This window comes from Trachypithecus francoisi, unplaced genomic scaffold (genome assembly GCF_009764315.1).
Source record: "Trachypithecus francoisi isolate TF-2019V2 unplaced genomic scaffold, Tfra_2.0 Lachesis_group12, whole genome shotgun sequence".
Classification (NCBI taxonomy): domain Eukaryota; kingdom Metazoa; phylum Chordata; class Mammalia; order Primates; family Cercopithecidae; genus Trachypithecus; species Trachypithecus francoisi.
This window is the reverse complement of record NW_022681457.1, coordinates 81,288,373-81,425,007: the sequence shown is the minus strand read 5'-3', so window position 1 is coordinate 81,425,007 and position 136,635 is coordinate 81,288,373. Positions and strand designations below refer to the sequence as shown.

General features: G+C 43.9%; 3 protein-coding genes and 1 pseudogene across 9 annotated transcripts; 2 read left to right on the top strand and 2 right to left on the bottom strand.

The window, feature by feature from the left end:
- Positions 1-11,339: 11,339 nt before the first annotated feature.
- On the bottom strand, positions 11,340-12,280 carry LOC117093900 (annotated as a pseudogene).
- Positions 12,281-34,699: 22,419 nt separating this feature from the next.
- FAM183A (family with sequence similarity 183 member A) lies at positions 34,700-43,173 on the top strand. 4 transcript variants are annotated; one of them, XM_033226810.1, is made up of 5 exons: positions 34,700-34,874; positions 37,550-37,609; positions 39,624-39,727; positions 42,484-42,578; positions 42,988-43,173. In XM_033226810.1, the coding sequence occupies exons 1-5, from the start codon at positions 34,742-34,744 to the stop codon at positions 43,016-43,018; spliced, it is 423 nt and encodes a 140-aa protein (XP_033082701.1). In that variant the 5' UTR covers positions 34,700-34,741; the 3' UTR covers positions 43,019-43,173. The 4 variants fall into 4 exon arrangements, with proteins under 4 accessions (XP_033082701.1, XP_033082702.1, XP_033082703.1 ...); XM_033226811.1 differs by lacking the exon at positions 42,484-42,578; XM_033226812.1 differs by lacking the exon at positions 42,484-42,578 and having other exon boundaries at positions 39,624-39,850; positions 42,988-43,077.
- A 7,862-nt stretch (positions 43,174-51,035) lies between these two features.
- On the bottom strand, positions 51,036-59,639 carry EBNA1BP2 (EBNA1 binding protein 2). Its single transcript, XM_033226809.1, has 9 exons — positions 59,115-59,639; positions 58,948-59,031; positions 58,541-58,713; positions 57,826-57,949; positions 56,022-56,111; positions 54,248-54,323; positions 53,912-54,005; positions 51,373-51,535; positions 51,036-51,224 (listed from the first exon to the last, which is right to left on the bottom strand). The coding sequence occupies exons 1-9, from the start codon at positions 59,178-59,180 to the stop codon at positions 51,174-51,176; spliced, it is 921 nt and encodes a 306-aa protein (XP_033082700.1). The 5' UTR covers positions 59,181-59,639; the 3' UTR covers positions 51,036-51,173.
- CFAP57 (cilia and flagella associated protein 57) lies at positions 59,392-136,393 on the top strand. Of its 4 annotated transcripts, none has more exons than XM_033226805.1 (24): positions 59,392-59,515; positions 59,775-59,950; positions 64,695-65,011; positions 66,735-67,021; positions 68,266-68,473; positions 69,499-69,651; positions 80,354-80,493; positions 81,270-81,435; positions 82,173-82,286; positions 88,267-88,479; positions 90,489-90,662; positions 96,023-96,184; positions 100,110-100,265; positions 101,965-102,058; positions 102,703-102,893; positions 103,422-103,595; positions 104,655-104,813; positions 107,575-107,718; positions 113,039-113,155; positions 113,299-113,367; positions 114,842-114,976; positions 115,057-115,200; positions 123,913-124,045; positions 136,015-136,393. In XM_033226805.1, the coding sequence occupies exons 2-24, from the start codon at positions 59,794-59,796 to the stop codon at positions 136,227-136,229; spliced, it is 3,822 nt and encodes a 1,273-aa protein (XP_033082696.1). In that variant the 5' UTR covers positions 59,392-59,515; positions 59,775-59,793; the 3' UTR covers positions 136,230-136,393. The 4 variants fall into 4 exon arrangements, with proteins under 4 accessions (XP_033082696.1, XP_033082697.1, XP_033082698.1 ...); XM_033226806.1 differs by having other exon boundaries at positions 59,772-59,950; XM_033226807.1 differs by lacking the exon at positions 113,299-113,367.
- Positions 136,394-136,635: the final 242 nt, after the last annotated feature.

Here is a 136,635-nt window from a genome sequence, read left to right as displayed (position 1 = left end):
ACCTACTTATCCCAGCTGGAAGGGTCCAGAAGATATACCCTTGACCAATGCCTTGCAAATTAGATTTATAAGGTAGAACCTGCATCTTTAAAGAGCCCTGTAATTGCTCTTTTCTGAATGTCAGATCTAACAATAAGAACTGCAGTCACTCAGCTACAAAATTTAAATGCAGTGGGAATAATTGGATCCCAAGGTGGCAGGGGCCAAGTGGTGGCACTCAACTGTCAATGGCAAGGTGGGCATAGCTACCCTAATGGACAGCAGAGGCAAAGCAGCAATCAGAATAGTCTGACTCCTGTAGATCTCTGTCATTGGCTGATTAATCATGGTGTTCCTAGAAGTGAAATTGATAGGAAGACTACTGCATTACTACTTAACTTATATAAGATGAAAACTTCTAGGTTGACTGAACAAAAGACTAATTTGAATTATAAAAACAGAATCATGGCCCCTCAATCAATTTCCAGACTTGAGCTAGTTTACAGACCCAGAACCCCTTAAATGAAGGGGAGGCTGGGTCCCCTTGAGGAAGGACCCCACTACACTACCAACAATTTATGCTGTTAATCTTTTTCCCATCCTTCCCCAAGGAGACCTCTGGCCTTTTAGCAGAATAACTGTGTATTGGGGAAAGGGAAGTGATCAGATATTTCAGGGACTATTGGAAGCTGGCTCTGAGCAGATGTTGATTCCAAGGGGCCCAAAACGTCGTTGTGGTCCTCCAGTTAAAGTAGGGCTTATGGAGGTCAGGTAATTAAAGGAGTTTTAGCTCAGGTCTGACTTACAGTGGGTCCCAGGCTCATTCTGTGGTCATTTCCCCAGTGCCAGAATGCGTAATTGGCATAGACATACTTAGCGGCTGGCAGAAACCTCACACTGGCTCCCTGACCAGTAGGGTGAGGGCTATTATGGTAGGAAAGGCCAAATGGAAGTCATTAGAGCTGCCTCTACCGAGAAAAATAGTAAATAAAGGCCAGGCATGGTGGCTCACGTCTGTAATCCCAGCACTTTGGGAGGCTGAGGCAGGTGGATCACGAGGTTAGGAGATCGAGACCATCCTGGCTAACATGGTGAAACCCCATCTCTACTAAAAATACAAAAAAAAAAAAAAAAACATTAACCAGGCGTGGTGGTGGGCAACTGTAGTTCCAGCTACTTGGGAGGCTGAGGCAGAAGAATGGCATGAACCCTAGAGGTGGAGCTTGCAGTGAGCCAAGATCACGCCACTGAACTCCAGCCTGGGCAACAGAGCGAGACTCTGCCTCAAAAAGAAAAAAAAAGAAAAAGGAAAAATGGTAAAATAAAAAACAATATTGCATCCCTGGAGGGATTGCGGAGGTGTGATTTCCCACCACATCCTCATTCAACTCTCCCATTTGTCCTGTGCAGTAGACAGATGGATCTTAAAGAATGACAGTGGATTATCATAAGTTTAATCAAGTGGTGACTCTAACTGCAGCTGCTGTACCAGATGTGGTTTCATTTCTTGAGCAAATTAACACATCTCTTGGTACCTGGTATGCAGCCATTGACTTGGCAAATGCCTTTTTCTCCGTTCCTGTCCATAAGGCCCACCAGAATCAATTTGCCTTCAGCTGGCAAGGCCAGGAATATGCCTTTACTGTTCTACCTCAGGGGTATATCAACTCTCCAGCTTTATGTCACAATCTTGTTTGGAGAGACCTTGATCGCTTTTCACTTCTGCAAGATATCACACTGGTCCATTATATTGATGATATTGTGCTGATTGGATCCACTGAGCAAGAAGTAGCAAACACAGGGGACTTATTGGTGAGACATTTGTGTGCCAGAGTTTGGAAAATAAATCCAACAAAAATTCAGGGACCTTCTACCTTAGTAAAATTTCTAGGGGTGGCGTAGGGCCTGTCGAGATACTCCTAAGGTGAAGCATAAGTTGCTGCATTTGGCCCCTCCTACAACCAAGAAAGAAGCACAACATCTGGTGGGCCTATTTGGATTTTGGAAGCAACACATTTCTCATGTGGGTGTGTTACTGTGGCCCATTTATCAAGTGACCTGAAAGGCTGCCAGTTTTGTGGGATCCAGAACAGGAGGTCCAGGCTGCTGTGCAAGCTGCTCTGCACTTGGGCCATAGGACCCAGCAGATCCAATTGTGCTTGAGGTGTCAGTGGCAGATAGGGGGATGCTCTTTGGAGCCTTTGGCAGGTCCCCATAGGTGAGCCACAGCGGAGGCCTCTAGGATTTTGGAGCAAGGCCCTGCCATCTTCTGCAGATAACTACTCTTCTTTTGAGAGACAGCTCTTGGCCTGTTAATGGGCTTTGGTGGAAACTAAACGTTTGACTATGGATCATCAAGGCACCATGCAACCTGAACTGCCAATCATGAACTGGGTGCTTTCTGACCCATGTAGCCATAAAGTGGGTCATGCACAGCAGTATTCCATCATCAAATGGAAGCGGTAGATACGTGATCAAGCTTGAGCAGGTCCTGAAGACACAAGTAAGTTACATGAGGAAGTGGCTCAAATGTCCATGGCCTCATGGCCTTCTCTCACCCAGCCTGTACTGATGGCCTCATGGAGAGTTCCTTATGATCAAGTGACAGAGAAAGAGAAGACTAGGACCTGGTTCACAGATTATTCTGCAAAATATGCGGGCACCACCCGAAAGCAGAGAGCTGCAGCATGACAGCCCCTTTCTAGGACATCCCTGAAGGACAGCCATGAAGGGAAGTCTTCCCAGTGGGCAGAACAAGCAATGCATTTGGTTGTGCACTTTGCATGGAAGGATAAATGGCCAGATGTGCAGTTATATACTGATTCATGGGCTGTAGCCAATGGTTTGGCTGGATGGTCAAGATCTTGGAAGAAGCATGATTGGAAAATTGGTGACAAAGAAATTTGAGGAAGAGGTGCGTGGATGACCTCTCTGAGTGGTCAAAAACTGTGAAGATATTTGTATCCCATGTGAGTGCTCACCAATTGGGTCACCTCAGCAGAGGTGGAGTTTAATAATCAAGTGGATAGGATGACCTGTTCTGTGGACACTACTCAACCTCTTTCCCCAGCAACCCCTGTCATCGCCCAGTGGGCCCACGAACAAAGTGGTCATGGTGTCAGGGATGGAGATTATGCATGGGCTCAGCAACATGGACTTCCATTCACCAAGGTTGACCTGACTACGGCCACTGCTGAGTGCCCAATTTGCCAGCAGCAGAGACCAACACTGAGCCCTCGATATGGCACCATTCCTCGCGGTGATCACCTAGCTACCACCAGGTAGTTGATTATATTGGACCTCTTCCATCATGGAAAGGGCAGAGATTTGTCCTCATTTGATTAGACACTTACTCTGGATATGAGTTTGCCTATCTTGCATGCAATGCTTCTGCCAAGACTACCATCCATGGACTCTTATGGATGTAGTGGAATGCCTTATCCACCATCATGGTATTCCACACAGCATTGCCTCTGACCAAGGCACTCGCTTTACGGCTAAAGACATGTAGCAGTGGATTCATGCTTATGGAATTCACCGGTCTTACCATGTTCCCCATCATCCTGAAGCTGCTGGATTAATAGAATGGTGGAATGGCCTTTTGAAGTCACAATTACAACACCAACTGGTGACAATACTGTGCACAACTGGGGCAAAGTTCTCCAGAAGGCTGTGTGTGCTCTGAATCAGCATCCAATATATGGTACTGTTTCTCCCATTGCCAGGGTTCACAGGTCCAGGAATCAAGGGTTGGAAATGGAAGTGGCACCACTCACCATCACCCCTAGTAATCCACTAGCAAAATTGTTGATTCCTGCTCCCAAGACATTACGTTCTGTTGACCTAGAGGTCTTAGTTCCAGAGGGAGGAGTGTTTCCACCAGGAGACACAACAATGATTCCATTAAACTGGAAGTTAAGGTTGCCACCTGGACACTTTGGGCTCCTCCTACCTTTGAGTCAACAGGCTAAGAAGGGACTTACAGTGTTGGCTGGGATGATTGACCTGGACTATCAAGATGAAATCAGTCTACTACTCCACAGTGGAGGTAAGGAAGAGTATGCATGGAATACAGGAGATCCATTAGGGCATCTCTTACTATTACCATGCCCTGTGATTAAAGTCAATGGGAAACTACAACAGCCTAATCCAGGCAGGACTACAAATGGCCCAGACCCTTCAGGAATGAAGGTTGGGGTCACACCACCAGGAAAAAAACCACAACCTGCTGAGGTGTTTTCTGAAGACAAAGGGAACACAGCATGGGCAGTAGAAGAAGGTAGTCATCAGTACCAGCTATGACCACATATGTGACCAGCTGCAGAAACAGGGACTGCAATAGTCATGAGTATTTTCTCCTTTTGTTAAAAACACGTTTGTGCATGCATATATACACTTGTACTAAGAAATATCTTTATTTCCTTTTTCCTTTATCATGTAACATAAGATTTATTGACTTCATATCAGCATTTAAGTATTGTTAACTTTATGTAATAGTATTTGGATTTGGGATTGGTGTGTTTCTGGTTATACAAAAGATAGTTGTATTATATTAGGCATAATGATGACTTTAATTGTCTTTATTTCAAGATTATGTATCATCTCAGGAGATGTGTACAGGTTCAAGTTGACAAGGGGTGGACTTGTGATGGTTAATACTGAGTGTCAACTTGATTGGATTGAAGAATGCAAAGTACTGATTCTGGGTGTGTCTCTGAGGATGTTGCCAAAAAGGATTAACATCTGAGTCAATGGGCTGGGAAAGGAAGACCCACCCTTAATCTGGGTGGGCACCATCTAATCAGCTGCCATCACCACTAGAATATAAAGCAGAAAAATGTTTCAGAAAAACATGAGAAGACTAGAGTGGCCTAGCCTCCCAGCTTACACTTTTCTCCCATGCTGAATCCTTCCTGCTCTTAAAATCGGATTCCAAGTTCTTCAGTTTTGGGACTCAGACTGGCTCTCCTTACTCTTCAACTTGCAGATGGCCTATTGTGGGACCTTGTGATCATGTGAATTAATACTTAATAAACTCCCCTTTATATATACATATATTCTCCTGTTAGTTCTCTCTAGAGAATCCTGACTAATAGAGATTTCTGGCACAGGCCTCAGAATTAGCACAGACATCCATCTTTCTTTCAGGCCTCATCAGTGGCCCAGATGTCTTAGGGAGGGGTTGATTCATTTCCACTATTTCTTGAGTATCCACTATGGTCCAGCTAATATCAGGTCCTTTGAGAATGAAGAGAGAGATAAGGAAAGACAGTCATGAAATTATAATACCACAAGTCAAGAAGATCCTGCAGTGACCCATGGGGACCAGTGATCTTATGGGAATGAGATTCTCTGAGGGGGTGGCAGACATGGAGGGCTAACTTACTCTTTGCCCCGCTCTACATTGTATATCTCAGTCCTTTGTAAGCTTTCCAGAGCTTGAAGTCAGGGCTGGGGGAGAATGCTATAGACTGTGTCTCTCCTGGACTGTGCCCCCCAAAATTCGCATGTTGAATCTCTAACCCCCAACGTGACTGTATCTGGACTAAGGAAGTAGTTAAGGTTTAATTGGATCAGGAGGGTGGGCTCTAATTTGATAGAATTCATGTCCTTGTAAGAAGAAACACCAAGGAGCTTTTTCTCCCTCTGCTGTGTGAGGACTCAGTGAGAAGGCATCTAACTATCTGTGAGCCAGGAAAACAGTTCTCACCAGAACTTGATCATGTTGTGCCCTGATCTCAGACTTTCAGCTTCCAGAACTGTGAGAAAATACATGTCTATTGTTTAAATCACCCAGTGTGGTATTTCTGTTATGGCAACCTGAACTGACTAATGTAGATTTGGGTACCGGGAGTGGGGTGCTACTGTAACAAATACCTAAACATGCTGAAGCAGCTTTGGAACTGGTTAAGGCTGAAGAGTTTTGAGTGAAGGCTGGAAGAGTTTTGAGTTGCATACTAGAAGTATAGACATTAAGGGAGATTCTGCTGAGATTGCAGACACAAATGAGGAATGTGTTATTGGAAACCAAAGGAACGGTAATCCTTGTTATAAAGTGGCAAAGAACTTGGCTGAACTGTGCGTGTGCGTGTGTGTGTGTGTGTGTGTGTGTGTGTGTGTTTTTGGAAGTAAGAATTTGCAAGTAATAAAAGTGGGCATTTAACAGACGAGATTTCTAAACAAAATGTTGAAGGAGTGGCACAGTTCCCCCTGCTTTAGTAAAATGCAAAAGGAAAAAGTTGAATTGAAGAAGGAATTGAGGGCTTTATCTTACAGGATGCAGTTTATGCTTTGAATCAGAGCCCATTGTTTGGTGGTGTTTTCCAGAGAGCCAGAATGCATGGGTCCAAGAATCAAGAGGTAAAACTGTGAATGAATCCTCTCACTATTTTACCTAATAACTCATTGAATATTTTCTTCCTCCCCCCGCAACTTTGAGCTCCACTAGCTTGGAGATCTTCATCCTCAAATAGGAAATGTATTCACCATTGGGCAAAACAAAGGTTGCCACTGAATTGCGAGATGGGACTTCCATGTGGCTACTTTGGGCTCCTTGCACCACTGAACTAACAGGCAAAATAAGGAGCTAATCTGCTGGCTGGATGATTGGCCCTGATTACAAAGAGAAAAATGAGATGTTGATATACAATTGAGGCAAAGAGAAGAATGTCTGGAACCCACAGGATTGTCTGGGGGCAATTCTTATTACTTCCATGCTTAACAGTAAAGGTTAATGGAAAATTATAGGCAACTAAAAAAACACACGATAACTGGGGATCTGGACCTCTCAGGAATTAAAATTTGGGTCACTCCATCAGGTAAATAACCTAGAGCAGCTGGGTTTCTGGTTGAGGGAAAGGGAAATATGGAATGAGTAGTTGAAAAAGGAAGCTGTAGATAGCAACTATAATGTCATGACCAATTGTGGAAACAAGAATTGTAATTGCTTTTCATATTTTCTCTATGTTTGTGATATGCATGTGTTCATTTATATATAATAATCATGCTCTTCATCTTTCTAATTTTCATTTAAAAATTATTTTATACACAAGTTATTGGAAGTAAACTTTACACATTTGTCTTTAGGTAACAGAATATCAGTGCAGTTATGACTGAATTTGAGGAGTAATTAATATAGCCTGTGATGGATACAATAGGTATTGGGACTGCACATCTCACAGGAAGTGTGACCGATGTAACTTGTTATGTAAAAATATAAAGTTGTTTTGTTTGTTGTAGAGGAGTTTAAATGTTCACAAGAGGTATGTATATGATATATATATATGATGTATATGAGAACTGAGTAGTCAAAGGGGTGGACTGTATCAGTTAGCCATGTATTCCTTCCCACTTTGAAATGCAGCCTTTAACATATGCTCTGTAATAAACAGCTGAACTCCTTTGAGCATTTCGCCTTTAAAGTGAGACTGATGTTAAGTTTTCTCAATAGAGGACACTGGAGGGACACTGCAGGAGAATGAGATTTCTGGCAATTTCCTGCCCAGGCACAGAATCAGAATGCACTACAACCTCAGGCCAGGCCACCCTCTCAACATGGAAACCAGAGCCCCACACATCCCGTCACCTGCCTGACTCCCTTGGCAAGCCCTGGAGTGGCCTGCGTGTAGCCCCTGGTGGACTCATTCAGCAAGCTGCTATGTGGCACCTGTAGCTTGCAGGGTCACAAGAAGTAGTTCTTTTTGTAAGCCCCACACACCATGAAGGCTCCCTCCTAACAGCACTCAGCTACCAACTGCATGTTTACACCATTGGTTGATGATTGCTTGCTCTCTTACCTGCACTTTGGCATGTGGCCTATAATTTGCCTCTCAGCTCCAGAGCAGCTCTGCCCTGGGTAACCAACAAACTCTTCTGCAGTTCTGTACCTGAACCATAACTTCTCCATGAGGTCTGAACCCCTTCCAAGTTTGTCTTTTTAAAGCCACTATCCTTTAGCCCCAGTGCACCACTCAGTTAATACATAATAATATTTAACTTCTCTTGTATTGGGTAGTTTCTATCTCCTGATTGAACCCAGAGAACTACAGTTTCTCTAACTTTTCAAAATAAATATCATTATCTCTATTTTACTGAAGAGAAAAAGTGAAGCTCAGAAAATAAATGCAAAGAGTGGTTAGGGTCATTTCCAAAGTCCTTTAGCTAGTACACGGAGAAGCTTTGTTCTGTTGGCTCCATCTCTGGCCATTACCACCCAAAATGTTCACCCCACGGCATCCATCCTTCCCATATATTCTTCCTATACTGGGTTCATCTCCTCTTCTTGCAACTTCTCTGTGAAATTTCCCTTCCTAAAATTAAGATGCATCCAGAATTTCTTCACTGAATGTTCCTTCACCTCTTTACCAAAATATGAATTTTTCTTAGGGGCAGTACTCTTGAATAGGCTTTTGAATAATCAACTGGACTATTTCCTACTCTGAAATCTAAGTTTCCCAAATTGCACTCTCTTCTAGCAACTCCCCCAGTTCGCTTCCATCCTTACCCCCACAATATCTGTTCTCTAGCCGAATCAAATCCTTTTATCTTTCCATCTCTTTCCAAGGTAACACCAATATCTTGATGTAGACTGGACAGCATGATCAATTCATATAATATCACTCCTATTCTTCCTTTTGTCTTTGTGATTTGGGTTTATTGCATCTGCCAATCTTTCTATACAGATCCTGCCAGCTCTCTTTCACATTGTCCCCAGCATTTATCTTAAGCTTTCTTCCTTACTACTTTTCTAAACATGCTCAGCAAATGCCGTCCAACCAGCTGTGAAATGTGAAGCCAAATATTATTATTCTTTATCCCAGTTATAATCATTATAGAAGTCATCAAAGTCATAATCTTCCTACCTTCCTATTGAGTACAAAGTACCCTCATTGACATCTGGTTGACTTGAATTTGTGTGTGTGTGTGTGTGTGTGTGTGTGTGAGATGGAGTCTTGCTCTGTTGCCCAGGCTGGAGTGCAATGGCATGATCTCAGCTCACTGCACGGTTCAAGCAATTTTCCTAACTCAGCCTCCCTTAATCACCAGTCAATGGTTCATGCCTGGGTAAAATGGCCACAGATCCTGTTGTTTCAGATCTGGTTGTGGCCTTCTGTGCTCCAGTGTTCTCACTCAGGGGCTCTGCCCCAGCCTGTTACTTTGAGGAGAGCCTTCTTCACATCTTTGTTTCTGAGGCTGTAGATTATGGGGTTGAGAAAAGCAGAGACTACATTGTAGAACACAGCCAGTATCTTGTCCCACTTTGGGGAAACATTGGCCCCAGGGTTCATGTGCATAAACATGGCTGGTCCACAGAACATGGTGACCACCGTGATGTGGGATGGACAGATGGAGAAGGCCTTGAGTAGCTGGGATTACAGGTGGGCACTACCATACTCAGCTAATTTTTGTATTTTTACTAGAGACAGGGTTTCACTGTGTCAGCCAAGCCAGTCTCAAACTCCTCACCTCAAGTGATCCGCCCGCTTGAGAAGCCTCCCAAAGTGCTGGGATTATAAGCATGAGCCACCATGCCCAGCATGAATTTGCATCATCTTCATTGAAACTAACACTATTTTATTGAGGACTGTTAGCTAATAAAGGTTCAGTAATTCTGATCTTAAAGAAGCTGACTATTGCTAGTTTTTAAATTTCCTCTGTGTTTAAAGCAAGAACCTGACAGCATTTCATCATGGTAGCATCTCCTTGAATAACTAACTGCGCATTTGTATCCATTAGGCAACTTAAACTTTGAAAAGTCAAAGCCAAATTTGGAGCAGGAAAATCTGGGATGGTTCTATGGACTGTAAGATGTCAGAATAATGACAAGGATTAAGAAAATGCTGGAATTCCTGCCCCATTTTCCTTTGGTGGTGGAAAGGGTAAGGGCAGTATTTGGAGGAGATTCTGTAAAGGTGGAAGAAGTTCCTTGTGAAAGCTTTCCTCTCTGAATCAGGCTTCACTGGAGGTGTCCCTGACTTTCTTGATATTGTAGACAATGTGTGGTTAGTACAATTTCCTAAGATTCTGTGGAGCCACTTGTCTATGCCTCCTCCAAGGTGCCAGGGACCATCAGGGGCCAAAACCATGGGTAAGGATCTTGGCACTGGAAATAGAAGCCAGCACCATTATGACTATCATATCCAACTGCAATTCCTTGGAGTTATTGGAGTTATCGGAGTTATTGGATCCTAGGATCCAATATGCTAATCATATCCCATCAGCAACTACTCTATTAGCACCATTATTACTCAATTCAGATTTAAGGAACTGTTTATGAAAAGGTTTATGAAAAGGCAATGAAGATGTCTTTGGAGCATGCTGACTGGTTGAAATTAGGGCCTTTTCAGGCAGCACTTGGAGGAACTGTCGTGAATTTTCAAGGTTTTGCTGATTCTGAATTCATGAGCTTCTTGGTGACAGTCCCAAGCTAACTAAACCCACAGCAGATTGAAATGTAAACAAATGCCAATGTTTTCATTTGTAATGCTAGTTATCCCTTTTCAAAGAGCAGAATGGCCCTTTTCTCTAAGCCAAAATGGTCTCAGGTATCTTCTTGGTAACTATAGATTTGAGGAAGAGAAGTAGACTATAAGAAGAATAGCAGCGTCTATGTAAAGCAGTGTCTATGTAAAGGATTCAAGCACTGTTTTAAGAAGTTTACCTTCTCACAACAATCCTATGAGGTGATGATTTGCTGTTACTAATATCACCCACTTTTACAGATAAGGAAACGGTTTGGCTACCAAGTATAAACTCTTAATCATGATGATATGATTTGGGTAATGTTTTATGTGTCTACCCAGAGACCCCTCAAGATATCTCTTCACCCCCGCAGGAGCTCACCCCTCCAAGGACCAGATGGATTAGGCAGCCTGGGCCTCACATTCCCCTGGAAAATGCTATATGGACAATGGCCAATCCATGAACCCTATTCCTGGGGTCACTTTTCCTTTCTCCTATGTTTCTTTAGATCTGTTTATGATTTTATTTGAGATAAAAATAAGGTCACTGATCTGGAGTCCTGTGAGCCATCTTATCACAGCTGTCTTGAGTTTATTTAATATGTCACATCCTTGTACTCAGTCAACCCATCCGCAAATGTTGATGATGCTTTGTGCCAGACCCTTTGCTGAGCCCTGGGGAAACGAATCAAAAGTACATTCTACTTGGCACTCTGTCTGCAGGTGGGTCTTTTGATGGTTGAGGCTAGCCCAGATGCTGGAGCCATCGGCAAGTCTACACCAGGTACTACCTTTACACATCATCACCCTTAACCATCGGTCAATGGTTCCTGCCTGGGTAACATGGCCACAGATCCTGTGATTTCAGATCTGGTTGTGGCCTTCTGTGCTCCAGTGTTCTCACTCAGGGGCCCTGCCCCAGCCTGTTACTTTGAGGAAAGCCTTCTTCACATCTTTGTTTCTGAGGCTGTAGATTATGGGGTTGAGAAAGGCAGAGATGACATTGTAGAACAGAGTATCTTGTCCCTCTCTGGGGAGGCATTGGCCCCAGGGTTCATGTGCATAAACATGGCTAGTCCACAGAACATGGTGACCAAAGTGATGTGGGATGCACAGGTGGAGAAGGCCTTGAGTCGACCCTGGGCTGAGTGGATTTCCAAGATGGTGGCAAAGATGCAGACATAAGAGGACACAATGAAGGAAAGAGGTACCAGGAGAAGGATGAAGCCCAGGATGACCTACTTGGTCATTGAGGGATGTGTCTGCACAGGCTAGCTTCAGAACAGCAGGGACCTCACAGAAAAAGTGGTTGATCTCATTGGGACCACAGTAGGGCAGGCACATGGTGAAGACAGTATAGACTAGGGAACAGCTGACACCCCACAGTCCACAAAAGACTACCATTGTTCCACACAGCCATGGGCTTATCATAACCTTGTATCTGAGTGGGTAGCAGATGGCCACATATCTATTATAAGCCATGACAAAGAACAGCCAGCCTTCAGTGATTCCCAAAACCAGGAAGATGTACATCTGGGACACACATCCAACATAGGAGATAGTTTTCTTCTGGCAGACCAGATGCACCAACATCTGGGGCACAGTAATGGTAACATAGCTCATGTCCAGCATGGAAAGGATACTAAGGAGGAAGTACATGGGTGTGTGGAGGTGGGAGTCAAGGTGGATCAAGAAGACAGTGAGCCCATTACCCACAAGTGTAGAGAGGTAGAGGAAGAGAAAGATGTTGAAGAGGATTGCATTAATTCGGGAATCCCTGGAGAAACCCAGAAGGATGAACTCAGACACGAAGCTGGGTTATCCCAGGAGAAGTCATCCATTCTCCTTCAGCTGCAGAAAGAGAAATGGAGCTACTAGTGGTCCAGTTTAGAATGCATATTCAGGTACCAAGGTCATTCTGTTGCTAGAAAGGCCAGTGGTTATTTAGATTCTACTTGCGATTAATGTCAGTCCAGAGACTGAGGCCTACCTGGAGTGAGGCTAAATTTGGGAAGGGGAGGGAAATCTTCATGGAATATTCAGCTTCTCAGGCCAAAGTCTCTTCTCAGAACCCACAAAGTCTCATTTCCTTCCCTTGCATCACCCCCAGCAAGGTCACTTGTTTTTCTCTCCTTCAGGAGCTACCATCATATATTATATTGCTTGAGGACTCTTCTCCCTAGTCCTGGCTGTAGAGAGGGATGGTGAATACATGAAACTCTCCCCTCCCTATTCTCTGGAAATGAGTGTTAAGAACCCTTTCCTCTAGTGCCTTAAACTTTTTATTGCTATAGAGAAATAGACAGGGGAAGTCAGAAATGTGGGGAATATATATGGCTCCTTAAATGTAAAAGTTCTTAAAAAATTTTACCTATGTCTGTGTTTCTTGACTCTTTTGTGCCTCTAGAAGCTTTTTCATATCTGATTTTATTTTAGATGGAGTTGCTCACCAACTGCTCTTCCTGGCCTTACATATACCTGATGGGAAAGGTCTTCCTGCTTGACTGTAAAAGTTGACTATTCAAAGCAGAATAATAGCTGTCTTCATTGCTTAAAGGCAGCTCTGGCATCTCTGAATCCCTCCAGCCTGGTGGGAACACCCCTCCCAATGATAATTCATCCCTTTCTCTCTGAGATTTATAATTGGCAGAAAGCCCAGGATAAAAACTGTGCCTGAGTTTAGTTTATACCTTCAAAGATGAAAGCTGAGTCCCTTGTTCATGGTGCCATAGAAGGTGATGTTTTCTAGTAGAGGAGCATGGGATTTGGAATCAGAACACTTGACCTCAGGTCTGGTTGATTCTACTGAGGACCTGTCTGTGTAATTTAATCTTGAGCTTTAGTTTCTTTCTTTGTGAAATGGGTATAATACATACCAGGGGGATATCTGTGAGAAGTAGTATGTGATATGCATGAAGTACTTAGCAGTGTGACTAGCACAGAGAGGGAGCTCAATAATGTTAGTTCCCATGAAATGCTCTTCCTCATGGTGTCATTCATTGATTGATTGGTCAGCAAAACTGATTGAACACCTCCTACCTATCAGACCCTGTTCCAGGTGCTGGAGAGATAAGGACAAACAAGGACAATGACAAGGTACATTTCTAATTCTTAAGGTGGTAGCAGTCTAGTTGAGGAAATACAGGAATAGATACACAAACCTGTGTGTGGGGAGTCCACAAAAGGAGCATCTGGACCAGGCTTTCGGTACCAGACTTCCCCAAGAACAGAACACTTCATATGAGTCTTAAAGGACAAGCAGGAGTTAGCCAATAATTCAAGAAAGAGTTTTGCAAACAGATAAAGCAGCAGATGCGAAAGGCCATAACCAAAGGAGAGCTTTGTGCAACCAGGAAGCACAAGTGATAAAGTCTGAGGCCAGGCTAGTGTGCACAGGGGTAGAAGGAAAGGGGATTCCTGGAAGATAAGCCTGAGATATAAGAAGGCAAATGGTAGAGGATTACATGCCTTTTTAAGAAGCATTGACTTGATCCTTTAGGCATTTAGGTTTTAGGAACATACTAGTTGGGTGGAAGTTATGAAAAGGCATTGAAAGAAGACCAGTTGAAGAGTACAGGGAGAAGTCAGAAGAAAGCTAGTGTTCCAGATCATGAAGAAGAAAAGTGAGATTAGAGAGAGGTATAGGAAATTGAATCAACAGTACATAGTAACTGAGGGTGTGGCAGGTGAGAAAGGGAGGAGACAAGGTTGTGCTTGGGGTTTCCGGTTAGGAAACTCAGGTGGTCATGAGTACCATTCAACAAGACAGAACCTGGGTGGAGATGAAGGAGGGAGAGATGGGGTGGGACAGGAAATGTCAAGCAGGTAACAAGTAATGTTGTTTACAGACACACAGAGTGTGCATCATGAGGCATCCTTGAGGATCTGGCTATCAGAGAGTTAGACATATGGTTGTGGAGATATGAAGGTCAAAACTTAGGCAGCACCAGCAGTTGGAGGGTAATTAGGGCACAGAATGGATGAGAACTCTCTACAAGAGAGCAGAGGGTCCAAAAATGCAACTCAGGAGCATGAACATTGGAGAGATCTGCAGAGGAAGAGGCGGGGCTTGAGAAGGAGCATCCAGAGAGGCAGGAGGGCTTGATGCATAAACCAGGGAGCTAGACTCTCTCTTGATCAGAGAGTGCTTATGGTGTCAAATGTTATAGAGGAATAAAAACTGTCCAAAAATGTAATAATAAGTAAATAAATAATAATAAAGCTAATAAGCAGCTTAGACATGAGAAGCTTCTGTGATAAAGGCAGAAGTCAGATTGTACTGGGTTTTATGAGATTTCTAGAGCAGGACAGAGGTGGAGAGAGTGTTTTTTTTTTCTTAAGGTGAAGAAGAGTTCCAAATATATATACACAAGAGGAAGCTGGAAGAGAGGGAGAGAAGTGATGGAGCAAGGTCTTTGAGGAGGCAAATTGTAAAAGAACTAAGTACAAGCCATGAGAGGCAGCTGCCACAAGAGTAGAAATGGAGGGAGAGCAGGTAACAATGAGGTGGATATAGATCATTTGCCTGTGACCACCAGAAAGCTGAAGATCACATTCCCACGGACCAGCCAGTCTCATGGGATTTTCCGTCACAACAACTGCTGTACATAGTGAGGAAGAAGATCTGATCCAGCAGATAAAAGTCAGATTTCAGGTCTCAACCAGACAGAAGAAATGCTGATGTCCACAGCAAAAAACAACTGGAGTACAAATGTGAAATCTCCTGTCTCCTCCCTTGGCTCGAAAAGCCACCTATCCCAAGCTCAGATGGGACAGCAGTTTGCTGGGAAATAACTGAGAACTTAAACCGGATCAGTGTAAAGAAACTTCTAAAAAGTCAATATGAGGCTACATCATTGAGAAAGGATCCCAGCAGATCCCAGGGGATGGCATGGAGCTGTGTTTGCAGTAGACAGATTGCATGTGGAACACTATTTTCACTTCTGGCACCACATTTTAAGGGGAATAGGGATAACATGAAATAGGCTATGATGAAGGGTCTGGAAACCACATGGTTTGAGTAAGAGTTGAAGAAAATAGGTATTTCCCCTGCAGAACTGAGAGTGAGGCGTTCTCCATTCTGGAAGCTGAGAACCAACGCTCTGAAAGTCGTTCATGTAGAAGACAGATGAGACTTGTTCTGGGTGGTCCCAAGAGGTGCAGTTGGGAGGCTTCAGCTTACACTAGTGAGGGCAGTCCAGGAATAGAATCTACTGTCCTGGAAGGTAGTGAGCTTCCTGACCCCATGAGAAGATCAAACAAAAACTGGCCAACCACTTGTTAAGGATGCATTGTGACCAGCCCTGCATATGGTAGGGCAGGAGAGTCTCTGGTCCACTCCAGCTGGAAAAGTTGAGGACTTTGCCATCCCTCTGTCCTCTCATCTTCCAGGTTCACCTGGACTTGAAGCCTGGACAATAGCAGTAGTCTTTCAATGGCCATTCCACTTCCAGTCCCTGCTACGAACTGATCAGTATATAGTACAGGGTGGAAACAATGAGGGAAAGCATAGAGGGGAGAAGGATAGAAGGGCCAGGAATAGATGAATGGGGGCTCCAAGCCCATTATGACCTCCTTTCCAGGCATTGCAAGGCCTGGCCTGGGGCAGTGCCAGGGACGGGTGCCAGCATGTCGGTGTACTGTTTGTTACTTCCCTCCCCTTCTCCAATGAGGTCAGCGTGGCTCCTCCCAGTCCTAATGTCTCCTTCCAGTTCTAACTCCCCTGAACACTCAAACAGCCCTTTCCCCAACTCCCACAACGCGTCATTCCTACCTTTACCTCTCCTACCAATCCCTTATCCTGCATCCTCAGTGCAAGGAACCAAAAACTGATTACTGGGAGGCAGAAGAGAGCCAACTGCTCAGGTCCATAACAACAATCTTCACCTCCTTCTGCTTTTCTCCTTCGTGAATGAGGACACACCCAAGAGACAAATGAAGAGGGAGAAAGTGAGGCAAAGACAGACAGCTGGACAGAGAGAAATCAATGATGGAGCAGGACAGAGGCCAGGGAGAAGAGCAGATGCCTAGGCCCAAAGGGCGTGATGTGATGGAAGGGAGGTGGCGGTAGACAGGTGCCCAGGCAGACAGAAAGAGGGACAGGTGGGAGCATCAGGCAAAGATGGCCCAGGTGTGGGGACTGCCAGCTTCAGGCCCCTGCCTCTGTCTGCCCCTCCCCTCTTTACCTGGTTCTGGGCTCTGTGTAAGGGATGAGCCAGCACCCTGCTCGTACAAACTAAAATCTGATCTTGGTCTAACATCAAGGTCTGATCCAACATTCTCCTTTAATTTTATTTTAGGTATTACAAATAGCAATAACCAAGAGATTGAATATTTTGCTTTTTCCTTATTAGTTTCTATTTCCTTATATATCAAGTGAATCAACTCCCTGGGAGCATGATCCATCTCTAAATTCCACCAGTAACTTTTACCTTTAGAAACTGAATGCAGCTCAGTTGCAACTCCATACTATGGGTGACTATATAGCCACCCAGGAGTCAAAGGTTTCTCATTCCCCATGCTTTTATTTTTCTCTTAATCTATTTTTAATCTATTTAGTTTTTTGTTTGTTTGTTTGTTTGTTTTTTGAGACAGAGTCTCGCTCTGTTGTCCAGGCTGGGGTGCCGTGGCCAGATCTCAGCTCACTGCAAGCTCTGCCTCCCAGGTTTACGCCATTCTCCTGCCTCAGCCTCCCGTGTAGCTGGGACTACAGGCACCTGCCACCTTGCCTGGCTAGTTTTTTTTTTTTTTTTTGTATTTTTTAGTAGAGATGGGGTTTCACCGTGTTAGCCAGGATGGTCTCGATCTCCTGACCTTGTGATCCGCCCGTCTTGGCCTCCCAAAGTGCTGGGATTACAGGCTTGAGCCACTGCGCCTGGCTTATTTAGTTTTATCTGTATACATTTTCTTTATTTTAAAATGATTCATAAATAGCCTCTAAACTAGAAAAAAAATTACATTTTCTGTAGCAAACCCCACACATCCTTGTGTGTTGTAAACTTCACCAAAAACACTTTAGTTTGGTATTAGTATAATTTTTTTTTATTATCCTTTAAGTTCTAGGGTACATGTGCATAACGTGCAGGTTTGTTACATATGTATACTTGTGCCATGTTGGTGTGCTGCACCCATCAACTCGTCAGCACCCATCAATTCGTCATTTATATCAGGTATAACTCCCAATGCAATCCCTCCCCCTTCCCCCCTCCCCATGATAGGCCCCGATGTATGATGTTCCCCTTCCCAAGTCCAAGTGATCTCATTGTTCAGTTCCCACCTATGAGTGAGAACATGCGGTGTTTGGTTTTCTGTTCTTGTGATAGTTTGCTAAGAATGATGGTTTCCAGCTGCATCCATGTCCCTACAAAGGACGCAAACTCATCCTTTTTTATGGCTGCATAATATTCCATGGTGTATATGTGCCACATTTTCTTAATCCAGTCTGTCACAGATGGACATTTGGGTTGATTCCAAGTCTTTGCTATTATGAATAGTGCCGCAATAAACATACATGTGCAAGTGTCTTTATAGCAGCATGATTTATAATCCTTTGGGTATATACCCAGCAATGGGATTGCTGAGTCAAATGGTATTTCTAGTTCTAGATCTTTGAGGAATTGCCACACTGTCTTCCACAATGGTTGAACTAATTTACACTCCCACCAACAGTGTAAAGGCGTTCCTATTTCTCCACATCCTCTCCAGCATCTGTTGTTTCCTGACTTTTAAATGATTGCCTTTCTAATGGGCATGAGATGGTATCTCACTGTGGTTTTGATTTGCTTTTCTGTAATGACCAAATGACCACCCTTTTTTTATTTTATTTTATTTTTTTTTGAGACAGAGTGTCACTGTGTCACCCAGGCTGGAGTGCAGTGGTGCAATCTCGGCTCACTGCAAGCTCCGCCTCCCGGGTTTACGCCATTCTCCTGCCTCAGCCTCCCGAGTAGCTGGGACTACAGGCGCCCTCCACAATGCCCAGCTAATTTTTTGTATTTTTGGTAGAGATGGGGTTTCACCGTTTTAGCCAGGCTGGTCTCACTCTCCTGACCTTGTGATCCTCCTGCCTCAGTCTCCCAAAGTGCTGGGATTATAGGTGTGAACCACTGCCCAGCCTCTAATGACCATTCCTGATGAGACTTTAAATTGAATATTGCCCTTTTGGAAGCATCCATTAAAAGTTAGTGTGTGCGTATATATATATGTTTGACCTAGCAATAAAAATAGTTGATAATTTGTATTATTGTTATGTTATGTTATGATGTTATAATATCCTCTACCTTAGAAAAAAGAAACAGAAAAAATCATATTTCCTTATATTCACACACGTAATGTTAAAGCATTTTTTTTAAAGTGTGGAAGCAGACTTAACCTCTGGTGTGAGGGCTAGTGTTGAAGAGAGGATCAAAGAGAACCTTTACTTATTTGTATTTGACTGTTTATAATGAGCACGTTAATGGTTACTTGTGTAATTAGAAAAAAAAACAGAAGAAATTACAAACAACAGCAATTAAACTTAAGAGATTTCTGATGTAACTAGGTTGTGCTAGCCCTTGCACTGTCATTTAAAAACTAGCAAAGTCAACCTTGAAGGCTCCTAATAGCACTGATCTTCAGTGACTGGTTTGCATGTCAAGGATAGCTGAAGGTGGATAAAAACTTCTCAGGCAGACACATAATAACCTGAATTCAGGGACCTGCCTTAGAATTATGTATGTCACTTTGCAGGCATAATCACAGGCCCCAGGCTTTGAGCTGCTGAGAATCTCCCACAAGCTCTGCATTAGGCTGACACTCCCCAGGAGGATATAAGAACTGCCAATTATACAGAGAGCTACGCTCTGTAGTATCTTGACAGTCTCCACTCTTTCTCTTTCCTCCTCCTGCTATGAGGCTCCAGGTTTATTCCCCAGTAACTGGGGGCCACTCCTGGGTCCCTCTGCCTCAGGAGTCTTCTCTCCTGGCTGTGGCCCAATTAAGCCACAGTTGAGCTGCTCAGAAGTGAGAATTCCTGGGAGGCTTGTTAAGTTCAGTGCTTCCGAAAATGGAAGGAACATCATTAAGAACTTCAGCTTAATAGGCAGCTGGGCCAACACCAGCTGCAAAGCAGAAAAAGTGTAAGTGACTCAGTGTCCCTCAGAGGCATCCAAAAAAACTTGTTTTAACTTTTACCTAATTCTATCCCAAGTGTGTACACTAGCTACGAAGCACATACCCAAGACAGCTCCACTTTCACCACCACTATCACTCTGTTATTTTCATCATACATCCTTACAACCTCAGCACCCATCAGTATTCTTATCATCGCTTTGCTTCACCGTCATCCCAGAACTATCGTCCTTTTCCTATTACATTATCATTCTCAGTATTATCACCAACTCATCATTTAACCATTACTATCATCATCATCAATATTATCGTCACCCCATTATCATTGCAAACACCATCATTCAGCTGCACCATTTTACCATTCCCATGGCCACAACCATAATATACATCTGTAGTTCATGAGAACAGAAAAACGTCCTGAAGATTCTAAGAAAAAGCCCTTATTTGAAAGGCAGACAACAAAACTATTTTTAAATAGGCTTTCTCTTATTTCAATCAGGTGCAAGAGTAAGAAGGTAATAGACTAAGATAAGAAATTAAATGAAGAAATACGATAAAATAAAATTTGACGCAACGGTCAAAATATAACCTAAACTGGAGAGAATAAACAGAAAAATGGACCTTGCATAAACATTAAAATCTTCTCAGAATGGAAGGGAAAAGAAGGAAAATTCTGATAATTACAGAATGGAGGATGAGTTACATAGATCCAACCTGTAAGCATTAAAGAACGTCTAAAGAAGAAAACAGTAAATGGATCAGAGAGTCAGAATAAGTAGATCCAAAGGTATAATATATAGGAAAACACTTTCTGAATTTCCAAAGAAATACTCTGAAGATCAAAACATCCCGCTATATTCCAGGCAAAATTAGTAAAAAGATCTACACCTGCATGCATTCTCTTCTGATAATCTCTTCTCCATACTTCAGCTAGAATGATCCATTCAAATCACAAGTCTTAGAACATCATCCCCAGGTTCAAATGCTTTAATCCCTTTCCAGAGCTGTTAAGATAAAGGACTAAGTTCCTACATGGCCCACAAGGCCCATGGTTGGCCTTGCACTTCTGCACGTGCTCTCCCTTGCTTTCTGCCCGACTGGACCTTCTTTCTGTTCCTTGCACAGGCAAGCTCCTCCTAGTAACCGGAACTTGGCATATGTTGTTGCCTCCCCCCAGGAATGCTCTCATCCTCCCCTACAAATTTCCTCTGGTCAACTCTTATTTTAGGATCTCATACAACACTTCCACAAGGAAACCCTCCCAGACCTTTCTAATGAGGCTAAGCATACCTACTATATGCTCGTGTAGCACCATGCACCTTTCTATTTAATACTTCCAACAAGTATGTTTATGTTTATTTATAGGACTCTTTGACTACTATCTACCTCCCACTCAGAGTATAACCTCCACAAGGGTAGGGACCAAGGAGCCAAGTTAAGTTTCCAAGCAGGATGCACACTGCCAAATCCCATATTAAACACACACATCCTTGCAACACCAAATCAGGAAGTCCCACTGTTGGCTGTCCCTCAGTTGCCCTTTCTCCTCTTTCTTCTTTCACGGGCCTCTCCAGTCAGCCTTTGCCTTTAGAATTCTCCAGGTGTGCAGGAGACATCAGACTCATTTATCCCCAAAATTCCAAGGGACACACCAAAACGTCTCAAGTCCTCCTGGTGCACCTGTCCAATGTCATCATGGGGCAAAAGTGGGGAGGAGACCTAGAGGACAGCCCAGGAGGGAAGAAGCCACATTACTCTCGCCTATAATAAAGACTACATTTTCCTGTTTAATGAACTTCCATTTCACATTTCAAGTCTTTTCTTGTAGTCTATAGGTATGTGATAATGGAATGATGGTCACAGGATTGGTTTGTGTCTAGCAACTTGCTGAGGCTTTTTTAAAAAGTAAAGATGTAAAGATCTCAAGATCTTTTGAGATAACAGGAAAAGTCCCAGTCAACATCCTGTTGTGATAATATTCTTGAAAGACTGGAAGATAGGGAATATGAAAAGGGGATCAACCATGATTCCACTTCCCCAAAACCAATGGCTTTTTCTTTTCAGTGTATTTTCTTCCACTATTTTGTACATATTTTTTGTATATATAAACTTGTACTTGTTGTATACCAGTCATTTGGTAGACTGCTTTTCTCCACTTCATATTATATCACATGCATTGCTCCAAGTTACTGCACATTGAATACATCTATCTTAAATGGATGCATAATATGATGCATGGTTTCACAAAACATTATTTTGTAATCAATACTGAAATGAACTTCTTTGTAGATGTAGGATTCTCCATTTTTGTACTAATTCCTAAGGGATGATTTCTAAAGTTGATGTTATAGACTATGTTGGGCAACTGATTTTGCTAGCCAACATCCATTCTCACTGCTTCTAGTAACAGGACTCTGAAGATTTCCTTTGCTGAAGCTTAGGAAAGCCCAGAAATTCTAACACATTATTTTGTGTGGTTAAAATAAAAGGATGATCAAAGTATGAAGCACATAGTTTATTGCCATACAAAAAGTTTCCTTTGTTCATAATTCTTAAAGACAGGGAGAATAATTAGAGCAAATTTCACAGGGAATACACTTGACAGATGAAGTACATTAACCACATAGTGAATGAGTTCCAATTTTTTTACAGTCTAATTATTAAAGTCTAGTTGGTCAATTAGGATGACAACAGGCTTCTGTGGAAAGAAAAGTCTAATTGAAGTTTAGGGAGTACCTTTATAAGGCTTGAGCAACACAGTGGAAATTTGTGACAACATTTATAGTCCCTAGACATGAGAGGGCAGTGCCAGTGTTGACTGGTGAGGCTTCAGAGATTAACTCAAAGGCTAACATGGTTCAGCCCTGTTGCAGCCTGAGCTGTAGGTCTTTGGAGAAGTAGCCGACAGAGTGTAGCCCTGCCAAGGCCTAAATTCTCAAAGTGTCTGTCAAACTCTTAGGTTTATATGTACTTTAAAACCCAGTAGTTGAAGTCTGTAACTCACCTATGAGGTCTCACAGGTGTGATGTGTGATGTAACATTCTCATGGGGAAGGGAAGTACACTTCAAGTTCTTACCACAGTAAAACATGTATCACTTATGTAGCAAACTACGTGTTTGAAATCATTTCAAAGCCGTGTAACACACATTGAATAGTTGTGTCAAATGTCCACATAGACAATTGTGTCATCAAATAATAGACTCCTTCTTTCCCCAACAGTTGCCTCTTCTTTCTTTTTCTTGCCTTATTACACTGGCTAGATTCTCCAGCACAACGTTGAATAAAAATGGTGAGTGCAAATGTTCTTGTCTTGTTCTCGATCTTAGGACACAGTCATTCATGCCTTTCACCATGAAATGTAATTTTAGCTGTAGAGTTTTCATAGATACTCTTCATCAGGTTCAGGAAGTTCCTTCTATTCCCTCTTAGCTGAGAGATTTATCAGGAATGGTTGCTGGATTTTGTCAATGCTCCTCCTTCATCTATTGAGATGGATTGCATGGTTTTTAGTTTGTTAATATGGTCAAATACAGTGATTGATTTTGGGATGTCAAATGAACCTTGTGTTCCTGCAATAAACCCTTCTTGGTCATGATGTTTTATTTTAAAAATATATTGTTAGATTTGATTTGCTAATTTTTAAAGAATTTGTGCATATATGTTCATAAGGGACATTGATCTATAATTTTCTCTTCTTGTAATATCTGATTGGTTTTGCTATCAGGGTAATTCTAACCTCATAGAATGAGTAAAGAAGTATTCTCTTCAATATTCTGGAGCAGTCTGTGTAGAACTGAAGTTGTTTTCTCATTAAATGTTTGGTAGAATTCACCAGTGAAGCTATCTGGCCTAGGGTTTTCTTTGTGAGAAGGTCTCTTCAAAAATTTAATTTATTTAATAAATAAAGAACTATTCAAGTTGTCTCTTCTTGAGTGAACGTCGGTTCTTTGAGAACTATTCATTGATTTTTCTTCCTTGTTTACTGTTTACTGCTTTATTGATTTGCACTCTAATTTTTATTATTTCATTTCTTCTGTTTATTTTTAGTTTCATCTGCTCTTCTTTTTCCAGTTTCTTAAAGTGGTTAAGAACGTTGCTTAAGTACTGCTTGAGCAACATTCCACAAATTTTGATATGTTATGTTTTCAATTTTCATTCAGCTCAAAATAGTTTCTAATTTTCTACTTTTTAGAAGTCTGTTATTTAGTTTCCAAATATTTGGAGATTCCTGTTAGTCTTTGTTACTATTCCCAATTTAATTTGCAGTCACAGAACATACTCTTCTGAAAGGAAAATAAAATCTTGGCAATTCAAATTAACCATGCCAAAAGGGAAAAATTAACCTTGGAAGCTGAGTCATGAAAAAAAAGCAAAACGCTTGCTTTTTCTTTTGTTCCTAAACTGATAGCTACAGCTAGAAGGCTGCATGTGGGGGCCTCCCTCACCCTGACAATGCAAATTAACAGCTTATCTTCACAGGTAAGGGACAAAAAGAAATCATCTCCCACCCATCCCAGGAATGCATGTTTGACTGCTTCCTCTACTCTATGTTTATTTTATGTAAAGTGCAGATTTACTGAACAGAAGACAAATACATAATTGACTGTTCCCTCTACCCTTCCTTTTGTCGTGCAACATTTGGATTCAGTGAGCCTAATCAAAGTCTTGGAAGAATATGACCATACCCTCCCTTTTTTTTTTTTTTAATTTTTCCCCTTCCCCTCCTGCCCACTTTTCCCCATTTGAACATTGAATCCTTCAAAATCCTATTTGGAAAAAAGTACAGGTCATAGATCCTACAGTCTTACTGTGGCTTGTGTCTCTTTTTCCCAGGCACATCCTCAGCCTTGGAAAAATAAACCTTTAAATTGATTGAGACTTGCCTCAGTGATTTTCTTTAGTGGACACTCTGTATCACTTGAATACTTTTCAATTGAAGACATGCTTTATAATCCAGAGTATGGACTATTTTGGCCCGATGTTTTCTATGTACTGGAAAGAAATGTTTATTCTGCTGTTGCTGAATGGCATGTTCTATAAATCTCAATTACATCAAGTTGGTTGACAGTGATTATTGAGAGGTATTGATGTATCTGCCTCTAATTCTGGATTTATCTGTTTCTCTTTGGAGATTTCTCCATTTTTGCTTCATGTATTTTGAAGCCCCTACTCACCAGCTTGGCCTTCCTGAGCCCCTCCAAGAGTGATCTCACCACCAGCCCATCCACCCCTACCCCAAGGTCAACAACAGTGTCAGTAATTGGCCTACAGGGGACCCCATTGTGTGCATGTGATTGGGGAAACTCCAGGACCACCTGTCTAACTCCTTGTGCATTTCCAACCACCCTTACTCCCTGTCTCCCAGGCAACCAGACTGGGACAAGTGTTGGGAAGATGGAGATGCAGGTATGATCAGGGTAGGAAAGAGACTCCTCCCCCTACTCTAACAGGCACTGCTTCCATCCCAGACTGGTGTGTGTGGTTGTAGGGCAGGAGGGGATGTAGGGCCAGACCTGAATCCATTTGTGAGGAAAAGTGAGCCTGTAGGCTCAGGTTTCCACTCCACCCTGAAGTTTGGCAGGGTAAGACAGATGGAACTCCTCTAGCTCCTCCAAATACTGTGAGCTGCCTCATTTCTGAAAGAGAGGTAGGACTTGTGAGTCAGTGCTTCAGGTGTCCCCATGTCACTACCAGACTGCTCATGGCCACCGGATTCTTCCAGCAGCCTTGGGTTGGGAGAGGAGGCAGTCAAGGTGACTATTGAAGGCATTAAGTGTTAGAGGGCTGCGCAGCTCCCTGCCCCTCTACCCACTCTCTTCTCTTTGGCTTTCAAAAGAACACTTCATTATATCTCACCTTTTCTTACCTTCTGGTGTGGTAAGTTGAGGGAGAGAGGCCTCACGTTTCTTCTCACTGCCTCTCACGAGTTATCCAAGCCCAGAATTGTTACCAGAAAGGAGACTGGATCCAGACCACAAGAGAGGGTTCTTGGATCTCATGCAAAAACAGAATTCAGGGCGAGTCCATAGAGTAAAGTGCAAGCAAGTCTATTATGAAAGTGAAGGCTGGATATTATCCAGGCCTGCCCAAAGTCATCAGGAGGTCTAAACCCCTCCCTGTGGCGCTGTGCTTCAGTGGTCACGCTCCTTGTCCACTTTCATGTTCCTCTCATACTCCTGCTTCCTCTTTGAATTTCTTAGGAGATAGTGGTAGAAGAAATAGTGAAAGTCTTAAAGTCTTTGATCTTTCTTATAAGTGCACAGAAGAAAACGCTGACATATACTGCCTTCCCTCTCTGCTTCAGCTACCTAAAAGCAAAGGGCCCCCTGTCGCATGACACGTGACTTGCTTGACCTCATCAATCACCTGGATGACTCACCCTCTTTACCCTGCCCCCTTGTCTTGTAAGCAATAAATATCAGTGCGCCCAGCTATTCAGGGCCACTACTGGTCACCGCGTCTTGGTGGTAGTGGTCCCCCAGGCCCAGCTGTTTTCTCTTTAACTCTTTGCCTTGTATCTTCATTTCTTACAATCTCTCATCTCCGCACACGGGGAGAACACTGCAAAGCCCCACAGGGCTGGACCCTACACCATAGATTAGTTTTGCTTAGCTTTAAATGTTTTATAAATGGAATTACAGAGGATGCATTATTGTGTCTGCATTCATTCAACACTATGTATGCCAGATTTACCCATATTATTGTATATAGCTGTATTGTTCATACATTTGTATTGCTGTATAATATTCCAGTGTATGAATATGCCATAATTTATTTATCCATTACATTGTCATTGAGTTGTTTTGAGTTTGGGTTTATTACAAATAATGCTGCCATGAACCTCTTTCATATCTTTAATTATACCTGTGTAACCATTTCTTTAATACATGTAGATAGGCATGAAGTTACTGGATTATACAATACATGCATACTCTTCTTTAGTACATAATGTCAAACATTTTCCAAAGTGGTTCTACCAATTTACATACCCAGCATCAGGGCCTAAGAGCTCCAGTTGCTCCATAATCTCACCAGTATTTGGTATTGACCATCTTTTCAATTTTAGCCATTCTGATGGGTCTGTAGTGTTAACACATTGTGGTTTTAATGTGTATTTTCCTGAACATCTATGAGGCTGAGCTCCTTTTTGAATATTATTGGTCATTTTGCTCTCCTCTTTTGTGAAGTACCTTTTCAAGTCTCTTACTATTTTTCTTCTGGAGTGTGTATTTTTTTATTTATTTATAGGAGTTCTTTCATATATTACTGAAAAGATCCCTTTTTTATATTTGTGGATTTTCTTTTTACATTGTACCATATTTTACCTATTTTTATTTATAGTTATTTAGATTGCTTTCAATTTTTTTATTCCAACAACTTCTATGAATTGAGTATTGTGGGTATTGTTTAGGATAGAGTACTTCAATCTCTTAGGTTTTATGAAATATTTTCTCAACAGCATTCAGCACCATAGGAAAGGCAAATGGCTGCGATCAGCCAGGTTGAGTTTTTCTCTCCAGGAAAGTGAGATAAAAAAAAAAATACTGCAAGATAATTGATAATATTGATTTTTAAAAAGTCATTGAAATTATAAAATCATAGACTCTGAAGTATGTAAGGAGGGAAGTAAAGACAGCATGGGAATTAGAGTTACTAGATATAGAAAGAGAAAGGATGGTGGGCTGGAGGCCAAGTGAACTGGGAGGAATAGAGTGATTACACTGTAAGGACAGGAAGTCATGGTCAGAGAACAGGATATCTGAATATGTGGTTTCAGAAGTGCGACAATTTTTCAGTAATGAGAAGGACCAGATATATCCATAAGTGGCTGAAGTAGAAGGCAAGTGGTGAATTTTGGTGAAGATTTGCAAACCATGCATCTGACAAGGGATTATATCCAAAATATACAAGGAAATCAAACAACTCAGTAGCAACAAAACAAAACAAACACCAAATAATTTAATTTAAAAGTGGGCAAAAGACCAAAATAGACATTTCTCAAAAGAACACATATATATGGCCAACAGGTATATGAAAAAAATGCTCAACATCACTAATCATCAGGGAAATGCAAATCAAAACTACAGTGTGATATCACCTCACCCTAAATAGAATGAGTACTATCAAAAAGGCAAAAATGACAAATGCTCGTGTGGATATGGAGAAAACAGAACCCTTAAACACTGTTTTGGTGGGAGTGTAAACTAGTACAACCATTATGAAAGACAGTATAGAGTTTCCACAAATAAATTAAAAGTAGAAGTATCATGTGATTCAGAAATCCCACTACTGGGTATTGATCCAAAGAAAATGAATATGTCAAAGGGAAATCTGCACTCCCATGTTTCCTGGAGCATTATTCACAATAAGCAAGCTATGAAATTATCCTAAATGTCCATCAATGCATGACTGAATAAGAAAAGGTAGTACACATGCACAATAGAATAAAATTTAGTCATAAAAAAGCATGACACCTTGTTATTTGCAGCAATGTAGATGAACCTATAGGACATTATGTTAAGTGAACCTAGAGGACATTATATTAAGTGAAAAAGCCAGGCACAGAAAGACAAATACCACATGATCTCACTCATTTGTGGGCTCTAAAAAAAGTCAATCTCATAAAAGTACAGAACAGAATAGTGTTTGCTAGAGGAGAAATGGGCAGAGCTTGGTGAAACAGTACAAAATTACAGATAGGAGAAATAAGTTCTAGTGTTCTATTTCATGTTAGAGAGACTATTGTTATTTCAAGACATATGAAAGAGTCTTTTCGATATTTGCACCAAGAAGAAATAAGTGAGGTGATGTATTTGTTACATACACTGATTTGATCATTACACAATGTACACAAGTATCAAAACATCACACCATAAATATGTGCAATTCTTATGTGTCAAAAATCAAACTTTTACAAAATACAGAATGCGTTATAAGTAAAACACACACACATACACACACACACAGAGCGGTCAGAGAATTGAATCAGGCCATCTAAATGGATACTGAAGTCACTCAGTGTGATGAACTCAAGAATAAGACTGAGACAACTGTAACAATGTTCATAGGAAAAGAGAGAAAGAGAGTGTCCAGGAGATGTTAGGGGACGATGCAGGGAAATGGTGATGTATAGCACAAACTTTAAGAAACAAGAGGTTTTCTTTTTTTTTTTTTTTAAACATCCCTCCACTGGCAGTCCAGACCCACTGCGCATCTCCCCAGCACCTGCTGCTCTGTGTTCCCCCACAGGCCCCTCAGGTCACTCAGCATCCTCAGCATTGGGCGGGTCACTGCTTGGCTCAGCAGGGACACGGGGAAGGGTCCTGAGCTTTATGACCCTTGGGCACTGTAGTGGGGAAGTGGCCATGGGCTGGGGCACTATTGCTGGTTTTCAGTGTTCATGCTGAATTTATCAAAGTTTAACAACATACTTTATACCAGCAATTCAAGTCTATTTATATGTAAATATGCATATTATATTTATTAATCATATATAGTTGCATAGTTTATACAAATATCAATACAACTGACATCTAAAATATTATATGTTTAATATATAAAGTCTATATTACAAATACATGTAACATATACACATAATATTGTGTGTATTTCCTTTTTTAACTTTTAGACTCTGGAGTGCATGTGCAGGTTTATATAGGTAAACTGCATGTCACGGGATTTTAGTGTACTGATTATTTGCCACCCAGCTAATAAGTATAGTACACCATAGGTAGCTTTTCAATCCTCTCTCTCCTCTCACGACTCTCAAGTACACACGTAGGAACAAGAGATTTATAGTAGGAAGAGAGGAATAATGGTTTGAAAGGAATCAAAAGGAGCAAAGAGAACCTATACGCCACATTCCCACCAAGTACTTAGAGTTTCAGAGAATAAGTAGTCTCTACCTGAAATACACAGGACGCAATGTCCTCAAGGGAAATCCAAGCTACATTTAAAGCTGGGAGAAGCAAGGAACTGTCCATACAGAAGCAGTCTAAGGAAATAGGGAAGTTTGCTAATCATGCAGCTGAACCCATAGAGTACCACTGAAAGTAAGGGAGGAAAAGGGTGTTGGGTGAAGAAAGAACAATCAGAATATTATGGTGACAAAAATACCAGAGAGAATAGGTGAGCAAATGGTCTTATGATTTGGATGGTGATCAAAGAAATAAGGAATGGTTAGCAGAGGGGATTGCTTCATCAGACTAAAGAAAGGGGGAGGGTGCACTCTCCTTAATTATCTGACATGGAGACAGGCATCTCAGGTAGTGAGCAATGAAGTCCAAATCTAGTCGTTAGGCACTCAGGAGTGGGAAGTCATCCTACCAGTTTCAGCTCTATGTTTATAGTTCCAGTTAAGAGTAAGTCATCAAACCAAGGGAACACAGGAACCAAGATGGTACGCTCCAAAAAGTTCAGTTTTGCACCATGCTGTGCTCCCTCATTCCTGCCCCCTTCTTTTGGCCCAAGTTCTAGTCCCATCTGCTTTGTCACCCCCTTGCCACCTATGGGACTTCCTTCTCTGGTCTTCACCATCCTCATGGTAAAATGGACACGTCATCTCTAATCACACATATCCATCCAGTGATATAAATGCAGTGAAAAGGGCTTTGAATAGTGTTGTCAGGGAAGGATACGGGGGCACTGATTTCTTCCCATTTTCCCAATTCCTGCTTCAGCACTGCTCTCCTAGGCTCCGGCCCTCTAAATCTATCCTAGCCCTTTGGTCAGTCTTTGCCTACTGAGGGCAAAACTACGTAGTGTCCCAAGAACAAGGATTATTACTACAGCCCCATTTCATCTCTTTGCCATTTCCCATAACAACTCTTTTTTTTTTTTTTTTTTTTTTTTTTTTTGAGACGGAGTCTCGCTCTGTCGCCCAGGCTGGAGTGCAGTGGCCGGATCTCAGCTCACTGCAAGCTCCGCCTCCCGGGTTCACGCCATTCTCCTGCCTCAGCCTCCCGAGTAGCTGGGACTACAGGCGCCCGCCACCTCGCCCGGCTAGATTTTTGTATTTTTTAGTAGAGACGGGGTTTCACCGTGTTAGCCGGGATGATCTCGATCTCCTGACCTCGTGATCCGCCCGTCTCGGCCTCCCAAAGTGCTGGGATTACAGGCTTGAGCCACCGCGCCCGGCCAACAACTCTTAAACCTAGAAACTAGCACCATTTCCCTGATTGGTGGGACCTGCTCACTAGACCAAAAGAGATGTGTATGTACATTTCATAATGGGCATTCAGTTATGGGATGATGTGAGGGCTGTGTGTGAGATAAATCCTGGAGTAGGTCTGGCCACATCCCAATGACTCATTTGCATTCATCTGGACAAGTAACGAGAGCTCCCATTTGAAAGAATGACAAGCAAGTTACCTCAAATTTCTCTTCCTCAACCCACGACTTCACCTTTTCTGTTCCTTAATGCTTTCATTATCCAGCCCTCCTTTCTGCCATTTTCCCTCAGTGTCCAAGCCTACACCCTAGTCTCCTGGGCCATCCCACATTTTCAGGGTTCTGCCCTACCCTATCTGAATAACGGGGTTCTGCCCTATCTGAATATCTGAATAACCCCTCTCTGAATAACGTCAGCCCTGCCCATTACCCTACTGTAAGGATCTGCCCAGCTCTTCCTCTGTTGGTTTTAAACCATGCATCTGCTGCTGCCAGGTTCATCAGGGTCCCAATTTCCATTACTCCCCTGCCTTTCCCTCGGCTCCTCCTCCTAGCCCTTGTTTCTAATGCCCTGTACTCTAGCTCCCACTCCCTATCAAGCCACCCCCAACCAGCCACGACAATTCACAGCTCTCATCCTGGAGAGATGGTTTCCCTCATGCTGGGGCAGTTCTGGGGCAGTTCAGAATTGCCAGGACTGTGGATTCCCAGCAGCTTGGCCTGGTGGACACACAGAATGCAAGACAACAGCAAACCCACCTTCAGCCTTGGTTTAAGTGACAGGACCCCTTTTCCATGACCAGATCCTGGTTACCTTGCTACTATCTCTATTTTGTCTCCATTCCATCTGAGCAATCCTCTTCAGATGCCAGAGATTTCCTTTTTTTCAACAGTTCCCTCCTTTCCTCTCATGCCTGGTCAGCCAGCCTGCATGAGGCTCTCTACGTTTGAGACTGGCTTCTCCATGGAACTTGGTCTGTAGCCACAGAGCAAATTGCAGGGCCAGTGACAGAGAATGAAGAGGAGAGTGAGGAGTGGAACACATCTAATGTGTTCTCTGGAGGGTAAGTCCTGTCGATCTGCCCTGCATTCAAGTGAGTGCAACCCCTGAGAATCACACATAGGGCACAAGGTCCCTGCTATAGATAGATGGAGACTCAGGTTTGCTTCTGTTTCCTTTGCTCTGGTTCCTCCCAGACTCTATTTTCTTCATCCTAGGATTCCAGGACCATCCCAAGGACTTTCTGCCCTTGAGAAATGCCTCCTGCAAAAAGGGGAGGGTCCCATTGTGCTCTCATCAAAGTTCTGAGGGTTAAGCCTCTTGCTCAGTCAGCGCTTCTACTTCAGAATGGGAAAGGCAGCAGTCTAGAAGGCAAGAATGTGTCCAGATCCTGAGCAGATGATAGCATTAGATGAACACATGACATTAAGAAGTGCTCTCCTCAGGCCGGGCGCGGTGGCTCAAGTCTGTAATCCCAGCACTTTGGGAGGCCGAGACGGGCGGATCACGAGGTCAGGAGATCGAGACCATCCTGGCTAACACGGTGAAACCCCGTCTCTACTAAAAAATACAAAAAACTAGCCGGGCGAGGTGGCGGTTGCCTGTAGTCCCAGCTACTCAGGAGGCTGAGGCAGGAGAATGGCGTAAACCTGGGAGGCAGAGCTTGCAGTGAGCTGAGATGCGGCCACTGCACCCCAGCCTGGGCAACAGAGCAAGACTCCATCTCAAAAAAAAAAAAAAAAAAGAACTGCTCTCCTCAAACTGAAGTCTAGAGTCAATATAATCTCAATAAAACTCCCAAAAGATATTTTTAGGGAACTTGACAAGCTCGTTATAATTTATATGGACATACAAAGGGCCAAGAAGAGGCAAGACTCTCTTGAGAAGACATCCTTCCTTACCAGATGTTAGAATTTGTTACACAAATTATGATATTTAAGATAGTGCAGTGCCGTTGCTTAGACAAATAGACCAATGGCACAGAATAGAGTCCAGAAATGGACTTGCACATATGGGGACACTTTCTTTATGGCCGCAGTAGCATAGCAGACCAGTGAGGAAGGACTGTCTCTTCAATAAGCTGGTGGTGAGTCAACTGGATGCTTGTTTGGAAAGAAAAAAATTAAGCTGGATTCCTACTTCACACTGCACTCGAAAACCAATTTCAGGTGGAATACAGATCTCACTGAGAAAGGACAAAACAACAGATCCTCTTAAACATTAATAGCTCTGCCCATAGATGGCCATGGAGCTCTTGAGATGTACTATGAAGTATAAAATCTGCACTGGATTTTAAGCATTAGTAGGACAAAACAATGTAAAATATCTCAATAATTTTTATATTCAATCATTGACAAATTGGATATACTGAGTTAAATATCACATTATTAAAATTAGTTTTATCTAATTCTTGCCCACTTAATGCGAATACTAGAATGTTTTAAATTACATGAGTGGCTCAGCTCACACTTTCATTGAACAACACTACTCTAAAAAGTAATATAAAAATAACCTCAGGTCATCAAATTAGAAAAAGATGTCTTAAATGAAAATTAAGAAACAATAATCATAAAGGAAAAGACTAATATATTTGACTATGTCTAACTTTTGGTGTCCAAAAGACACCATTAAGAGACTAAAATGGCAAGCCACACAGATGGAAAGTAAATTTGCAGCATGTACAGCCCTCAAAATAATATATTAAGAACTCCAACAAATTGATAAAGATAAATGATCCAATTAAAAATTGTGTTCGACACTGTGTCCCAGACTAAACCCATTCTGCAAATCACATTGTGTCCTGAGTGAATGAATGAATGGATGAATGAATGAAGTACTGAGTGGGGAAGAGCACAGTCTTCAGTCAGTATTTAAGTGCTTACTAAAACTAGGGGTGGCTTCTTTCTTTGTGCTAGACCTACTTTTGATTCTTTTTTTAAAAAAATTTTTTTAGACAGAGTCTCTGTCACCCAGGCTGGAATGCAATGGCATGGTCTCAGCTCACTGCAACCTCCACCTCCCAGGTTCCAGCGATTCTCCTGCCTCAGCCTCTCGAGTAGCTGGGATTACAGGCATGCGCCATCACACCTAATTTTGTATTTTTAGTCGAGATGGGGTTTCACCATGTTGGTCAGGCTGGTCTCGAACTCCTGACCTCAGGTGATCCACCTGCCTCGGCCTCCCAAAGTGCTGGGATTACAGGCGTGAGCCACCGTGCCCCGCGATTCTTTTAAAATAAACTACATTATTTAAGGTATCTAGCAGACTCAAATTCATAGAAACAAAAAGTGAAATGACAGGGGCTGGAGAGAAGGGAAAACGGAAACGTTGTTTAATGGGTGTGAAAAAGTTCTGGAGATTGGTTTCACATAGTTTGAATATACTTAATACTACTGTACTGTAATACTTAAAAATGGCTAAGATGGTAAAATTATATTATGTGCATTTTTAACACAAACATTAAAAATAAACAAACTATAAATTCAGCAAGTTCCTTAATTAGGAAAGGTTTATTCTGTCAATATTATCACATTGGTAATCTTGGCCACACTGGCCAGAACCTTCTCTCAGAGAGGAAACCTCCGGTTTTTTTGTGAGGTTTTGATTCTGGGCATCTGCTTTAAGGTGGGAGAGATTTCTGACTCCCTCCAAAAGCTTTTTTAGGAAATGATTGGCCAAGGTGAGGTCCAATCATCTGTCCCTTACCTCCTGGGTCTGCCCCTTGCGGGGAAACCCTTTCCAGGCGGTATCCAGGGGACCTTATAGTAACCAGACCGGGCCTGATATGTGAGTGCGGCGCCAGAAAAGGGCGGGGCGCGAAATAAGATCCCGACAGGCGGGCGCAGGGCGGGGCAATGCAGGCAGGGGAATGGGCTGGCCTAGTGAGACCCGCCCCGACCGGGCAGCACTACCAGAGCGCTGTTGCCTGGAGACCGCGGGACGCCGTTGCCTGGAGACAGCGGGGAAGCGCTGCCTGGAAACCGTAGAAGGCCCAGGCAAGACGGCGCGGGGCAGCCCAAGGCCATGGCGGGACACCCAAGAGAGAAGGTGATTCCAGATGAGGTCCATCAGAACCAGATCTTGCGGGAACTGTACCTCAAGGAGCTACGAACCCAGAAACTCTACACGCAGTATCACGTGAATCCCCTCCGCAAGAGTGAGAGGCACTGTGGGGTGGGGGAAGGGCGACAGCGGGAGGGCGTCGGGGAAGGAGCCCTCCGGGCTGCGGGAGGGGAGCGCGGTCCCAGCAAAAACGCTTTCCCCAGCACCCGCCCCCTTTCCTAGATTTCAGGAACCATGACTTTGGAGAGGCCACATCATATCAGATGTATTCGCTGTATTAAAGTTCATGCGCAACACGATTAAACCTTTTCGTCGTAGAAGAAAAAAAAAAGTTGTATAGCTTTTTATGATTTTATTTCTGAAATAATTATATTTTGCAGGCTGTTTGTGTTTAGTTTTTGTTTGTATTTTCGGTTTTTAACAAGTGAAAGGTTTTTCTTCAGGCTTCTTATATTGTCCTTCGGAAAGTTCCCGGTGTGCCCCCTGATAAAACAGCCCTACCCTCCACTCTTGTCTCTGTGCACCCACCTTGGGCAGTTTGATCTGTCCTGTCACACCAGTTTCCCCTGAATGCCACTGGGTCTCAAATGGAGCTTCAGATGCACAGCCCAACCACCTCCCAGCTCCTCTTTCTGGACCATCCACAGGCACCTCACACCCAGCAGGAGGAAAGCCAGGCTCATCCCCACCTTTCCCACTCTCTGCTGCTCCAGAATACCCTGTCTCTGCAAAAGGCCCCGGATGATTCACTCTCATGATCAGGATCATTCACTCTTATCATCTAATGATCTCGTGATCATTAGAAGCCTCGGAGTCCTCCTCAAGGTCTCTCTCCCTCCCTCCACACACTTAAAAAAGGCACAAGTCCTGTTTATTAACATTCCTTTCCCCTCACCTACCTGTTCCTGCTTCAGTGAAAGACACTATCATGCATATGGATTCCTCTCTGCCTCTGCTCAGGTACTTTCATGCTCTAAGTAACACCTCAAACAGCCTCTGCCTGCATCCTCATTCCTGAAGCCTCTGCAGGGCCCTAGTCCTTACCGCCTGGATTGGTCTGATGGGCTCCCAATTCCTTATTCTCTTTCCCTCCAAGCTGGCCCCTCCGACCAAACGCCTACACCCTTGCTAGCCTAGTGCTATGCTAGGAGGACAATTAGATCATATCAATCCTACCTAAAATCCTTCTCCTAGCTTCTGAGGTAAAGTTTAAATCAATCCGGACATAAGGCGCGTTGGAACTGGCTCTGGTTCCTGCCAGCTTCATCCCATACTCCTCTCCCCGACTTTACCCTGCTCCTTTAAGAAATACTTTGGTGGCTACTCTGCACCAGCCATTGCTGATGAATCCCACACACACTCCTTTCCCCCTGCTGCTTCTAAATAAATGGATTTCCTAAATGCATCATGTCATTTCCCACTTTACCTGCATAAACATTGTTGCTTCTTCCTGAATGCCTTTCCCAACTCTGTGCCTAATAAGTAAAGTACACTTTGTTGCCCGGCTCTATAGAGAAAATGTACTGTCTTCACTTTCCTTCTAACTAACTTGGTTTTCTTCTGGAGCCCCCAACCACTAGTTTCAGGAAAGCAAATTAGCGTCGAAAGCCATTCAAACTGGGTCCATTCCAACAGTGGAAATAATCTCTTCAGGCAACCTTCATGCTTTCTAGGGAAAATGCTATCTCCCAGCTCATGTCCCTTGAGCATGTGAGCCATTAATAAAGGGAATAAAGGGAGAAAATATGACAACTTGTATTGATGACTTTTATTTCTAAAGATAGAAATTTTCTTTGCTAATATACTGATAATAGTACATAAAAACTACAGAATTATACATATTTTAAGGGCGCATGCTCTAAAGTCCTTTTACTGATAGGAGTTTGAGACAAGCAGCTTGGAGACCACTGGTTTCTACTGGTGTCTGCTCATTTCCCATTACTCTCCATCTGGCTCACTCCACTGGAGCCCCTCTGGCTTTCTTGACGTTCCTCAAACTCCCCAGGCTCACACTCATATGCTTCCCACACACACAGCACATTCCCTCATTTCATTCAAAGCTCTGCTAATATGTATCTCCCTAGAGATACATCACCCACACCCCAGCCCCAGTGCCAACTCTCCATCCACGTAACCTGCTTTACTGTTCTCCATCACACTTACATTTGCCCAGTTACATATATATATATATGTTTATTGCCTGTCACCACAAATAGAGTAAAAGTTCAGGGGACACAGGAGCCAGCTCTGTCTTGTTTACAGCCTGTTCTTCAGTGCACAGTAATTACCAGCTGAGTGGATGAATGTGGGTGCTGCTCCTCTGTTACCATGAGCCCTCCTGGGCATAGATCACTGCCTGGCAAACCTCTTTGGCCTTCCCTATAGGCCAGCACTGTCCAAGAGAATTCATCAGTGATGAAAATGTTCTCTGTCTTGGCTGTAGTCAAAAGTGTAGCCATTAACCGCATGTGGCTATTGAGCACTTGAAGTGTGACTAACGTGACTAAGGAACTGAACATCGTATTTAATTTTAGTTATTCAAATTCAAGGAGCCACATGTGGCTGATGACCACCATTCTGGGCAGTGCCACTCTAGACTGTCAGGTTCTTGAGGGCCTTATCCAATCATGTATTATCCTAGCACCCAGGATAATACCTGGCATGTACCAGTGCCAGATGGGTGCCCTGTTTAAGGTGGGTCTTAGAGAGGGCAGGGAATTCATGTTTTAGTCTGAACCTGTGATGCCATTTTTTTTTCTTTTTTTCTAGTTCACACAATCACCAGGAAGCCCATGTCTTGGCATGATAACCTGGAGGAACCTGCAGATGGTAAGTCCTGGGGTTTGAAATGCCATTGAGATACAGCCCAGAGAGGCAGACTGGCTGGAGAGACCTCTCAGGGTAGTGATACCCTGGAGCACGCATCAGAGTCCTCTGCTTTGATCCTGGAAATGGGACTCATGCTAACCAAGCTCAGAAAAGATGGCTACTCAGACAGTCTGTGGCAGATAGAATAAGAAATAATTTTTTAAAAAATTTAGTATAATTTTTAAAAGATGGACATATGCAACTATAACTGTCAAGCCAACTAGTGTTCCTACTGGCTTAACATTGCCTTCATTCATTCATCAGATATGTAAATGTTACAAGCACAAGTTCTGAAGCTATACCAACTCAGTTCAAATCCTGGTTCTGCTACTCATTAACTGTAATATTGGGCAGGTTTTTCACCTCTCTTAGCCTATTTCTCAGGATTGATGTGAGGATTAGGCAAAACAATGCCAGTGCATAGAATAGTAGCTGGTACATGGTCCTCAGGAAATATTAGTCCCATTGTTATTTTCATTATTAGGTAATCTCTATGCTAGGTCTGGGTTGGGGAGATCTCATAGCATAAGGAAAAAGAAGAGAAGTAGACTTGGAAATAAGTAGACAAGTAAAGAGGGACTATGACTGGTGTGAGAACAGCATAGGAAACAGGTGCCTCCATCAGGCAGTGGAGTTCTGGGAAGACCTCTTGGAGGAGGTGACCACAGGGTGAGATGGAGAAGATTGTGGAAGGACATTCCAAGTTCTATGGAAAATTACAGAAAGAGAAACAAAGCTACAAGTAGTTTGGCATGGCCACAACATACAGGTGGAGAAAGGGCCCTATTTGGGAGTGAGGGAGGAGAGATATTTGGTGGAAAACCGCATCCCTCTTGGAAAGCTTTCCTTCTTCCCCTCTACCTTCTATGAGCAAACTTTGGTGAAGGACAGATGACCGTGGCTGGGATGGGAAGTAGGGGAGCAGAGGATCTCAGATCTTTATGAAGGAGGCAGACAAGTCAATAGACTAATAGAGAGGGCATCATCACAGGCAGTAAGGTGTTATCCGTAGTGTTCTCTCCTGACTAGGGTTAAGGGTGCAAGCTGAGAACCTGTAGCAGTAAGGAATACAACAGGAAATGAGGGTCCTGAAAGTCAGGCAGGAGTTAGCTGCCCTCTCCCTTACATTAAGGATGTGCCAGCCCAGTGTCAGTCCCTTGAATCACCTTCCTTCATTTCATTCCCAGCCATCTAGCTGAGATAGACATTTTCCTCCCATTTCACAGATGAGTGAAGTGTGGCCCAGAGAAGTGATACCACCCAACAAGCCGGTACTAGCACTGACTCCAAAGCCCACGTTCATTCCATTGTCCGCCTGCCTGTCTCTGGTGGAGACTTGATAGGGCAGAAGAACTATGGAGCTGCAAATCCATCTGGTGTTGGCAGCCATACTTATTTCAATACACAAAGAATTGACCTCACTTCTTACAAGCTTGCTCCTCACTCTCTGCTGTGCTGCACTGGCCAAACTTGCTCATGCCTCGGGGCCTTTGCTCTTGCTGCCTGCGGTGTGCTCTTCCTCTGCCTCTTCCAGGGCTGGCTCCTGCTTGTCAACCAGAGAGGCCTTCTCTCGCTGCCCCCTCTACAGCAGCTGCCCTTGCCTGCACATGGCCCTTCACCTATTCCTTTCTTCACAGCGCATATCCCCGTCTGCCACCATCATGTCATTTTATAAACCTGCATACTGTGTCCTCTGCCCCGTCTAGACCATGAGCTCTAGGAAAGCAGGGACCACGCTGTCACTCAGCACTCTATGCCCAGCACCCAGAACCATACCTGGCATAGAGTTTGAGCTCACCACCATCTTTGTTGAAAAATGAGTGGAGAGACCAGACACCCTGGTCTCGAGGCTGAGGCAAACCTCCAAGGCCCAGATGCTCTACCTGAAAGGAACAATGTGGACGCAGGAAAGGGCACAGGACCAACCTCTGGTCCCAAAGCCTGACTCCTTCATAACTCATACCTCATCTCCCAGCCAGGTTTCTGAATCTCATTCACCATACTGCCCAGGGACCAAGGAAGAAGTACCCAGAGACACAGACTGAAAACCAGGAAGTTGGATGGGACTTAGAGCCCTTGGTAAGCGTGGCTCCTTCCTCAGGAAACACGAGGAAACACAGCGGCAATGTAGGTGGTGACTGTAGAATAGAGCAGGGGGCTAGACATGCCTGGGCTTGAACCTGGCTACCTCTTACCAGCTGGGTAAGTTACTAAGCTCTCTTATGACTCAGTTTAATTGTTGTAAAATGGAGCTAATACAGCTAATACCTATCTCAAAAGCTTGTTATGAGGATGAAACTAGGTGATATTTGTGCAGTACCTGGAACAGGGTCTGGCACATGATAAACACTGTGTCTTTAAATAAAGGTACTGACGACAGACACCTGAGTCAACTCCATCAGCTATCAGCAAGGTGGTCTTCGGTGTGCCACTCAATATCTCTGAGTTCTGCTTCCTTATCCATAAAAAATGGATATGTGACTGGACGCAGTGGCTCATGCCTGTAATCCCAGCACTTTGGGAAGCCAAGGCAGGTGGATCACCTGAGGTCAGGAGTTCGAGACCAGCCTGGCCAACATGGCAAAACCCCATCTTTACTAAAAATACAAAAATTGGCTGGGCATGGTGTCTCATGCTTGTAGTCTCATCTACTGGGGAGGCTGAAGCAGGCGAATCACTTGAACCCAGGAGGTGGAGGTTGCAGTGAGCCAAGATCATGCCACTGCACTCCAGCCTGGGTGACAGAGTAAGACTCTTTCTAAAAAAAAATATTAATTTTAAAAATATATAAATAAATAACATTTTTAAAAATGAAAAAATTTCAAAAATTAAAACAAAAATACATAAAAAATGGACATATGAGTAAGGATCCTCTCTTTGTTTGATTGGAAAGGCACAATTAGCCACTTTGGCACACAATCACCCTAAGGAATACAGCGCTTCTGTTTTTAAGGGAGAAATGTGCAATATGGAATAGACAAGTCAAAGAAATTTCTGCCACACAAGTCTTTAAATCTGCTTATGTGTTTGATCATGCAGAAGGTTTTCATTTTTAAGTCATTAAATATACAACCAATTTTCATTATGGCTTCTGGGTTTTGTGCCTTGCTTAGTAAAACCTTCAACACCTACATTATCAAGCAACTATTCTGCATTTTTCCCTAACTTTTTTTTATTCTTCTTCTCTCTCTTTTTTTTGTGTGTATATATATATACACACACACACAAAATATGTACATATATATGTATATATACACATGTATGTATACATATATACACACCTACAAGGAGGGACTTGGTACAAAAGGAGAGGTATGGTTAGAGAGCTGGAGAAGATAAACACTCAAAGAGGAAGAGGAGGTGGGGAGCTCTAACATCACGAATAAGAGAAAAGTGTTAAAATATGTATTCAGTGACACTTACTGAATATAAATATGAATAATAGGCCAATATTCAATGACTGTTAAAAACCAGAAGGAATGGTACTGGAAGTGCTAGTGGAAAAAAATAAATTTTAAATTTAAAAACCAGAAAGAAGACTTTTCAAGTGGGGAAACTACTGTGAAAGGCGTAGGCATCACTATGGGGTTCTGCAGTGAGGGAGGGAGAGAGACTGGCCTCAACTCTGATTATAGCATGGGCAAGTGCGACTGTGTAGCAAGGAACAAGGTGGGGGTCAGTGATGGAAAAATACTAGGAGGAAACATCAGGGGTAGGGGTAGATTCTGGCTAACTTCCACCTAACAGGGTGCTTGCTGAAGGCAGGCTAGCAGGATCAGACATCCCCTAGAGAGTGATGGAGGATGAGGAACCCAATCAGATATCAAGGGTGATCAGATATGAAAGGTGGGGGGGTTCTGGTTAAATCACCTTAGCAGGATTTTTGCTAGAATTGGACAATGCGGAGGAAATGGAAATCCCAACATCAGACCTGGTTGAAAAGTAATTCAGGGAGCCTGAATAGAGTTTGCTCAAGGAAAAAATCTTTGCTAGGGAGAAGAAAGGTTGTGAAGAAAGGAGTGTTGGCATGAAGACAGAAATCAGCCAAGATAGATCATGAAGCAACTTAGAAAAATAGTACAACGCACAAGTAAATTAATTCACCATTCTTCATTTTGTTAAAGAGTAAAGACAGGCCAGGCGCAGTGGCTCACACCTGTAATCCCAGCACTTTGGGAGGTCGAGGCGGGTGGATCACAAGGTCAGGAGATCAAGACCATCCTGGCTAATACGGTGAAACCCCGTCTCTACTAAAAATACAAAAAATTAGCCCGGTGCAGTGGCGGGCGCCTGTAGTCCCAGCTAGTGGGGAGGCTGAGGCAGGAGAATGACGTGAACCCGGGAGGCGGAGCTTGCAGTGAGCCGAGATAGCACCACTGCAGTCCTGCCTGGGATAAAGAGCAAGGCTCTGTCTCAAAAAAAAAAAAAAAAAAAAAAGTAAAGACCTGGCTCACACAAGTACAAAGTGTGCCTGTGGAGATGTTGCATCTTTGACCCTCCAGGACATCTCATGCAGACTTATGATGGCAGGAAGGACAAGTGTGGCCTGCCCTGCTCAGACCTTCGTAGGCTCTGCAGATCACAGATGGCAAGTGTCTCCAGATCAGTGAGCACTCTGGAGCTGCAAAGGGTCTGCAAATATTCCATGCTGTTCATCATTATAAACCTGGGGACAATGCCATCAGAGACCACTGTTAGCATAGTAAGAAAGTGTACCTTAAAAACCATTAGATGCAGGTGCTGTGCAACTGGAAGAGGTAATTAAGTTGGAGCTTCAGAGTGAAGTAGTTGGGGCTTGATCAGCAGCAACTGGAAGCTCCCTGCTCCCCTGGCAGGGCTTCACCTTGGATAGACAAGATACCTCCAACCTCAGTATTGGGACACTGGCAAAGCCAGACTCAAGGACCATCACTCAGCCTCTCATCTCCTGGTAACATTTTCTGGAAATACATTTTTAAAATTATTTGCACGGTGTAACTTCTATAAGATCGATGTGTCGGAGTGCCAACTATTACTCAGGTTCTATGTGACTCTTTCAACAAATTCATTCTTTCAGCAAATATGCATTGAATACCTAGTGTGCACTGGGGTCTTGCTCTAGGTGCTGAGGATACTGTGGCCTCCAAGTCAGGCAGTGGGACAGGGAAGACCACAACTGTGCATAGGTTATTCTCCTCCGATCTCACAACCTTTTTGATGTGCATGTGGTCATCTCCATTCCACAATGCAGCCACAGGTCAGGAGGGTGAAGCCTGATATAAGCCAAGTCCATTGACTCCAAACCCAGGTCCTCCTGCATCCTCACAGACTTCTTCCTGATTCTGCATCCTCCTTTCTAGGTCAACCCAGAACGCCATGACCGCAGGCTGAATCACTTCAGGGTCTGCAGTGACATCACTCTGTACAAGGCTAACACATGGGGCTTAGGAGAAGATCGCCACAAGTAGCATCCCAGCAGAGGAGCCCATCTGTGGATCTAATGCCCTAAGTGTGCACAGCCCAGAGAAATAAAATATTACTTTAAAGTCAACTCTCACTTTTCTCATTTCTGGCTGAGTCCACTGGTTGAAATCCTTGTGTGGTAAAGTAAAGTGAGAAATCAGATAAAAATGGTGGGCTAATTGCACACAATCATCTGCTCTGCCCTCCTCATACTAATAAAGGATCACAAAGGGATACAAAACCCACCACTGAGGGAATGGAAGGAAAATGTTACCAACAGAAAAAAACTGGAAGAGTGTTCAGGAGATAGAAAGCTGATGGAGGAGATGGCAGGAATCACAAAATGCAAGCTGATGGAATGCCTCTGAGCACAGGGTTTCCAGAACTCTAGACAGAGGTTCAGGACTCTGAGACAGAGTGGGGTGTGAAGCAGAGAACTGAAATTGGATGTGGGTAGGGGTAATCCCACCCCCACACACACCAGGAGCCAGGTTTATAACATCTCCCCCGCGCTGGAGGCTGGGAGGTTATTCTTGGGGGAAGAGGAGAAGCCCAGGGCTCAGGGATACTAAAACACAAGGCATGAGTCAGCCATGGAGCTGAAAACAATCTGTGAAAATCTACAAAAAGAAGGCTGAACCCCTAGCCCAGGTGCCCACACATATACTACATTTTTACCCTAGGTTTGAAGATGGAGTGTTCCCCTCTGGAAAAATAATGAAACTTCTCTAGAGACCCCCACATAGTACCATTTGAGAGACTTTTAAGGAAAGAAGCAGGGAAGTCAGTTTCCTTTCCCCCTTCCTGCTACGAACCGTTCCTCCTGGACCTCATCCTGTTGAGCTACCACCTGCTTCAGAGTTGTAGCCACCTCAGCTTCTGCTCAGCCTCTGCAGCCAGTGTGCCACCTCTGCAGGGTCATGTGGGCCACAGATCTCTCCAGGGTGACCAAATGACTGGGTGGGGCTGTGTTAGCAGAAATCTGGTCTCCTGGATCCCCAGCTGCTGCACGTCCCTGAGGAAAGTGTGGAGGGCCCAAGGCATCCAATACCATCTCTTCCTCAAGGAGCCTTAGCTTCTTAAAGAGGATGCCAAGAAGGGGAGGGGTCAGAAGGAAGTCCAAGGAATCTTTACAGAAGGGCCAGCAGGTAAGGAAAGTAATCTAGGAACTGATCATAAAGATGTCATTGAGCTAGGCACTGAGGTTCAAAAAAAAAGGGGGGGGCAGGGGGAGAAATGAAATCAAAGAGGCAACTCATGAGATAACGGAGCAGGCAAATGAAAAGAAGTGTGCTGCCTCTGAAGCCTCAAATGGTGAGTTCCAGAAAGTTAGACTTGTTCCCAGCTGCCATCAAGCTAGATAGATCCTTTGTTGGCCATTCTGTACGCCAAGGGAGTTGTCTTTGTAAAGCCGCAGAAGCCAATGTTGCCACCCTAAGTTGCTATTTAAACCATAGAAAACCAGAACATAAGCATTTTGGCTTTTTTTTTTTTTTTTAACTAGGAAGTATAAAAACTTAGAGAAAATAAAATTAATATCTAAATTTTAATATATAGTGATCACTTTGGCTTTTTCTTTGGCCTAAGCGGATAAAGAAGAGACTGTTAAAGATCTCTTATTCCTGAGTGAGGGGGAATGCATCTAATGACAAGAAATCATTGCTCATTATTTAAAAAGAGTTAGGTATGTTTTGTCTTAGGATCTTGATTTTTGTTTTAATTCTTTGTTTTGAGAAGAAGGCCATGGACCCTGCAATATGTAATAGGATTTGGTTAAGGAAGGAAACCCTGAGGGCAAGTCTCAGCAGATTCGCCCCATTTTGTATCACAGAAGCCCATATTAAATTCAGAGTACATTGATGGGGAGCAGTGGAATCCTGCACTGTGATTCAAGGTAAGATACTTGTAAATGCTGCATGTAATCTTGGTTCTGTTTTTTAAAATGCAAATGAAATACTGTGCATTGTTTTTATATCAGAGTAGAACAGGTTCATTTTCCTTTACATGTCTGTTTGAAATTGCTTTTCCATGAGCACATGCATAATTCTTATGTATCCACTCTGCTTGTTTTCAATGTTCTTTTAAAATTTTTGTTGGGCTAAAAAGAGCCTTTTCTTTGGTATCATCATAGCTACCATCATCTATAGCAAAACTGCATATCTAGTACTGGAAGTAGTTCAACCAGCAATGTAGTAGGTAATATACAGGATAATAATCAGATATAATTTCTGATTGGCCAGAAGAGTTAGTTTACATGTATGCAGTTGAGGTCCAATGACTTCCAATTAAAGATCTTAGGCCTGGCGCGGTGGCTTGCACCTGTAATCCCAGAACTTTGGGAGGCCGAGGCAGGCAGATCACCTGAGGTCAGGAGTTCGAGACCAGCCTGGCCACCATGGTGAAACCCCATCTCTACTAAAACTACAAAAATTAGCAGGGCTTGGTGGTGGGTACCTGTAATCCCGCTACTTGGGAGGCTGAGGCAGGAGAATCACTTGAACCCAGAAGGCGGAGATCGCAGTGAGCCAAGATCACGCCATTGCACTCCAGCCTGGGTGACAGAGCGAAACTCTGTCTCAAAAAATAAAAAACAAACAACAACAAAAAAATCTTGTACCAAAAGATTCTGGAACATTATTTGACATCTAGTCTTCAATGTGAAAAAGGTACCTCTTATAATTACACCTGAATTCATCTTCATGAATATTTAAATTTTCAGAACAGCATAAAAAGTGGATTCGTTGATATGCAGAAAGGTGAGTCTAGTTTTATGATCCAGTGTAAATTATAAAATAGACTAAATGCCTGAATGTTTTCATCACGAGGCTGTGCTCTGAAAGCAATCAATATGCTCCTGCAAAGAGAGCAACCACATTTTCTGCTTTCATCTCCTTCCCAACTCTGCCCAAAAAACAGAAAGCTGTTACTTTGTATACTCATCTAAAAAAGCATATATAGTCAGTCTTCATTTTGCACAATAGTGCAGGACTACAAAAATGTCCTGCTTGCTGAAACTATGCAAAGCGATCTTAATCATCATTGGGGGAAAATTACAATTGTTCCGTGCCCTTTAAAGAAAAATTGTCCAAAAGTCCTTTTAAAAAGTATGAATCTGGCCGGGTGCAGTGGTTCATGCCTGCAATCCTAGCACTTTGAGAGACCAAGGCGGGCAGATCACAAGGTCAGGAGATCGAGACCATCTTGGCTAACACGGTGAAATCCTGTCTCTACTAAAAATACAAAAAATTAGCCAGGCGTGGTGGCAGGCGCCTATAGTCCCAGCTACTCGGGAGGCTGAGGCAGGAGAATGGCGAGAACCCAGGAGGCGGAGCTTGCGGTGAGCCGAGATCGCACCACTGCACTCCAGCCTGGGCGACAGAGCAAGACTCTGTCTCAAAAAAAAACAGAAAAAGAAAAAGAAGGCCGGGCGCGGTGGCTCAAGCCTGTAATCCCAGCACTTTGGGAGGCCGAGACGGGCGGATCACGAGGTCAGGAGATCGAGACCATCCTGGCTAACACAGTGAAACCCCGTCTCTACTAAAAAATACAAAAAACTAGCCGGGCGAGGTGGCGGGCGCCTGTAGTCCCAGCTACTCGGGAGGCTGAGGCAGGAGAATGGCGTGCACCCGGGAGGCAGAGCTTTCAGTGAGCTGAGATCCGGCCACTGCACTCCAGCCTGGGCGACAGAGCGAGACTCTGTCTCAAAAAAAAAAAAAGAAAGAAAAAGAAAAAGAAAAAGAAAAGAAAAAGTATGAATCTTTAAGCCTTAGAAACGAAAACTAAACAATGAAAAAAAATTGTGTGAAAGTATTAAAAACTCTGTTCAATGCGTAACAAAATTAAAATAGTAATATTTAGTAGATTAACTTTAAAACAGTAGAAACATTGAGAATCAAGTGTTTTATTTCTGTATGAAAAACCATGCTTGTCTTCTTTTTTCCCTTCTATAACTTACAATATAGAACAAGCATCTTTTCCATGCCCTGGCAAATTGTCTTTACTCCTTTCTAAGTTTGGATTTAGTTCCAACATTTTATCACTTGATCTTCCAATGTCATTACATATCTCCAAGAGTTGCTTTAATGTGAAGTTTTTCACTAGTGTCACTCCCTGGAGACATCTTCATCCTTTCCATCTCTTTCCTCATTTGTAAGTTTGCCTTCACAAGGTTTCTCTGGCTGTATATCTAGTCTCTAGAATGGCAACAGTATTCACAGTCCAGTATCAGCTATTTCATCTACAATTCCATTTGCGTTGCACTCAAATTTTACTTCCAGTCTCATCATTAAAAAAAAAAAAATCTTTTTTTTTTTTTAGTTTTTTGAGACAGGTTCTCACTCTATCACCCAGACGGGAGTGCAGTGGCACAAACATGGCTCACTGCAGCCTCAAACTCCCAAGCACAAGATATTCTCCCACCTCAGCCTCCTCGGTAGCTGGGACAAGTGCATACCACCAATGCCTGGCCAATTAAAAAAAAAATTTTTTTTGAGATGGAGTCTCAGTCTGTCGCCCAGGCTGGAGTGCAGTGGTGCCATCTCAGCTCACTGCAAGCTCCGCCTCCCGGGTTCACGCCATTCTCCTGCCTCAGCCTCCTGAATAGCTGGGACTACAGGTACCCGCCACCACGCCCAGCTAATTTTTTGTATTTTTAGTAGAGACAGGGTTTCACTGTGTTAGCCTGAATGGTCTCAATCTCCTGACCTCGTGATCTGCCCGCCTCGGCCTCCCGAAGTGCTGGGATTACAGGCATGAGCCACCATGCCCAGCCAAAAATTTTTTGTAGAGAGGTCTCACTGTGTTGCCCAGGCTGGTCTCAAACTCCTGGGCTCAGATGGCCTCCCAAAGTGCTGGGATTACAGGCGTGAGTCACTGTGCCCTATCATTTTTTGTTTCTTTGGTGTACATTAATCCTTGGTGGTCAATTCCCTCTCAACTCTATAAAATGCATGAGTTTATTGCTAAAGATAGAGGCAACACAACTACACACTTTGCTGTGTGTGTGTGTGAAATGAATAACAGATGCAGTGGCTGATCTTGGACAGACTTTGAAAGAAGTGAGGGTCATTAGTTTTCATGCATCTGTCACTTATGGAGTGATTTGTGGACTAAAGAGCTAGCGGCGACTATTTCTACTTTATGCAATTACTCAGTTATTACTTCGGTAACTGAAATGTGAATATTGTTGGTGAGAAACTTAATTACATCGTGATAACTGAATTCATGCATATTAGAATCTGTACTGGGGACTCCTAAGTTCCTACTTATTTTTCAAGGAATGGAATTGTATTTATTTTAAAGCAATATGAAGGAGGCTGAGTGCAGTGGCTCACACCTGTATTCCCAGCACTCTGTGATGCCGAGGCAGGATTGCCCAAGCCCAGGAGTTTGAGAACAGCCTAGGCAGTAGAGCAAGACCCTGTCCCTACAAAAAATTTAAATAAAAAAAAACCTAGCCAGGCATTGTGGCATGTACCTGTAGTCCCAGCTACTTGGGAGGCTGAGGCAGGAGGACTGCTTGAGCCCACGAGTTTGAGGCTACAGTGAGCTATGATCATATCACTGTAATCCAGCATGGGCAACAGAGTAAGACCTTGCTTTTACAAAAGAAAAAGAAGACATAATGCTACCTGCACCTTGAACATCCTTTATTTTGAGGGTTAGAATGGTAGAAGTGATGTAAATGAGTTCTACAAAGGATATTTCTAAAATTAAGGAAAGTGATTCCATATGTAAATCTTTGCTCTATAATAAATAAAAAAGAAAAACACCAAGGAAGTAAAAGCCGGGGGGGAGGGGGGGCATAGTTTTCGAAGCTTGTAAAAGTATGTTGCATTAGTAACTTACTTTTGGCTTTGGCTTTATCAGTGTGAAATGTTGTTAACCTGTGTTCTCCTTTTGTGAAACACTGTGTTACTTGCATAATTCAGTCTCTAACTACTTCCGAGCCTGTTACACATTATCCCCATGCAATAATATGGCATGAATTATGAAAAAGGACAGAGTAAATATTTTTGTCTTCTTGATATATGACCTGTGTGACCAGTTCTTAGTTGAAATTAGTTTATAAAAACTAAATTATCTTTGTTCTACATTATAATCTTAGTATTATATGAATCCAGAAATATCATTTTCATGTGCCAATAATGCTACAAGAAAATGTGAAAATAGGCCGGGTGCAGTGGCTCACGCCTGTAATCGCAACACTTTGGGAGGCCGAGGTGGTCGGATCATAAGGTCAAGAGATCAAGACCATCCTGGTTAACATGATGAAACCCTGTCTCTACTAAAAATACAAAAAATTAGCCGGGCGTGGTGATGGGCGCCTGTAATCCCAGCTACTCGGGAGGCTGAGGCAGGAGAATGGCGTGAACCCAGGAGACGGAGGTTGCAGTGAGCCGAGATCGTGCCATGCACCCCAGCCTGGGCGATTTCTGCTAAAGATACTATATAGCTCTCAGGCATTTCTAACTTCCTTAAAAATAAAATATGGTTTCTAAACTGGAATGGAGAGAGAAGGGGCAGGTAAAATGGCTTACCACTCTATCAACACAGAGTAAAGCCCAACAATTAATGTGGCCTGCCTATTCAACATACCACCTACGCAGAGCTTCCGCCTACGCTAATACTTCTCAAATATGAACAACCAAGGATTGCCAGATACTAAGGAAAGAAACCCCAGCAAAATAATCCTAATCAAAGGGGATTATCAGATTATCGTGTTATATTAGGATAATGTTTTAATTATATGGCAGGCAATGTTCTAAGTGTTTTATGTTGATTAACCCAATGCTGACGGGAACCCAATGAGGTAGATACATCTATATTATGCCAGAGATGACACCCGAAATACAAATTAAATTCCCTATGGTCAAACAGCAACTCAGCAACAGCAACAGAGCCAGGCCCCAGAGTCCACGCTTCTTAGCTTCTACAATACTCTACTGGTCAAACATGGGAAAGGGGAGATCAAAATGCACGGACTAGGCCGGGCGCAGTGGCTCAAGCCTGTAATCCCAGCACTTTGGGAGGCCGAGACAGGTGGATCGCGAGGTCAGGAGATCGAGACCAACCTAGCTAACACGGCGAAACCCCGTCTCTACTAAAAAATACAAAAAACTAGCCGGGCGAGTTGGCGGGCGGCTGTAGTCCCAGCTACTTGGGAGGCTGAGGCAGGAGAATGGCGTAAACCCGGGAGGCGGAGCTTGCAGTGAGCTGAGATCCGGCCACTGCACTCCAGCCTGGGCAACAGAGCAAGACTCCGTCTCAAAAAAAAAAAAAAAAATTTAAGAAACAAAGAAATCTCTCCCCCAAAAGCAGAACTGAAATACAACTTAGAAACAGTGCCTGTGAAATTCTAAAATTCTAAGGAGGAAATTCCTATTAGCCCAAATTAAAGGCAATTTCAGAAATGCAGGGAGATGAAAAGTTTACCTCTTATTTTCCCTTTCTTAGTAAGATACCAAAAAATGGTACACAGCAAAAGAAGGCATATGCTAAGATGGGAAAATGTGGGATTCTGGAAATAATGGCACCAACTTAGAAGGTCTAGAAAAAAAGGGACAGTTGTGTGGCGTAACTAGGTTGTAGGAGAAAAATTATAAAGTGGGTAAGATGATAAAGCATCTGGAAAGAACTAAGAATACAAAAGGAAAATTAGGCAAGCAGAAGAATGTACGGTGAAAGTTAACTGGAGGAAAAACCAAAAGCTGTACCACAAACAAAATCACGATGGCTCACGCCTGTAAAATATAGGCATTGAGCTTTACGGGGATTGATTGTAATATAACTGCTTAGAAGGATGAGACATAAGAAATGAGGGAGGTGTCAGTTAAATCATTTATCACAAAATGAAGGCAATTTGAACTCAGTGTCTAAATTACCAATAGATAGCAATGCAAAGTAACTTCTCAATCTTTTAGTCTGGACTATTTAACCAAAGGTATGTGTTCCTTTAATAATTTTTCTTTAGTTTATTGAAGGAAATGTTTACAACATGACACCAACAGAAGGGATCAAAGTGTGTTGTGAAATTGTGAGTCTTCATTCCTTTTTCTTGGTTCTTTGTATTCAAAGATGCTGTTTAGTGCGTTCTGTTCTTCATCTTCTCTCTTGTTCGTTTTCCAGGTCTCTTCTATAGAAAAAGATATACCACATCTGGTCACATAGCAGCTTGCCTTCTGCCCCAGGTGAGGACGAACGTAACTGAAGGGAGAGGGCAGGGTTGGGAGTGGGAGGGGAGGCTGAGCCTGCTCCTCACCCGGACACCTGGGCTCACTTACATTTGATCCTTTCTTGCCAGGCCTCTTGAGGCCTCTGCCATGAGCTGTCTTGGCCCGGAAGCTAGATACATCATCATAGCTCTCCCGAGTGTTCCACTTTGAGCCTTTCTTCTTTCCACCAAAACCAAACTTCTGGTTTTTATACCGTCGTTTAGCACTGGGCCTGGAAAAGAATGGTCCTAGACATCACCCACAGCACTGTAAACTCTCATGAATTTGATGGCCCAGCAATGCTCTCAGTTTCCTTTCTATAAGCAAAGCCCCTTAGGCACGTCTGTAACCCAGAATCTCATCCTTGGCCCCACAATCCTATGCTGCAGCCTCTCTAGACAAATTCATCTAGCTCGTTTATTTACAGTTCTGACCACCAGGGCAGGAAAATAAAGCAAGAAGCAGGGAAGGCTCTACATGTATCATGTGGCTTCCTGCTGTCTTTAGAAACCTTTCTATTTTAGGCCAGGTGCGGTGGCTCACGCCTGTAATCCCAGCACTTTGGGAGGCTGAGGCGGGTGGATCATGAGGTCAGGAGATCAAGACCATCCTGGCTAACACAGTGAAACCCCGTCTCTACTAAAAAAATACAAAAAATTAGCCAGGCGTGGTGGCGGGTGCCTGTAGTCCCAGCTACTCAGGAGCTGAGGCAGGAGAATGGCGTGAACCTGGGAGGCGGAGCTTACAGTGAGCAAGATCACACCACTGCACTCCAGCCTGGGTGGCGGAGCAAGACTGTATCTCAAAAAAAAAAAGAAAGCTTTCTATTTTAACCAAATCTTGTTAAATCACCCTCAGTTGTGTCTATTCCTCTCAAGTGTAAATACATGCAGTTCACATCCAAATCTAACGTTACATTTGTAACATTCAAATGTAATGAAATGAATACATTCAAATGTAAACATTCAAATGTAATTATAGGCATTCGAATAACATTCAAACGGAATAACATTCAAATGTGAAACTGGTCATCCAATAGGAATCTTGAATTCAGCATCTCCAAATTCATGTCATCTCCTGGACTGGCTCTACTTGCTGTACATATGCCCTCATTTGAGGCTGGCACTGCTCCCACCAACCCAGACACACAGGTCAAACATGTGAGAGTCAGCCTTGGTTCTCTCTCACTCTTTATACCCAAGTCAATTACTAAGTCCTGCTCATTTCACCTCTTCAATGTTTCTTCAATCCATCTTCTCTTCTCCCTCAGTTGCCACTTTCAGGTTATTATCATTGCTCATCTGGACTTTTGCAATAGTCTCCTTGTCATTTTCCCAGCTTGCCTCAAGTCTGTCACTTATACAAAATCTACTGTAATCTTTAAAAACATGAATATAACCTGCTCATTGTTATTAGTACAACCTACAACTTAGTCTCTCTACTGCCTTCTAGACAAAGCCCAAGCTCCTCAACAAGGCAAACCCACAGCCCAGGTCCCCCCAACCACATCGCACCCCTCCTTGCTTTGCACTGTATTCCCAGTGACACCAAGGGCTTACTGTTCCTCACAAACCCCTGAGATTTCACATCTTGATGGCTTTGCTCTTTCAGGCTTTCACTTCTTCCCAAACCCAGCTTCTCTTCTATTCTCGTGGTTAATTCCTACTCATGCTTCAAGCAATGCTCAAGTCGAACCCTCCTCCAGAAATCCATCCCCAGACCCTGTAAGGTATTTATAAAAGCTGCCTCAGTACTAATCCCCAGATGCCTCTATCATAGCACTTACTATCTTACATGGAAATTATCATTTCCCCTAGGCCTGGTATCCAGGTATGCAAAAAAGTGGACTAGAAAGAACAATGAGAGCCCACATTCTCTCTTTTAATCTTCATACTATGAGGCAGACACTATTTCCTCAACTTAGCAGATGAGGCAATTAGCATTTAGAAAGGTATGGTAACTTGTTCAAAACTGCCCTCCTACTGAGTGGTAGAGTCGGGATCTGAACCCTAAGTCTGAACTCTCGACCATCACACTGTGTGATGAGGAATCAACTTTTACTCGGCATTCACTTAAAGGGTGCCACATATTTAAAAGTACCTTCTTGGGATGGGTGCAGTGGTCCACACCTATAATCCCAGCACTTTGGGAGGCTGAGGTGGGTGAATCACTTGAGGCCAGGAGTTCAAGACCAGCCTGGCCAACATGGTGAAACGCCACCTCTACTAAAAATACAAAAATTAGCTGGATGTGGTGGCGGGCACCTGTAGTTCCAGTTACTCAGGAGGCTAAGGCACAAGAATCGCTTGAACCCAGGTGGCGGAGGTTGCAGTGAGCCAAGACTGTACCACTACACTGTAGCCTGGGTGACAGACTGAGACTCTGTCCAAAAAACACAAGTTTAAAAAGTACCTTCTTTTACTCTTCAAAGACTGGCATGGCTAAGAGGGCCCATCACACAGTGCTAGGGGTCTCAGCCACAGGCAGCAGCTGCACTGTCTGGACTCTATGGCTGTGCTGGTGGAGGTGCTATGTCTGCCATCCTTGTGACCTGTGGCCCCTTCACACCTCACGGGATCCAAAGAAACCATGCCAAAACACTTCTCACCCCTTCTTCATCTGCTGGCCTTTGGCTCCTGCCTTCATGCGCTGTGCCAGAGGTTTCTGATCTCCCTCAAGGAAATCCAGTTTATCAGAGAAACCTGTAAGTGAAGAAGTAATTTTGATCAGCACCACTGTATTTTAAGAAGAAAAGTTTAAACCACCATATGAGGTTATTATTTGCTACACTGATTTTAACAGTCACATCCTGCTCTCCAACACCATTCCCAAAACCTAGATCCGATAGGTCCACATCAACCAAGAAGGCTCCAAAGCACTAAGTGTTCAAATCAACTCTAAAGTACCCGCTACCCTTGTTCCCCTAGCAGAGAGATGTACCAACCTTTCTGATACTTCTTAATAGCATTCATCATATGTGCTTTCTCCTGCTGTCTCTTCTGAAGAACCTCCGTTTGCACCTGTGATATGAACACAAGGACTGTTACAGCTATTCCATACCATTATTCCAGTGTCTACATTGTCTTAAGAGCAACACCATGATTAATGCCGCTACCCTTTGACATTTACTATGTGCCAAAACCTGTGTTAGGGACTCTAAGTATATTCTCAGATCTAGGTATATTCTTCATAGATGAAGATATATCTGTCTTATAACAATGCAGTGAAGTTGAAATTTGTGTTATCCCCTAAATTGAAGCACAGAGAAGTTAACTTGCCCAAGTTGCATGGTGAAAAAGTACATAGCTGAGATGACCCAGGCTGTTTGACTCCAAAGCCAGCACTCATCCTATTATACAATCCTGCCTACAAAACTGAAGCAAATCATGTTTAAGACTACATCAATTTTCACATCACATTTGGACAGATTATTTAACTCACTGTTACTAGGCATGAAAGTAACCAAAAGGAAGAGAAAAAAACAATGTCCCCAGGAAAAGAAAAGAAAAAATTTGAAGGATAAAAGGAGACACTTTATAATACTCTAACAGAGGGTTTCTCAATCTTGATACTGCTACAGTGTGGAGAGAATAATTCTTTGCTGGGGTGTAGGGGCCTGTCCTGCACTGTACGATATTTAGCAGCACCCCTGCCCTCTACCGACTAGATGCCAGGAGTACCCTCCCTCCCAAATTTGACAACTAAAAATATCACCAGGCAGTCATAGAAAACTCCTGGGGAGCAAATGCACCCCAGTTGACAACTTCTTCCCCAATGTGTCCTTAAATTAGGAACAGTGAACTAAAAGGCCCAAGTGAGTTCGTCTTTGCTTTTGGTAATTTTGGTTATGTTAAATTACTTATTGGTGTCTTTGAGAGAATCTCAACCATCCACCTCCAGATAAAAGAAATAATAAATCCACAGCAGGCCTTTTGTAGAGGACAGGATCCCAGCCTATTCTTACTCTGCTGAGAATGCATGAGTGAAATGACCCCACATGTGGACAAGAGTCCTGCAACCCAGATCACAATTGCTTCTGTCCAAATGTTGACAAAGTCTTAACCCCCATGCCAATCTTCCTCACATTCCTGTCTTCCCACAATCCTAACTTTAAAACCCGTCATCTTCTTTCCTAGATGACCATGAAATAAAAAAGGAAAACCAAGAAAAGTTTCAGGGTATGCCTGATCTGGTGTTACGTTAGAACTCAGACATTCACAGTTCAAACACACAGGCCATCTTTCAGATTGGATGACAATCATTAGGATAATTTCTTCAGGGACATGATTATCACATAGGCCAGTGAATCCCAAACAGGGATGCATTTCAGAATCACCTGGAAAGCTTTTGGGGAAGGGGGAAAACAGACACAGATTCCCAGGGATTCTGAAGTCTAGGATTCTGTTTTGAAAAACTTCCCCTGGTGATTTGGCTGTGAGGTCAGGTTTGGAAACCACTCATCTGGACCCAGTGTATAGATATGAAAACTGAAGACCAGAGAGGTGACTGGCTCGCCTGCAGTCACCATACTACTCCTGGGAAAGCGTTCATGTCCAGGCAAGACTGTGCTCATGAATACCAGCCCATACACTGAGAGACGGTAAACACACGATCAACACACAGCTCCATTCAGCTCAGGGGACCACGCCAGACCACGGCAATCTCATCAAACACACACACTCCGCCTCTTCCTATTCCCTGCACACTTTCCTTCTCACCTTCTTCCCGTATTTCCTAAGTGCTCGCAGTTGTTTAGCCTTTTCAGACCTCTCCATGGCAGCCTGTTTAGTCTGCAGCTTCTGTCGAATCTACAACACAAAATGCTGTCAGTTTATGTTATTTGAATCTAGAATGACCACTACTTAGGATGCACTAGAGCAGGGAACAGATATTCCCCGTTCTTTAAACTGTGGAACTTGTAAATCATCAATTCCAACCCCTAAGGACAATGGGGCCCACAGGCTGAGCACTTTACCAAAAGTGTTAGAGTGAAGCCAGAGATTGAAAGTCACCTTCCCACTCCCAGTGTGCTGTCTGTTTCATTTTACAAACTGCCTATCTGAAGCCCAGGAAAGAAGACAAACTTCTCCCCATTTCTACTGTCAGTAGACTGAGGCTGGAAACCAGTATGCGGCCTCAGTGTCCTTTTCTAGTATAACACATACACAATAAAAATCCATGCAGATATCAGGTGCCTAGCCTTTTCAGTCAAACATACGCATTTTAGTTAAAGGATGAGAAGTTATCAGTGAGAACTTGTATAGAGTTCACAGTGAGAAGGTGAACTACTACCATGACAAAAGCTCCCTAAAATCCAGTTTGAGACTCCAGAGTACTATTTAAATATACTCATCCCTCAGTATCCATAGAGGATTAGTTCTAGGACCCACTACAGACATCAAAATCCACAGATGCTCAAGTCCCTTATATAAAAATGGTGTAGTGTTTGCATATAACCTACACTCGCCTCCAGTATACTTTAAAGTCAAGGGACCTCAACTCCTGGGCCGCAGACTGCCACGAACCTGCTATGAATCTGTGGCCTGTTAGGAACCAGGCCACACAGCAGGAAGTGAGTGGCAGGCAAGCAAGCGTTACCACCTGAGCTCCACCTCCTGTCAGATCAGGGGCTGCATTAAATTCTCATAGGAGCCTGAACTCCACTGTGAACTAAGCATGCAAAGGATTTAGGTTGTGTGCTCCTTATGAGAATCTAATGCCTGATGATTGGAGGTGGAACAGTTTCATCCCGAAACTATCCCCTCCCCCAGTTCATGAAAAAAATTGTCATCCACGAAATCAGTCCCTGGTGCCAGATCACTGCTTTAAATAGTCTCTAGGTTACTTATAATACTGAATTCAATGCTACGCATCATGTCATTCTCACAGATTCAATGTTCTCAGCATATGGCAAATTCAAGTTTTCTTTTTGCAACATTTTCAAATTTTTTTCTCAAATATTTTTGATCCGAGGTTGGTTGAATCCACAGATGCTGAACCCATGGCTATGGAGGGCTGAGTATATCTTGGATTACATGCTGGCAATCCCCTCCTTCAAAGTTAAATGAGGTCCAAGTTCTACCCAACTCTAAATTGTACTGTATCTGAACCATCTAAGCATCCCTCATTTTATAGAGGAGAAAACTGAGGCCCAGAGAAAAGTAATTGTCTACAAGTTCTAGCACTACCAGTGGCAAGGACACAAGAATGCTGTCTTCTCTGCACACCATGCCATGACCAAGCCAGCTAGGAAATACAATGGGCCATCTTCACCTCAAGGACCACACTTCTCACAGCACTGTTCCTCTCCTTAATTGCTGATTTTAGAAAAAATGTCATTCTTATATGCATCTAATTGGTGGTAACTGGCATGACTCTGAAGCAGTCAATCTATGGAAGAGGTAATAATTGTCCTCTGACAACTGGCTCCCCATTATTGGGCTCACAGCTATCTTTCTAAGCCAGCTGAATATACTTAAGTACAAAGTTTTGGCTTTCCAGAGGAAAACTTCTACTTCTTACCTTCTGCATCTGCAGATCAGACTTGGCCATTTCTGCAAAATAATCAGTGGGTCGCTTGGTAGGGACTTTGAGCTGATGGAGGCGGGGTAAGACTGCAAGCACTGCGGCCTGGGCTTGGCGGTAGCTGAGAATTGTGGGACAAAATGTGTAATGAGGTGAAGGAGAGAGGCCTTACGTTCCTCTTCACTGCCTCTCATGAGTTATCCAAGCTCAGAAGGACTCTCAAAATCTGACCTCCATTAGCAAGAACAAACAAATAAAAACTGTCACCAAACCTCACTGATTTAGTATCTAAAAGAAATGTAGATATATACCAGTTTTTAAAAAGGGGAGGGGTATTGCTAAAAATAGTTTAAGAGAATGACTACTCTAAAGGTACCCATTAACACAAACTAATGTCGATTATGGATTCTTACGTAATTGCTAAAGCAATTCCACACAAGAACACCCATAAGCAATGTTTTTTTTTTAACTGAAGCATGCACAAAAAGCTTTAACATGAATATTTCAAATTAGTCCATAAACTGGACTTTGAATCGTGACTGTGGACCAAGGAGCTCTCCTCTCAAACAGCGAGAAGCTCCTAGCTATTCTTAGTCAAAAGAAGCCGCTCTCCCTACTCCTAAGCTTATTCTGGGTGCAGCCTTACTAATTTCCCCTCTTTCCCACTCTCCTGCACAAGGATCCTCAACTTCTCCAACATTTGAAAACATACAAACTCATCTCTCGCTGGAAGTCGTCTTCTGGATCAACAGCTTTCTGGTCCTTGTTCTGAGGTGCTGGCGCCTCAGATCCACCGATTTCCGGCACCGGACCCAGTGTCACATCGAGTCTTTCAACCCATTCCAGATCCCGCTTGAATTCTGCCAAACACTGCTTCAGGCCATTCTAGGAAATCCAGACACTGAGCTCTTAAGAAGGGGACTCTGAGTTTGTCCTTCCCAAGCACAGGCTGTTAGGCGAAGGGACAAAGCGCTAATCCCCAATACGCAGACAGGTAATAGACCCTCTTGGCAAGGCTCAGGGTGCATCTTTCCTGGGACAAGAATCGGTCTCCCATGCCCAACAGCGGCTGGTGCGCATCCCAAGTCCGAGTACCCCCGACCCTGTGCCCGCGCTCACCACGTCGTTCACGGCCTTCTTCGGCCCCTCTAGCACGACATTGAGGCCTGGCTTCAGAAGCCCTCGGGAAAATGCATCCTGCAACTGCAGGACACAATCACGGTCACTCCCAGGGGTGTAAGACCCCCTCTCCCACGCCCAGCCCCGCGAGCTCGGCTGACACTTACCTCTCTGTCTGTGACAAGAGACTCATCGGATTCCGACTCCGAATCCGAGAGCGGAGGAGTGTCCATCTCGCCACACGCACGTCCCACACCTACAGGAAGAAGCGGGGTATCCCGAGACTCAAGCGGCTAGCAGAGGGCGGCCCTGGCCGCCGCTGCCTGCCTTCAGCCCCCTACTCCCAGGCCGTGGCTCCACGTGCCACCGAGTCGCACCAGGGGCAGCAACTCACAGCTACTGCTCAACTTTTGATTGGGACTTCCGCTTCCGGCGGCAAACCATACTTCCGGTTTGTCGTTGCTATAGGAACCGCTACGGCGTTTGAAAGTGCCCGGGTTGCTTAGGATCCGCATAGGTAGTGCCTGTGGATACATGCGTGGTCTGCTGACCCAGAGAGAAGTGAAAAGTGGGAGGAGGTACCTGGGGGTCGCCAGAAGGAGCTGGTAGCAGTGAGGGTACAAAGGAAAAGGCAGAAAAATGAGCCGCGGGGATGGGGTGGCGCGCAGGAGGACTCCGGGGAAGGGGGAAGGGGAGGGGAAAGGGGAGGGGAAAGGGGAGGGGCAAGGGGCGGGGAGGGCGTGTCCTGGATGCTGGGCGGGCCGTGTCTGGGCCGGGGGCGGGGGCAGCGCTCTCCACTCTGAAGCGCTGCCTTGGTGGTTCAGCAGAACTCTTCGGCGGGAGATCATGTCGGCCGTGGTAGCTCAGACGCTGCATGTTTTTGGTCTTCGATCCCACGTGGCCAACAATATCTTCTACTTCGATGAACAGATCATTATATTTCCTTCAGGAAATCACTGTGTGAAGTACAATGTGGATCAGAAATGGCAAAAATTCATTCCAGGTAAAAACCCTTTCCATCCTGACATATACAGGAATGGTATGTGCCACATATAACCCCATAATCCCAGCATGATGATTGGAAAGATTTTGGCCAATTTGAATATATATGCAGTATTATAAATGTAGAGGAAATAAATGGCAACTTGTATTATGAAACTAGATTAATCAGTCACGCATACATAGTTAAAATCACATATAAAATGTTAATTTAAAAGTACTTTTTTCACTGTAATTTCAGGAAAATATGTTAAGAATCCCTCTTTTGGTGTCTTCAATATCATTGCCTTTGTCATTACCAGAGCCCCTTTTTGAGTTGTCTGACACAGTTTTCCTGAGCACACCACCTTCATTACATCACCTTTTGAATCCATGTATGATGAAGACACTGTAAACTTTATTCCCAGTTGCAAATACCCATTTGTATAACATTACAGCCCTTATTTTTGTTCACAGTGGTCCTGTTGATGATATTCATGATTTCAACAACCAAATCCATTTTCCCATTTTTTGCATTGACACCTTTTATTGTGACATATACACATGAAAGAATGTACCCTACATATATGTAATATTTAAAGAATTACAATAGAATGTAGATCTGTGAACCCAGCCACCAACATAGGAAATAGAATATTACCAGTTCTAGGGCTTCTCCTTGTATTCTGTGTCCTGCTGCATCAGTTCAACATCATGCTTTTGAGATTCATGCATCTTGATACATATAACCAAGTTCATTGTATTGCTATGTAGTGTTCCATCATATGAATATAACGTCTCAAATATATGTATTCACTCTAGTGTTTAGGGACATTTGGGAAATAACAATCATATGCTATTACACACTATACTACTATAAACATTCTTGCATGCGTATACATTCATCTATTTGTGCAAATTCTCTAGGACACACGGCCAGGACTAAACTTACTGAGTAATATGATAGTAACAATTTACACTCCCACCAGGAGTGCATAAGAGTTCTCATTCCTCAACAACCCTGCCAACCCTTGGTATTGTCCAACTTCCTAATTTTTTGCTAATCCAGTAGTTGAGAAAAGGAATTGTGGTTTTCGTTTGCATTTTGCTATCATTAATGATGATGAGTATCTGTTTTCATGTTTATGGGCTATTCCTATTTAGTCGTATGTTAAATGCCTTGTTCAAGTCTTTTACTTGTTTTTTATAGTTTGTTGTGCAGGAAATTTTTGGCAGTTTTATTGATTTACATGCACAATTTATCTATTCTGTATACCAATAATTTGTCAGATATATATATGTCTTGCAAATAATTTCTTCCAGTTTGGGGCATTTTTCTCCCACCTTACAGTATCTTTTGACGGACAAAAATTATTAGTTTTAATAAAGTCAAATTTATCAACCACATAATATTCTGTTGGAATAAACTGTATTAAATACAGTTTACTTATTTATTAATGTTTATTTCCAGCATATTTGGTAAATTATTATTAATTCTAATGATTTGTCTATAGATTATGCAGGGATTTCTATATAGACTATCATATTATCTACAAATAACGATGGTTTTCTTCCTTTTTCTTGTGCTACCTGTGCTGGTAAGCACCTCCAGACAGTATTGAATAGGGGTGATAAAAATGGACATCTGGCCGGGTGCGGTTGCTCACGCCTGTAATTCCAGCACTTTGGGAGGCCGAGGTGGGCAGATCACGAGGTCAAGAGATTGAGACCATCCTGGCCAATATAGTGAAACCCCATCTCTACTAAAAATACAAAAATCAGCTGATCGTGGTGGCACGTGCCTGTAGTCCCAGCTACTCGAGAGGCTGAAGCAGGAGAATTGCTTGAACCTGGTAGGCAGAGGTTGCAGGGAGTCGAGATCATGCCACTGTACTCCAGCCTGGGCAACCAAACAAGACCCTGTCTCAAAAACAGAAATAAAAAAGATCATATGACTTTCCAATATTAATTAAATTATGGTTTTATACAGACAACATTAATTTATATTTGCTCTCATACTTACCAAACTCTTTGCCCACCGTCACTCTACAAATCAGATATTCCAGGTGGGATCATTTTCCTTCTGCATTTACTGATAATGTGTTAATAAACTCTCCCAGTTTTTGTCTGAAAATGACTTTATTTTATCCTCACTTCTGAAAGATAGTTTCAACAGGTATGCAATTTTTATCAACACATTATAGATCGTATTCCATTGTGTTTTTTTGGCTTCTGTTTTGTTGCTGTGGTTAAGAAATTAGCTATCAGCATCGTCTTTCTGTAGATGATCTTTTTTTCTGGATGTTAATGTCTGTCTATGGTGTGTGTGTGTATATATCTATACACATACACTATATACATACATATGTATAAAATACACACCATATATACACACACCATATACATTTACGTACATGTATATACATCATATATACATGTATATATACGTGTGTGTGTGTATACACACACACATAGATACACACAGACATACAGTATAGTTTTTATTTTCATTTTTTATCCTCTTAGGGATTCTTTGAGATTCCTGGATCTAAGGACAGGTATCTTTTTTGTTCTGTTATCTCCTTCTGGAACTCCAAACCATCTCAACTCCGTCCTCCACAGTTTTTTTCTTTTCTTTTTTCTAAGAAACCAGGTCTCACTCTGTTGCCCAGGCTAGAGTGCACTGGCACAATCATAGCTCACAGCAGTCTCAAACTCCTGGGTTCAGGCGATCCTCCCCACCTTAACCTCCTGAATAACTGGGAATACAGGCATGCACCACCTTGAGCAGCTAATTTTTTTTATGTAGATGGGGTCTGGCCATGTTGCCCAGGCTGGTCTTGAACTCCTGAACTCAACCCATCCTCCCACCTAAGCCTCCCAAGTAGCTGGGATTACAGGTACAAGCCACCACACCATGTATATATGTATGTATGTATGTGTGTGTGTGTGTGTGTGTGTGTGTATATATATATATATATATTTTTTTTTTTTTTTTTTTTTTTTTTTTTGAGACAGAGTTTCGCTTTTGTTGCCCAAGCTGGAGTGCAATAGCTCAATTTCGGCTCACCACAACCTCCACCTCCCAGGTTCAAGTGATTCTCCTGCCTCAGCCTCCCGAGTAGCTGGGATTACAGGCATGGGCCACCATGCCCAGCTAATTTTGTATTTTTAGTAGAGACAGGGTTTCTCTATGTTGGTTAGGCTGGTTTTGAGCTCCCAACTTCAGGTGATACGCCCACCTCGGCCTCCCAGAGTGCTGGGATTACAGGCGTAAGCCACCACGCCCGGCCTGTAAATATATTTTTAAACAATTTTTAATGAAGGAGGGGGCCATGAAATCAAAAGTACCTAGAGCCCTCGAAAACTGTAATGTGACCCTGATTGCATTTCCCAGATAAAGTATTTACACTTTAATCTTTGCCTGAGGCTCTGTTTTCTAGAGGATCACAGCCTTCATTTTCTTTTTTTTGTTTTTTTTTTTTTTTGAGACGGAGTCTTTCCTGCTCTGCCACCCGGACTGGAGTGCAATGGCCGGATCTCAGCTCACTGCAAGCTCCGCCTCCCGGGTTCATGCCATTCTCCTGCCTCAGCCTCCTGAGTAGCTGGGACTACAGGCGCCGGCCACCTCGCCCGGCTAGTTTTTTTTTTTGTATTTTTAGTAGAGACGGGGTTTCACCGTGTTAGCCAGGATGGTCTCGATCTCCTGACCTCGTGATCCGCCCGTCTCGGCCTCCCAAAGTGCTGGGATTACAGGCTTGAGCCACCGCGCCCGGCCCCCCACAGCCTTCATTTTCATTCGTATTACCTCATGGTTGTGAGATGAGAGCTCTATCTCCAGATATCACCTCTAGATTTCAGGAAAAAGGGGATAGAATGCATCTGTCTGGTTTTTAAGGAAGCACCAGCTTTATCATAAAGCCACTCTGGAAGACTTCTGCCTCCACCTCATGTCCAGAATGTCACACACTTCAGCTAACTGCAAGGGAGGCTGAGGAATCCAGTAGTTGGCATCCCAGCCTCTGCAGTAGACAAGGATACTCAGGGAATAAAGGCCTCTATGGTCTGACCCGATTCCACCCCTTTAGGCCCATCTTTGGTCACCCCATCTCACATGCAGTGCCCCAGCAAACCCACTGCTTGCAGTTCTCGCACTATGCCGTACCCTTTGTCACATCCACCCCTTGGCTCAAACTCTTACTGCCACCTGCCACCCGCCACCCAGCCCCCATCTCACCTCGCCCCCTGCCCTCCTTCAGGAAGCTTTCCCTGACTTCTCCTCCCACCTCATCCTCAGAGGTGCCTGCCCTAGTCAGTTTCTTTTGGGGACAGACTCTCCCTCTGTCTCCCAGGCTGGAGTGCAGTGGCATGATCTCAGCTCACTGCAGTCTCCACCTCCCAGGTTCAAGCAATTCTCCTGCCTCAGCCTCCCGAGTAGCTGGGATTACAGGTACCTGCCACCACACCCGGCTAATTTTTTTATTTTTAGTAGAGATGGGGTTTCACCATGTTGGCTAGGCTGGTCTTGAACTCCCCATCTCAAGTCATCTGCCTGCTTCGGCCCCCTGAAGTGCCAGGATTACAGGCGTGAGCCACCACCCCTGGCCCCTAGTCATTTTCATAATGCCCAAACACAGCTATGCCAAGGCCGTCTTTGTTCTTTGTGTCCACCACTGTCCACTCCAGTGCCCACTACTGTGCCTGGTTCCTGGTGAATCCTGGTGAAAGTGTGATCCACCCTGATTATTTCCTTTTTCCTCTGTTTGCAGGCTCAGACAAGAGTCAGGGCATGTTGGCCTTGTCCATCAGTCCCAATCGGCGGTATCTTGCTATCTCTGAGACTGTGCAAGAAAAACCTGCCATCACCATTTATGAATTGTCATCCATCCCTTGCCGGAAGCGCAAAGTTCTTAATAATTTTGACTTCCAAGTTCAGAAATTTATTAGCATGGCTTTTTCTCCAGACTCCAAATACCTGTTGGCTCAGACATCACCTCCAGAGTCAAATCTTGTCTATTGGCTGTGGGAAAAACAGAAAGTAATGGCCATTGTTAGAATCGACACTCAGAACAACCCTGTCTACCAGGTACCTAGTAGTGTCACAAGTATCGTGAAAATTATAAAAAATAGAACTACTTTTTATTGAATGCTGTGTGCCACGTTCTAATTTCCTCCATGCATTTTTATATTTAGTCTTACAACAACCATATAAGGTATGCACAGTCATTATCCCCATTTTACAGATGAGAGAGCTGAGGCTCCAAGAGGTTAGGTAACTCACCTAAGATCACAGAGGTGGTGAGTAGCAGAGCTAGGAGTTCCCCAGCTCCAGCTCCTGTCTTCTCTACTTTGGCCCAGAACTGCTTTCTGGTCACAGGTTTGGCCCAGAAGTGGATTAATAAAACTTGCTTTCTCTCCCTGGTCCTAGCCTTTTTTTTCCAGCAGCATTGCCGGGCAGTAGGAGGATTTCCGAAATGTGATGTAAAGTGGTAGGTCTTTAGGAAGCTGTTGCTGAAGTTGCTGTTATGTAAGGAGCAGAACCTTCTATTGTGTCTTGAGGGCAAAAGGAAGAAGACCCCTCAGGAACCTGACTGATGGCTTAGGCAAGGGGTCCCAAGGAGGTTTGATCTTGGTTCACTCACCCTAGTCTGGAATCTAGCACTCAATTCCACAAGTTCAATGACTCAGTTCTGTTCATGTTCAGGGATTCTAGCTAATCAGCATCTCCGGCATAGACTCAGTTATTCAACCCACAAGATGTTGACGTGTAAACCAGCATATTACAACCAGAACGCTCACATTATTTATCCAGTGTATTCCCTTCCTAGTAGTAGAGAAGTTGCAAGGTGAAATTATAATAGTAATCAGAAAGTTGCTGGGTGATTATTCCAGAATCAGACAAAAGGCAGGTAGAACCAGAAGGGGATTTCAACCAGGCCACAGTGAGGCCTGATGAAGCACCTCCTGCTCTGACTAAGTAGATTCAGCAACCATTTATTGGATGCCCATGATGAATCCAGCACTGGGAAAACAGAGATGAAAAAGTCACAGCCCTTCAAGTTGCTCACTATCTAGCCAGGACAGCAGGTTGACTGCCTATTACTGTACAGGTAGTCCCCAGCTTACTATGGTTAAACTTAAAATTTTCATCTTTACAATGGTACAAGAGTGATATGTACTCTGGAGAAAGAGGCCAAGTGATATACTTTCATGATGCTGGGCAGCAGCTGCAGCCACAGCCCCCAGTCAGCCACTGAATCACGAAGGTAACAACCAAGGTACTCTACAGTGTGGTGCTGTGTGGCCACATGGCTTTGCCCATTTTCAGCTTATGATGGGTTTATCAGGACATGATCCCATTGTAACTAGAGGAGCAGGTGTATATTGGGATAAGAGCTGTGGTTGAAGGATGTTCAGTTGGTAGGAGACCACGTAGCATCCCCTGACATGTGATTTCTTTCCTCCTGGACGGGGCTATGTAAACCTATCAGACCCTCTTTTTCTGTGTTTCCAGCTGAGCTTTATTCCATTTTGTTAGCACTGGGTGTGGCTCTTGTCAAAAGCTGCTCATTCTGCTCTTTGGCCTTTGTAGATTTCCTAGTTTGACTCCTAGTTTGACTCATATCCCTATAAATATAATGGATTATAGATGTGTCCCCTTATCAAATGCAGCATAAAATTACATGATTTTGTGATGTTTAGGAGATATTCTGAGCAGCCTGAAATAAATATTAACTTGTAAAATGGGAAATAATTCCATCAAAATTAGTTTCATAATTTTTTTTCTTCAATTCTCTCACATTTTATAGGTGAGCTTCAGTCCACAAGATAACACTCAGGTGTGTGTCACTGGAAATGGGATGTTTAAGCTTCTCCGTTTTACTGAGGGAACCCTGAAGCAAACCAATTTTCAGAGGGGAGAACCCCAAAACTATCTAGCCCACACCTGGGTGGCTGATGACAAGATTGTTGTTGGCACTGACACAGGCAAACTCTTCCTCTTTGAATCTGGAGATCAGCGTTGGGAGACCAGCATAATGGTCAAAGAACCCACCCATGACTCAAAAAGCCTGGATGTCATCCAGGAATCAGAGAGGTAATGGTGCTTCCTGGGCTGGCACTCCCACATTCGTTGTACTAACAGCATTATACAGAAGACAGCACTCTTTAGAAACTGCTCATAACCCCTCTACCATAAAAGTCAACTATGCCCATTTTCCCTTTTCCTCTCGAAGAGTTTTCATTTATATTTAAGCACAAATTTAACAGTTATAACCATAGGCTAGATACAATTCTTTTTATTTTTTATACCTAACCTCATTTTATAAGCATTATAATACGGCTGGTCTTCAAAACTATAGTTTTAGAAACACATTTTACAATGACTAATTTAATGAATTGATTCATGTCCACCAAGCCCTTGCAGTATACAAAAGGCATCTCTTGCTAGATGCTGGGGACACAAGTCCTCACGGAACTTATAATTCAGCAGGAGGCGACAGACCAACAAATGCAAGGAAATGTGTTAGGTAAATCTGACAGAGGATAGGGGTAAAGTGCAGTCTCAGGAAGGAGTGGTTGTTGACCATGGTAAGAGAGATGCCCCATTACCGCTGTGACAACCAGTGAAAATCATATCTCCTGTGTATTGGAATGTACCATTGCATGCACCAGACATTGCTTTAAACACTTATAAATATTCCCATTTGATTCTTATAGTTCGTACTATTATCATGCCCATTTTGTAGACAAGGAAACTGAGGATCAAAGAGGTAAGTGGCCTATCCAAGATCATTGCTCTGAGAAGTGGCAGGCTCAGGATTCAAACCCAGATCTCTTGGATGCCAGAACCTGGGCCCTCAACCCCAATGACATCCTGTAGATTCTTCTTCCTCAATAACCTTCAATCCACCCATTTTCACCACCATCCCCCCATGCCAATGGAATATCCTCTTTTTTTTTTTGTAATTAGGAGCTTCCTAAAAAGTCCCCATAACCTTCTCCAGGAGCTGCATTCACAGTCCTTAAGCTCTGGGGTCCAGGCCTCCCAGAAAAAAGCCCAGACTCGTTGGCTTGGCCCAAGCATACCTGCGGCTCTCTTCCTCTACAACTCTTGCCTCTGTCTACTCCACACGCCCCGAGTACTCTCTTGCTTCTGGGCTTGGCCATGTGCAGTTTGTGTACAGTTCCCAAGCCAAAGGGCAGTATTTGGCTATGGAAAAGGGGATCATTGGGTGGTTTCTGTCACACCCAATGACAGCCTTCTTTCTCCTCCCCAGCAGAATTCCATCTCCTCAAGATTGTCTCTGTAAATTGTATATGCTGTTTTTTTGTTTCCAGCCTGATTGAATTTCCACCAGTCAGTTCTCCACTCCCTTCCTATGAACAGATGGTGGCGACCAGTAGCCACAGCCAGCTGTCCATGCCCCAGGTGTTTGCCATTGCAGCCTATTCAAAGGGATTCGCCTGTTCTGCTGGGCCAGGGAGAGTTCTGCTGTTTGAGAAGATGGAAGAAAAGGATTTTTACCGTGAGAGCAGGGAAATCAGGGTAAGGAGGGAAGAAAAAAGAAGCAAAACGGGGGTCCTATTGCCATTTGTTCCCCAGCAGCAGTTCTCTGAGAAGGCATCTGATGGGGAGGGATAAGGCAGGATTGCTGAGCAGAAATGGTGAAATGGTGACTTGAGATATCTGTCCTGAGAGAGGTTTTAGGATGAAGTGAACAGAATTCGTTTAAAAAAAGGAAAATCGACCAGCATATTGGCTTATGCCTGTAATCCCAGCACTTTGGGAGGCCAAGGTGGGTGGGTCTCGAACTCAGGAGTTCTAGAACAGCCTGGGCAACATGGGGAAACCCCATCTCTACAAAAAAAAAAAAAAAGAAAAATTATGAGGTCGGGAGTTTGAGACCAGCCTGGACAACATGGTGAAACCCCATCTGTACTAAAAATACAAAAATTAGCCAGGTGTGGCAGTGTGTGCCTGTTGTCCCAGCTACTTGGGAGGCTGAGGCAAGAGAATAGCTTGAACCCGGGAGGCAGAGGTTGCAGTGAGCCGAGATCATGCCACTGCACTCCAGCCTGGGTGACAGATTGAAACTCTCTCTCAAAAAAAAAAAAAAAAAAATGGTAAACAGGTATGGTGGCATGTGTCTGTAATCCCAGCTAGAATTGCTTGAACCCAGGCAGCAGAGGTTGCAGAGAGCCAAGATCACACCACTGCACTCCAGCCTGGGCGACAGAGCAAGACTCTGTCTCAAAAAAAAAAAAAAAAAAATTAGCCAGGTGTGGTGGTGTGCACCTGTAGTCCCAGTTACTTGGGAGGCTGAGGTGAGAGGATGGTTTGAGCCTGGCAGGTGGAAGAGTTGCATTGAGCCAAGATCAAGCCACTGTATTCCAGTCTGGGTAACAGAGCCAGACCCTCTCTCAAAAAAAAACAAACAAAGAATAGGGGGATCCCAGGAAGCAGCCTGGTCTGGGAGTCTGTAAGCTAAAGTTATCCAAGAAAACTCTGAAAGCCTAAGGCCCACTGACAACCTGGGGACATTACTGATAGCTGTTTTGCATCTTGAGCAGATTCCTGTGGACCCGCAGAGCAACGATCCAAGTCAGTCTGACAAACAGGATGTTCTCTGCCTATGCTTCAGCCCCTCAGAGGAAACTCTGGTTGCCAGCACCAGTAAGAACCAACTCTACAGCATCACCATGTCCCTGACAGAAATCAGCAAGGTGAGTCTTCCCAGCAATGGTCCTTCCAGACCAGGACCTGTGTGCCTGGCTGGGGGACTGGTCACCATGTGGGCAAATTTTAATCCAAATAAGTTAGCATAAACTCATACATCCCCTTCACACAGAGCAAAACAAAATTCTAATTTTAAGATGTTCACATAGAAGTATGCTGATAGACTCAGTGGGACTGTGATTGCTCCAGTAACTTTGGAGGACACATTGGCATTGTCTCAGATTTAAATCCCACATATCCTTTTACCCAGAAATTACATTTTAAGGCATTTAATCTATTGCTATATTTGCTCATGTACACAAATGCATATATATAAAATGTTTCTTTTTCTTTTTTACTGTTTTGGAATAATAAAGAAAGCCGATATAAATACACTGCAGACATTACAATAAGAAAGGCACTATTAAAGACAGAGATCATATTGTACTTAAAATGGCTCAGTACCAATAAGATATTACAGTTTTAAGTCTGCATGTACCTAATACCATAGATTCAAAATATATAAAGCAAAACTGGACAGAACAACAAGGAAAATAGACCATCTACAATCACAGTAGAAGATTTAACATATCTTTCTCAGTAATGGTGCTTTTTTTATAACAGCTTAATTGAGTTATGATTCACATACAAATTGCCTATTCAAAGTATACAATTCAGTTGTTTTTAGTATATCCAAAGAGTTATGCAACCATTTATCATAGACAGCCTTCGGACATTTTTATCACCTCAAAAAACTAAAAAGCCATACCCTTTAGCTATTATTATTCCTCCATCCTCCCAATTATCACCCTTCCCCACCCCAGCCCTAGGCCACCGCTTACCTACTTTATGTCTCTATACATAGAATTGCCTATTCTGGACATTTCATACAAATGGAATCATAAAACGTGGACTTTTATGACTGGCTTCTTTGACTTAGCATAATGGGTTTTGTTGTTGTTTTGACACAGGGTCTCGCTCTGTTGCCCAGGTGGGAGTACAGTGGTGCAATCATGGCTCACTGCAGCCTTGACCCCCTGGACTCAAGCAATCTTCCCACCTCAGCCTCCCAAGTAGTTAGGACTACAGGTACACGCCACCACATCCAGCTAGCTTTTGTGTTTTTAGTAGAGACAGGGTTTTGCCATGTTGCCCAGGCTGGTCTTGAGCTCCTGAGCTCAAGCAGTCCACCCACCTTGTCCTCCCAAAGTGTTGGGATTACAGGCATGAGCCTCCACACATGGCCAGTTTTCAGTGTTCATCCATGTTGTAGCATGTATCAGTACTTCATTCCTTTTTTATGGCCAAATAATATTTAATTATGTGGATATACTATATTTTATTCACCAAATTTGTATATTTGGGTTGTTTCTACCTTTTGGCTTTTATGAATAATGCAACTAGTTTTTATGTGGATGGGTTTTCATTTCTCTTCCTATAAGTGGAATTGCTGAGTCATATGGTAACTTCATGTTCAATTATTTGAGGAACTGTCATACTGTTTTCCAAAGTGACTGGACCATTTTATATTCCCACAAGCAGTATATGAGCATTCTGATTTCTCTATATCCTTGCCAAAACTTGTTATTATCTTTTTTATTATAGCCATCTTAGTGGGTAAGAAGTGGTATCTCATTGTGGTTTTGATTTGCATTTACCTGATGATTAATGATGAACATCTTTTCAAGAATTTGTAATTCTTCTTTGAAGAAATGTCTATTCAGATTTTTTGCCCATTTAAAAAAATTGAGTCATATGTCTTTTTATTATTGAGTTGTAACAGTTATTTATATATTCTAGCTATAAGTCCTTTATCAGATATGTGATTTGTAAATACTATGTCCCATTCTGTGGGTTGTCTTTTCACTTTTTTGATGTTGTCCTTTGATGAACAGTTTTCAATTTTGATGAAATTGAAATCGAATTTATCTATTTTTCTTTTGTTGGTTGTGCTTTTCATGTTATATTTAAGAAGCCAATGCCTGAGGTCATGAAGATTTACCCCTATATTTCTTCTAAGAGTTTCATAGTGCTAGGTCTTGCATCCAGGTCTTTAATCCATTTTGAATTCATTTGTGTATATGGCATGGTACAGGGGTCCAACTTCATTCTTTGGCACGTAGATGTCCAGTTGTCACAGCATCATTTGTTGAAAAGGCTAGTCTTTCTCCATTGAGTAGTCTTGGCATCTTGTTGGAAATCAGTTGACACATGGGTTTGTTTCAGGACTCCCAATTCTGTTCCGTTGATCTATCTGTCTGTCTTTATGCCAGTACCACACTGTCTTGATTACTGCTGCTTTGTAGCAAGTTTTAAAATTGGGAATTGTGAATCTTGCAACTTTAGTCTTCTTTATCAAGATTGTTTTGGGTAGTCTGTGTCCCTTGCAATTCCATATGGATTTTACAGTCAGCTTTTCAATTTCTATAAGAAGCCATCTGGGATCCTCATAGGGACTGCACTGAATTTATAGATCAATGTGGGGACTGTTGCCATCTTAACATATTAAGCCTTCCAATTCTTGAGCATGAGATATTTTCCATGTATTTAGGTTGTCTTTAATTTGTTTCAAGAATGTTTTATAGTTTTCAGAGTATAACTTTTGCACTTCTTTTGTTAAATATTTGTGAAAATTTTTCTTCTTTTTGATGCTATTGTAAGTTGAATTATTTTCCTAATTTCATTTTTGGATTGTTCATTCCAAGTGTATAGAAATACAATTAATTTTTGCATACTGATCTTGTCTCCTGCAACCTTGCCAAACTCACTTATTAGTTCCAATAGTTTTTGTATTGGGTTATTCTGGCATAGCTATAAACGAATACCTGAGACTGAATAATTTATAAAGAAAGAAAGTTTAATTGGCTCATGGTTCTGCAGGGTGTACAGGAAGCGTGATGCTGGCATCTGCTTCTGGTAAGGGTTCAGGAAGCTTACAATCGTGGTGGAAGATGAAGGGGTAGTAGGCGCATCACATGAGCAGGAGCAAGAGAGGGAGGTGAGAGATGCCACACACTGTTAAACAACCAGATCTCTCATGAACTCACTCATCACCAAGGGGATGTCACCAAACCATTCATGAGGGATATGCCCCAATGATCCAAGCACCTCCCACCAGGTCCCACCTTCAACACTGGGGATTACCTTTCAACATGAGATTTGGAGGAGACAAATATCCAAATTTTATCAGTGTTTTTAGTGAATTCCTTAGGATTTTCTATATATAAGATCATGACATCTGCAATAGAGGTAGTTTAGCCTTCCTTTCCAATCTGTGAATGCCTGTTACTTATTTTCCTTGCCTAATTGCCATGGCTAGAACCTCTAGTCTCATGTCAAATATAATGGATGGGAGCAGATCCTTGTCTTATTCCTAATCTTAGGGAGAAAGCATCCAGTCTTTTTTTTTTTTTTTTTTTTTTGAGAAGGAGTCTCGCTGTGTCATCCAGGCTCGAGTGCAGTGGCATGATCTCAGCTCACTGCAAGCTCCACCTCCCAGGTTCACGCCATTCTCTTGCCTCCCCCTCCCAAGTAGGTGGCATTACAGGCACCCACCACCACGCCCAGCTAATTTTTTGTATTTTTAGTAGAGAAGGGGTTTCACAGTGTTAGCCAGGATGGTCTCAATCTCCTGACCTCCTAATCCACCCACCTCAGACTTCCAAAGTGCTGGGATTACAGGCGTGAGCCACCACGCCCGGCTGCATCCAGTCTTTAATGATTAAGTTTGATACTGTCTGTAGGTTTTTTTGAAGATACTGTTTATCAGGCTGAAAAAGTTCCCTTCTATTCCTAGTTTGTTGAATGTTTTTATCATGAATGGCTGTTGGATTTTGTCAGATTTTTTTCTCTGTATCTGTTGAGATGATTGTGTGAGTTTTTGTTTTTACTTTATTAATATATTATAGTATACTAAGTGATTTTCAGATGTTAAACCACCCTTGCATTGCTGGGATAAAATCCACTTGGCCATAGTATATAGTCATTTTCATATCAGAATATTCAATTTACTAGTATTTTGTTGAGGATTTTTGTATCTATAAGAAATAGTGATCTATAGTTTTCTTGCAATGTCTTTGACTGCTATTGCATCAGGGCCTCATAGAATGAGTTGGGAAGTGTTCCAGCCACTTCTGATTTGTTGAAGTGTTTGTGAAGAATTGATATTAATTCTTCTTTAAGTGTTTGGTAGAATTCACCAGTGAAGTCATCTGGGCCTGGGCTTTTCTTTGTGGGAAGTTTCTTTTTCTAATGAATCTCATTACCTATTTTCATCTATTTAGATTGTCTGTTTCTTCTTGAGCCAGTTTCATTTTTTGTGTCATTCTAGGAATTTGTCTATTTAAGTTGTCTAATTTAGTTGCATATAATTGTTCCTAGTATTCCTTTATGATCCTCTTTATTTCTGTAAGCTTAATAGTAATATTCCCTCTTTCATTTCTGATTACATTAATATGATTTTCCTTCCCTCTGTCCTCTCCACCCCCCCCCCTTTTTTTTTTGGCCTCTTTAAAGAATCAGCTTTTTGTTTCGTTGATTTTTCTCTATTGCTTTGCTATTCTCTATTTCATTAATGTTCACTCTAATCTTTACTGTTTCCTTCCTTTGCCTTGCTTTAGGTTTAGGTTGCTCTTTTTTTTTTTTTTTTTTCCAGTGCCTTAAGGTGGAAGATTAGATTATTTATTTAAGATCTTTCTTTTTTGAAAGTGTAGGTATTTGCAGCCAGAAAAAATTCCTCTTAATATTGCTTACCATAAATTTTGGTATGTTATGTCTTTATTTTCGTTCATCTCAAATATTTTGGAATTTCTCTTTTGATTTCTTTTTCATCCATTGGTTTTAGGACTGTGTTGTTAAATTTCTGCTTATTTGTGAGTTTCCCAGTTAATTTCTGTTTCTGTCATTAATTATTAATTAATTCCACTGTGCTTAGAGAATATATTTTGTATTATTTCTGTTCTTTTACATTTATTAAGGTTTTTGGTCTGGCATATAATCTATTTTAGAGACTGCTCTTTATGCACTTGAGAAGAATGTACATTCTGTTATTATTGAGTTGGGTGTTCTATATACATTTGTTAGGTCCGGTTGGTTTTTAGTGTTGTTCGAGTCTTCTGTTTCTTGTTATCTTCTGCCTGTTTGTCTTGATTGTTTTTGAAAGTGATGTATTGCATGGGCAGCTGTGGTGGCTCATGCCTGTAATCCCAGCACTTTGGGAGGCCGAGGTCAGCGGAACACCTGAGGTCAGGAGTTCACAACCAGCCTGACCAACATGGAAAAACTCCGTCTCTACTAAAAAAAATACAAAATTAGCCGGGCTTGGTGGTGCATGTCTGTAATCGGGAGGGTGAGGCAGGAGAATCGCTTGAACCCAGGAGGCGGAGGTTGCAGTGAACCGAGATCATACCATTGCACTCCATCCTGGGCAATGAGAGTGAAACTCCATCTCAAAAAAAAAAAAGAAAAAAAAGGCCAGGTGTGGTGGCTCACACCTGTAATCCCAGCACTTTGGGATGCTGAGGAAGGCGGATCATCTAAGGTCGGGAGGTCGAGAACAGCCTGACCAACGTGGTGAAATCCTGTCTCAACTAAAAATACAAAAAAATTAGCTGGGAGTGGTGGCACATGCCTATAATCCCAGCTACTCGGGAGGCTAAGGTAGGAGAATTGCTAGAACCCGGGAGGCAGAGGTTGTGGTGAGCCGATATCGTGCCATTGCACTCCAGCCTGGGCAGCAAGAGCAAAACTCCATCTCAAAAAAAAAAAAAAAAGAGTGGTATATTGCAATCTTCAACTCTTATTGTTGAGCTATTTTCTCCTTCATTCTTGACAATTTTTACTTTATGCATTTGGGTGCTCTATTTTTATATACACATATCTTTACAATTAATATATTTTCCTGATGGGTTGACCATTTTTCATTATAAAATATGTCTCTATTTCTAGTAACATTTTCTATATTGAAGCCTATTTTGCCTGATCTTACTATAGCCACTCCAGCACTTTTGTTGTTGCTGTTTGTATGGTATATCTTTTTTCATCCTTTTACTCTCAATATATTTGTATCTTCGATTCCAAACTGTGTCTTATAAACATCATAGAATTTAATCTTTTTTTTATCCAGTCTGACAATCTCTGACTTTTGATTGGATTGTTTAATCAATTCACATTTAATGTTATTACTGGCATAGTTGAATTTATGTCTACCATTTTACCTTTTTTTGTGTGTGTATCATGGGATTTTTGTTCTTCTACTCTATGCCTTCTTTCACATTAAGTAAAATTGTAATGTAGTATTTTAGTATCTTTATTTTTCCCTATATACTTTTAATTATTTCTTAGGGCTTACCATACACACTGTAACTCATTATAGTCAGATTCAATTTGATTCAATTTCATACTAACTTAATGCTAGTAACATATAGAAATGTTACTGCCATATAGCTACATTCCCTTTCCCCTTTTTAATAGTATTATTGTTATACATATTACATCTATGAGTGTTACAAACCCCCAAAATATATTCTTATAATTATTGCCTTATATAATTGTATATCTTTTAAAGAAGCTGAGGTTAGAATGGGGAGCAATTATATATTTATAGTCTTTTTATGTTAACCTTTACTATCATTTCTGGTTCTCTTCATTTGTTCCTTGAGCTTGAGTTACCATTGAAGTCATTTCTTTAATCCAATACACATTTGTTCCCACTCATCATTTGGGTGCTACTACTGGGAAATATATTACATTTCTATATGTGATAGGCACAACAGTATATTATATGCATATTGTTTCATACAATTGCTTTTTAAATCAGCTAAAAGATGATGAAATATATATTTATATTGTCTTTTATAATTACCTTTACCAGTGCTTTTTGTTTTGTGTGGATTTGAATTAACTATCTGGAGTAACTTGCTGTCAACCTGAAGGATTTCCTTTAGTATTTCATGTAAGTCAAATCTGCTAGCAACATATTTTTTCACTTTTGTTGGCAATGTTTTTATTTCACCTTCAGTTCTAAAAGATAGCTTTGCTGAGTTTTTGTTTGACAGCTTTTTCTTTAAGCACTTTGAACATGTTATCCCATTCTCTTCTGGCTTCCATTGTCATTGCTGAGATATCTGCTATTAATCTTATTGGGACCCTTTTGTAAGTGATCAGTCGTTTTTCTATCGATGCTTTCAAAATTTTCTTCTCGTCTTTAGCTTTCATTATTTTTACCAAAATGTGTCTGTTTGTGGATCTCTTTGTGTTTTTCCTACTTGGAGTTCATTGAGCTTCCTATATGTGTACATTGATGTTTCCCAATAAATTTGTAATATTTTCAGCAATTATTTATGAAAATGTTTTTTTCTGCTCCTTTCTCTTTCTCCTCTCCTTCTAGCATTCACCTTATGCATTAATTGGTGTGCTTAATGGTGTCCCACATTTTTCTGAGGCTCTGTAAATTTGTAATTCTTTTTCCTCTGTGTTCTTCAAATTGCTTAATCTTTATTGCTCTATAAAGTTCACTGATTCTTCTGCCAGTTCAGATCTATTATTGAGCACCTCTAGTGGATTTTTCACTTCAGTTATTGTACTTTTTAACTCTAGAATTTCTATTTTCTTACAGTCTATCCCTATATTGATGGGATCCTTTTATCCTTCTCTATTTGATGCATATCATTTCTTTTTTTTTTTTTTTTTTTTTTTGAGATGGAGTCTCGCTCTGCCACCCGGGCAGGAGTGCAGTGGCCGGATCTCAGCTCACTTCAGCTCACTGCAAGCTCTGCCTCCCGGCTTCACGCCATTCTCCTGCCTCAGCCTCCCGAGTAGCTGGGACTACAGGCGCCCGCCACCACGCCCGGCTAGTTTTTTGTATTTTTTAGTAGAGACGGGGTTTCACCATGTTAGCCAGGATAGTCTCAATCTCCTGACCTCGTGATCCACCCGTCTCGGCCTCCCAAAGTGCTGGGATTATAGGCTTGAGCCACCACGCCCGGCCAATGCATATCATTTCTATCTTTATTTCTTTAGTCATGGTTTCCTTTAGTTTTTTGGACACACTTGGAATGGCTAATTTCAAGCCTTTGGGTGCTGCCATAAGGAATTTTGTTGCCTGTGAACAGAAAAATGCAAATTAATACAACTCTGAGATGCTTTTTTATAAGAAGTTTCATTATTATATTGTCAAAAATTAAAAATCCAGTTATTACCAGAGATTTCTGAGGACAGGGGAGAATGATAATCCTAATATGGCGATGATGGGAGTGTAAACTGATACAGCCATTCTAGCAAGGAATCTGATAGTTCTTGGTCAAATAGAGAATGGATGTACCTTGTTATCCAGTAGTCTGCACTGGATACATACCAGGAATTTGATCCTACAGAGCCATTAAAGAACATGCACAGGCCGGGCGTGGTGGCTCATGCCTGCAATCCCAGCACTTTGGGAGTCTGAGGCGGGTGGATCACAAGGTCAAGAGATCAAGACCATTCTGGCCAACATGGTGAAACCCCGTCTCTACTAAAAATACAAAAATTAACTGGGCGTGGTGATGCGTGCCTGTAGTCCCAGCTACTCGAGAGGCTGAGACAGGAGAATCGCTTGAATCTGAGAGGCAGAGGTTGCAGTGAGCTGAGATCATGCCACTGCATTCCAGCCTGGCGGTCAGAGCGAGACTCCATCTCAAAAGAAAAAAAAAAAAAAGAACATGGACAAAGATATTCACCATAGTGTTTGTAGCAATGGAGAGTTGAAGACAATCCACATGTTCATCCCTAGTGGTAATGGAGAAGTAAAGTAGCTAGATATATATTGTAGAATATCAAACATCAGTTAGAAGCAAATTATACATACTGCAACATAGATAATTCCTCAAAAATATCATGTTGAGAAAAAAGTAAAAGTACAGAATGAGATCTGAAGCACAATGTCATTTATAGAAATATTAAACATCTATATATAATCAATGACATACATAAAATCCATTTGTTGGTGCCTACTTATCATAGGGAGGAACAGAAGTAAAAATTGAGGAAGAAAGGAGTGAAATAAAATAAAATTTGTCTTATATGAATTTATGATGAATCTCTGCAAGTCTGCTTCTGAGATACAAAATGAAAACAAAGATACAGAAATCAAGGAAATACAAGATAATGTCATCAGACGAGATTTAGAATTGGAAGAAAAAGGTTGGAATATTTGAAAAGAGAGAATAAATAGTATGAAATACTTATCTTGGATATTTAGAAAGTGAATTTATTGAAAAGTATGGTAGAGTTACCAGGCAGGGTTAAATGCCCACTGAAGGTTTGTGATCATGCATTCACAGTGAAACCAGTAAGCCCGCTTGTGTGATTCCCCATCATTACATGACTCCTCAGGCAGAGGGGGAAGCAAGAGCACTGCTTTTGTTTTTAAGACAAGAGAGATTTGAGTGTGTAAAAGCTAATAAGAATGTGCTTATAGAGACAGGCAGGTTGAAGATTTGGAGAAAGAAAGGGTAACAGATGGAGAAGAATAACAATAACCTGTGCCTGCCTACCCAGCATAGCATCTCTTTCTCTGAGACAGTAGGGTCTACAGCCATAACACCCTGAATGTACCTGATCTTGTCTGATCTCAGAAGCTAAGCAGGGTCGGGCCTAGTTAGTACTTGGATGGGACATACTAGGGTAGGATAGAGTGGATGCAGATAAATTTATAAGTAGCAGAGGGGCAGAATTTGCAAAAAAAAAAAAAATCCATTTCAGCCTTTGTCTTAGCTTGTGAACAGACCTAAATATGTACATCTCATTAAATTTCCCAACCATCACTCCTCATTCAGGTGTTCCAGAAACAATGCCTCTGATGACAGACATCTGTAACCTACATAACCAGTGCAGTAGGATGCATTTCAATTTAAAATCATCCATCCAACTCTCATTTGCTACTGGTGATAATTAGTACAGTCTCTCCAGAGAGAAACTTGGCATTACTTATCTAGATCCTTAAAAATCATTCATACAATTTTTCCCAGTATTCCACTTCTAGAAATGTATGCTAAGGAAATAATCAGAGAGATACACAAAGACTTGGACAAGGATATTTAGTCTAGTGTTATTCCTATAATAAATAACAAAAATTAGAAGCCACTTAAATGTTCCTACAGCAGAGGAAGGGTTAAATTAAATTCAAAGATATCCATTGAAGAAAATATTTTATTGCCATTAAAATAATGTTTAAAAATAATATTGGCTCGGCCGAGCGTGGTGGCTCATGCCTGTAAACCCAGCACTTTGGGAGGCCAAGGCCGGCGGATCACGAGGTCAGGCGATCGAGACCATCCTGGCTAACACAGTGAAGCCCTATCTCTACTAAAAATCAAAAAAAAAAAGAAAAGAAAATTAGCCAGGCGTGGTGGCAGGTGCCTGTAGTCCCAGCTACTGGGAAGGCTGAGGCAGGAGAATGGCGTGAACCCAGGAGGTGGAGCTTGCAGTGAGCTGAGATCGCACCACTGTACTCCAGCCTGGGGGACAGAGCAAGACTCCGTCTCAAAAATAAAATAAAATAAAATAAATAATAATATTGGCTCAGGAAAATATGCATAATATTCAAACAGTTTAGCCACAGCCTAATTTCTGTGCACCCAGGCTAATTAATGTTCTTGGGAACTAATTAGAGCTGACATGTACAGCCAGCCTTTTGCTTACTCTGCGGGATCTTGTTCTGTATGATTTCTCTAGGGGGAGCCTGCTCACTTTGAGTATTTGATGTATCCATTGCACTCAGCACCCGTCACCGGTCTAGCTACCTGCATCCGCAAACCCCTCATAGCCACCTGTTCTCTGGATCGATCCATCCGCATTTGGAACTATGAAACAAAGTAAGGAATGAAAGACTTGCCTACTTTAATATGCAAGACTCCAGTTGTTAATTTGTTTATGTGAATTATTTTAATTACAGTGTTTCAAAGTTTAATTACTTAGAAGCTTTCAGTTGGAAAAGATTTTTAAAAAATCAAGTCAGTCAGCCTACCTGTTTCTCACTCTTGCATGGGCTAAAAAACTACTTTGTGGTTTATTTAATGCTCACCACATGCCAGACAGTGGGGACATGAAGATACGAAGATAACACCCCAGTCTCTCACCTTCTTACATAAACTCCTGTGTCCCTCCAGCTCTCCTATCCCCTTGTTTCCCACAGGAACTGCTCTTTGCTTCAGGGAGCTCTCCAGACCCTTTCTTCCTCCTCTTTCTCCCAGGACATCACTATCCCAACCCAGATTTTACCTTCTGGCACAGCTTCCCTGGGAAGCTCCGACCCTAGTTGGACCCCACCCCCCACTGTTTTCTTTGTTCTTGTGTACAACTTCTGGGGCTTCTAGGGAAAAAATACTTGGACAATACTCATGAATTCTGGAATCTAAACAGAGCTATGTCTTCAGCATTGCTAGACCACACCTTGACCAGTCTCCTTATCTACCATACTCCATGCTGGACATTATCCGCTCATAACCAAAATCTAGAAAAGAGAGGAACCAACAATTGCAAATAGTAGTGTATCTCAAATACTATGATAACAACATATATCAGATACAGTGGATGACTGGAGGGATTTAGTGAGCTAGGCTTACAATTCAGTAATTGATCTTTTTCACAGCACTCTGGAACTATTTAAGGAGTACCAAGAAGAGGCATATTCCATCAGCCTTCATCCATCTGGACACTTCATTGTAGTAGGGTTTGCTGACAAACTACGCCTCATGAATCTACTCATTGATGATATACGTTCTTTCAAAGAATACTCTATTAGAGGATGCAGAGAGGTAAAAAACTGCTGAAGACAAAAGTCCAGTTTCTTAGAAAGCCATGGCTGAAATATCAGGAACTAACATGGTCTGGGGAGGTGGGACCAAAATCTGTCTTGGAGAACTATAGTGGCTTAAAAAAAGTGGAGAGGGGGAAATCCACTTCTTTTCCCAGCAACCTTATTGAGTATGTGGTTCCATCCCCATTTTCTTATGTCCACCAGACTATTTCATTGAACCTGAAACCTTGTGAGATCCCTGCTATGATAAGTCCTGTCTGTAATGGTGGAGTATTAACAAATATTTTAAAAGAAAAGTAATCTCAGAAGCAGAGTCACAGCTAGGAAGGTGAGGTTGGAGACAGGAGCCACGGAAAAATAAGCATCGACGGTGAGAGGCAGGAAAGAGCTCCTCAGCTTTCCCCGAGGTGACTTGCAGAAACAAGGCAATGATTTCAGGAATTACTTCCCCCGCTCTAAAACGTGCTTCTACAGGCAAAATGATTACTTGTGGTCCCAACGGCTTCATAATTTGTGGGTCTGGCAGTGTCAGCATCTGGCCACTATGAGTCACAGAAATAGTGAAAGTGTCTGAAAATGTCAGCCACTCCTCAATCTCATTTGCACCTTACCCCCACTCCCACCCTCACACGTAGTTTCAGTCCGAACTCGTTGGGAAAATCACCTCTTGACTGTAACCTCTAATTAGACTGCTCACTTCCTGCTTGCTTGTTCTCTTGCTGTCTTTCCCTGTAGTGTTCCTTTAGCAACGGAGGTCACCTGTTTGCTGCAGTCAATGGAAATGTGATTCACGTTTACACCACCACGAACCTAGAGAACATCTCAAGCCTGAAAGGACACACAGGGAAGGTGAGTGAGTGAACGGTCTCCAGGGAAACAAGGGGCACAGAGCCAAGCATGCCGCCAGCCAGTGGGATACAGGTGAACAAAAGAGAGGTGGTTCCTTTCCTCATGGGTTCACTGTCTACTTGGGGAAAGACACCATAAAACAAATGCATAGACAAATGTAATTACTAATTGCAGTTCCACTGAAAGAAAAACATGGTGTTGTTATGAGAGAAATAATGAAGGGGGCGGCATAATTTAGGTGGCTGTATTTGCAAAGGCTTGGTCCTATAAGAGTGAGTAGGAGTTAATCAGACAGAACTGGTGTGGATAATCATTGCGGATAGGGATCCAAAGGCCAGAGATGGGAGATTCATGGGGTGTCAGAGGACATGAAAGTCTATGGACCTGGGATGTGGTGCCAGGATAAACCATGGGATAAAGATGGGCTGAGATTGGAGAGGTCACAAGGGCCCAAATGCATGGAAACTTGTAGGCTTTGTAAGGATTTGTCCTTCTTATTCCTTGAAATCATTGAAGACTTTCAGGGCAGAGAATGATATGACTAGATTTGCATTTTGAAGGATTACTTTGGCTGCAAAGTGAAGACTATTGAAGGGGGCGAGGGTAGAAATGGTAAGGAGGCTATTGTGGATATCTACACCATAGATAATAGTGGTGGTGGTACAGTTAGGGAGAAGTGGATGGATTCAGATGATTTTAGAAAGTAAAGTCGTGGGCTCATGCCTATAGTCTAAGCACTTTGGGAAGCTGATGCAGGAGGATCGCTTGCACTCAGGAGTTCGAGACCAACCTGGGCAGCATAGGGAGACGCTGTCTCTACAAAAAGTAAAAAATATTTGCCAGGTGTGATGGCACACACCTGTGGTCCCAGTTGCTTGGGAGGCTGAGGCGGGAGGATCACTTGGGCCCAGGAAGTCAAGGCTGCAGTGAGCCATGATCACACCACTGCACTCCAGCCTGGCGGACAGAGTAAGACCCTGTCTGAAAAAAAAAAAGAAGGAAGGAAGGAGAAAAAGAAAAAAAGAAAGTAAAATCACTGGGTCCTAGAGTAGTGGATTAGATGTCAGACATGATTAAGAGGGAGAGGCATGGAGAGGGTAAGAAGAAGTCAGCAGATGAATTTGGAGAGAAGAGGCCCTTGGAAAAGAGAGGCATTCTAGGCAGAAGGACTTGTTGGAGATGATGAAATGGAGGGATGAAATGGAGGTGCTCGTTGGTTCATATGGCTGGAACACTGGACACATTTGAGTGATGATAAAGAGGTAGTAGGAAAGGTTGGCTGCATCATAGAAGTTAGTGTATGCCATGCCAAGGAATTGGACTTTAGTCTTTCAGTGACAAGAAACAAAGGAAAGGATTTAAGCAAGAAAGTAATGGGATCAGAAAGGTAACTCTCTAAACAGTATTGAGGAAGGATTAGGGTAGAAGGAAATTGGAGTGATGGAGAGCAGCTAGGATGTGAAGGTGAAAGTTGGGTTAGGAACTAAACCATGACTTTAGTAGCAGAAGCAGAGAGAAGAAAGAGATGAAGTTCCATTTTGGCCATGTTATATTTCATGTGCCCAGAAGTGTGATGTATGTGTGTGGAGGTCAGGAAAGAAGTCAGGGCTGAATATGAAGATTCGGGGAATTAGAAAGTAGAGGAAGTCAGAGGCATAGACTAGATCACCAAGGGCCTAATGGATCACCAAGGGCCTATGTGGAATCTGAGAAGAATATTGGACAGGAGAGGGGAGACCAACATTTAAGAGACTGGTGAAAGAAGAGGAGCCAATGAAAGATTGAAAATAAAGATACGAAGAGAACTCGGAATCAATAATTGTCTAAAAGAAGCCAAGGAACCAAACAATTTCTGAAAGGTTGAAGTGGTCAGTGGTACTAGATGTCAGAGGGAGGTCATGTAAAGTCCAAAACTGACTATTGACTTTAGCAAATAACAGGTCATTGGAAGGAAAAGTAAAAATTTGTGGAAAGTGAAAGTGCTATGTAAACACAAGCATTTTTGTTTGTTTTTGAGACAGAGTCTCACTCTGTCACCTAGACTGGAGTGCAGTGGTGCGATCTCGACTTACTGCAACCTCCACCTCCTGAGTTCAAGCAATTCTCCTGCCTTAGCCTCCTAAGTAACACATGCTCTTTTTTTGAGACAGAGTTTCACTCTTGTTGCCCAGGCTGGAATGCAATGGCGCAATCTCAGTTCACTGCAACCTCTGCCTCCCGGGTTCAAGCGATTCTCCTGCCTCAGCCTCCTGAGTAGCTGAGATTATAGGCATGCACCACCACGCCCGGCTAATTTTGTATTTTTAGTAGAGACAGGGTTTCTCCATGTTGAACTACCAACCTCAGGTGGTCTGCCCACCTCGGCATGAAGGACTTTCTTTACTATTTCCTGGAAGGCAGATCTTCTAGTTAAATATATATATATATTATGTTTTTATTTATCTGAGAATATCTTTATGTTCATGTTTATCTTCATGTTTAAAATATAAAAATACAGTTTTGCTGGATGTAAGGTTTTTTTTCTTACTTTCAGTACTTTGCATGTGTCTCCTACTGCTTCTGGCCTCCTTTGTTTCTGAGATAAGTTAGATATTATGTGATTAATCATTTTTCTCTTATGGCTTTCTATATACATATATATATTAGATGTAGTCTTGCTCTGTCACCAGGCTGGAGTGTGCAGTGGCACCATCTCGGCTCACTGCAACCTCCGCCTCCCAGGTTCAAACGATTTTCCTGCCTCAGCCTCCCGAGTAGCTGAGACTACAGGTGTGCACCACCATGCCCAGCTAATTTTTGTATTTTTAGTAGAGATGGAGGTTTCACCATATTGGCCAGGATGGTCTCGATCTCTTGACCTCATGATCCACCTGCCTCGGCCTCCCAACGTGCTGGAATTACAGGTGTGAGCCATTGCACCCGACCAGCTTTCAAGATTTCTTATCTTTGGCTTTCAACATTTTGTTTTTGATGTGTCTGGATCTAGATTTCTTTGCATTTGTCCTACTTGGAGTTTATTGTACTTCTTGGATGTGTAGGTTAATGTTTTTCAACAAATTTGAGATTTTTCAGCATTATTTATTTCAATATTTGTTGTTTTTCTCTCTTCTCCTAGTGCTCTCATCACAGTACACATATGTGGGTGCATTTAGTGGCTGCCCACATTTCTCTGAAACTCTGTTAATGTTAATTTTTCTTAATTAGTATTTCTCTCTGTTCTTCCAATTGCACAATCTCTATTGAGCTATTTCAGTTTTGCCAGCTCAAATCTACTGTTGAGCCCTTCTAGTGAATTTTTCGTTTTGGTTATTGCACTTTTCAACTCCAGAGTTTCCATTTGATTTTTAAAATAATTTCTGTCTTCTTATTATATTCTCTATTTGATGAGCCTTGTCATCCTACCTTCCTTTAATTATTTAAGCATAGTTTCCTTTAGTTAATTGAACTTATTTGTATTAGCTACTTTGAAGTCTTTGGCTGCAAAATCTACCATCTGGGCCCCTTCAAAGGCAATTTCTATTGCCTGAATGCTTGCTTGCTTGCTTGCTTGCTTTTTCTTATTGGTCACACTCTTTTTGTTTGTTTGTTTATGTTTCAATTTTTTGTTGGCTGAATATTTTAGACAATCTATTATAGCAGTTCTGGGTATGTGTCCCCCCAGGAGGTTGTTGTTGGTTGGCTGATTATCTGTTTCATGACTTGGCTGAGCTAATTCTGTAAAGTCTGTTTCCCCTGTAGTGTGCAGTGTCTCATATCATTACTCAGATATTTTTCATCTTTTCTTTTAGCCTGGCTACCTAGGCTTGCCCATGAGTTGCCTGAGCTGCTAATTAGTTATGGATTGTGCATAAACCCTCTTAGCCAATTAGGTTTTTACCTTTTACTACCAGATTTATGTGTGGCTTGGAAAATGCTATCGCAGTTCAGAGAGTCAATGGCTTTTGCATCATGTTCAGCCAGAGACTGGTAGTTTGGATGTCCTCTCTCTGATTGTACATAAGAGGGTACAGCCTTGGACATGCACAGTCTTCCAGGCTGTGAGGGATGAATATGATTTCTTTTTTTTTTTTTTTTTTTTTTTGAGATGGAGTCCCGCTCAGTCACCCAGACTGGAGTGCAGTGGCGCTACAAAATACAAAAAATTAGCTGGGCGTGGTGGCGGGCGCCTGATTTGATTTTTAAGCCTGGCTTCCTAGGAGATGCCCCTGGGTTGGGAGAGCTTAATGTTCAGCGTTTGGTGGACTGTTGTGTTTGGTAGGCCCATTGTGCCAGTGAGACTCTGCCCTATGTTAATGGGTCTTTGGGTAGCTTAGGAGATGCTTTCAAGTTTTCCCCATATCCCACTCTGACTGCACCTGAATCAGCACAGCCTAGCACAACACAAGACCTTCCAGCCCCTAGAGTTGTCTGTTATCCCCGAAGGGCTCTTCTTCCCTATCCCTTTCACTTGTTCTATCAAAATTCCACTCCTCTATATCATTTTGCTTACATCCTGGAGTTATCAGCCTCCTCTTAATCACTTTCCACCAAGATCTCCATTGTTTTAGACAATGCCCATAGGCATGGACTTTTCCATGTTCTATTCCAAATAAAGTCAGTCCCCTCAAGCAGAGCTGAGAGCTCCCTGTCTTAGCACCTGACTTTCCCATGGTCAGAACCTTTGCTCCACTGCACCAGAGCTGGGGTGGGGACCTGCTTTTCCAGGAGTAACATCTCACTTCTGTGAGTGACACTTGAGGTGTATGTGCACGGGCGCGTGTGTGTGTTTATGTGCATGTGTGTAAGCCCCTGGTCTTTTTGGCTTGCCCTTCATGGCTTGGATCTTTCACTCTATGAGCAAACTGGGTCAGGAATCGTTGGGGCACAGTTATTCTTAGTATGCTGAGCTTGGAGTGGAGCTTCTTCCAACAAGTGAGAATGGGCTGGGGGGAAGAGAGTCTGAGCCCTCTCTGCCACACCTGCTTGGAATAGAGCTTCTGCAACGTGGGGCTGGGGTAAGAATAAGACATCCCAGCAGTTTCCCTTTCTAGACTGAAACCATAGCCCAAGACTGGGAGCTATGGGGAGAGGGAGTCGCTTGTCTTGGCCACATCTGCCCAGTGTGCACAGCAGTGAAGTTTCTGGAGCTGAGGCTGTAACAGAGCGAGTCATGGCTCAAATGCTGCAGACCCTGTTCTTACTGGGATTGAGCAGATTTTCTTGAATAAATGTTTTTCCATTTGCTGTATTCCCTGAGGACAATTTCCAGAGACATTTTATTTATTTTATTTTAGACAGGGTCTCACTCTGTCACTGAGGCCGGAGTACAGTGGTACACTCATAGCTTACTGCAGCCTCAACCTCCCCAGTCCAAGCCATCTTCCTGCCTCAGGCACATGCCACCATGCCCAGCTTATTATTTTTATGAAGACAGGGTTTCACTATGTTACCCAGGCTATTCTCAAACTGCTGGGCTGAAGTGATCCTCCCACCTCAGCCTCCCAAAGTGTTGGGACTACAGATGTGATCCACTGCACCCAGCCTTCTAGAGACTTTAAATGATTATTTTTATCATATTTACCAGTTAACCTACATTGTCAGAGAGAAGGTCAAGTTGAGGTCCTTACCCTGCCATTCCAGAAGTCCACTCTCTCTGTCCTATTTTTGCAAGTTTCTGTGAATATATAATTATGTCAAAAATGTTTTGAAAAAACAGCAATAATTGGTTGGTTCTAGCCTTAAGAAACCTGTATGATTCAGTCTTTATGTTCATAACGTGAAAAAGAAATGGGAGTGTCTCATCTTCAGTAATTTGCAAGTGTCATAGAAAACAGAATGTGTACGTTCACAAGAAGCTACGTTTTGTGCTGACAGAAGGGCCTACAACAGGAAAGGATGTTCTGCTCAGTCTAGTGGAGCACCTGAGGAGTTTGCAGCCTTTTCTGTGTTAGTATGTATGTGTGTATATGCTCTTCACTGGATATGCCTTCCTCTCCTGCAGATTCGCTCAATTGTGTGGAATGCAGATGATAGCAAACTGATTTCTGGTGGCACAGATGGTGCTGTGTATGAGTGGAATCTGTCCACAGGAAAGAGAGAGACAGAATGTGTGCTCAAGTCTTGCAGCTACAACTGTGTTACTGTCTCCCCGGATGCCAAAATTATCTTTGCTGTTGGATCAGACCACACCCTCAAGGAGATTGCGGATTCCTCGGTGAGTCTGCCCCTGCCCTGCCTCTGGGCTGCTGCACAGATCTGCAGGGACAGCCTCCCATGCTTACAGCAGAAAGTATGCACGGAATGAGGGCCTCTGTGTACAGGGCCCATTCTTTCCAAGATAACATCAGGCTCCTCATTCCTTTTGGATTAGCTCAGTTATCGTCACTTCCTGAATTTCCTGCTCAGTTTCCTTCCTGACTGGGTGAAATTGTAAATTGCGGCCTCTTTTTCATTTCTGTTTTACTTGCTGTCTGTAACTTCTCTCCCACCTTCCAGGCATGGAAGTCATGTCATCTCTAAACTGCGCTCTTACCGTTGGTCTGCACTTAACTTTCCTGGGGTAAAAACCTAACTACAGTATGCACTGAGTAACACCAATGATGGACCACATAGACTGTAAGATTGTAATGCCATAAGGTTATAACGCCAAATTTTCACTGTACTTTTTCTGTTTAGATATATAGATATTTTCCATTGTGTCACAGTTGCCTACAGTATTCAGCATAGTCATATGCTGTTCAGGTTTGTAACCTAGGAGCAGTAGGCTCTACCACATAGCCTAGGTGTATAGTAGGCTGTCACAGCTAGGTTTGTGTAAATACACTCCATGATGTTTGTGTGACAAAATAGCCTAACCGTGTATCCCATATCAAGCAGTGCATGACTGTGCAGTTAGCTGCTATCACCTAGGCTTGCCACTGTATTCTTTTGAAATCCCCAAACTCTGAAACTGTACAGTTACACTAGGCTCCAAATAGTGAAGGGAAAAGAGAGGAGCTCAGCAAGGATGTGTCCTACAAACATGCCCTGTGCGCTCCTCCAGCTGGCTCCTCCCACTTTTCCTGTGACTGGTGCCTGGGAAAGTGTGTAGATACCATGGCAGCAAGCTAGCCCAAGGCAGGTCTCCCTGCGGCTGGAACACAGTTGACAGTATAGTGACTATCCTGTGTACTCCCAAGTAGCCCGGTCCTAATTCAATGGCAGCTATCAGTGCTGTGCCAGAATAAAGCCCCTTTAGGGCAAGGCCATGTTTTGCTCCTCTTGGCAGCCCTGCTAGCTGGCACACCGTGTGGTGCACAGTGTTCAGTAAATGTGTGTGTAGGTGGGCCGGTAGATGAGTGCATGAATGAGTGAGGGAATGAAGGGGCGCTCTGATAGTAGAGTAGTCCCGCCTTATCCACAGTTTCAGTTACCTGCAGTCAACCAAGGTCCAAAAACAGGTGAGTACCATACTGTGAGTAAGATATTTTGAGAGAGAGAAACCACATTCACACAGCTTTTATACCGTATTCATGTAACTGTTCTATTTTATTATTAGGTATTATTGGGCCTAATTTATAAATTAAACCATATCGTAGTTATGTATGTATAGGAAAGAAACATAGTATATATAGGATTCAGTACTATCTGTGGTTTCAGGCACCCACTGGGGATCTTGGAACATATCCTTCGAGGATAAGGGGAGACTCATGTATAGTTTTGTTTATGTAATGAGCATTAATAAATGTTGCTGAATACATTTATGACCAATAGCCCATTCTCATTTTGAAATGCACCCAAGCATAGCAGTCAAAGCAGAGACTGGAGCCCACCTAGGTACATGAGTTGAGGCAAGTCCCTTGTCACACAGATGGTCCATCATCTGTAGACTAGGGATAACAGTAACTGCCTCAGAGGGTTTCGTGAGGATTGAATGACTTGCAACATGGAGAAGGCACAGAACAGTGCTTGGCACATAGTAAGTGCTATATGAATATCTCTCTTTACTGGTATTATTCCTAACTCATGAAACTGGTTATTTACCAGCAACACAACAAGGAATATCCAGCTTGCACCATTTTTTTTGGGCTAGGCACTATTCTGGATGCCAAAAGGGATAGAAAAAGCATTTTTTAAAGACAGGCCCCTAGGGATCTGTTAGAGGAGAGGGCGAGAGAGAATCGTACCGGGACATGGAGGCCACAGCTCGACCCCTCACACTGAGCAGAGCTGCCTGTGTCCCAGATCCTTCGAGAGATGTCAGCGTTTGACGTCACCTACACCACCATTGTCATCTCGCATTCTGGACGCATGATGTTTGTGGGCACCTCAGTGGGAACCATTCGTGCCATGAAGTACCCTCTGCCTCTGCAGAAGGAATTCAATGAGTACCAGGCCCATGCCGGTCCTATCACCAAGGTGAGTAGGGCCCTCTCCCCAGGAACCCAGTCCCACACCTGCCTGCCACATGCCTTGTTCATCCCTTCAACCTCCCAATGTCTTTTCTCTCTCCTTAGTCTCTCTTATTTATTCATCCCTCATTCATTGAATCACTGTCTATTGACTATGAATATACTCTTTGTTTAAAACTACTTCCAGGAATTGAGCCTAGGAAATCATCAAAGATACACCTAAAAATGTATGTATGACGTTTTCACCATAATATTATGCATAATAAGGGGCCATGTGGTGGATGCCATAGCTACTGTGAGTGTGGCCTGCGCTTGACCACAGCTGCCTCCTTCTCCAGAGAATGGCCCGGACTGAAAGGAGCCATAGCCCTGAAGATTAGCCCCTGAGAGTACAAAAGGCCACCCCAGGGGCAATACCATGAGTACACATTTGTAAATTGTCCTTCCATTCACCCTTCTCATAAAGTAGTGTCTGTGTTCAACAGTCAAAACGTGGAAGCAACCAAGTGTCCACCGACAGACCAATGCATAAGCAAAAGATGGTATAGCTGTACAATGGAACAGTATCCTGCCTGAAAAGGAAGGGAATTCTGCAAAGTGCTACTACATGGATGAACCTTGAGGATGTTATGCTAAATTAAATAAGGCCGCCACAAAAAGATAAATACAGTGTGATTCCACTTTTAGGAGATACTTAGAGCAGTCTGAATCACAAAGACAGAGTGGTGGCTGGCAGGGGCTGCGGGAGGGGCAATGGGGAGTGCTTGTTTCATAGGTATAGAGTTTTGGTTTTACAAGTCAAAAGGGTTATGGGGGTGGTTGGTGGCGATGGTTGCCCAACATTACAAATGTATTTAATAACATGAACTGTACACTTGAAAATGGTTAAGATAGCAAATTTTACAGAATATGTATTTTACCACAATTTTAAAAATGAAATTAAAAAGAATTAACTTGCATGCGAAATGGTTGCCAAGAAATCATAGTCAATAGTAAATTAAAGGTTATTCATAGTGCATAAAAAGAAAGCAATGTCTGTACCTACACTGACCCCCTGAAAAACAGGCACTGGGAAGGTGTGCATCTCCTCTTCCTTACTCTCTCTTTCTGCAGATTGAATGACATAGCACCTGAGGTTTTGAATTATGTCTCAAACTCCATAGTGGCTTACCTGCAACACTAGCTGTATTAAGAAAAGGTTTCTCATTATAAAACAGAACATTTCTGTACCAAGCCTGGGCCTTGGGTCTAAAGTAAATTACTACAACATATTCCCCATCTTCCCTTCAGATCTGCTAAGTTTTGTGGATAAGGAATTTATTTTTCTGATTATAGAAGCAATGCATGTTTATTTTTAAAATAAAAATCCTTGCCAGGCGCAGTGGCTCACACCTGTAATCCTAACACTTTGGAAGCCCAAGGCAGGCAGATAATGAGGTCAGGAAATCGAGACCATCCTGGCTGACACGGTGAAACCCCGTCTCTACTAAAAATACAAAAAATTAGCCGGGCGTGGTGGCGGGGTCCTGTAGTCCCAGCTACTCAGGAGGCTGAGGCAGGATAATCACTTGAACCCGGGAGGCGGAGGTTGCAGTGAGCTGAGATGGCGCCGCTGCACTCCAGCCTGAGCAACAGAGCAAGACTCTGTCTCAAAAAAACAAACAAATAAACAAATCCTCATAATAGCATCATCATTTCTTTCATGCATTTCCTTCTACATTTCCATGTGTGTGTGTTTTAAATAAAATTAAAATCATACTGTGAGGCCACTCTCGTGACCCGCTTGTTTTTAACTTCACACTACTGTAAGCATTTGTCCATACAATTAAATATTTCTCAGAAGCATGACTTTAGTAGCCACACAAATATCCTATCCTGTGATGGACTGTAACTTACTAACTCTTCTCTTGCAATTAGGCATTTAAATTATCTTATGATCTATAGTTAATAGCCCAGTTTACAAATTTATATTTGCATCTCTGATTCTCTCCTAAGACTGAATTCCTTGAGAGAATTCCTGAATTCAAGAGTATTGCCATTCTCAAGATTCTTGACACATACTGCTGATTGTGAGAAGACATTTTTCATAGTTAACTCTTTTGTTTTAACCGTTTATACTGAAATACTTACAGGTTTAGAGGAAATTTTAAAGATGGCACAGAGTTCCCATGTACCCCTCACTCAGTTTCCCCCAGTCATTACATCTCCTAGAACAGTAGCAAAATATCAAACCAGAAAATTGACGCTGGTCCACGGTGTATATGTATTTCTGAATTAGTTCTCACATGCACAGTGTGTGTAACCACCACTACCATCACAATATAGAACCATTCCATCCCCACAGAGATCTCCATCTACCCTTTAGAGTCATACCACTCCTCTCGACTATCATCCCTAATCCCTGGCAACCACTAATTTGTTCTTATTTCCATAACTTTTGTCATTTTGAGAATTGCATATGCTATTATACTGTATATGGCCTTCTCAAAATGGCTTTTTTATTGATACATAATATCTATACATATTTATGAAGTACATGTGATATTTTGTTACAGGCATAGAGCATGTAATGGTCAGGTCAGGATATTTAGGGTTTCCATCCACCTCACATACTTATGATTTCTGTGTGTTGAGGGCATTTCAAGTCCTCTCTTCTAGCAATTTAAAAATATACAATACATTGTTGTTAACTATAGTCACCTTACTCTGCTATCAAACATTAGAACTTATTTCTTCTTCAACCTGGCACGTGCATCATGCCTGTAATCCCAACACTTTGGAAAGCCAAGGCAGCCAGATCACTTGAAGTCAGGAATTTGAGACCAGTCTGGCCAACATGGTGAAAACCCCATCTCTACTAAAAAATACAAAAAATTAGCCAGGCATGGTAGTGCATGCCTGTAATCCCAGCTACACAAGAGGCTGAGGCAGGAGAATTGCTTGAACCTGAGAAGCAGAGATTGCAGTGAGCTGGGAGATCGTGCCACTGCACTCTTAGCCCGGACAACACAGCAAGACTCTGTCTCAAAAAAAGAAAGAAAGAAAAGAAAACTGATTTCTTCTATCTAATGTTTTTATCTGTTAACCAATCTCTATCACCCCACCCACCCATACACTTTTCCCTAGTATCCATCATGCCACTCTCTACCTCCATGAGGTCAACTTTTTTTTTTTTTTTTTTGAGACAGAGTCTCACTCTATCACCCAGGCTGGAGTGCAATGGCACGATCTCAGCTCACTGCAACCACCGCTTCCTGGGTTCAAGCGATTCTTCCACCTCAGCCTCCCAAGTAGCTGGGATTACAGGCACATGCCATCATGCCCAGCTAGGGTCAACATTTTTTAGCTCTCATATATCAATGAGAACATACAATATTTGTTTTTCTGTACCTGACATATTTCACTTAACTTCACGACCTCCGGTTCCATCCACGTTGCTGCAGAAACATGATTTCATTCATTTTTATGGCCAAATAGTATTTCAGCGGGTATATATACCACATTTCCTTTATTAATTCATCCACTGATGGACACTTAGGTTGATTCCATGTCTTTACTATTGTAAATAGTGGTACAATAAATATGGGGGGTGGGGTGCAGGTATGCTTTCAATATACTGATTTCCTTTCCTTTAGATAAATACCCAGTAATGAGATTGCAGAATTGGATGGTAGTTCTATTTTTAGTTTTTTTGAGAAGCCTACATACTGTTTTCCATAGTGGTTGTACTAATTTACCTTCCCACCAACAGTGTATAAGAGTTCTCTTCTCTCCACATTCTTGCCAGAATCTGTTATTTGCTGTATTTGTTGTCTTTTTAATAATACCTACTCTAACTGGGGTAAGATGGTATCTCATTGTGGTTTTGATTTGCATTTCCCTGATGATTAGTGATGTTGAGCATTTTTTCATATGCTTACTGGCCATTTGTATGTCTTCTTTTGAGAAATGTCTGTTCGTGTCCTTAGCCCACTTTTTTTTTCTTTTCTTTTCTTTTTTTTTTTTTTGGACAGAATCTCGCTCTTGTCGCCCAGGCTGGAATGCAATGGTGCGCTCTCAGCTCACTGCAACCTCCCCCTCCTAGGTTCAAGAGATTCTCCTGCCTCAGCCTCCCGAGTAGCTGGAAATACAGGTGCCTGTCACCACGCCCAGCTAATTTTTATATTTTTAGTAGGGATGAGGTTGCACCATGTTGGCCAGGCTGGTCTCAAACTCCTGACCTCAGGTGATCCAAACCTGCCTAGGCCTCCCACCGTGCTGCGATAACAGGTGTGAACCACCGCGCCTGCCCCTTAGCTCACTTTTTAATGAGATTTTTAGATTTTTTTGTTTGTTTAATGTTGAGTTTTTTGAGTTCTTTGTGTATTCTGGATATTGGTCTTTTGTCAGAGTAATAGTTTGCAAATATTTTCTCCCATTTGACAGGTTGTCTCTTCACTCTGTTGATTATTTCCTTTGCTGTGCAGAAGCTTTTTAGCTTCATGTCCTGATTGGGGCTTTTTCCACTCAGCTTAATCCCCTTCAAATCCATCCAAGTTGTGTTGTGTATCAGTCATAGTTTATTCCTTTTATTGCTGAGTAGTGTTCCACGAAAAGCAAATCACAGTTTGTGTAGCCATTCACCTATTGTAGGATATTTTTAATTTTTTCCAGTTTTCATCTATTATAAATAAAGCTGCTGTGACCAGTCACATACAGGCTTTTGTGTGGAAATAAGTTTTCATTTCTCTGGATAAATGCCCAGGAGTATAATTGCTGAATCATATGGTAAGTGTATATTCAGGTTTTTTTTTTTTTTTTTAAACTGCCAAGCTATTTTCCAGAATGGCTGTACCATTTTCCATTCCCACCAAGAATGTATGAGACCCAGTTTCTCTGCATCATTGCCAGCACTTGGTGTTGTGACTGTTTTTTTCTTTTAGCTGTTCTAATGGGTGTGGAGTGATATCTCATCATGGTCCTAATTTTGCATTTTCCTAAATGTCTAATAATGTGGAACATCTCTTCACGTGCTTACTTGCCATCTGTATATTTTCCCTGGTGAAATGTCTCCATATCTTTTGTCTGCTTTCTGATTGAATTGTTTGGCTTTTTTACTGTTGAGTTTTTGAGAGTTCCTTATATATTCTAGATAATAGCTGACTCTTCAGATTCCAAATCCACAGGGAATGCAGACATAACCTTGCTTCTTCTATTCATTAAGAGATGCCTGTGAGGGCTCCTGTCTCATTCTTACCTGGGATCTAGTTTACCCCACTGTGAGGCTGTGCCCAGGATTGCATGGGGAGAAGCCTTGCACAACAGCTGGCGCAGCCCTGGTCATCTGTGGCCTTGAAAGCTTCCTGGCCATGATCTTTTTCTCTTCAGATGTTGCTTACCTTTGATGATCAATTCCTGCTGACTGCTGCTGAGGATGGCTGCCTGTTCACCTGGAAGGTCTTTGATAAGGATGGCCGGGGAATCAAGCGAGAGAGGGAGGTGGGCTTTGCCGAAGAGGTGCTTGTGACTAAAACAGACATGGAAGAAAAGGTAAGAACTGGATCTAATGAAGAGGGACATGGAATTCCTTACCGGACTGCATTCAAATGCGGGTCCAGCACCAGGGCCCTCTATAGCCTGGCTACACCCTGTGCCCAGTGCAGACCCCCACGGCTCCCTGCACATGTGCTGTCCACACAACCAAGCTCTCCTCCTCACTGCCACTGTCCACCCTACTCTGCCTGTCTTTCTGCCATGTGATCATCTTGACTTACACTGTGCTTTGCTTTTATTCTGTGATCTGGTTTTCCTCTTCCTACTCTTTGAAACCAAGAACAATGAAACATACAGTTTTCTTATGACCAACAGTTTCTAGCACATGCTGGGCACATGGAAGACAATCAATAAATATTTACAAAAGTAAAGTATATTCTCATTTAAATGTCACAACATCTCTATGAAGAAGATACTGTCATTCTCCCCATGTTTCAAAAAACAAATTAGGAGAGCTTGAGGGACGTGTCCAAAGTCAGTGTGCTAATAAACTAATAGGACCAGAGTTCTAATCCAGATTTAATCTAGAGCCCCCTCCTTTAATCACTATACCAAAGGAACATCCCTTCCTTCCTGTTGATGCAGTGAACGAAATTTCATAAAGGTGCGTTTTGCAGAGATGTGAGTGCATAGCTCTGTGCTATGCTCCGTAAGGGAGAAACTGAATGGATGATAAACACAAAAGGCTCATGGAGGATCACAGAACTACACAGTCATTGCTGTTTGTCCAGAATCTTAACTGTGTTTATTGAATACCTGCCATTTGCTAGGCACTGGGGATGCATGTGTGAAAAGACAGGTATGGGCCCTGTGACATGACCAGGAAGCTCACAGTCAGGTGAGGGATAGAAACAAGTAAAGCCATCAGAGCAGCGGTGCAACACTGCCACAAAGCAGGGTGACAAGCCTCTGGCATGTGCTGGAGATCCCTTCTAGAGCTCCCTAGAATTTTCTGCAGGAAAAGCAAAGAGGGGGAAGGATGAGGGAGGGCCCCGTGAGAGTGGGGGCCTGACCTGCTACAGAAAGAACCCCTCCTTTTCTCTGTTATCTTTTCTGTTCTTCCCAGAGGGTAGGGGAAGAGGCCAAATAGGAGACAGCAGGCTAAACCAAAGGCCTGAAGGTGCCCAAGCTGCCTTCTGACCACAGCCCCCAGATGGACCTGACAGTACCACTGCCAGGCTGGAAATGACTCGCGCATGTACCACTCCTTCTTGAAACTCCCTTCTGTCTTACCATCCATGTGACCACACTCTGTTCCCTGTAAACCTTTCTGACTCCTCCTCCCCACTCCTGTCCTGGCTGTTCCTCCACCTGTCCCTTTAAAAGCATGTTCCCGGAATTCTCAGCTCTCTTTATATTCTATTATAGTCTACGTAACTCTCAGGCCATGATTTACCTTCTCTGCCTAGGATTTGCAGAGGGGTCTGCTGTGTACCTGACACTATACTAAGGTCTGGGATTATAGAGATAAAAGACATAGAGCATCCTTTAGCTGATAGCCTGGGAAGAGGGCATGCCGAGTATCATAAAGAAGGGAATTAAACGTGCAGTGGAATGAAGTGTCATGAAAGAACAATGCCGTGGGAGCACAGGGGAAGGAACTTGGCTCAGGCCAGGTGGTGCCAGAGGACATGAGCCTTGCTCAGAGCCTTCCAGAACAAATGGACAAGGGCCACTGAGCAATGAGCAGTGAGTGTGTGCAGAGGGATGAGGGAGTGGTGATCTGCAAAGCTGCTCCTAGTTAGGGTGTGCCAGAGAGAAGGGCTGAAGATGAAGCTGGAGAGAAACAGGTCAGGGGGCCTTTTACACCATGCATTAGGCTGCACATTGTTCATAAGGACCGTTCATAAATTTAAGCTAGGGAATGACTTAATATGATTTGCATCTCAGAGAGATTACTCTGCAGCAACGTGGAGAAGAGATGAAGGAAGGACGCTGAACAAGGACCTCAAACACAGCATGTCAAAGGCCGGGTCATTCCCACGGATAAATATATCCCACTAGCCAGGGCAGACCCCTGGGGTCATTGATAAGTATTCATTCAGTGCTGACCATGTTGCTAGTTTTATGCTAGGTTCTGGGGATAAAGCGGTGAAGCAAGACAGGCCAAGCCCCACCCTCAGGTACCGGCCCTTCTACCTAGGAGACAGCCTTCATCCATGATCCTTACCTCTCCACCCCACACCCAATCAGGCACTACCTTCTCTAAACTCACTCTCTCCAAACTCTCCATTCCTCTCCGGTCCCCTCCCCTACCTCAGTCCAAACCCTGTCCGTCTCTCACCTGGTCTATGCAGTTGCCCCCCACCCACCCCAGCAACTCATCATCCTGCTTTTGGTCCTTCCTTAATCTAGTCTGTGCTGCATACCGCCATTGGAGAGATCTTTATAACACCAAAGTCAGACTGATCAGGTTTGATGAGGACCTTTGGAAGCCCTCTAGGATAAAATCCAAACTTCCTAGCATGGCCTACCAGACCCCTGATGGTCTGACGCAGTCTTGGCTGCCCCTTCCTATGCATCCCACCTGTGCCATGTCACATGCAGTGAGTGCCCTGGCCAGGCATTCCTGCTCCCTCCTCTCTGACTTTGCATGTGCAATTTGTGCTTATCCTTCATCTCAGTACTACCTGTGCACCAGATCCTCACTAGTCTGCTGGCCAGAAATGCAGAAATGTGTGTAATCCAGTTCCTTGATATCAAGTCATTCACAGGTGGTACAGGAGACAGACCAGAAATGATGAGATAGGGATGCACGGGGTTTCCCCATAGGTAAGCAAGAAGAAAACACTGCATTCTGACCCACTCTTGTCATCAACATTAACTCTTTAAGGAAATGAAGGGTGTGTGTATTACAGTATTTTTAGAAAACTTTGGCATCAGTGAGTACTAGGCCGGGTGCAGTGGCTCAGGCCTGTAATCCCAGCACTTTGGGAGGCTGAGGCAGGAGGATTGCTTCAGCCCAGGAGTTTGAGACCAGCCCGGACAACATAGTGAGACCCCCATCTCTACGCAAAATATAAAAATTAACAAGGTGTGGTGGGGCATGCCGATAGTCCTGCTACTTGGCAGGCTGAGGTGGGAGGATCACTTGAGCCCAGGAGGTCAAGGCTACAGTGAGCCGTGATCACACTGCTGCACTCCGGCCTGGGTGACAGAGTGAAACCAAGTCTACAAAATAAAAGAAAGAAAAAAGGAAGTGTAAGAAGATACTTATTAGGCATAAAAACCAGCAAGACAGAAGAGTTAGGATTTAAAGTAATGAAAGTGAGTCTAAGAAGACATCAAGAGGGACCCAGCTTTGGGCACTTACCACGATTTGTCATAATGTGTTTATCTGACTGCCTCAGTAGACTCTAAGTTCTATGGGGACAGGAGTCATGCTTTAGTAAATATCTTCTGGAATCCTACTCTGTGTTAGACACTGTTCCAGTACTTGGGATATATCAGCAAACAAACCCTACAAAGATTCTGGTCTATGTGGAGCAAGTTCTAATGGGGAAAGAAGAATAAAAATAATAATATAATAAGTAAATTATAGAAAGTGCAAGCTCTAAGGAAATAAGAAGAATTAGAGCAGAGTAAGAAAGGTGATGGGTCCTGGGAATGGGAAGGGGTTGCAGAATTAAACAATGTGGTCCAAGTCAGCCTCATCAAGCAGGAGACATTTGGGCCGACTTGAAAGAGATGAGAGCATTACTAGCACAATGTAGTAAGGACTTTTTGAGGATAGAGGAGGAAGCTCATATGTCTCCTCGTTTTTAGCCGGTGTGTCTTCTGGGGAAAAGATGACAGGTTCCAGTTGAGACACATTGAGTTTGAAGCTAGACAGAGTTGCAGGTCTCAGGTCAAGGCCGCAGGTTTAAATATTCTGATTCACCCTCACTGTCAGTGTTCTTGATTCTCTGTCCTTCTCCCAAAGGCTCAGGTTATGTTGGAGCTAAAGACTCGTGTGGAGGAATTAAAAATGGAGAATGAGTATCAACTCCGACTAAAGGACATGAACTATTCTGAGAAGATTAAGGAGCTAACAGACAAGTTCATCCAGGAAATGGAGTCCTTGAAAACAAAAAACCAGGTCTGTTTAAGAGACTGACCAACAAGTGCAAATAACAAGAAATTTCCACTTTCAAGACAGGACTGGCATATACTGCCCAAGCTATGCTCAAACAGTAAGATATGTGAAAATGTCCAATTTTAAAGCATAGTTGTTGATATCAGAAATGCTTACAACTGGAACTGGCCGGGCACAGTGGCTGACGCCTGCAATCCCAGCACTTTGGGAGGCCAAGGCAGGCGGATCACTTGAGGTCGGGAGTTCGAGACCAGCCTGGCCAACGTGGTCCAGCCTGGGCAACAGAGACTCCATCTAAAAACATAAATAAATAAATATGCTTACAATCAATTGCTAAGTGGAAAAAAAAGCAGAATATAAACCACTTTATGGTGAATGGTATTAATCGGTATTAGTGGTATTAACAGATTAATTAATCTATAGTAGTAAAATACATATAGAAAATAGATAACAGTATAATTATCTCTGGAAGTTGAGATTACAGATAATTTAAATTGTTTTTTATCCTTTTTGTAATTTCTAAATTCTCTACAATGAGAATTATGACTAGGAGAAACTTATTTTAAAACAAAATGAAAAGAAAAGAAAAACAAAGCAAAAAAATAAGAAAATCAAAGCATAGATGGAGAATAACTAGCAGAATACCGATTCCTGGATTGTCAGGAAGTTAAATAAAATTAGTCTACATGGCCTTTACATAGTTAGATTTGGTCCGGGACTCTCCCAGATTCTTTTCTTTGTTCTCCACAAATCTGGACTCCTATCTAAAATCCCCGCTGGGCAAGGTGGCTCACCCCTATAATCCTAACACTTTGGATGGCCTAGGCAGGAGGATCGCTTGCATCCAAGAGCTTGAGACCAGCATGGTTAACATAGTGAGACCCTGTCTCCAACATAAAATAAAAAATGAGTCTGCCATGCTGGCATGTGCCTGTAGTTCTAGCTACTTGGGAAGCTGGGATGGGAGAATTGCTTGAGCCTGGGAGGTGGAGGCTGCAGTGAGTCATGATCTCACCACTGCACTCCAGCCTGGGTGACAGAGTGAGGCCCTGTCCCTCACCCCCTAAAAAAATTCCCAATTATGTGCTTGAGGGATATTTGTTTCTTTAATGTCTATGGGTCATAAAGTTTGGCTAAAAAAAAAGAAAGGAAAACCTTGGCGATTAATTGTATTAATTAATTCATTTTATAATTTTATTCTTTTAGCCAACAAACAGTTATTTGGTGCTGTATATAAGCCAGGCGCAAAGTTAGGTCCTGAAGATGGCACACCACCTCCAACTCTCCCCCCAAGCCTGAAAGCTTTCCTGCTCAGTTAAAGAAAACACTTGCTCAGAAGCTTTACCCATGAACACACCCAAGGATTTCATTGACAGCAATGTGCCGGCAACAGAGGATTCAAATGTATCCCTACTTTTTCATCCAGAAGTCCTTTTGACACGTGTCCAAAACTGAACTCATCATTGACAAACCCATTTAGTAGCAAGAATAGAAATAGGAACAGTATAGAGCTTTTCGAGCAGAATATAACATAAATAAAAGGTGACAATGTGGTTGCTGCTTCATAGAACAGTGCTGGGTGCAAAATAAGGGCTTGAGACATGTTTGTGAGTGAAGGAGGGTGTAACTTGTAAAGTCAGTTCTTGCCTTAGTGGTGCTTTCAGCAGATGTGTGTAAATGAGGAAATGTGACTCTGTTTTAGGTCTTAAGAACAGAAAAAGAAAAGCAGGATGTTTATCACCGTGAGCACATACAAGACCTCCTAGACAAGCAAAGCCGGGAACTGCAAGACCTGGGTGAGCCCGCAAGTAGAGGCCTCGTTGGTTAGGGTTGGAAGAGCTAGGTTATGGGGAAACACTTGAGAGTCCCCCAGACACGGTAGAAGTCTCAGGGAATATAGCTTTGTCTAAAAACAGGCTACATGTATCCCCTGGAACTCACGGTGGTTTTTACTTCTGTGTTTTTACTCGTTCACTCAGCACATTAAACACCTGTTACATGAAAGTAGGAGACATGGAAAAGTTCAAGTTTGGAACCTGATCGTCTTGCCTTGGGTCCCAGGCTCACCACGTTCTTGCCAGGTGCTCTAGGGAGTCACCTCACCTTACCGAGCCTCACTTTACTCTTCTATAAAGTGGGGGTCCTCATACCTAGTTTTCACACTCAGGATATTCTTCTTGGCCCTGAGTCCCCAAATACCACTCTGTGCTTTCCTGGAAACTTTTCTTCCCAGAGCAGGCAGGCAGGGTGTTTGGCTACCTGATGAGATGATGGGATGAGGGGGTGGCGGTGAGGAAGTCAGGCAGGCATTTGAATCTTGGCTCTGGAGGCAGCTGCTCCAGCTGGTGCTGGAAGGAATGGGAAAGTGCCCAAGGCTCCTGGGTGTCCCTCAGGCGGGTGCTGCTCTCCCACCTTAAATACCTTCCTTGCTTCTCTCCAGAATGTTGCAACAACCAAAAGTTGCTTCTAGAATATGAGAAGTACCAGGAGCTGCAGCTCAAGTCCCAGAGGATGCAGGAAGAGTATGAAAAACAGCTCCGGGATAATGATGAGACCAAGAGCCAGGCTCTGGAGGAGCTGACTGAGTTTTACGAGGCCAAACTGCAGGAGAAAACCACCCTTCTGGAAGAGGTACTCACAGGAAGCCATGCTGTGCCTCCCTTTCCCAGAGAAAAGCCACCCATTCACTCAGATCTCCATGGCATAGCCACTGTATGCCAGGATGTGTTGTACACTGGGACAGACATGGTTTCTACCCCCAAGGAACTTGTATCTAATGGGAGAGAGAGCCAAATAACATCGCAAATAAATATAACATTACGATTGTCACAAGTTCTGTGAGAGAAAAATATGAGAAGCCTGGGTTTCCAGTGAACAAGACCAAAGGAGAACAGGGATGGGGTGTTGGAAAGGTTGGGGTTGAAGTGGCGGAGCATGAGGCCTGATTTGGTAGGAAAAGAGGGGAGGCAGGAAGAGAGGACAGAGGGGAAGAAGGTGGACAGGTCAAGGGCCCTGTGGCCATGGTCTCCGTTTCTGGAATGACACTCGCCTCCCACTCCTTGGGACAGGTCCCCATGCTCATCTCACCTGAAGCCCTGTGGGCACAAAGGTGCGGGAGTCCTTTCTCCCCTGACCCCACGCCCACTCTCTCTGAGCCAGGCACAGGAAGATGTCAGGCAGCAGCTGCGGGAATTTGAAGAGACTAAGAAGCAGATTGAAGAAGATGAAGACCGAGAAATCCAAGATATCAAAACCAAGTATGAGAAAAAGCTTCGGGATGAAAAGGAATCAAACCTGCGGCTCAAGGGAGAAACAGGCATCATGAGGAAGAAGGTAGCAGGCTGTTCTCCAAGAGGCCTGGGGTGGGCGAGGGTGTTGCAGAGAAAGCTGGGGTGGGTGGACTGACCAGCCTGGGGGGCCTGGCCAGGGTCCTGCCTGTCCCCATCTGCAGCAAGCAGGCTGGGAGAGCACGAGCCAGTGCACACTCACGCAGACGGACCCTCCCCACCACATCCTTGGAAAGGCAGCCACACGGGCGTCCCTGCTCTCCTTTTCATAGGATATTGGGGTTCCCTGTGTGCAGATAGAGGCTTTCTAGTTTTCACTTATTGGCAAGTAGGATTCAGTCAATGTTTTCAGAGCTAACCCTCCGATGGTAATGGAAATAAGGTCTTCTGGGGATGAGATGGATGAAGTCTTGGCCTGGAGGCATCCTCAGGCTCTTGGTCCAGGGAGTCGTGGGCGGCTCCTGTTCAGCACTACGGGTGGAAGAGGGAATGGGGGTGTAGGATGCTTGGTTTACAAAGTGAGGAAGATGTTTTTAGTTCACTCACCATTGAGGGTGAGGGAGGATTCAACTCAGTTTCCCCAAAACATTTAGCCCTGGAGAAGCTAAGTTCAAAGCAAGCTCGAGTTTCTTCCTATTAGAAAGCACACTAGTAAATCCAGGGGACAATTAGTCTTCCCTTCTTGGTCATGGCTCAGATGGCTCATCAGTTAGAGCCCATTTTCTGTGACCTTGATGCAGTGTGGATCCCAGACTTTCAAGATCAGTGTGGTCACAGAAGTCTCCAGTCCACTTGGCGTACCGGTCTCCGGAACCTCTCGTGAAGACAGTCAGTCCTCTCATAGGGGAATGGGCCTGGATGTTATGGGACAGAATACTACATCATCCATTTGGCCTGGGAAATTCCTGAACTGTCCCAGATTCTCCAAATATTCACTCCTAAAATCCCAGAAATGTTGAGTGCTAAGTGTTTTCAGGCCACGGAAGGTGGGGCGATTCAGATCACAGTTGGCCGGTGGTGGGGAACCCCTTACATCGAGACAGTGGGAGGAGTGGAGATGAGTTCTGACTTTAGTGGTCTTTGGTGTTGCCGTTCGCTTTTCTAGTTCAGCAGCCTGCAGAAGGAGATTGAAGAACGAACCAATGACATCGAGACCCTAAAAGGAGAGCAGGTGAAGCTGCAAGGAGTCATTAAGTCTCTGGAGAAGGACATCCAAGGCCTCAAGCGAGAGATCCAGGAAAGAGACGAAACTATTCAAGACAAGGTGACAGCTCTCCTTCTGTCCTCCCTCAGCTACGGCCAGATGGGCCAAGGCAAGGAAGGCAAAGCTCAGGGGAGAGAGGGTCCCTAGCTTCTCAGGACGCATTTCTTTAACTTGATGGGGGAACCAGCGGTCAATGAAGTGCCTCTTGTGTGTTTGGCACTGGGCTAATCGCTGTCAACACATCGCATTCAGTTCTGCCAACAACCCAGGGGGCCTGAGAACCCAGTGTTATGGTTCGGGAAGCTGAACTCCAAGAGGCTGGGTATCTTGCCCAGGGGTCACACACTTCAATAGGTGACAGGCTGCAATAAGAACCTGAGTCAGCTGACTCCACTGCTCCAGGCATCCTCGGAGGTGCTCCCCCATGGACTGGGGGCAACTCACTTGCCACACTGCCCACATGGTCCCCCTGTCGCAGAGGGACTCTCCTGGGGTTGACCCTGTCCAGGAGGCTGCTTCCACTTTTGGGATGCCTTTCTTACAAAACACTCAGATGACAGAGACATCACATTCTGTGGGGCAGACCATGTAGTATCCTCCTGAGCACATCCAGATTCCATGCCCTCCTTTCCATCGCCTCTGCCACTATGGCCCGAGGCAGGAGGAATTCTCCAAGGGCCGAAAACATGGGCTCCAGTGTTAGGGAACTAGGTCCGGCACAGGTTCCGTTTACTGGCCATTGCGCCTCGAGCAACTTCTCTAAGCCTTCATTTTCTCACCTATAAAATGGGGATGATCACCACCTCAAGGGGTCTTGTAAGGATTACATGGGATCATGCCTAGATGTCATTTCTGCATGTGAGTATCGGTGTATGTATCTGGGCTTTTTATTTTTATTTTATTTTATTTTATTTTTTAGGGAGGATCCAAAGTTCTGTTCAGATTCTTAAAGGGGGCTTTGACAAGAAAGAGATGAAGGCCTCCTCACCTAGAAAATGGCAACAGCCTCCTAAGCAGTCTAATGGCCTCATTTCCCACCTTCCATCACCATGGACTGGCAGGGTGCAGGTGCAATGCCGCCACTCTCCTGCTCAAAGCCCTTACAGCTCCGCATTGCTACAGCAGGGGTCAGCACGCTCTTTCTGTAAAGGCCTAGGTAGTAAATATTTTTGGCTTTGGAGGCAATGTGGTCTGTCTCAACGAATCAACATGAATCAACACTGCTGCTGTAGAGTGAAACCACCCATAAACAAAACATGAATGAATGAACTTGGCTGTGTTCCAATAAAGCTTTACAGAAATAGACAGCAGGCCAAATGTGGCCCATAGGCTGTAGTTTGCCAGCCCATTGCCTAGGAGATAAATTCTGAACTCTTTCCCCTAACACGAAGACCCTCACCTCCCTCCTCTATTTCCCCAGCCTCACCTCTCACTTCCCCCATGAACCACCACTTGGCTCTCAAGCCAGTCATTCTCAGCACCCTCAATATATACTTTGCCTTCTGTGCTTTCCTCTTTTACAACATTTGTCACGTTTTAGGCTTAGATTTGCTTCTGTATCTTCTTTCCCAGCTAGTGTTTTCTTTTAAGGGCAAGGGACTGTGCTGTATTTATATTTGGAAACCCAATACTTGGCAAAAGATCTTCATTCAGTAAATGTTTGAGAGATGGATATATTTATGTTCTGATTACTATCCCATGCAACGAATTAACCTTAAAACTTAGTGATTGAGGCCAGGCGTGGTGGCTCACGCCTGTAATCCCAACACTTTGGGAGGCAGAGGCAGGTGGATCATTGAGGTCAGGAGTTCAAGATCAGCCTGGCCAACATGATGAAACCCCGTCTCTACTAAAAATACAAAAATTAGCCGAGAGTGGTGGCACATGCCTGTAATCCCAGCTACTCAGGAGGCTGAGGCAAGAGAATCGCATGAACTTGGGAGACAGAGTTTGCAGTGAGCTGAGATCTTGCCACTGCACTCCAGCCTGGGTGACAGAGTCAGACCTTGTCTCAAAAGGAAAAACTTAGTGATTGAAAGCAACTATTTTATTCTGCTTACAGGTTCCACAGGTCTGGAATCTGGACAGGGTACAACAGAGTGGCTTATCTCTGTCCCCGATGTCTGGGGCCTCAGCTGGGAATACTGGGGGTGACTCAAAACGGCTGAAGGCTGGAAGATCAACATCCAATGTGGCTTCTTCAGTCACATGTCTGGCACCTTGGCAGGGATGTCTGGAAGGCTAGGCTCAGCTGGGTCTTTTGACCAGAGTCCCTAATGTGCCCACCAGCCTGGATGTCTCAGTATAGTTGGACTTCTTACATAGCAGATGGCCTCCCCCAGAGCAGGTGTCCCAAGAGAGCCAGGTAAAAACTGCTTAGCCTTTTTTGGCCTAGCCTTGGAAGCCACACAGTCTCCCTTCTGTTGCATTATTTGGGTTATGAACAAGTCACAAGTCCAGGCAAATGCAAGGGAAGGGGATTCACTTCCACCTTCTGATGGAGAAGCAGCAAGGTCACGCTGGAGAACAGCTGGAGTGTGGGGTGGGAGATGCTGTGGGGGCCATCGTTGGGAAATACCATTGTTCACAACCTAATATGAATGAGTGAGTGATGCATGAGAGTCCTGGTACAGAAGCTGAGGGGTCTGTGCTGTAGCCCCGTGGGGAGAGTGCCAGCCTCTGTACTGACGAAGAGAGGAGAGAGTCTCCTGGTTGACCTCTTCAACTGGAAGAGTCACAGGCTTCGTGCTCTTTGCCCTAAAGGGCTGCAGTATACCAGAGCCTTACGATATCTCTCACTTCTGTCTCTTCTCACCCCCAGGAGAAGCGAATTTATGATCTGAAAAAGAAAAATCAAGAACTGGGGAAATTCAAGTTTGTGCTTGACTACAAAATAAAGGAGCTGAAGAAGCAAATAGAACCTCGAGAAAATGAGATCAGGGTGATGAAGGAACAGATTCAGGAGGTAAGAAGCCATTTGCAACACTCTGGCCTCTCAGACCTTCTGTGTCTTCTTCCATGATTGGCTAGCTGGCCTCAGGGACTGAGAGGAAGCTCTCCTCACAGTCCTCTCTGCTCCCAAGGTGTATGCAGCCTCCAGTCCACAGGGGTGCAACAGGGAAGGCCGCGGCCCTGCTGCAGGCTCAGCTGTCCAAAAGCAAATCGCTTGGGAGTTAACTTGCTGCAGGACCTGGAGATGGGCTTTGGCCCTACCCGTGCCTCAGTGTGCAGTGTTCTGTGCCCTCCTAAGGGAGACGCAGCTATTGGGCATTTGGCCACCAGAGGGCAGTGTGTACTCAGCCAACAGGCTATCCTAGTTCAACATTTGTTCTCAAACTGGAAATGTTGGTTGAGACACTAGGCGAGGCCATGGTTGGACTTCATCTGATAAGGAATGAGAAGTCATCAGAGGCTCTTGAGCAGAAGAGTGGCATAATTAAGAATATGTTCTGGGAAGCAAACAGGATGAAGGTAGAGAGGTGAGATTAGAAGCAAGATCAACTGGACAAGGGTTTCTGAGAATCCTGTAAGGTCTCCCGTCCCCCCCGCACATACCACCTTTCCCTGCAACATATGGTTCCCCATCAGCCTCCCCTACTGGGCTGACAGTGGAGTCCATGTTGATCTAAAACTGAATTCTTGATTTTTCTCTCCCGCTTCCTCCAGTTTTCCCTCTCAGTTAGTGGTCCATGATCCACCCAGTTACTTAACGCAGAAATGCAGAAGTCTTCCTTGATTCTCCACTTCTCTTAACTCCTATATCCAAATCATCAGCAACATCTATCTGATCAATTTCCAAAACACATCTCACATCAAACCCTCCTTTCCCGCTGCTGCTATCACCCCTGTCCAAGCAGCCACCATCTCTTGTATGGACTAGACTCCAGCCTCCAGTCTGGTCTCCACATAGAGGCCTGAGTGAACTCCCCAAGGGGGTCCCATCTCACCTACAATAAAATCCAGAGTCCCAGTCAGGCCCATAAGGTCCTATGTGATCCAGCCTCTCCCTGCCTCTACAGCCTCCTCTCGAAGCTCTCTTTCCCTGCTCCAGCCCACTGACTTTCTGACAGTTCCTACGAGTCACGCTTTTCCATCTCAGAACCTCTGCAGTGCTGCTGCCTCTGCCTGGAAGGCTCTTCCCCCAGATCGCCACATGGCTGGTTTCTTTGCATCTTTCCGGTCTCAGTCTATATGCCTTCCCTGACCACCCTAGACAAAATAGGCTTCTGCTCCCCCTCCATCTTCTCTAATTGTTTATGCTGAGCCAGGATAACAGATACAAGGGTGTGAGAGAGCACTGATGACCCAACTAGAAGTGTAAGAGCCATGGTGGTGCCAGTTCTGCCCGATGACACCTTTGCTCTGGTAGGCCCAGTAAAGAAGCCCAGTGGAGATCAGTCCAGGGTCAGGGCGCCCAGAGAAGGTATGTCCTTGTGACAATGACTTTTTCCCTGGCTTCTGGGATGAGAAAGGATGTCCCCAGCTGACCACAGACCTGCCTCCACGGGGCCTCCTGCCATTCTTGAGTAATTTCAGGGCCCCAAAATGGCAGCTGTCAGTCCATTCGGGGTGCTATAACAAAATACCTTAGAAGGGGTAATTTATAGCCAACAGAATGTATTGCTGAAAGTACTGGAGGCTGGGAAGTCTAAGACCAAGATCCAGCAGATTTGGTGTCCAGGCCTGTTCCTCACAGATGGCACTTGCTATGTGTCCTCATGTGATGGAAGGATAAAAGGGGGCAGACAAGCTTCCTCCAGCCTCATAAAAGGGCACAAATCCCATTTGTGAGGGCTCTGCCCTTGGGACCCGATCACCTCCCAAAGACCTGACCTCACTTTGGGGGTTAGGTTCCACCATAGGAATTTAGGGTGGACAGCACCGAGGTTCAGACCTTAGCAGCCTGAGAAGATGAGAGGAAGAACAGAGGCCCCACCCTCCTGGAGGGCCAGCACAGCACTGCCCCCTTTCTCCCTCCTCCTTTGACCTGTATTTCAGGTCAGGTCCATTGTTTGCTAATGGTTAGCTTACTTCCCCCACTGACACACCTGGGGGGACCATTCACCTTCTCTGGCAGTTATAGGGGCCAACCATGGCCTTAGTGCTCAGCAGGGAATACACTCGCACCTTGGGAGTGATTCCAGCAGGATGCCTCCTACCTCCTTTCGCTGGTGCCAGTTGCTATCAGGGCTGATATCTGGGCCTGGGTGCTTCCAGGAGCCTCTGACCTTGGGGCTTCCCTCTGGGGATCATGGACGTCTTTGGTTCATGCACTGTGGATCTCCTGTAAAGGTCCTTTTCTCCCAGGAAGGAAGCCTCAAGCCCTCGGCTCAGTTGTAGAACTGCAACCTCTTAGAACACTTCCTGATTCAGGTACCTCCCCTCACATACTCTTTTTCCAACTTGGCTCTGATGATTCAAGGGTCCCTTTGCCCTGCCTAGGGGAGAGGTTTCCTGAGGCTTGTCGTTTTAGTTTACACTCATTTATTTCCTCATCTAGGGCAGAGTTTTTCAAGCTCAGCAGTATTACTATTTTGAGACAGGTAATTCTCTGTCATGGAGGGTCTGTCCTGTATATTGTAGAATGTTTAGCAGCATCCCTGGTGTCTACCTGCTAGATCCCAAAAGCACCCCCTATCCAGAGTGTTAAAACTAAAAAATGCCTTCAGACCTTGCCAGAGGTCCCCTGGGGGGCAAAATGCTTTCTATCTCCTGCCTGAGCCCCATCGAGACTCTCTGAGTGTGATGAAAAACACATGGAAAAGTAGATGGAATTTCTACACTGGGAAAAGATGCTTGTTTCCACATAATGAGCTAGGCTTCTGGCTGTCCAGCCAGCTAGTCAAATTGGACATATTTCCCAATTTTTCTATGAACAGATTATTTTTATTCTCAGAGTAGTATGAGTCTTTGCCTGGGGGAAAAAATGAACAGAAGTAAATAATATACTCCTGTACGCCCTCCATGCTAACCTCACCTGTCACTGTGGGCCTGAGATTTAGAGAATGAGGCACTCAGACATGATCTTCGGGAGCCCCTCAAATAGAAGCCCCCTTTCTCTTTTCCAGCTGCCATTGCCTTGGCCTAGGACGCTATCATCTGTCTCCTCAGCCACACTGGCAGCTCCTGACTGGTCTGCCTGGCCCCCATCTTGCTCTATTCAGCAGAATCTCTGCATCAGGCCCTCCAAGATGCAAATTACACCATTCCATCCTGGTCTAAGCCTTCAGCGGCTCTCTGAGCTTTCAGGATAAAGGCAAACTTCTCACCATTTGAGCCTCTGCCCTTGGGTTCTGCATGACCTAGCTCAGCCAGCCTCTCGTGTCCCTCCACTCTCCCCCTTCTTCAAATCCCCCCTCCTGCAGCCACCCTGAGCCACTTGTAGCCTGCAGAGATGCGCCAGGCTGCCCATGGCTCTGGTCCTCTCTGTGCAGGGTGTTCTCTCTGCGTAGAATTCTTTCCCCCTTTGTCCTCTAATACTTTTTCTTCCTCCCAAATCCAGGGGCCACATCCCATCTTTTTGGGCACTGCCTGCTCACCTCGTCTGTGTACACACAGTGCTTTCTGCCTTGACTGCAGTGTTTATCCTACTCCACCTGAATTTCTGACTTACTACTTATCCCTGCAGACCTGAGGCCTCTTGAAGGCAGAAACTACCTCTTAATCAGCTTTAGATCCCTAAGTCTACAACAAGCTGGGCAGCCCTTTCTAATGGGCACATTCTTTAGCTGTGCAAATACCCACACTCAATGTGTGTCCCCTACAAGGTGGTTCTACATAACTCTGCCAACACTGCCTTCTTATCTTATCATTCCTCTTCCAGAAGCAGGTTGTTTCAGGCTCTTCTTGTGTCCCTCACTATTGCTCTCCTTTGCCCACCACACTTGCCATTATTCGTTCATTCATCAAATATTTGCATGCCACTTTTATGCCAGGCTTTGGGTCAGAGGGCTATTCTGTCTATACAAAATGCTTCTAATAATGAGGAAAACGTTCTTCTAAAAGCTGCCCCTTTGTGTCTAGAACGTGGATGTGGTTCATTAGGGCCTCCTGGTACCCCCCAGAAGGTTGCCAAGAGCCTTAAAATTTGATCAAAGGCCTGGGATAGACTAGAGGGGGAGGGACCACTCTACCCAGCCGTGAAAAAACCCAGTGAACTATCCCATTCTCCCAAAACAGTCAGCAAACCTCTCTTTTAACAGAAATACTAGTGTCCACCAGATTTAGTCCATAAGTCATTAGGAATTAGGTCAATGAAAGCTCACGCACGGCTTGTCTCATCCTAATTGGACACTTCAGTTGTCATTCCCATGACTTTGGTTAATATAAATGCAATAGTGAATTTTAAAAAAAACTTTCAGCCTAGGCTCAGTGGCTCATGCCTGTAATCCCAGCACTTTGAGAAGCCAAGATGGGCAGATCACTTGAGGTCAGGAGTTCAAGACCAGCCTGGGCAACATGATAAAACCCTGTCTCTCCTAAAAATACAAAAAAAAAAAAAAAAAAAAAGCTGGTCACGGTGGCAGTTGCCTGTAATCCCAGCTACTCGGGAGACTGAGGCTAGAGAATTGCTTGAACCCGGAAGTGGAGGTTGCAGTGGGCCAAGATAGACATCACATGACTGCATTCCAGCCTGGGTAACAGAGCAAGAATCCATCTAAAAAATATATATTTCAGAAGCTCACTGGTGGTTTCTTAGTTTTCCTGTGAAGACAGGACACTTCTCAGTTGTACTTTTTAAGACCTTTCAACAGAATGATGAGGCTGAGGCTCCTTCTCAGCTTCCCCTTTCCTGTTTTATGCCTTACATGGGTGGTGCCCACATGTTGGTCCCTCCAAACTTTCTGCTTTAGAATGACCCGTGGCCCCAGAGGGTCGAGATTCGCTCATACAACTTCACAAAGCAGGCGAGGAAGGTGCCTCTCTGGGGAACCCTGCCTCAGGTTAGAGTTGAGGTTCCAGTATTTGGGTGGCACCACTTTATAAGGAATTCAAGAAAATAAAATCATCAGCATGGTTGAAGGAAAGGGAAAGTGACTCAGAGGGAAAACGTCCCAGCCTGGCCGTGGAAACACGTGATGCTGGTTTAGCATATCAGTCCAGGGGTGGGGAGCTGTTAGGAAAGCAAGTAGAGAAAGGTTTTGATCCAGAGGACACAGAAGGGGATGAGAAAAGAAATGCCCGGGTATCGGGGGCGGCATCCCCACCGAAAGACTACGGTTCTCAAACACAGTTTTCATTATCTCACTTTCTTCTTCTTGACTCGTTTCCCTTGTTCTCTACAGATGGAAGCCGAACTGGAGAATTTCCATAAGCAGAACACTCAACTGGAGCTGAACATCACAGAATTGTGGCAGAAACTGAGAGCCACTGATCAGGAGATGCGCAGAGAGAGACAGAAGGTGTGAGGGTTTCAGAGTCTGGCAGTTCTTGGATTCGGGATCTGGCACCTATCTGCAATGGGCAGCTGGCTTCCAAGAGACAGAGCCAGCCCACTGCGAGGACATGTTTCCCATTTTAACTCACATTCTTTACTTGCTCCCAGCCCTGCCTGCTTTCAGGCCCATGTAGATTTACATCACTGAACTCATCTGAGACTATAAAATCACTTTGGGTAAGTGATCAAGGAGGTGGCAAGTCAGCGTGGCAGGAATATTTGTAGCATTTGGCTTCTTTGGCGGAGGAAAGTACATACTCAAGAGAGGCAATTTTGTTGCCACTGGTTTAAGGCTTTGACAACCAAAAAATTGCAGAGGCCAGGGGAACCTCAAAGATCATCGATTCCCATTTCTCTATGTTACAAATAAGAAAAATTAGGCCCCCAAACTTGGGAGATTAAGAAACTTCACCCAGCACCCACAGCTAGGTAGTACACACAGAGCTAATAATGGAATCTAGGTTTTCTGAACATGGGCCTGGACACGGTTGTGCCCTCTTCCCTAGCACAGGCCACTCCTTAACATTTGTTGAATAAGATTGGAACTTTCCGTCCGGGCACAGTGGTTCATGCCTGTAATCCCAGCACATGCCTGTAATCCCAGCACTTTGGGAGGCCGAGGCAGGCGGATCATGAGACCAAGAGTTCAAGACCAGCCTGGCCAACATAGTGAAACCCCGTCTCTACGAAAAATACAAAAATTAGCCAGGCATGGTGGAACGTGCCTGTAGTCCTAGCTAACTGGGAGACTGAGGCGGGAGAATTGCTTGAACCTGGGAGGCGGAGGTTGCAGTGAGCCAAGATCGCACCACTGCACTCCAGCCTGGGTGACAGAGCGAGACTCTGTCTAAAAAAAAAAAAAAAAAAAGATTGGAACTTTCCATTCTCTGCAGTAAGCATTAATTAACTCTGCACTAGGTAACACTAGCAGCTGCGGAGCCATAAATGTGAACTGATACAGATCCTGCTCTTTCCATGCTGAAGACGATGATCAGGGATTTGTGGCATGTGCATAATAGTTACATTGAGAGGTGGAAAACGGTGGAACATGTAGAAAGGGCCATGGATGGCAGCAAGAGAAAGGACTTTCTTCAGGTCAGGTCTGGGGAAGACAGGTAAAAGCATGATGAAGAGGGGACGCTAGCCCGAGTGTGTAGATAAACCAACCTGACCCCTCACGGCAGCGCTCCTGACTATCGAGCACTGGGTAAGCACTGGATGAGCTAATACGGGGGACGCGGAAGCCCCGGCCAGGAAGCTGCAAGAGAGAAATGATGCCATCTATCTTGACTCTAAAGGGATATGGGTAACCACCTGAGCTTCCTTTCATCTTTTAAGGCCTGTGGTCCTGAAAGGAAACCAGAGCCAATAAAGAAGCCCATCTGTGTGGCCTCTTAAGGATGAAGCCCCATGTAGGCTGTTCAGGCCAGGTGTCCAGCCGAGGGCAGGTGCACAAGACTTTTCGTGCCTCCACCTGTTGGCTCTGTGCCCATCTAAGTCTCTGTGCCCAGTGTGGCCCCTGGTGGTCAGCGGTGAGTTCCAGATGAGGCGTCTCTTTTCCCTTTCTGTGCCATTAACCTCTGCCTGCAGCCCCCGCCCCTCCACCTGGAGAGCACCCTACAGTGCCAGAAGGAAATGTCTCTGATTGCAGGAGCGAGACTTGGAAGCGCTTGTCAAAAGGTTCAAAACAGACCTCCACAACTGTGTAGCCTATATTCAGGAGCCGCGGCTGCTGAAGGAGAAGATTCGAGGTCTCTTTGAGAAGTACGTGCAGCGAGCAGACATGGTAAGCTCAGCCTCCCCTCCTGCCAGCCCTGCCCTCCGGGGTCTCCTCTCCCTCACTGAGGATCTCCTGGGCCCCGTCAGGTGGAGATCGCGGGGCTGAACACAGACCTGCAGCAGGAGTACGCCCGGCAGCGGGAGCATCTGGAGAGGAACCTGGCCACTCTCAAGAAGAAGGTGGTCAAGGAAGGCGAGCTGCACCGCACAGACTACGTCCGCATCATGCAGGTACCTGCACACTCCCCTCGGCCCCTGTGGAGGCCAAGCCATCCAAGATGAGAGATCCCATCAAGGGTCCCTCTGAGACCACCTGTCTTCAGAGCTACCCAGGTGTCTGGGGGCCCAGTAGCTCCCCCTAAAGTCTTATTTTGGCTCCTCTCCTCTGACCTCATCTTGGCTGTGACTGTGGCTGAGAGCTCACCTAGGAGGTTTTCTAGGCACTTCCATGCTGCACCCTGCCCTCCACCCCACCAATGCCCACCTCCCTTCCCCAGGCACCCTGTTCTTCTTTTCTACCCCATCTTTATCCAGAGCACACTTGTGTCCTACCCCACTCCTCTCATCAGCCCCTGGGCCCTCTAGACCTTCATCCACATCATCTTAGCTCTCCTGAGCCACTCTCCCTTCTCTCTTCTGTTCCCAACTCTCATTTCACCTGACTTTGTCTTGCTCCTTTTTATTCTGCTACCCATATCTTGTGGCCACACCTCATCTGATTTTTCTGGTGCCTCAGGTCCCTACCCTTATCTCTTGTGTCCCAAGTTATCCACACCCTCCCAGAGCTGGCCTCACTCTGGTTTAATAAGCACCTCACACCCACCTCCCCGGATCCTTCATAGGCTGTTCAGAGAGCCTGACCCCATTACTGCCGCCTCCACACAGGCACGTTATCAGGACTGCCAGTCGGGATTCTTCTGCCAGATTTCTGTTTGGGTATCAGTATCGTCTGAGGCAATTAATGTGAATTAGTATCAAAAGGGAACATCAGAATCACATTTATAAAGCACGTACCTTTTTATGTTCACATTTCTTTAATGCCATAATTAAAATACTGGAATGAGAACAGGTTGCAATTAGATTGAAACAAACCAGTTCCCAGCTTGGCCAGTTCATACACAGCTGGGCAGAGCACACTGTGATTCAGGCCAGACCCAGGCACAGCTGGTCTCATGCCATCTTACGACCAGTCCCCACTGAAAAGCAACCGAGTCCATCTACCCATTGCCCTACTCCGTGGCCATGAAAGCTGTCAGAGGCCCAGAGATAGAAGTGCCTCCAGCTGGTGGAGCCCTGAGACACCAGCAGCCGTGCACTGAGCCACTACCTGGGGCTCTGGAGTGCAGCAAGCAGGGAAGGGGAACCAGGGTGACAGCAGGAGGCGTTGTCAGCTGCTGACATCACTGAGCACCCTCTGTACCCTATCACCAGAGCACAGGCCTGAGGAACTGGGTCCCTCTGTCCATGCCAAGCAGCCAAAGCAAACATCGGTGTAGGAGAAGGAAGACCACAGGCTAGCCAGAGGGTGTGAGCATCAGCATGAGGCTGCTGGGGCTGGCATCCTGTCCTCTTCTGCTTCCCCATGCCCTGGAGGGTGCTGGGCCAGGGTGGGGTGAAAAGCAGAGGAGACCCAAGCGGGGCCCCCCTGATAGCTAGCAGAGTGAAGTCCCTGGAAGAACATTTTCTCCAGGAGCATTGTAACCTACGTGCTAGGGAGTCCCATGGATCCAAATAAGTAACTCCAGCAACTGCAGGAAGTAAAAAGGGGCCCGGGGTGGGGGTGTGTGGCAGGGGGTGCAGGTCTCCGGGTCCGCACCCCTTCAACCAGAAAGAGACTGCTTGTTGATAACAGTGGGGCTCTTTTTGTTGGCAAAAGGCTTGGAAGATTAAAAAAAAAAAAAAAAGTTTTCAAAACCACTGTGCCGACCCTGGTTTACCCTTCTCCACCACTCTTCTGCCAGGAGACCTTGGGTAAATTCCTTAACTCAAGGAGCCACCCTCCCTATCTGTAAAACAGGGAAGAAAACAGCAACCTGAGGGCTGGGGGAGTTCCTGCAAGATCGAATGGGATAACCATATGAGGCACCAGGCACTGGCCTGGTACAGAATAAGTGCTCAAAAAAAAGCAATTTTCAGCTGGGTACAGTGGCTAACACCTGTAATCCCAGCACTTTGGGAGGCCGAGGCAGGCGGATCACGAGGTCAGGAGATCGAGACCATCCTGGCTAACACGGTGAAACCCTGTCTGTACTAAAAATACAAAAAATTAGCTGGGCGAGGTGGCGGGCATCTGTAGTTCCAGCTACTCGGGAGGCTGAGGCAGGAGAATGGCGTGAACCCGGGAGGCGGAGCTTGCAGTGAGCCAAGATCGCGCCACTGCACTCCAGCCTGGGTGACAGAGCAAGATTCCGTCTCAAAAAAAAGAAAAAAAGGAAAAAAAAAAGGCAATTTCCATCCTCATCATCCAAGCAAAGGACCTATCCAAGAACCAAGGTAGAAATCCAGTGGGAAAGCCTAGAAGTCCATTACAGGATGGGCCACTGGTGCCTGTGGACTGCAGGTGGCAGGGGGTGGAGGGTGGATGGCACAACTGATTCCAGACCCTCAGTTGGTGGCCTTGGTGTGTGCTGGTCAGGAGCTAGCTGAACCTCATCTTCAGGTTGCCATGGCCCTGGCACTTCAATCCAAAAAGGCTGAGGAAGGCCGCGGCAAACATGGCATCTAAGAGTAACTCATTAGAAAATAACATAAAATGGGCCAGGCGCAGTGGCTCAAGCCTGTAATCTCAGCACTTTGGGAGGCCGAGACGGGTGGATCACGAGGTCAGGAGTTCGAGATCATCCTGGCGAACACGGTGAAACCCCGTCTCTACTAAAAAATACAAAAACTAGCCGGGCGAGGTGGCGGGCGCCTGTAGTCCCAGCTACTCGGGAGGCTGAGGCAGGAGAATGGCGTGAACCCGGGAGGCGGAGCTTGCAGTGAGCTGAGATCCGGCCACTGCACTCCAGCCTGGGCGACAGAGCGAGACTCCGTCTCAAAAACAAAAAAAAAAAAAAGAAAAGAAAAGAACAGAAAATGAGGTCACTGTCTCATTTGTATATTCAGACAGGAGCTCAGCCTCCCCACTCCATTCCTCAGCACACTGGCAGATATGAAAATAAGAGTTGCTATGAGATACAAACATCTAGGACACGCATTTTATTCATTCAGTACACATTTTTTGAGGGCTTCTTGTACAGCAAGCTCTGTGTCAATCACAGAGGATTCCAAGATGAATGTGATAGTGTTCCTACTCTCAAGGAGTTCATCACTGGGAACCTGGACCAGATAAAAATAATTACTGCTCAACTCATTGTATGCAGTGCTGTGAGCTCATCCTGGAAAAGGGGTTCAGTGATGCCTTCAGGACTTGTGGAAGGTTTCTGGGGCAAGGGGCATTTGAGCTGGGCCTTGAAGGGTGAGTAGAGGTTGATCATGGAACAAGTCAGGGAAGAGCCTTCCAGGCTGTGGGAACAACCTGAGAAAAAGCAGAGAAGAATGAGGCCTGTGAGGTGCTTGGAGACCCAGGAATCCAAGAGAAGAGTGTCCAAGTGGAGAAGAACCCACTGAAATGGTTGGTGGCTGAGGGTCCTGTTGAAAAGGGCCTCCATGCCATGCCAAAAAGTACAGTTTGTCCTGTAAACAGGCTCCACCCGAAGTTTCTTAGGTAGGGGTGTCTTTGTTTTGAAAAGACAAAACACTCCATTGGCAAGGTGGGAAGACTGGTGGGGAAAGAGGCAGGTGGCAGAAAAACCCGTTAGGAAGTGACTGTCATGTTAAGGGTAGATGAGAAGGACTTGGAAAGGGGAAAGTTGTATCAAAAGGCATTTCGGAGTAGAAATGACAAATAGAAATGTCAGGTTAGACATGGGAGGAAGGCTGAAAGAACGGAGGATTCCAGGATGGCTCATTTGTGCAGTTAGGCAGATGGTGAGCCCACTAACTGTGGGTTCCAGAAAGATGTCACTGATGCAAGGATTCCAAGTCCATGGAATAAATCTGTTGCCTGCTTTTTCCGGGCTGTGAGGTATTGCCGTATTCTAAAGGCATCGACTCAGGCCATGCCATTAGGGGGTGCTGTAGGCATTCCCTTCTCTTCTCTGCTCAATACGGAGGTCTGGAAAGACCTGCCGGGGTCATCAGTCAGTTCCAAACGCCAAAGGCAGTCCTGGACAGCTTGGCAGAGCCCCTTGGCTTAGAAAGCTTTTTACATAAACAGTTTCACATTCCCCAAGACTTGGCACCTTGGTGGACCCCAGGTCAGGTTTCCTCTGCAGCTATGTAGACCTGGGTGGGGGAATGGAGGATTGGAGGGGCTTTTGGAGGTCAAATGACCAGGGAGCGATCAGGAAGAGAAGGCTCAGCAAACCCATTGCATTCACATTTTTAATTCACAAAGCCATCCAAAGCATAAACAGTTGACCTCAGTGTGACCTCAGGACCCCTCAGAACACAGGCCATCCCAGAAAACATTTTGCGGGTAGCCCAACTTATATATATTGGGAGTGTTCTTGGCCATGATACTATGTGAGGTATTGGAATGGAGGTGACAGAAATGTGAGGGGGACAGCAGAGCCTAGAAAGCAGTAGTTATGGAGGAACAGGGCACTCTGGATGGAGGCATGACAGGGTTCAGACCCCAGCTCTACCACTGAGGTACGGCCTCAGTTTCCTCACAAGGTTGGTGTAAGGAGGAACTGAGGGACGTATGCACGCTGTTTGATACATTGCAGTGGTCCAGTCAACCCTTGCAATTGTGATTACTCTTATTATTGTTATCATCAAGCTCGTCCTGCCCTATTATGTTCTCCTTTCCAACCTCCTGGCTCTGGGCCTGGAACACTCTTCTCCTCTGTCTCCCCTGGGAGCCCTCCTCACACTGGGTTGGGCCCCTGCTTCAGCCTCTCATGGCAGCTCTGCACTGGAGCCAAGCGGGACCTCCCACGTCTGGCACAGTGACCAGTGTAAGCTTTCAGGAACTGGTTCTTACTTTTCTTAAATGAGTAAGTGAATGAATGAATGAATGAACAGAACAAGAGAGTCAGGCTGCACTGAGTGGTGGGCCTCAATCATACTCCAACAAGGATCAAGCCCTGGAGACCCATGTAGGTGAGGGAGCATCATGAAGATGTCAGAGGTTGGCAGGGGGGTCAGAAACAGGCATTCACACCAACAGGTCCCAGGAGCCAGAAACCCCAATCACAGTGACAGGGCTGCAGAGGGTGGAGGGGGTGGGGAGACACCAGGACAGGACTCCACTTGCGGGGGGGCCTTTACAGCAGAACAGGGGGGAGCACTGAGAGCTGGTGACAAACCAGCAGGAAGGGTGAACATCAGAATCAGACACAAAATCAACAGGACTCAGTGACAGAATGGAAGGAGATGACCAAAAAGAGGAAGCAACTAAAGATGCAAACTGTGAGAGAACTCGAATTGTGCTTTCAGTTTCTAGTGCTTATTCTGATGATTATTAATGAGTTATTTAATGAGGATCAGGAGAAGTGAAGCTTAGCAAAGCCTACTGAAAGGAGAAATGGAGAGAGATCTGGAGCGAGCAAGCTTGCCCCTGTGGCTCTAAGACCCTCCCTTCTGTTCTGATCGCTCACCTCTCCCTTATCCCTTGGTTTGTAACTTCCTTATTAGTAAGAATCTCATCTTACTCGGTTTGGTATCTACTGCATTAGTTATTCATTTTCTCATCCATTTCACACATATTTATTGAGCATCTCTAACATGCAAGGCAGGGTCCAAGGTCCAGAACCCAATAAATATGTATTGAATTGATCGTGTCATGATAGCAAGTCTGCAAGGAGAAGGTCCATGGGAGGATCTAGCAGAGTTTTACCAGCAGCATCTGGAAAGGAAATGTGGGAAACCTATCACTGTTATGAGAAAAATCTGGAACTGTAATGTTCCCCACCCTCCCTCCCAAACTGGGGAGACCAAAGAATGAGAAGTCCAGCTTGGTGAGTAGATGAGTTTATTTAGGTCTTCCATGCGGGGCACTCCTGGGCAGCCACAGGACAGCTCTAGAGACCTGCATTGCCTCCCATCTCTAAGCTGCTTTTAAGCTACTTTTCTGGCTCTTCACCTACAGTGTATGTGCCATGGGACTGTTTTCCTTGGTAGGTTTTCAGGTATCTTCTAGGATGTTTGGATTCTCAGGGACACCTGCGCCTCAGCTGGGCACCATGGCCTTGACTAACTGCCTGGCCTTGAGGGTTGAGACAGTGAGCATACACCCTTAAGTAACCTGGTGGGGGGCCCATCACACCACAGTCACCAAGGCCTGGGTTGGTTGAAAGGGTAAAGCATTCAATGGAGAAAACATATGACTCAGAAGCACAAGTACAGACCCTAGCATGAAGAGTGAGGGCTGACAATGAGGACTAGGCATTTCATCCGAGGGAGAGAATTTCATCACTATAAAGGAATACCTGAGGCTGGGTAATTTATAAAGAAAAGAGATTTATTTGGCTCACAGTTCTGAGGGCTGTACAGGAAGCATGGTGCCAGCATTGCTTCTGGTCAAGACCTCAGGAAGCTTTTACTCATGATGGAAGGCGGACGAGGAGCAGGCATGTCACACGGCAAAAGAGGGAGCAGGAGAGGAGAAGGGGCCAGGTTTTTTTTTTGTGTGTGATGGAGACTCACTCTGTTGCCCAGGCTGGAGCACAGTGGCACCATCTTGGCTCACTGCAAGCTCCGCCTCCTGGGTTCATGCCATTCTCCTGCCTCAGCCTCCCGAGTAGCTGGGACTACAGGCACCTGCCACCACGCCCAGCTAATTGTATTTTTAGCGGAGACGGGATTTCACTGTGTTAGCCAAGATGGTCTCGATCTCCTGACCTCGTGATCTGCCTGCCTCAGCCTTCCAAAGTGCTGGGATTACAGGTGTAAGCCACCGCACCCAGCCGGGACCAGGTTCTTTTAAAACAACTAGTTCTTGCAGGAACTAATAGAACAAGCACTCACTCATTACCACGAGGATGGCACCAAGCCCTTCATGAGGAATCTGCTCCCACGACCCAAATACCTCCCTCTAGGCCCCACCTCCAACACTAGAGATCAATTTTCAACAGGAGATTTCGAGGAGACAAACATCCAAACTATATTGTAAGGAATACTGACATTAAGTAATATACTGGAAGTCTAAAGGTGTAGATCTGTGCTTTAGATGAAGCATTTCTGGAGGAAAAGAATCTGTTGCGGTGTCTCTAGCCCGACCCCCGCTCCCTCCTGGGCTCCACAGGTACCTCCCCACAGCAGAGGACTGTTTGTCACAGCTCAGGGAGAACAGTGCTTAAGACCGTCCTGTTCACTGGGCTCTGACTCCATAGCCCCCACTCGTGAGATAATGTCCCAAGTGGAAGCACAATTTGTTCCTGACACAGGTCCATTTTACGTAGATTTGGCCTGCAACTGCCTTTTCTGGTGTGCGGACCCTCAGGTGCTTTGCAACTGAAAGTGTGGTCTGGCCTGCAGACCAGCAGCAGCATCTCTTGGAAGTCCAATGCAGGATTTCAGGGCCCATCCCAGACCTATGAGTCAGAGTGGCAGCTAACAAGGTGGTCAGGTGATGTATTTGTATGGTCATACACGAAGCACTGCTGTAGACAAGCCACTGTGGCTGTGGGATCTAAGAGCAAAGTGGCCAGTCTCTTTGGGCCCTTGGGGATGGGGCTTCTCCTTGGGGTACTTGTGCTGGGTGTGAAATGGAAGGCAGAGATTTGAGGTGTGGGAACAGAGGAGAGAAGAGACTGTTTGGTCCCAGAGTGAAGAGGCTGCACCTTGCCCCCAGCAAGCTTCGTTCTCACTCCTGTCAACTCCCCTCCTTTCACTCTGCATTCCAGTGATGCAGGACTGCTGCAGGTCTCCCCCACCCCCATCAGCTGTGTCATATTCTGTGCCTTTGCTCCTGCTCTTCTAGTTGTCTGGGACACCTTTGCCGTCTCCTTGGTGACTCCTTCAAGCCTCAGCCCGGGAGTCAATTCCTAGGAATCCACCCTAGTCATTCAGACAGAAGTAAGCATCTTTCCTCTAGGCCCACTCCTCCATCACAGCAAGGGGGCCACCATGCTAAACTGTACCCACGCCCCCCACTAAACTGTAAACTCCTCAAGAGCAGAAACTAAGATTTACTCTCTATACTCTAGGATTAACATAGTATCTCTATAATATTGCATGACTACATTATGGGTACTCTATAAACACTTATTAGGTAGATGGTTGGATGGATGAATGGATGGATGGATATTTGTCAAACACAAATCAGAGAAGTGAGCTTCCAATGGATGCAGCAGACGTTAATTATCCATGTACTTTTCTGTTTTACTCACTAAATAGCATGCTGCTGAGGGCAGACCATGTCCTATTTCTGTTTGCATTTTATGCACTTCCCAGATAACCTATAAATGTGAGTTCAGCAAATGAATGAAAAATGAATGAAGTACAGCACAGTGCTTACAAACTCTGGAGCCAGACTGCTGGGGTTGGAATCCTGACTCTACCGATTGCTAGCTGTGTAATTGAGCAAGTCATATACCTCTCTGTGCCTCAGTTTTCTCTTCAGTAAAATTGTAATAACAACCCAGCCATAGGGTTGTTATGATGCATTTAAACTCATATAAAAAGTGTGTGGAAAAGCGTTGTTGCTCTTGACGTTGCAACAAGCATAAGTGGATGGGGGAATGGTGCTGAGTCCACCTGAAGGTAAGTTAGCTGGTTCCTTAAGAGGCTGAGCAATAGGCTGGAATAAAGGCTCAGGCCCCAGTAGAGGATCCAGAGTTCTGGATCCAGGCCGAACCCTGCCCATTCCCCATATACTCAGCCCAGGAGGGCATGCCATGTGCCCACTGACCATGCATCTGTCCACACTCCCTCAATCTTCCCCTTTTTCTGCAGGAAAATGTCTCTCTGATCAAGGAAATTAATGAGCTCCGCAGGGAGCTGAAGTTCACTCGGTCCCAAGTGTATGACCTCGAAGCAGCTCTGAAACTGACCAAGAAAGTCCGACCACAAGAAGTTTCAGAGACAGGTAATGTCACCAGTGACCAGGGGAGATGGGCATTGGGACGAAGGGATTCATGCAGCCGCAGGCAGGTCTCCCTTTGGCTTCCTACTGTATCAGGTCACATCTCCACATAGCCGTCTGGGATCCTGTCCGGGACACGTGCCTGCTCTCTGAGGAATCCGTGAGGGCCTTCCCACACTCAGACACACACAGGTCCACAGTCCCCTGGCTGACATCCGTGAGGTTAGCTACAGTTCAGAATACAGACTCTTTCAGATTTTGGAACGTGAATACTTTATGTAACATATCCAGAGGGGTCTGGGGCAATGCCCTGAAATCAAACACTTTAGTATTTCTGTAGTGACATATGAATATTCACACTAAGCTTCCTGAATTTAAAAAGGCACTCCGTTTTTAGATCCTCTTGCATTTTAGAATAGTGAATAAGGGATTGTGAACCTGTACAATTAAAATGAAGACAAAAAGCAAGATGAGAAGCTATTTAAAGGAAGAGGGGAAATAATTACATAAATATTAAATGAGTCAGTTACTGCAATTATATCCTAAAGTTCCTCTGAATTTCTGACGGCCAAGGCAAAAAGAGAAACAAAGAAATATGATCGTTTATATCATTCTTATTGTATGGCAAAAGGGAGCTTTTTTCTGGAGAAACAAACGTTTCCCTGGCAATAAATTCTCTGAGAAACTTAGCACATGGATCCTTAGGAAAGGAATGTGGAGTAACAATGAACAGTCTTTAATTACATATGCCGCTTTCAGGCCCCAAAGAAGCATTTTTCAAGTATCCATTCCTTATCTGGACAATCAATAAAACCAAGAGATTAAGGCATCTCTGTGGCAAACTAAGCCAACACGGTTCAAGTTTTTGTTTTCTGGCGGTTTGCATTCAGGAATAAAGATTAGAGGCTTGAACTGAAACATCCCATAGCTATGGATTGGGTCTCTGAGGTGTCAGTTGTTTCTTGTACCATGGTCACATAGGATTATGATGTGGAAAGTTGGCTGAATGGTGCACAGGAACCTTGTACTACTTTTGCAACTTCTTGTTGGTCTTCAACTATATAACTATATATATTTAATAACAAAATTAAATACATATATGTAAAATCTTATATATGTATTTAATGTTGTCGTTTTGTGCACTTTTGGCTAGGGTTGAAGTTGAGACAAGTGTAAACCCTGAGTAGTACCTGAAGTGGCAATACCAGGCCTACAGAGTTGATGTGAGAGCACAGCATGTGTCATAAAGACTTGGGTGCGGTGGCTCACATCTGTAATCCCAGCACTTTGGGAGGCTGAGGCAGGCAGATCACAAGGTCAAGAGATCGAGACCATCCTGGCCAGCATGGTGAAACCCTGTCTCTACTAAATATACAAAAATTAGCTGGGCATGGTGTCACAGGCCTGTAGTCCCAGCTACTCGGGAGGCTGAGGCAGGAGAATTGCTTGAACCTGGGAAGCGGAGGTTGCATTGAGCCGAGATTGTGCCATTGCACTCCAGCCTGGGTGACAGAGTGAGACTCTGTCTCAAAACACAAAACAAGAAACAAAAAAACAGAAAAGAAAACTGACATACTTGACTTTCTCAGAGGTGAAACCATCTTCTCTTCTCTTGAAAATAAAGCACAGATGTGAACAATTGCAAAACTTCTCTTAAAAAATGTTTCAGGCCAGGTGCCGTGGCTCACACCTGTAATCCCAGCACTTTGGGAGGCCAAGGCGACTAGAATGCTTGTGCCCAGAAGTTCAAGACTAGCCTGGGCAACATGGTGTAACTACATCTCTACAAAAAATACAAAAATTAGCCAGGCATGATGGCACGTGCCCGTAGTCCCAGCTACTTGGGAGGCTGAGGTGTGAGGATTTTAGAGTAAAATTTATCACCTGAGCCTCAGAGGTTCAAGGCTGCTGTGAGCCATGATCACACCACTACATTCCAGTCCAGGTGACAGAGCAAGACACTGTCTCAAAAAAAAAAAAAAAGTTTTAAATATGTCCAAGTACCCTAACAAAATATTCAGTTGAGACCTCCTCGGGATGCCATGTGATATGGCCAGATTCTTCATATTACTATCATGGAGATTTCCAGACATACACAAAAATTGAGAGAGAAGTCTAATGAATTCCTGTGACCCCAGTCCCCAACTTCTACAAATATCAACTCCTGTCACTTGTGTTTCATCAATATACCCCCACCCAGAAGCCAGAGTGGTGAACCTAGAAGAAATCTAATGTATGCCACAAAACCCTCAAAAGGCTCAGCAATGATCAGGAGCAGATATCTCTGGAGGTGGAAGTGAAGGTAGGGCTGAAAACAGAAAAAAGTCTGTTTAAGAAGCTGTTAGATCCACCTACTATCCAACACAGTGGCTAAAAACAGACACACATCAAGTCCATCATCTTGAAATTTCAGAACACCAGAGTATAAGGAAAAAAATCCTCCAGACTTCCAAAGGAGTTAAGGAAAATTTTTATACAAAGGATCAAAAATCACAATTACAGGATACAAAATCAAGGCACACAAAAAAGTTGCAATTTTTATATACTAACAGTGTACTATCCAAAAAGGAAATTAAGAAAACAATTGCATTACAATTGCATCAAAAAGAATAAAATACTTGGGAATCAATTTAACTGAAGAGGCAAAAGACTGAAAACTACAAAACATTGCTGAAAGAAATTAAATACCAGTAAGTGGTGGATTGGAAGACTTGTTGTTAAGATGTCAGTACTACCCAAAGTGATCTGAAGATTTCATTGCAATCCCTATAAAAAACCTCAATGACATTTTTGCAGAAACCAAAAAATCCATTCTAAAATTCATATGTAATCTCAACGTACCCTGAATAGCCAAAACAATCTTGAAAAAGAAGAACAAGGTTGGAGGTCTCATACTTTCTGATTTCACAACCTACAACAAAGCGATAGCAATCAAAACAGTGTGATACTGGCATAAAAACAGACATACAGACCAATGGAATAGAATATAGAGGCCAGATATAAACCCTCAAATATATGGTCAAGTGATTGTCAACAAGGGTACCAAGATCATTTAGTGGGGAAAGGACAGTCTTCTCAAGAAGTAGTGTTGGGAAAACTGGATATACACATACAAAAGAATTAAGGTAGACCCTTACTTTACACCATATACAACAGTTAACTCAAAATGAATCAAAGATCTAAACAGAAGAGCTAAAACTGTAAAATTCTTAGAAGAAAGCATAGAGGAAAAGCTTCGTAACATTGGATTTGGCAATATTTATTTGGTGAATGACACAAAAGCGCAGGCAACAAAATAAAAAATAGAGTTGTTTGTGAGATTTGCAGCAATGTAAGCCAAGCAGGCATGTATGTGAGATTTGGCTCCATACTAAATCTGGCATCATGCTTAATTGTATTAAAAACCTGAACATATTTTGTTTTTGAGTACACACATGAAGGCCCATCAGTGATAAACAGCTTGAGATTAAAAATTACTAGAAAGTCTCACCTTTTTTTTATTACTACTTAATCCAAGTGAATGTCACTTTAAATTAGTTTGAGAGAAATTCTAATCAATATAATTTCCTTAAGGACAAGGCCAACATTTCCTGAACATTAAAACTTTGTACCCATATCACAGTTCTTCATTAAAGGAAAAGATCTAAAACCAACACAAACTATTGATTCAAGTGACTCACACTAGAAACAAACACCACTCAAACAGTTCCACTTTCATCCACCTCTCCAAACAACAATATATAATGTACTATTTCTGTTCAGAACTTATAAAAGCCTTACACTAGAAACTAAAGAACATGGATGGCCGGGCGCGGTGGCTCAAGCCTGTAATCCCAGCACTTTGGGAGGCCGAGACGGGTGGATCGCTAGGTCAGGAGATAGAGACCATCCTGGCTAACACGGCGAAACCTTGTCTCTACTAAAAAATACAAAAAAAACTAGCCGGGCGAGTTGGCGGGCGCCTGTAGTCCCAGCTACTCGGGAGGCTGAGGCAGGAGAATGGCGTGAACCCGGGAGGTGGAGTTTGCAGTGAGCTGAGATCTGGCCACTGCACTCCAGCCTGGGTGACAGAGCGAGACTCCGTCTCAAAAAAAAAAAAAAAAGAACATGGATGATTTTATACATATGCATACACAAGCAAAACACAAAGGAGAACAAACAGCAAACAAATAAAAATTAGAAGCAAAACAAACAGGAAACCAATGCCACCATTTTCCCCACTCAGTCTACCCTAGAGACTACCATTTACCCAGAGCCCAAAAAAACCACATGATGAATATTTTATTCCTCATACACAATTCAATATCCTTAAGTCCACCAATATCACCATACATCCTGTGCAATCAAGAAATTCACTCTAGGCACATGACCTACTAGTAAGTACTCCAGTGCCAGCATTATTCATGCAAAACAGCAAACAGTGTGAAGCGATACAAGCATGTATGTGAGATTTGGCTTCACACTTAAACTGGCTTCATGCTTAACTGTATTAAAAAAGAATTGCCAGCCAAGTGCAGTGGCTCATGCCTGTAATCCCAGCACTTTGGGAGGCCGAGGCAGGTGGATCACGAGGTCAGGAGATCGAGACCATCCTGGTTAACACGGTGAAACCCCGTCTCTATTAAAAAATAATAATAATACAAAAAAATTAGCTGGGTGTGGCAGCAGGCACCTGTAGTCCCAGCTACTCGGGAGGCTGAGGCAGGAGAATGGTGTGAGCCCAGGAGGCGGAGCTTGCAGTGAGCAGAGATCATGCCACTGCACTCCAGCCTGGGTGCCAGAGCTAGACTCCATCTCAAAAAAAAAAAAAGAATTGCCAAACTGCCAATGCATGTCTTTAAAATATTTCTTACTTTACCTTCATCAAGACTAAGAATTTTAATTATAAAAATGTTAATTATCCAAATTTCTCCAATTCTCTATAAGGTTTTAAAGAATATTTTATTATCTAAACTTTTTAATTTCTCTGTATGTGCAAAGAAACAAACAAAAAAAACTACATGTGACTTACACAGACCATGAGCGACATGCCTGAGCTTTCCATCCAGTCCCACATTTTCTTCTTCTTCATTTTTCTTTAAAGAACCAGTCATTTGACTGGGCTCAGTGACTCATGCCTGTAATTCCAGCACTTTGGGACGCCAAGGCAGGCGGATATGAGGTCAGATCGAGAACATCCTCGCTAACACAGTGAAACCCTGTCTCTACTAAAAGTACAAAAAATTAGCCAGGTGTGGTGGCAGGCACCTGTAGTCCCAGCTACTCGGGAGGCTGAGGCAGGAGAATGGCATGAACCCGGGAGGCAGAGCTTGCAGTGAGCCGAGATTGCACCACTGCACTCCAGCCTGAGTGACAGAGCGAGACTCCATCTCCAAAAAAAAAAAAAGTCATTTTGCTCTAGGACAAAAAATTCATCATACAAAATTCTTTCTCATACAAATTTATTATCATCTCTTTATAACCTTCCTTACCAAAAAATATATCTTCATATCCGTAACTTTCTTCACATCTCTCTCCCCTACCTTGTTTCACAAAAAAAAGTTTTCTTTTTTTTTTTTTTTTTGAAGCGGAGTCTCGCTCTGTCGCCCGGGCTGGAGTGCAGTGGCCGGATCTCAGCTCACTGCAAGCTCCGCCTCCCGGGTTTACGCCATTCTCCTGCCTCAGCCTCCTGAGTAGCTGGGACTACAGGCGCCCGCCACCTCGCCCAGCTAGTTTTTGTATTTTTAGTAGAGACGGGGTTTCACCGTGTTAGCCAGGATGGTCTCGATCTCCTGACCTCGTGATCCGCCCGTCTCGGCCTCCCAAAGTGCTGGGATTACAGGCTTGAGCCACCGCGCCCGGCCTTTTTTTTTTTTGAGATGGAGTCTCGCTCTGTCACCCAGACTGGAGTGCAGTGGCAGGATCTTGGCTCACTGCAAGCTCCACCTCCTGGGTTCACACCATTCTCCTGGCTCAGCCTCCCAAATAGCTGGGACTACAGGCGCCTGCCACCATGCCTGGCTTATTTCGGTTTTTTCTTGTATTTTTAGTAGAGATGAGGTTTCAACATGTTAGCCAGGATGGCCTCCATCTCCTGACCTCGTGATCCGCCTGCCTCAGCCTCCCAAAGTGCTGGGATTACAGTCTGAGCCACCATACCCAGCCCATAACCCTTTCTTAATTGGAAATGACCCCGATAGCCAATGAGCATCAAAAATAATTTTAAGATTTTAAATTACACAAAAAGTTTACCTAAAACATTTATCCCATTGACATGTATTCGGTTTCTTCATTTTTTTTTTTTTTTTTTGAGATGGAGTCTCGCTCTGTCACCCAGACTGGAGTGCAGTGGCCAGATCTCAGCTCACTGCAAGCTCCGCCTCCCGGGTTCATGCCATTCTCCTGCCTCAGCCTCCCAAGTAGCTGGGACTACAGACGCCCACCACCTCGCCCGGCTAGTTTTTTGTATTTTTTAGTAGAGACGGGTTTCACCATGTTAGCCAGGATGGCCTCGATCTCCTGACCTCGTGATCCGCCCGTCTTGGCCTCCCAAAGTGCTGGGATTACAGGCTTGAGCCACTGCGCCCGGCCCGGTTTCTTCATTTTTAACAGTTTATCTAGATTACTTCTGAAAACAGGTATTAGACACAATCATACAAAGTTAGTTATTTATTTGTTAACCATGTCCTTTTTGTTTTTTTTTTTTTTTGAGACAGAGTCTTGCTTTGTTGCCCAGGCTGGAGTACAGTGACGCAATCTTGGCTCACTATAACCTCTGCCTCCCGGGTACAAGCAATTCTCCTGCCTCAGCCTCCTGAGTAGCTGGGACTACAGGCGCAAGCCACCACGCCCAGCTAATTTTTTTTTTTTTTGTATTTTAGTAGAAACAGGGTTTCACCGTGTCGCCCAGGCTGGTCTCAAACTCCTGAGCTCAGCCAATCCGCCTGCCTCGGCCTCCCAAAGTGCTGGGATTACAGGCATGAGCTACTGCACCCAGTCCAACCATTTTCTTAATAGCCAGTGAACATTAGGTGCTCGCCAAAAGAGCCTCAAAGTTAAATACATAGGTATTTTTGCCAATAACTCAGAAGATTCACGTTAACAACATTAAATTAGTCTTATCTGTCAAAGAAGGCATATAAACCAACATCATTTTGTTTTGGTGAGGTTAATAGCTTTATAACCTTCTATGCCGAACACTGAAACCTCAGAATATCTAGCAGAGACGTATATAAAACCCAAACAAAAATGTATGCTGACAATTCTGAAGACATTTCTATTTTCATTTTACGAATAATTTTAAAGCCTGTTTGTTTAGTCAAGATTTACATAAGTCACGTGAACTTGAAAATTGCTTGGACATTTTTACTTAATGTATGGGTGCTCTTTTACTTATAAGCCAACTTGGTAGACACAACATGTAACAATAAGTGTACATACAAATAAACACATACAAATGGACATGTAGACACACACACAAACAAAAATCCAGTAGCTTTTACCTTGGAACTCTAGCCATGAAATGCCAGTACAAGCTCACTGGTTTTACATAGTTATACGTTGTTTGCCCCAATAGTTAATCCAGTGAAGAATGTGAACTGAAATTTTGGGTAAAGCAGTTTCCATGGCAGTTTGATTTTTAAAGGTCAAACTTCCCTAGACTCCAAAGAACACTGAGGCTAACTAAACAGCACCAAAGGAAAACATTACACATTAACCAGGCCTGACTCTGCTTACAACAGCAGCACAAAAGCCTGGATACATGCAACTCCATCGCACTTTTCCATTCAACAGCAAACTCCAGATTCCAAACAAGATTGGGGCCAAACAGTATTGCAAAAGAACATCAAGTTGGCTACATTCTGATTTCCCATGACTATATCAAACACACACAATCACCAAAACATTATCCAACTGCTGCAGCAACAAACAAGCCCCAAGTGTCCAAACTGAAACAGTCAGGGTGCTTCCTTTCTCTGCTGGTTGGGCTTGATCGACCTGCAAATGGAAATTCCATAAGGAATTTCCCAAATTGAGAGGAGTTGATCCCACTGTCTGGTACCCAAGAGAGACACTCACTTGCTGGGACACAACACACAATTACAAACAAGTCCCCAAGAGTGTCCATACTGAAACAGTCAGGGTGCTTCCCTCTCAGGCCGTTGGGCTTGTTCCACCTACAAATGGAAATTCCTTTAAAAATTTCCCAAATTGACAGGAGCAGATCCTGCTGTCTGGACCCACAGAGGACACTCACCTGTCTGGGTACAGATGTCAAATTTCAAAGGCAGTTCTTCCAAGGCAATCAGGAACAAAGTTGGGGCTGGCTATGGCAGGGCCAGAGAGAGATGGAAACTCACCTCCAGCCAAAATTAGATGGGCAGCTGCTTAGGAGGGCTTCTGAGACTCCCAGCCCACAGCAGCCAAGCTGCCCCGAGCAAGACGTTCCTGATCAAGGAAACAAAATATATTACTGAAACACCAGGGGTTTGGTCAAGGTCCTGCTGCTCACGGCATAGAAAGCCAATCACTGGGAGGACAAGTATTGCCAAGGAAGAAGGCTTTAATCAGGTGCTGCAGCCAAGGAGATGGGAGCTCAGTCTCAGATCCATATCTTACTAACTAAAACTGGGGGTTTATATAGCAGGAAATGTAACATGGGTAAGAAAACAAGAACTAGGGAGGAGCCAAGGGCCACCCAGTGCAGTGATCTGGTGAGTTTCAGTTCTTTGACATTCCCTTTTTAAGGAGCCTGAAGGTCCTTTCCTGAAGAGGGAACTCAGATAAAACAAATACAGGTTTCAGGCTTTAATAGCAGAAGGGTCAATTTCTATGTTTATTCAAAAACAACTGTCTATGGGACTATTGAGACAGTTTCATTAGCAATATGGACATATAAAATTTTGCAAATGAGGCCGGCTATGGTGGCTCACGCCTGTAATCCCAGCACTTTGGGAGGCCGAGGTGGGTGGGTCACAAGGTCAGGAGATCGAGACCATCCTGGCTAACATGATGAAACCCTGTCTCTACCAAAAATACAAAAAATTAGCCAGGCGTGATGGCAGGTGCCTGTAGTCCCAGCTACTCGGGAGGCTGAGGCAGGAGAATGGTGTGAACCTGGGAGGTGGAGGTTACAGTGAGCTGAGATGGCGCCACTGCACTCCAGCCTGGGCAACAGAGCAAGACTCCATCTCAAAAATAAATAAAAAATAAATAAATAAATAAATAAAATTTTAAAAAATAAAAATGAAATTTTGCAAATGAAAACACAAAGCAATTGTTAACTTTAGGGAACAGAAATTATTGTATGGAAAAGAGAAATGAATCATTGTATACTACATGGCTCAACTGTGACCAGCAGTTATATTAATCATAATTAAATTCTGACTATTGGCTGGGCGCAGTGGCTCAAGCCTGTAATCCCAGCACTTTGGGAGGCCGAGACGGGCAGATCACGAGGTCAGAACATCGAAACCATCCTGGCTAACACAGTGAAACCCCGTCTCTACTGAAAAATACAAAAAACTAGCCGGGCGAGGTGGTGGGCGTCTGTAGTCCCAGCTACTTGGGAGGCTGAGGCAGGAAAATGGCATGAACCCGGGAGGCGGAGCTTGCAGTGAGCTGAGATCTGGCCACTGCACTCCAGCCTGGGAGACAGAGCGAGACTCTGTCTCAAAAAAAAAATAAAAAAATAAAAAAATTAAATAAATAAATAAATAAATAAATTCTGACTATTGATCTACTCAAAATTGGGAGGATGAAAGGATGGGAAGTATGCAGGGGCAGGGGAGGGTGCTGAAGGAAAGCTAAATCCTCTTCTTTCATAGAGAGAAGTCAATAGATAATGCCTAAAAATGATAAATCAAAGAAGCAATGTAAGCACATTAATCAAAGCAGAGTGTGGAAGTAGATATCAAAAGAATTAGCTAAAATAATTGAAATTGTTGCCTCTGAGGATTGAGAAATTGAGTGGAATGTAGAACAAGAGATACTGTTATTTGTAATAAGCCTTATAGGGTTATTTGACTACAAGCTTATATAACTTTCATAAATAAATTAATAAAATATTAGGAAAACCATGCTTTCCTTCCAGTTTACTGTTGCAGGCACGTTTTTATTTTTCTCCCCTTATGCATATGGGAAAACTGACAAGGATCTCTGTTTTAAAAAGAAAGAAAAAAAAAGAAAGAGCCAAAGCAAAATAGAATGAATTAGGAAACTAAAGATTGACTAGAGGAGAAAACTTACCTTGCATAAGAAGATGGGTGAGAAAGTGTTTGTGTCAATCTTGGCTCTGGATGAAGCAAAGAAAAAACTTGAGACAAGGTCTCTGCATGACAATTTCTAACCAAAGTCCCTACTCAGACAAGTTTTAGTCTAGAATTTGCATTCAATTTGTGTCTCAAGGCCATCTTAGCTGAAAATTTACCTTAAAAGGACCCCACAGTAGTAGTGTCCTTAGGCCCCCAGCAGAAGCAAATGCAAATTTTCTCTGGAGGAGTACATTTTAAATACAGGCTTCAAAGAATTCCCATAAATAATGTTTTGAGGAACATGAGCTCACAATCAAAAGTCACTAAATACTTGAAAAAATAAACCACCAGGAGTGAAAAATCAACAAAAAAATCAAACTACAGAATAAAACCAACAAAGGCCCACAGCTCATATGATTATTAAAATAAGAAAATTTCATGTCTGCAAAAATAAAAAAGGAATTTGAAAATAAGACAAAAAAGCAAAAGTCTTCCAAAATTGCATAGGCAGATTTGAAAAGGAACCAAATAATACTTCTAGAAATGAAAACTATTATAATTAGAAGCTCAATGGACAGATTGAACAGTAGATTAGACACATCTGAAGGGGGAATTTGTGAGCTAAAAGAATAAATTGCCCAGATTGCAGCCCAGAGAGATAAAGATATAGTAAAAGACAAAGAGGAGAGAGTGGGATAATGCAATGTATGTCTAATTGAAGTTTGAGAAAGAAAGAATGAGGAGAGGCAACATTACAATAAGGCACAGCCAAGAGTTTTTCCAGAATTGATGGAAGATGCCTATCATCAAATCCAGGAAGCCCAGTGGATCCCAAGCAGGGCGCATAGGACAGGAGGACAAGGCAACTAGAACACTGAGGGTGCTGTTGGGAAGATGGAGGAAGAAACTCACTGGGGTCTAGCTGGCCAGAAAAGGGAGTAAATCTAAAAAGAGCCCATTTGGTAGGCAAGAAATTGAGTTGTCCAGGAAGAGGGGGGTCTTGGTTTAGTCCAAGATCATGTGTGACATGCATAGAGCAATTACAGCAGTTGTGGTCAGAAAACAGAGAACAGTGCTAGAGTGAAAGACCTAAAGTATGGCATCCAGGTGACAAGGGAGGGGAAGCCACAGGAGTGGGTGCTGGCATGGCGTGGAGGCCAAGGTCACTAACGCTGCAAGTTCAGCCTTGTGGGGCAGCGGTGAGCCGTGGACCCTGGTGGACACTGCCATTGCCCAGGATGATGCCAGCACTTGAGACAGGGAGGATGACTCGGGGAGAAAGTCTTCAAGGAACAGGATATGAGTGGACATACCTGGAGAGGCAGGAAGGGGTCTGTCTCCAGGAGCAGGGGTTTTGCACAAGGAGAAAGACTGGCAGTTCAGAAGCCAACATAGGTCAGCAGAAGAGTGCCATCCTGCCTAGGATGTGGAGAATGGGAGAAGGGGCAGCCTCCGTGGGTGGGGCCCTCTGTGCAGGCGGATCTGGGGGCTTAGGAGAGGGGTTGGGCTGGGGTGGTTCTCAGTATTCACCTCATCACTCTGAAGTATGCTGCTTCACTTCTCCATCTCTCTGCGAGACAGCAAAATGGCTTGTCTCTGTACCTCTGGCATCTGGGATTGAGTGTCTGCTCCACAGTAGGTGCCCAATAAATGTTTGAGGAAGCAGGGAGGGAGGAGGGGAGGATCGGCTCTGCAGCAGTGCAGTGGACAGGTCCACATGAGTCCTGCTGTCCCTCACAGAACCCAGCAGGGACATGCTCAGCACGGCTCCCACAACAAGGTTGAACGAGCAAGAAGAAACTGGGAGGATCATCGAAATGCAACGCCTAGAAATCCAGCGCCTCAGAGACCAGATCCAAGAGCAAGAGCAGATCACAGGGTTCCACACCCTTGCTGGAGTTCGGCTTCCTTCCCTCTCCAACTCTGAGGTAGACTTAGAGGTGAAGACCAACTGACCCCCTCTGGTGAGCCATCTCCAGCCACAACCAGAAGAACAGTGTGTCTGTCCCCAGGCCAGATTTGCAGTTGGAGTCTGTATGGTCCCTGCAGCACTGACCCCAGCAACCTCTTTCTCTTGCCCTGGGGAATCTGGGACACAGAATAAAGATGTTTGCCCACACCTTGTCTAACTTCTGCTTAGTTGGGAGGCCAAGGCCAGGAAAGGGAAAGAGGGGAGGCTGAGGACTGGGGGCTCCAGCTCATCTGAAGCCACCTCTGCTTGTCCCTGTCTGGGCACAGGACTGCCTGGCACTGAGAGATCACACTGGACTTGGGGCTGGCTTCCCTGCCACCCTTTCTTCCAGGCCTTGCGGATGGGGCTGCCTGCTGCTCCTCGCCTGGCCTCTCCTCTGCCAGCTCAGT

What these genes read in the sequence shown, in the direction of transcription:
- CFAP57 (XM_033226805.1), top strand. Translation starts at nt 59,794, where the DNA reads ATGTCGGCCGTGGTAGCTCAGACGCTGCATGTTTTTGGTCTTCGATCC. An exon ending in GTGAGAGCAGGGAAATCAGG is followed by an intron (nt 68,474 to 69,498) that starts GTAAGGAGGGAA and finishes CATCTTGAGCAG; the next exon opens with ATTCCTGTGGACCCGCAGAG. An exon ending in AGACTATAAAATCACTTTGG is followed by an intron (nt 113,368 to 114,841) that starts GTAAGTGATCAA and finishes CTCTGATTGCAG; the next exon opens with GAGCGAGACTTGGAAGCGCT.
- EBNA1BP2 (XM_033226809.1), bottom strand. Translation starts at nt 59,180, where the DNA reads ATGGACACTCCTCCGCTCTCGGATTCGGAGTCGGAATCCGATGAGTCT. An exon ending in CTCTTGTCACAGACAGAGAG is followed by an intron (nt 59,032 to 59,114) that starts GTAAGTGTCAGC and finishes TGTGTCCTGCAG; the next exon opens with TTGCAGGATGCATTTTCCCG. An exon ending in CTGGCAAGAAAGGATCAAAT is followed by an intron (nt 51,225 to 51,372) that starts GTAAGTGAGCCC and finishes CTTTTTCTATAG; the next exon opens with AAGAGACCTGGAAAACGAAC.
- FAM183A (XM_033226810.1), top strand. Translation starts at nt 34,742, where the DNA reads ATGGCGGGACACCCAAGAGAGAAGGTGATTCCAGATGAGGTCCATCAG. An exon ending in CCTGGAGGAACCTGCAGATG is followed by an intron (nt 37,610 to 39,623) that starts GTAAGTCCTGGG and finishes CTCATCTCCCAG; the next exon opens with CCAGGTTTCTGAATCTCATT. An exon ending in ACTCAGCCTCTCATCTCCTG is followed by an intron (nt 42,579 to 42,987) that starts GTAACATTTTCT and finishes CCTCCTTTCTAG; the next exon opens with GTCAACCCAGAACGCCATGA.